The 143,862-nt window shown below is 45.8% G+C and overlaps 1 protein-coding gene across 1 annotated transcript; it reads left to right on the top strand.

Annotated features, from left to right (window-relative positions):
- The first annotated feature begins 76,413 nt into the window (after window positions 1–76,413).
- On the top strand, window positions 76,414–132,412 carry FGFR3 (fibroblast growth factor receptor 3). Its single transcript, XM_086746387.1, has 18 exons — window positions 76,414–76,492; window positions 76,677–76,902; window positions 98,270–98,533; window positions 102,962–103,015; window positions 109,084–109,253; window positions 113,864–113,987; window positions 114,404–114,594; window positions 119,515–119,659; window positions 122,330–122,517; window positions 123,402–123,547; window positions 123,639–123,760; window positions 125,026–125,136; window positions 125,305–125,495; window positions 126,796–126,918; window positions 128,500–128,570; window positions 130,013–130,150; window positions 130,579–130,684; window positions 130,771–132,412. The coding sequence occupies exons 2-18, from the start codon at window positions 76,725–76,727 to the stop codon at window positions 130,933–130,935; spliced, it is 2,487 nt and encodes an 828-aa protein (XP_086602513.1). The 5' UTR covers window positions 76,414–76,492; window positions 76,677–76,724; the 3' UTR covers window positions 130,936–132,412.
- The last annotated feature ends 11,450 nt before the right edge of the window (window positions 132,413–143,862 follow it).

Genomic DNA, 143,862 nt, shown 5'->3' with positions numbered 1-143,862 from the left:
AAAGGCATATACACGTTCCTAAGTGTGATTTCTGGGGAATAAACTCCTAAATTAACAGCTTGGTCTCCAAAGAAGAATCTGGTAAAAGAAAAAAGGTTGTTCTGAAAAACACCCCTGTTTATACTGTCCCTGGAGATCATTATCACTCCAGAATGGCTGCAGACCTCACAGCGCCTGGAGAAAATAGGAAATCTTATGTTTTATCATGAAATGTTTTTTTAATGCACTTTAGGAAAAAAAAAAAAAAAAACCACCTCTGTTGAAATTCCTGTACATTCAAAGGCAAAATGTAAACTTCCCCCTAGAGAACAGTCTACTGGATGGTTGTGGAAGAGGAGAAAATTAAATTCAGGTGAATATATAATAAAAAATACCAACTACTTGCATGTAACTACATTATTATAATTCATGTGGGCATTGTTAACCTCTTGCTAAATTCTTAGAGATGACAAAACTGATTTGTGGCTGTGGAATTAATGTTGAAACATCACACTTGAGTACAGTGTTTTTTCATTCTCTGAACTTTTATTCTCTTGCTCAGTTTTCTGAAAGGACTTTTCTACTTCTGCTTATCACCGGCAACATTGTGGAGTTTTCCAAGGTTTTTTCCAGCTCTTACTCGTTACTTCCTTTTTTTTTAAGGGAAAGAAACTCTGCCATTAGAGAACTGCTGTAGATTCCCTTTTGTTTCTGGGGCTGTTTCTGCACTGAAAGCTCTTGGGTCAGGACTGAGTCCACCAGTGGACACTGGCACCTTGATGCCTAAAGACCTTCATAGCTGTACAGCTTCATAGCTGTGCCTTTGGGAGCAAAGCAAGGATAGGCATCAGCAGGGATGGTGCAGCCCTATGTGAGATATCAATGCCAAACAGCATGGCCTCCTGGTGTATCGCCCGCCAAGAAGGCCCTCTCCTCAGCTATCTGTAGGGCACGTGTACACGGGTCCTAAATCAGCTGAGGCAGTCCTGTGCTGAGAGGCACCCAAGGGAAACCTGTCAGGAAAGCCTGGCTGTTTGCCTCCTCATCATTAAATAAGTAGCCCTGATAATAGGGTGCAGAAACCCCCTACATCTCATGGATTAACACTTCATCATTAAAATTCACAAAATCTAACAGCCTGTTATTATTTTCACAATTGTTTCTGACAATTGTGAAACATCTTTATGGATGGTTTTCCCCTCTTTTTCGTGCTCAGTGAGGAGATGTTTTATTTTGGAAGTTAATTCTGAGTTGCCATTAAAATATATTCTCCACGCTTCTCTTGACACATTAGGCAGGAAACAGGGACAACCTGGCAGTAGTGTGAAGGACAAGTGATATGGAATTGCTGAATTACTCAAAAACTTTTTTTTTTTTTTTTTGGTCAGAAACATGTAGGACCAGATAAAAACTTGTTAACTCTCTAACTTCAAGGAGGGAGGCTGAGATACTTTCCCATTGCATGGGAAAGAAGTCAGTGGAGATGGGAAATTTTGAGTTGAAGATCCTGCTGCAGTTCGTGCGAAACAAGAACTTGAATCTGGACCTTCATGTGCCCTGGTGGCACCTGAACCACAAGCCAGACAGGCCAGGTGGGAAATCTTTCTTGCTCATGTTTCAAGAGGTAAGACACCCGTGCTGGTGCAGGAAGAAACAACTTCATAACTAGTAAAGGTTTTGTGAAATGGGGCTGGCATCCTCTCCCAGATGACTGCCCTCCTGCTGAGCACCTTCTGCTGCCTCGCACATGTAAAGCTCTCTTCTCCCAGTAGGAATGGGCAGTGAGAATGTGGGACTACCAGCTCCACGTAAAGTAACAGTGAGATTTGAACCTGCGTTTCCCATTGTATAGACAATGATCCTAATCACTGCCATTTTGCATTGATTTTGTGAACTCATCCTCTGATTTCATTAGAAATGCCTCAAAACTTAATAAGACAATTTGCTAAATATTCTCAAAAAAGCAAGTTTGTGTTGTTCTGAAACAATTCTTTTCCCATTTGGGGGTATAAGTCTGAAAAGAACAAATTATTTATCCTCTCCCATCTAAGTACCTCAGAATTCACAGTGCAGATATCCCCTCATGCACAGAGAGCTTGTAACTGTATTTTTTATTCCACTCGTAGACGAGTGACCGTGGCACAGAGCAGAGAAGGGGTTTTCCCAGGGCCATACAGATACTTTGTGGAGGAGCAGGGACTTGAACCAGCTTTCCCACACTCCTTCTCTGGTTCAGTAAGAGTCCAAGATGCTTTCAGTCAGCAGACATTACAGGGCGCTTCCTCCAACTCTGCTCTCACATTTCACAGTGCAGAAGTCAGGTACAATATTTTCTGCAAGTTTGTTTAACTTTGCTGGTGTTCCCACTTACCTGCTTTCCTATGGGCATGCTCAGTATTTCTATCAGAAAATTTTGACTGGGCGGTAAAAAAAAAAGGGGGGTTTTGCCATTTGTCAAAGATCTCCAGATTTTGGAGTAGCATGGTCGGACTGGCACTTGCACTGGTAGTGCACACTTCATGCAAGTCATAGGCAAGTGGCCTTTCTGCAAATCTGCTGTTTCTTCTTCACCAAGCAAGTTGCTGGTACATACATACGTCCTTTTTTTTTCTTCTAGGTTTTCTTACTTAGAAATATGCAAGACCTGCTCTGTCCTGTTCTAGGCTATAGGAATGATAAGTCTCAAAAATATCTCCATCGGAAAAATCCAGAAGTTCCTTACATCTTGTAAAATATCGGTGTAAGTAATACTCTAAATTGCAGAAATTACGCTTGCTTAAAAATGCTAACAGTTTCTACAGTGAAGCCCAGTGTTTTTCAAAAATAATAGGAAGAACAGAGGAAAAAAAAATGAGATTATTCATTATTTCTGTATCGGTAAATTCTAAAACAGTGCACATGAGGGAAGAAAAAAGTTTTGAAGGATTGTAGGGACTGTTTCCCATTTCTTTACGTGCAAAATAAATCACTGTAAAACTAATTTGATTTATCTTCACCTCACTGTTTGTGGTAATTTCAGTCTGAGTTTAACACCTGTATGTCAGCAGAGATTGTGGGCATATACGTGAGGCAGAGGACAGAACAGCAGTAACACTGTCCACCTCTTTATCAATTATCTGATCAAACATTGCTGGTGAAAAAACGACGTGCTACACTGTCCTGACATTCAATGCCCTTTTGTGTATGAGCACTTTCACTAAGGCTTCTTGGTTCCAAATATTTTTAGAACTGTTTCTGGTATTTCCCTGCTTAGATCTCATATATATCATACCTCACAAGCTTCCCCCTGTGCTCAGTTCTCCTCAATGGCAGAATTTTTAAGGACACTGGTTTATGAAACACAACTGGCATCTATATTCCTTATAAGAAATAATACTCAGGAGAGATTTCTGTGGTTGTCATGAAGGAATAGCAGAATTTGGATTTATTGACTGCTGCAGAAAAACTGCAGCATTCCCTCCATGAAATATAATGACATATAGTGCTCATCATGAGAGCAAGATGCTTTATACCAACACCTAGATCTTCATGTGAAATATAAAATTAATAGTCAGTTCAACACTCATGAAAATCACCAAACGTGGCTCCAAAATGGGCACCGTGTGTCCAGTGCCAGTGTGAGGTCTGCTGCTCCTCTGCCCCACCGAGCCCAATCCAGAAGTGCGTGGATGCTGCCACCTCATCAACATGTTGGACACGCGGGGCCTTGCTTCTGCTTCTAACCACAGGCGACTTCACGTCTCTGTGCCTCCGAGAAATTGCATGCCAGAGTGCTGAGCTCCTTTGGAAGCAGCGTTGTGACTTCCCAGGGAGAAGGACCCACGGAGGGTTAAGGAAGGTCTCTGGGTAGTAGCCAAGCTAATTTCTGCTCTCATTTCCACCAGAATAAACCCAAAACTGTGTGGCAGAAGCAGAGAAGCACATCAACGCCTTAAATGCAACGTAACCGAGATCCTTCTGCGCCTGCACACAGCAGCACCTTCCCTGTGGATGCAGGCACGTACTGCCCGGGAAGGATTTGGCCCAGAGCATGTGGAGTTTGTCCTTATTCCCCCTCTAGACGAGCTCTCCTTGTAATTCCAAAAACGTAGTTCAGTAGCTCAGCACAGTTTGGCTGATGACGAGGGGATGCAGAGCAACTTTGGAAACACAAACTGGCACAGGGAGAGAGTCTTTTTGGCTTCAAAAGGACAGCGCACACGTTCGGAGCCAGAATGTGTAAAGACTTTTGTTCACAAACAGAAACCCCTTGTGCTGACAGGCTCCGAACAAGGCTGACACTCTTGTGAACGCAATATGAAAGTTGCCTTGTATAGGGATTAGCCGAGTGAACAGTTTGCAGCAAACAATTGACTTGGAAAATTTAGAGGTAGGAGGACAGTCCTCCAAATTTTTTTTTTTAAAGTGAAATAAATTGTGAATACTTTCTATTTTCACTTTGTTCTCTCTTTAAAAATCACCCAGCAAATGTTTCAGGAGAATATGCTTCAGCCCAAGGGTGGCTCATGGTCTGTTTGTTGCAAATATTCTTATTGAAGTTGTGATACTTGGTCTATAGGGTGACCCATATCCATGGCTGTTGTCTATTTGCATCTCTGGAGTAACGAATTGACCCTTGCAGCAGCTCTGTGAAGTGAGGGACTCACTTCCCCCACCTCACCCAGGGCAAACTGAGGTTAACATGGTCAGACGCTTGGTACCAGGACATACAGGGAGTCTACAGCCCGCGAGCATCGCAATGTCAGAGCCACATTGTTTTCCGGCAAAATTGTTATCTTCCTGACAGAGGGTTCTTCACTATCAGGCAAGAAAATCAAGTGCCCACATGGGCACTCTCTCCTGGAGTCATCTCTCCCACGTGGGAAGGGGTGGGCTGTCCTCTGGACAAGCTGCTGTTTCCGGGAACTGTAGATGGAGCACAAACAGGCCAAGCAATCCCTTACACGCCTTCAGGATTGCTGTGGAGGGAAGAGGCTGAAGCCAGCTTGTGCTGAAGGTTCTGTTTCTGATCAAAAGTCCTATATTTTACAAACTACGCTTTTTTTTCCCCCCAATTTCTTCTCAAATTAATTTCAGATCTTTTTCAAAAAAACAAATTACTCAAATGTCACTTTTCTCTGTGAACTTTCATATGTTCCAGCTTCTCCATAGCAAGTATTCTCCGAAAAGGTCACAAACACAGACATAAAAAAATCCTAGATTATTTCCAACTCTTTCCCCTCACTTCAGGCAGACATGGGGCTCAATGCTTTACCATTGCTGTTTATTTCACTGCAATTGTTTAGTTCCTATTCCTTGTCTTTGTTAATTATCTTGAACAGAGCTAATTATTACTGGATAAGTTCATTTATGCAATATGACTAACCCTCAGAAATGCAGTGTCAGCCAAGCCTAAAAATTAGTGCATTAAAAATTATGAGACTTTAAAAAATCGTTATTAGTCTTTGGATTTTTATTTTTCCTTTGCTAACAGCTGAGCTCCACAGTCTTCAATTTCAAGCTTTCTGTAGTGATGAGAAACTTCTTGTTTAAAAGATAAATGCCTTGTTGCCTTGCATGGCTTGTGCTGGGAAAGCATCAGCATTTGTAAGCATCCCAGTGCAATGTGGAGACCTGGGACTGCTGCTCATGCCCTGGCAAAGGAAAAAAGTAAAGCAGGACTCAGAGGAGGACCTCAATGCCAAGGAAAGCAGTCAGTTTGCACCATATGATTCCATTTGAGAGTAGGTTAAGCCTAATACCTTTGGTGGTACTTCTTGCATGGGTGGAAGCCCATCTATGCTACCACCAGCTGATTGGGACTGAGGATTTAGGGGCTTTGCTTTTGTATTTCTTGCACACCAGTCACCTCACCCCATGTCCCACCAGGCCATGACCATTGAAAAGCCCCAGGGTGAGGGAATGGAAGCAGTTCTCTGGGAACTGCAAGACCAACAGCAACCCTGTGAGACCCAAGCCTGAGCCCAGGTGGGGAAACTCCAGGCCTTCAAAAGTGCACTTATACCTGCTCTTTTCTCTGCCCCGGCACTGTGAAGCAGCATACTGTTCTCCACTTTCAGGACATGTCCCCAAACATGTCTTTTCCTCCCTTTTCCACACCTATCAAATTACTTTTTTTTCTTTTCTTTGTTTCTTTTCTCACTCACTATCTCAACTTGCATGAGGGACTCTACACAAAATCATCTGAGGGTGAACAGGAAGGACCCTTCCACTTTGTATGTGGTTAGGACTCACAAGCACAAGCATTTTCCAGCAGCGCTGAAAGGATTAATTGAAATGCTGAGCCAGAGCAGTAATTATTTTACCAAAAGTGAAATGCTATTCAGCCCTCCCTTCGTACCTGCTACTGATGCAATCAAGGCCAAACAGAGCCAGGATATAAAATTACTGCTGCAGCTCACCAGTACTCTGCATTTTAAAAGCTATTAAAAGAGAGAGGTACCCACGATTACTGCGTAAGAAAGAGGGTTTTAATTAAACAGATGGGTGTAATGCTTGCTCTAAAGCCCTACTACTGCTTCCCAGTAAAACAAAACCTACAGGACTGGACTCACTTCTGACTTTCCAGAATGAATCCGTTCACTTGAGCAGAGTTACTGCAGATCTAGTCTGAGAGCACAAAATCAGACCTGTGCAATGAAAGACATTACAGGTGCCTTTTCTTTGCTGTACTTTGCTTTGCTTTCCTGTGAGCGTATTTTTATCTCTTCCTATTTGCAGTCCAAATGCAGGGAAAACAATAAATACCCCAAAGAAGAAACTAAATGAGGGTGGAGAGCAGGAAGTGAAAATATTCCAGTCTTCATGTTTATTCTTGCCACAGGAGTAAATAGGGCCTGGTTCACTGCACAGCTCTGTCGCAGCACGTCGTGTTTGCTTCTCCTTGTGTCAGTGAAGCTCCACTGGCGGCCATGAAATCACCTCCAGAGCGAGCAAACAGAAACCAGCTGATACTCAGGTGCAGAGGGGACAGCAGCTATCTCCTTCCAGCTTTTAGGAACTGGAACTGGTGAATGATCTGCTTTTTCAGGCCTGCACAAGGTGATTGTCACCCTTACACTAACAGGGAGGGGCCTTGCACTTTTATCACTATGAACCTCATCAAATCTGGGGAGGCCATGCATGTTTGCCCCACCTGTGTTTGCATGCTCTTCTTTACCAATCTTCTCCATACATTTTTGTTCTTTAATCCACTGGGAACTTTCCAAAAAATTCTACTGCCTGTGCTGAAATTTTCCATGTTTCACTTCTGACCAAAGGTAAGTTTGGATTTTTTAAAAAGCCAGAGGAAAATTCCACTGGCGGCTTGTGAACTGAAACGAAGTGCCAAAACAGCGCAGCATTTCCCTCATTTGAGAAGGCTTCTAGCCACATCTCATTAGGGAATGCCACGCCAACCACGCCACATCAAGGAGCTGTACATAGGCCTCATGAAGGTCTCACCCCACCGTTCAATAGGCAATAAAGAGCTACGCATGGACTTGCACAAGCAATGGCAACTTAGGAACCGCAAGATGCAGCAGGTTTCTTTACGTATCCAACCCAAGCCCTGTTGAAATCTGCAGGCATCCTTCCATTGATCTAAGACCAACTCAACTGGACCTGAACATCAGCAATAACGCCATAAAATGTAGTGCTGCTGTGTGGGCACTGTCTGTTTGTGGCTAGCTGGATACCTGCTAGCCCAAAGAGGCTGCGAGCTCCCTGCATACCCCTCTGCTTATATAGACCTTCTTTCCCCAAAGTAAGCACTTTCCCTGACAGACCTCCTTATTTTAGCCTAAATTGCCAAAAATGACCCTCTATCTCTGAACAGAAGAGATGGCTGGTGATTTTCTACCTTTCCCACCCAACAGAGTATTAGTCCCTTTCCAGAAGCACCAAACCCTGGGGTAAGGTGGTCTTTATAGAGATTTTCATTGAAGGAGGAGGAGGAACTATTTTGTCACTGAAGGGAGTCTCAAAAGTTTGGTCTTTTTTGCTATGAATGAAAGAGATCGAGATATAATGACAGAAAGCTCTCCTGAATGCAGCTACCTTCATAACTTTGCTTTGGAAAGTGCAAGGCAGACCAACTCTTCCTGCTATTTAATTTTAATTTTTTTTTCTTTCATTCCCTTTTCTCTTTCTTTCTGCCCATTGTAATCTTATCCCTAAACTTTTTTTTTAACACTTCCTCTCCGTACCAGTGCCATAGTGGTATTTGACTGACTGGGTACAGAGCAATGTTGTTCAGCCCTCAGAAGGAGCTCTCTGGGGTAGGACTGGAACACGTTAGGGAAGTTTGTTACGGCCTCTGTCTTGGCTGGCACACTGGGATTGAACTAGGTGCCTCCAGAACTAAAAGCCCAGGTTGTTGCAGGCTGGGAGCGGTAAGGACTCCTGTCCTCTGTGGATTAGCACAGAGGGGGACTTGTGAGTGGTCCGTGTGATATCTGTTCTGGAGGTAAACAGAGGATTTTAGTCTCCTGGGCTGTCAAACCAGCTCCTTTGACGAGCTCTAAATTCACTTAAAGCCATGTAATTTGAACGTGCTGTGGGGTCCAAGTCTGCTTCACCCTTGATACTGCATCAATAGGCCCATTAAGATTTAGCCAAGTTTCGTGTGGTTTGTTCGTAAACAGTCACCGTGACGCCTCCTTTGCAGAGATAAGCACTCCTCTGCCAGAGCACAATAGGGGCTGCTTACATGGGGTGAATCCATCAGTTTAAAATCATTGGAGTGGAGGAGGTGAAAAACTAAATTGGGCTTAAAAGAAGCTGTTAAACTTTAGCAACTTCACCCTCTTGTGTATATTTTCACAGATAGAGACCTCGTATGCTAAAGTCAGTCCTTGAATCATAAACACAAACTTGTAGGGCTTTTATAAATCAGACATAAAATTTTATCATAGGATGGAACTTTGCACACAAGTCCTCAGCTATGACAGAGACACTTTCTTCTTTTTAAATTTAGGAAATTTAAAAATCGTGTAGATATCTCTGAGTGCCAGGATATTCCAAGACAGTTTAGATTTTCTAACTTATTGGTTAGAATATTACATGCAGAGAAACATCACACCATGCTGATGTTTGATTAGACTCTTTTTTTTTTTTCTTTTTTTTTTTCAATAAAGACACAGCAGTACAAAATCTCTAGTGGTTCAAAAATGCGATTTTGCCCCTCAGATCACTCTTGCAGTTCTTCTCTGAACCAACATCAGATATCACTTTCCAAGCACACAAACTAGAGGTGGTCTTCCACAATCACTGAGTATGAGTGTCAAAGATGATGATTTAGCAAATCTGTTCCAAACTTCAACAAGCAGCACAAGTTGGACACCCTTGCCTAATAATTTCTTCAATAAATCTATCTTTTCTGTTTCAACCATACCAACAGCTTCAGACACAATATCTGCATTTAACTTGAAGATTGCAGAATTCCAGCATGGCATGTCTAGGTAGCAACCCAAATTGTTGCCACATGTAGGAAAATTCAGGTAAGGAGAGAGAAGGAAGCTAAGTAGTCCACAGATGCTAACTGAAGCCACAAGGGAATGTATATGGTTGCAAAGGAAGAGTATTCAGGTGAATTGTTATTTTCAAACATCTTAAAAGCGAGCATGGTCAAGAAAAGACTTTGGTGAGAAATTACACAGATAAGAATTCAGTGTTGGTCTTCCTTGTTGTCCCCAATGTGATAGAACAGGACACCAAGAGAACAAGCACACAACTGGGCAGGGTGAGAGCACTCATTAGAGTATTGAAGGCAGCCAAACCACAGAGCCCCAGGCCTCCAAGGAGTGACCCAAACCTACGCTCTCATGTGCCTACAACCCCTTGGTTAAAGCAAAGATCTGGCAGTTTGGGCATGGCTGTCTTATAGCACAGGTGGCCAAAGTAAAGTCTTCTTGTGGCAAACTGTTGCTTGTCCAAAGAGGATTGTCCAGGTTGTGTTACAGCTGTCTGCTACCATTTTTGTGCCTTACATCATCCATATGGCACGTAACCACTTTGTAGTAGCGGGTTAGCCCTCTCTCTTTATGATCACACTATCCTTTGAATAGCTGTGCTTGCAGTAGGCTGAGTAGTAGTGTTTGGATATTGATACGTCCTCACCCTGAAAGACAAGGAAAGGATCCCACTTATTGCTGTGGGGTGAAATCTCCTTCTCTTTTTGCCAGAAAGCCTGTAAAACAACAGGGAGGCAGCCCTGAGCCTCTTCTGGAGCTGGCTTCAGTCCCGCTCCTTGAGATCCTCTTCCAGCTAAATCCCACTTTTCTAGTCCATCCTTAGCTCCCTGAGCCTTTGCGGCTTTCCAAGTCCCTCGCCACTCTGTTCTCCTTCAGGTTTTCTGAGTCCTCCTACAGACAAGCCTCCTCGATCGCTCTCCAATATTTTAGATCAGCAGCATCCCTTTGGACTGCAAGCCAGAGAAGATGAAAGCCATCATTAGAGCTTGAAAGGAGACAAAGTCACCCCGCAAAGGAAGCAGCCATCTCAGCACCCAAGCTGCTGGTTCCAAGTCTTAAGGAAGGGGTGTCAAGGTGTGTCCTGGCTCCACTTCAGTGCTTTTGTGGGCCTTCATTAGCCCCTCAGTGTTGCTTTAATGTTTTTTTTTTTTGTATGGCTGGTATTCTGGCCATTGCCTAAGCTTCCTCCTCTTCAGTGCAGGGCTCTCAGGTTTTCACCCTTCCATGGGGAAGGGACTATTCGTCTTACACAGAGTGAGACTTCAGGGAAAGTGAATGAACAGAAGAGAGCACTTAGAGCCCAGACGTTGAAAGGCTCCTTACACAGAACACAAAAGAGCTTTTCTTCTCATCACTGTTTTCAGGAGACAAAAGAAAACACATTTTCTGAAGTGTTCCTTGGAGATATTTTGTTTTGAAGTGGTTAAAGAATTTTGAATGTGAGATAAGGGGGAGACACTGGCATGGAGCAAGGACAACAGCTTGTTCCTCCAGAGGGCTGGGATTAAATTGCAGGGAATGCTGGCACTCAGCCCAGCGCAGCTTCCCTGGCCCCAACACTTGCTTAAAAAGGTAGAACTTGAAACGTGTGCTTTGCACTCTCTTCTTATCATTGCCCTCCTGGCTTCAACCATTGTCTGTGTGCTCTGGCATTCACAAAGCCGGCATCTAGGTTTTGCTCAGGACAGCATGATAAGGCAGATGATGCACATGGAAAACTCCTCCCTGAGAGGGTTTGATTTGGGCTGTGTTTGAAATCGCTGGCAAAAGACACCCTGGGTTTTTGTATGTTTGTGCTCAGCACAGGGGCAGGGGCAGTCCCATTTTGCAAGAGGCTGCACAATGGGAAGCAGAGATGCTCCACTTGCAGGTGACTCATTATCAGGTTGACAGTGCTTATTGCTGGATTATGTCAGCTCTTGTTTTGACATGACACAACTCAAGATCTGTTCTCACTCTCTCTCCTTACCTTTTTTCCAGCAGCAAAGACTTGCTTTAAGACATGCGCAGCTTAACGTTACTTGAGCCAGAAACTCTGCAAATCACTCACAAAGTCCTCCCCTCTCAGTCTGCAGGCGTTGCTGACAGATACGAGATGTTTCACCTGTCTAACCCTCAACACACATGTTCTTACAGCAGATTGGGTCAGTGGGGATTTTCGCATACTCAAAGTCAGTGTGGAGTTGCAGATTAACCAGCTCTGTGAATCAGAAAATACTGCGGGGCTCTTTTTGTGCGCTGACAGAGAGTGTCAAGACCTGTGTTTTCCTACATCCATTTATCATGGCTTGGTATGTTAAAAAATGTTGTTGTTCTTCAATAACTCTTTCATCTGTAAAAGGCCAGGATCTTCATGCCGTCTCTGCTGTCGCATTCCTGGGTCTCCCAGGTTAATTGATTAATGAAGTAGAGCTGCTGGTATCTGTGGAAGAAGGGGCATCTTGATTTAATGTAGATACCATAGTGATAGTCACTGAAGGCCTGAGGTAAACACAGGGGCCTAGTATAAAAAAAAAAAAAAAAAGAGACAGTACCCTGAAAACCTTATGTGCTAAACAGCAAAGCAGAGTAGCATTTTACCCATCTGAAGTACAGGAGGAAATGGGAGGCAGTGGAAATGAGGGCAAGAAGTACACAGTGAGTTGTCTAAGATCATACAAGGTGGCAGTGGGACATCTGGGAATCCAGGTCTCAGCCACATGTCTTAGCCACAAAGAAATCTGCTTGCAATTTTAGGTGGACATGACTTGTTAGATATGTGAGCTATGTGTAGACCGCCAGCTTACTTGTTCTCTTCTGGTAAGAACTGATGAACCGTCCCGTCCCTAATCAGGCAGAAGGCAGGGATGCACATCAAGGCGTAAAGCTCCCCAGCTGGCTGCTAAACCCAGCAGCTGCAAGCAGGTAAACCTTGTGCTGCTCCTTATCTCATTCTCCAAGAGCAATTTTGGCATGCCCTAGCCTGTTTGGGTTACAGGTGATTCTATGTTCATAACTCTGCTTTGTCTCATTGTAAAGACAGATCCCAAATCCAGTGTATATAAGCACAATTGGTATTACTCTGAGGGTTAGATTTCCCCTGGGGACAAAAATGAGTCATAAAGTCCAATTTCCAATTAGGGTGCCAGAATGTACTGGGAAAACTGAAACCCCGTAAAAATATAGAACGGTCAGTCTGAACCTTGATCATCCTATGGTTTGGAAGGAGACTGCTGTATGTTTTGGGTTGGGTCTGTTTCATTTGTTTTCAGATTTTTTGGAGAAAAAGATACGGATTTTAGCTTATGTGTTGTAAGTAGTGGTATCATAGAGTTTGGTCTGTGTTGTGCCTCACATATTGTATACATGCATCTTTATTTAAGTAACAGCTGGGACATGTGCACATGTGTCATCTGTCAGAGACTGGACAGGGAAACACATGAGCTGATGCATTTTTGTATACTTGCTGTCATCACCTTCATGTAAAAAGAATTAAGGCTCAAAGAAAAAAACCGTTCTTACTCCATCTGACCATGGAAATCTTCCTTTAACCTTATGCCCTGCATGGTTGAGCAACTGTATGGAAAAGTTTAAGTGGATAGTACAGAGATCAAAAGAACTCCATCCATTATAAATTATTGGAGTCTCTTGCACTTCAAAAAAAAAACAGAATCAGGTTCTGTTTGTGTTCTTGTGGGTTGTTGTTGTTTTAACCTGTTAGTATTTGTCTCTTTAACTTCTTGTTTTGATGCTGATCATGCCCCTCATCCAAAGCCTAAGGAAATCATTAAGGCAGCAACTGTAAGCTCTGTGAAGCTAGGACCCTTTGTTTGTCTCTCTTGGAGGGGTGGGTAGCTGCTCTGAGTATATAAATGAAAGTCAGGGATTTGGGGCACTTTCACGGATAGACAAACTTTAAGGGGCCGAAGTCCCTAGGGAAAATCATGTGTCTCTGTTACAGCTTTGTAGAGGTGTCAGAATCCCACTTCCCTGGGTAATATGGGTGATTCGGGTGCGGTACGGTTGACAGGAGGCAGAGAGGTCAGAGCATACCTTTGTGAGATGGATGAAATTCCACTTGAAGCAAGAGATGGAGTCTGGCCTTGAAATGCATTGTTTTGGTAAAATCGCCTCTCAACAGAAGCACAAGATTCAAATACTGGTTACAACTTTCTTTAGTCTCTCTCAGGCAGCAGAGGCAGCTGGACTTTGAAACACTGAGTTTAGGTTTGGATACACTTTGTTGTTCATGCCACATTACAGAAGTCAGTGGGGCGTACAGGAAAGACATGAAAATTGTATTTATCTTCTGTATATCTCACTTATAGATCTACAGATTATCTTTCCCCATCCTCAGAACTCAGAAGCTGACATTGTAGAAAAGACCCAAAGCTGATCTAATCCAGTATCTTGACTCTGACAGTAGCCAGTGGGAAATACTCGAGATTACTGCGTTAAGTCGTGACTGCAGGCAAATTTGAAAAAAATCTTTCTCAGAATACCCATCCTGCACTGAAATAGTTAAGGAATGACTTCATCTCTGAATTAGGAGGTTACTGTCCCTTCAAATGTACATGCTGTTATGATGTGTAACTTACACCTAAGTATCTTCATTATTCCTAGGAATATACTTTTTGGAATATGGCTAAGGAGCTCCCTGAAGCAGTGAGTGACTCATCCCTTTATGTATGATATTAGGAGATGGTGTTTCCTTTAATATATTTGCCAGTTCCTCTGAAAGCCATGGTGCCTTTGTGTGGCGAGTTTGGAGAAACACCTTAGGATGTCTCCCAGTAACTTATTTCTATCACATTTTCTGGTATTTACCTCCTTTCTCACTTGACACAACTGCTTACATGGGCACCTCCAAGTCCAGGAGCTTGACCCTTAGGAGCATTCCTCTCAGCAGCAAAGGCTCGTGTGAATCTCAGCAAACTCCAAGCATCTCAGCAAACTGACCTGAGATACCCTCAGAGGCCTATTGAGATGTCACAGGCACGACCCTGGCAGTGCCACGCTTTCTCTGTGGCTAGAGGGAAAGTTGAGGTTCCCAGGGCCAAGTGCCTTGAGTCGGGGTGGAGGGGATCAAGGCATGTCCTTTGTGACTTTGCTTACAACAGCCCCTATTTGCAGTCCAGCTGCATGTCCTCTTCTCATCCTTGTCTTGACTTAGTGGAAGCACTGTGTCTAACTACACTCTGAGAGTAGGGACCTTTCCAAAGCTGACAGGACTTACAAACATACAGGAAACCAGCCACAGATTGCATCCAGATTTGGTTTTAAAATGCTACAAAGCTCAGCAAGTAACACCAGCTGAGTTTTGCGTTCACAACCTTCTCGTGTCCTGAAAGACAGCAAGTGCCAGATCATGTCTTTCCCTTTCCGAGCTGCTGGGTGGAAGGACAGCTTGTCATGCTGTTCCCCATTAACACCACCACCAGTCTGCTCCTCACACCCAGAACTTCTCACAGAAATCCAATGCTTTGCATGAGCTGTAGGTGGATTTCTAAGACCTAAATTTCCTGGAAGCATTTTTATTACTCATAAACAACATTTTCCACAGGCCTATCTGTAATTCACTGCCTGAAAAGACTTGACATGATTGCCACGTATCTCCACAGGCGTGCTCCTGTCCCAAGCTTGTTTCCGGTAATCTGCTACAAATAATGTAATTTCATTTGCGTGCAAGACTCTTCAGCCAAAACCTTAATCTGAACTCAGTGCACTGGTTCTGAAGAGCCTCTCCCTCCCTTTTAGTATGTTGACTTTAATCTTCTGTAGGGGAAATGCTGGTAAACCTATATGGACTGATTTTGCCATCACCAGCACTGTTCCAGCCTTTATCCCACTGTGAAATGCTGCCAGATCAGGAGGAGATGGGTGTTTTACTGTCATCCTGCCTGCAGCAACTGCCAGCATTGGAGAGGCAACAGTCCCGTGGTTTGTGTTTAATTTTATCTGTGGCTGTCAGAATTACTGGATGCTGTCAAAAGACAGGAAGAAAAGAAAACCTTACTTCCACAGGGCTGTGGTCAACTGAGCGTTGAAACTGGAATAGTTGAGATGAGAAAGAGTTGAGGTGAGGCAGCATGTAAGCAGGAATTAAGAAAAGAGAGGATGAGCTGTGAGGATAACCCAGGCCTGCCATGTGTCCCACAGCCCAGGCTGCAAGGCAAAGCTCCTCACAGCATTGGGAGAGTCTCCAATGAGCACAGAGCTGGGGCTCAGGACACCAGAGCATGATGCCATGGGGAGGGATGCGATCTGCATTTCTGGCTCTGCCTCTCCTTGTAGCTAATATGGGACTTATGGTAGACAAATACATTTGAGAAAGAACCACTCTGATTCCTAACCAAGGTCACCTCTTGCATGTCTTAACTTTGCTGGAGAAAGCAAGGTCCATGGGGTGAAACACTTTGAGACAAGGGCCATATAAAGCCATGCATGTGTGGCTATACATCATCTTCCACACCACACACAGACCTCAGGTCGCTGTGAACAGTTTCATACCTGTACCCACCCTCCGAAATGTGCTTCCTCGTGGCTTTTTATGTTTTAGCAAAATGTCTGGGCAAATAGTGAGCGATGATTTCCTTCAATTGTTGCCGCCATCCTCCACCACCCTCAAAATTATTCATTCTAAAGGAAATTTTAAAAAGCCTTTGTTTGGGAATTCCCTCCCTCTAATTGAGTGCATTGTACAGAGATCAAAGCACTGTTTTTAGTGGGTCTTGGTAGGCAGGAGTTTTTCTGAACAGACTCCAAGCTTTTGGTGTAGAATGGGTCAAAATGACCTTTGCTTTCCCCCCGCCTCCTGCATTCATACATTACTGACTGCTAATTCCCATTAGCTGGCAGGGACTAGACTTAGTTTCTAGATCAATTATTCTTACAGCCTTAGAGTTTTCACACAGAATGGAAGAGTAAACAGTGCTCCTAAATTGCACACATTTGAATCTTAGAGTGTTGCTCTACAAGGGAGAATATCCCTCTCAAAGGCTTTTTGATGGATACATTTCACCTCTACCAGCTTTCCACTCATGGGACCAGAGTGGAGGGAAGTGGAGGGAAGACTGAACCCACGGCAAGCTGTCATCAAAGAGGGACAGATTTCATGTGTGGGTGAGTTTCCTGATGCAGTGTCCTCTTAGGTGGGCAAAGTAATTAGTATCTCATTTTATACCCCTGAACACAGAACTCAAATGTCAAACTTCAGCAGAAACATTCATCACAATGAGAAATGAGGTTGAAGAACTACAGAAAAAGTAAACAAGAAAATTTTATACATCACCTCTGGGGAAAACCTCCTCCCACACACAAGTGTCAGATGCTAGTCTTGGCTTGACTGTTGCCTGACATGCTAAATCACTAAAAAGGGAAAGGACATGGTCACCTTAGCATGGCTGATTTCAAAGCTTTGTGTGGCTCACAACCTTTGGAAGGAGCCATTTGTCACCTGCAGGAAGTCCTCCATTTAGAAGGGCTAAAGGGTTATCGGAGGAAAGCAGTGGTGCGATGGCTCCAGAGAGAAGTACTTAATGGAAAAGGGCAAAAAAGAAGAGCAGGGGAAGATAATGTAAGGATTTATTCAAAAACAGATGCAGTTCACTGCTGCCAAATCAGCAACCTTACTAATGAGTGTTTAGAGAGTCGCTTGCCAAATAACTAATATTACAGTGCGCAAAAAGGCTCAGGTTTTCTAAATGCATGCCTCTCAGTCTCCAGCCAAAACCAGCTGAATGCTTCCTCATTTAATGCTCAGTAAAATGTTTTATTTAAATGCGCCATAATGTGTTCAGTGTTTCTATTACACTGAAATGCAATTTGTATCATTTAAATCCTGAAAATGCCACCACTTTGCAGGTTTGTTCAAGCTACCAAACACATCATATTGCCCGCTGCTGCTGTACAGGGGAGTATTTCGAGGAGAGACAGTAGTCCAAAGCAGTATTCATGTCACAGTAACTTCCCAGTCTCAGACAATTTTTTTCCCTAATTCTCAAAGTCTGCAACAATCCATCTGGAATTTTACATCCATGATCTTCTGGAAGAACGAGCCTTTCTGGAAAGTTAGAAATAAAAATGGACAAAGCGCCTTTGAGACCTGGCGGTTCAACAAATGAGGTGTTTTCATTCTTGGAAAAGTTGCCCAGTTTATGTTTATTTTGGCTCATCTGATCATATATGGCTAGAGCTACGGACAACCAGGGAGGATCGATGCTTTTAACCAGTTCTTAGAAATGTTGTTTAGAGACATTAGGATCAGACGCCTGACCCAACAGACACAACTAAAAAAATAGGCCATGCTTCAATTTAAAGCTGAAAATCTTAACGTGGAAGATCACTGACTCCAAGAAGCAACTAAATCATGTTCACCTAAGTGGACAAGGTTCCTCATATGATACTCTGTGATGATTTGAAGAGGAGGAGGACTGTCAAACTCAAATTAAATGCAACACAGTTTTTTCATTTGTTCGCTAAGACCTTAGTACCTTGCAGAGCTGTCTCCCGAGGCTGCAGGAAATACCCTGCCGGGCTGCAGCTCTTCCCTCAGTGCCATCTCCCCTTCCCAGCAGTGCAGTTAATGTTCTGCCTCTGCTACAGATCCCCAGCTACACCCACAACCCATCTTGGTTTTCCTTGACTTTATATCTGTTTTCTTCGCCTTGTGTCTCTCCAGAGTCAAATCACGTTTGACCTTTTCAGTTATTGGGCGTCCATTTCCTCCCCCAACCATCCCTTTGTGACTATTCTATCATTACATATGTGCAAAGATGTAACCAGGCTGGAGAAGTCTCTGAACCACAGACTGTTGAATCTTCTTGAACTCTTACCCTTTCCCTATTCTCTTTCTTAGGCATCTGCTACTGGCCAAGGCTTGGAAACAGCATAGTGGGCTACCAGGGTCTTTATGCAATCATTCTTATGTTGTTGCGCTCTTAAAATGCATAATTTCTGCCATACGGTAACAGTAAATCTGTGTGAGTGATGAGGCTGTATTATTTTCAGGAAAAGGATGTTCCTTCTTTTAGGTGGAGCACTGATCCATGTGTGTTTATGAGATATTCTTTGTGTCTTATCCACAAAGGAAGTGAATTTGGGACTGTCTACAGCAGTCGTGATGGCTCAATCCAGGCAGGCTGTTTGCAACAGCACTGACAACATGGTGACGCTGGCTTTAGCAATGGCGCTGTGAGTAAATGGCGTGGTCCCAGGAGAGTTCATATGCTGTCATCAAAGCTCTGGCTGTGGAGTCTTTGCTGCTACTGCAGTTTGCTCCAAACATGTACCATCTGATTCAATTTTCTGCTGGAAAGCTAAGCCTGGCTGTAAAGACTCCTGCATCCCCAAGTGCTATAACCAATGTGGACAAAGGTCTTCCACAGTTCTACACACAACTTGGTTTCTGGAGTGTAACGTTGACTCAACCTACAGACACTGGAAAGACAAAAGCCCCTCTGAAACCACATGGCTTCACTTCCGCAGGACTGCAGTGCTCAGCACTGAATTTTGAAAAGCCCTATGCACTTTGCAACACCAGGAAGTTTTGGAGGAGTCACAGGAGGCTGAACCAGCCCCTCATCCTTCCTTGCCCTGCTCTGTCAGTAGAGGATGAGACAAAAGTTCATGGCATCATATTGCCCAATCTATTAAAGACCAGCATGAAATGACACATGGAAAATGCCCCTCCAACCAGCAGATTACAAACATGTAAACATGCAAGATTTAATGATATAGAAAAAAAGCAGATATTTTTCTTTTCTAATGAAAAATACGCATATGCAGCTACACTAATAATCTTTACCTGACCTTAGCCCCTCTGCTTCAGTAAATATCATGCAAAGTGCCTCCTAGGAAGAGTTCAGGACACTGAAGTGTTTGGAAATTGCCTAGGATAAATCATAAACAAACCAGCTTGCCCTCTAAATTAAAAGCCAAGCTGATGGAGGAGTGCCGTTCCCGAATGCAACACTCAATTATTACAGGGTTGCCTGAGTTCGGTTGTACACACGCAAGCGCAGGTGAAATAGCAAAGGAGGAAAAAAATCATTTCAGGTCCTGGACAGGAGGACAGATGGGAGAGGGGCTGCATAGTCAAGGTTTGTGTCACTTGATCTGCAGCCTTCTAGGCAATGTAACTGTTCTTTTTGATTTGCCACATAAGCTGCCTGGATGAAGAAGCTGTTTCTCTACAGCGCGAGGGTACTCTCTGTCTCTGGAAAGTCTCAGTCACTTGGAAACAGAAGTGGCAAACGCTGGCAACGTTAGCATAGTCATTTTTTCATCACCCATGCTGAAAGTCGTTTTCTGTCTCCAGTCTCTTTGACATGAATGGTCTGATTTTGAAAAAAAAAAAAAAAAAAAAAAAGATGTATATACAAAGTAAACCACTGAATGCAGCAGCAAGAAAATACGTTTAATGTGCTCATTTGGGTGCTACTGTAGCCTGGGTATTTTCAGGGTTCACAAGCTGGCCACTCCATAGTTGAAAAATTACATACAAAGTTTTTCAAAATCCTGAGATCATCTTAAAAATCATTAGATGGCTGAGAAATTAGCAACAGACTTTTACTGATTTGAATTCTAAAAATTAAAGCATCATGGGTTATAGTCTCAGTCTCTTTTTTTGCAACAGTTGCTTGTATTTTTGTTTTCATTAAAAGGTGAATTCTTGTGTAGTTGCCCATAGGAAAACAGTCATAAAAATTCATAGAGCCTAGTGATTTTGGTTTAGTCAGACGCTTACCCACGTACGTGCAGACAAAAATGTAACGGTCTTACTACATGTCTCGCAATATTCTGTGTTTTTGCTAAAGATCCACTGTCTAGAATAAAGAGATATGTATGAAAATTCAGCTTTCCATTAAAGAAATGATAAGGAACTTCTAGGTGTTAACATTACAGAGAAATATTCATATGTGTGAGGCTGAGGCTCAGATGGTGATGACTTTTCCTGTGAGATGTCAAAATTTCTGAGCGAGTCTCCTGGATTTGAAGGCTGGTCTCAGGGGTTAGACCATGGGGTTGGGATGTTAGCGGTGCTGCAAAATGCTCAGCTGATTTGGGGAAACTGGTCTGGAGTTAGGTGCACAGCCAGGTTTATACGCATGCCTCTGTCACAGGAGGGGGTGTATAAACACAAACTTGTCTGTGCATATTAAAAAAATCCCCATGTGTTAACAGCAGTAAGTTCTGGGAGAATTGAGAAGTGAGTCCATCCCAAATCACTTACATCGCTGGTGGAATGTAATGATGCTCCCGGCTTGCAACCTGGGACACGATGGGTGCAATCAAGAAATGCACAACCTGAATTCATCTCCAGCAGCGGTGAAGTCTGAATCCTAAAGTTGCCGTGTAAACAGCAGCACATGGAGCGAGTTCCCAGTAGGACTGAGGCTGCAGCAAATGCCCCTTCCTACAAAGGGAAGGGTCCCCAAGCCCCAGCAGATGGGATGCAATCCCAAATAAAGCAGTCTGGATTCAAGCTGATCCTCCCAAGTGAAATGTTTGGCTGTTCATTGTGTTGCCCTCAGAGGCATCCTGCTCTTGGAGGAGTATCAATGTTTCACACCTTTGAGCCTTACTGTTTGGAAGGTTACTGTAGGAAACCAAATCCTGGTGCTCTCAGAGCATCCAGAGGCACCGAGACAAAATCACCGCTCATGCACAGCCTGCAGCTGAGTCCAGAGCCCAACTCTTAAGGAAAGAGCTCACACTAAAGTGACAGTGATAAACCAAAGGCTAGCACAGCGTCCATGCACATGAAAGCTGAGATTTTGTGATGTATATAAAATACTCACAATGAACACCTCAAGATGACTGAAATCTGTTTCCTGTTACCACCCATATGAGTCTCTAACCAGGTTTAAACCTGCAGCCTTTCACTGCCTCCACTGTAAGTACCTGTTCCTTGAGTTATGGTGCAGGTAGCATCTGTCCCCAGCGTCCCCACCAGCTCAGGACGACATGTGTATGCTTACACAGTTACTCACAGAATGCAACATGGTACCAAGCACTGTGGTTCAGTATATGCATCCCTATGTCAGTGAGCAACCTGAGGACAGCCGGAGTGACACCTTTGCTTGGGTGCCTCTACACAGAGGAAATAGGCATCACTCCATCTACAAACACAAGCTGAAGGATTGGCTCTTCTGCAGCAACTGCAGAGAGTTTCATCAGTCTGTATGGAGCATGAATATGGGTGTGTAGCCCAACACCAAAAGGAGAGTCCAGAACCGGGCTCCCAAGGCAGCAAATTCAGCCTGTGTTTTCTGAAAGTCATGGGACAAAGTGGGTGAGTCTGACGATGCAGGGTCAGACCTTTGTTCAGCTCCTACCTCTGCCGGCAGGGATCTCATCTGTTAACTTAGGTGTCAAATGGGTGAATGATGGGCAGCTCCTCCACAGCGCAGAGACATGAGGTCAAGGCTTTTCATGCAGCTATGAGCAACACTTCGATATTCACTCCAGGCTGCAGAAGTGCTGGGACTTGTACTGTCCTCGAGCAGGTACATGAGCACATTCCTCCCAGCTGCAGCGTGGCTGCCGAGCCTCTTCAAACACAGGTTGGAGCTCCTCGCGTGGCTGCAGGGCTGCCCACACCCCCAGATCCTGCTGCTGAGGAGGAATGCAGTCAACAGCCCTGGGATGGAGCAGCCTGAATCCATTTTCCTACGTTGTAATTCGGGGGATGTTTTTGTTTATCCAGCTTGCCTATTTGCATTTGCTATTTCATCTCACAAGAGCTTGCTAAGCAATTCTTCGCAGCTGCAACCTTCCACCAGACGGTTACTGGGACTTTTCTCCAGCTCTGCTGAGTGAGTCACTCCAGCACTGCCTCCTCCCCTCTTTTCTGTCTCCCTGTGCTCAGAGACATTTGTGAGACACAAAAGGATAAAAGTCCTCTTGTGAACTGCTGGGCAGAGTGCTGACATTTCTTAGCAGGCAAATGATAGGACTGAGTTTATAAAAATAAGACTCCACAATAAGGAACTCAAGAGATTGTTAAACAAGACAAGAGCCATTTGCTCAGCTGGGGAAATCTTCTGGAAATCATCCCCCCCAGGGTTTTCACCCTGGTTTCCTTCTGTTGAGCAAAATCACTTTTATTTTGATCAAAGCATGACTTCCAGAAAGGCGTTTAGTATTGATTTGAAAATGTCTTGCTTCTCTCCATAGTTTGTGCTAAGGGTTAATCAGCCTTGCTGTTTTAATTATTTTTACATGGTTTATTTCCCCTGTGAGTTTGACTGCCCTTAACTTCCAGACTGAGCTGCTTCTTACTGATTCTTGTTGTGCCGCTATCTAGTTGAATTTGAAAAGCCCTTGTTGTGCCCAGTATCTCTGGAATGTGCTTGGACACTTCATCAAGTCAGCTTGTCCTTCAGTCTTCCTTTTATTGGCCTACTTCTCTGGCGGCCAAGAGGGACATCGGGCATATAGTGACCACCCCAGGAAAATCACAAGTGGCTGGGGCTGTGCCCAGTTCTGGAGGGATTACCCTAGCACATGACCAGCGTTTGCTTATGGTTTTCTCTTTACAAGACAGAATATCCTGGGGACCATCCTGTTGTGGGCTCCTTTCTTCAGTGACTCCTTCAGGAACCCATCCCTGCAGCGGAGAGCATGCAGGCAGTGTTATGGGGAAGTGAAGTGATGTGATGGCACAGAGGGAGGATGATGAGCTGAGTCTAGTAACCAAAGCACTCTACCAGGCATCTACTTTTTTTTTTTTCGTTACTTCATTCCCCTTCACATGGCCAATCACCTTTGCATTGGCACCTTTAGCCTCAAGGTCTATTGTCATCAGTTTCTTGTCCTTTCTTTCTCATTCACAGACTTCAAAATCTTGGGAGAAGCATCACAGTCTCACCACGTCTACACCATACCAGAGGCATCCCCTGTGAAACGTGGCAAAGTTGTGTTCCCAGCGTGAGACGTGCTACTTGTCGGTGGGCACGGCCTCGAGCTCTTTTCCAGTGCACAGTTCTTCAAAAGAGCCTTCTTCCTGGATTGTCCAGCAACTTTTGTGCAAGCTGAAGTAAGGCTCTATGCCTCAGTTTTCCCAACCAGTGAGAGCCATTTCAGTGCTGTTATTCGTGTTATTCATGGGGGCACACATTCTCCTGATGGGAGTGGATCAGAGTTCTGGTGAAGGGATGCTCTAAGTGGTGATGCTCGGATACAAAATCACTTTGGTTGCCAGCAATCTCTCTTTTTAATCTCTCGCCCATGAACTGACTGGTTCCTTAGATTTCACAGGGAAAGGAGCAGCCCTCACCAGTGGCGTAAAAGACACCTTTAGCAGCAAATGCAGAAAGCTCTCATTTTGCAGCCTATCAGCAACGGAACTTCACACCCTTTTGCTTTGAAATGGACCTAGGATTTCTTCCCTCAATTTTTCCTACCCCAAAATCCAGGTTGGTTTGTTGAAATAAGAAGTAAACATAATGACTTTAATGGGATGAGCTTGCGGGGCTGTTGGCTGACTGAGGCCACCCAGCTAGAGTTCAGTGTGAGACAGTCTGCACCTTATAAGGCCAAGAGATGAAGGCATTTAAAACAAAAAAAAAAAATAAAGGATCTGAACATGTTATTTAAATCATGGTGCAGGCAATTTTTTTTTATTTTTTTTTCCCTTCTGCTTCATGACAAAACCTGAAATATGCAAGTGAATGTAACGTCTAACATTTGTTAAACCCGGACTGAAGGCCAGCCAGATAGCACTGAAAACAAACTGTGAATATTTTAAATGGAGTGAGATATACATGTCGGAGTAAATAAAGGGCACATACCACATAAGAAAAATTGGACAAAGTTCAAATGCTATTCATCTTGGAGCAAGGCTTTTGAGCAGAGCAGCGCAGCTTGGAAATGTTAGCATGTGTGTTAGGGTCCATTATGGTCAGCCAGCTTTTGGGGACAAGGGGAGTTGAATCACTAAAAAGAAAAAGGGGAAAAAAAAAATGTCATCCCAGGTATTGCGTGCTATTAGGTAATAGTGACTCTGAAGGGCTAGGACAAGAGAATAGGGGTTGTATTAGGCAATAGATGGAAGTGATCCAACATGTCAAGAGTTCAATGCTACTTCTAGGTCTTAAGTGCTAATAAAATAAGCTCCTAAACTGCTGAAGGCACATGTCCAGCCTCGAATGCTTTCCAGCTCCTTAGCAGCTATTATTTTTTCTGTCTGATCTAGCATTTTGAACTCTACTTCCCCATGCCCAGAGATAGTCTCAAATTTTTGCTTGCTTTGTCTTTCTTTTGGTGCTTTTTTACTTGACACCACTTTGGAAATTGAAACTATCGAACTGACATTCCTGCTGCGCATAATGTCACTTTTCCAATGTTTAAAAATACCTCTCACTGTATTTGTAGATTTGATGGGAATCTCAGCTATGAAAAAGCAACATGCACAGCACATACAAGACGGAAAAACCAGGATTTAATTACTCATAAATCAGAAGAGATTGCTCTGTGCAAGCAATAGACCCTGCTCTATGACTGAAGTTGCTCACAAGAAAAAAATGTTCCTTCACACATGTGGAGAAAGGTCTGAGAAGAAAATTGGTAATTTTGGAAATGTTAGGACTGGGGTTTGGAGCTGTCAAATAGAAGTGGTAGCTCAACAGCCCGGTACCACTGATGGAAATTTTGAAGCTCTCAGTGGAGCTGAAACAAGCTGTCTTGGGAAGTTTGCGAGGAAGTTTATTCTTGTGAGAGCTGGAGACATACTTGCAGGTCAGCAGGACAGTTAACAAAACTCTACGCGTGTACTCCCACTCCTGAGCCGTCCTCACAGTCCCTTCCCCAAAACCTGGTGCACCAGCCTTCTCCCTCAGCCAAAAACTGACAGCTCTTGGCAGCCGGGCTCAGCGTGGCTGTTGGTTTTAATCACAGTGCTTAATTTCTGTTTTCACCTCATGCTTATGTATCTGCTGCCCATGAACTCCGCATTTTAATAGCAGCGTGTCAAAAGAGCTGTTTAGCTGCACTTTGGTGTACGAGCAGGGAACGCTCATTTGTCATCTTCCACAATATCGGGTGTCGCTGGCCTGTTTGGCTATCTCCACGGGACCTGTTTGCAAGGGTGGAAGGCGACAATATTTTTCCAAAGACTCTTCTCTCAATCAAATGACAGGGGTCTTTGTGCTACCTCATGGGAGTCCCTCTCACCCCAGATTGCCCTTGGAATAAAAAAGCAGAGAAGCACACTGTTTAAATATGCATATAAAGCTCCGCTGCACAATAGATTAACTGCCATCAGCTTTCTATTTACTGTGAGGAAAAAAACAGTAGAGATTTTTAATTGATAATTCAGAAAGACACCCCATTGAATGGTGTTAATAATTACATCTGCCTATTCTGAGCTCTTCATCTACGCAGGGGTAATAGAGCCTTGTCCCTCAGGGACTGGAGCCCAGCTGAGAAGGCGGGACATCAAGCAAAGGAGTTGTAATTTGTATTTTGTCAACAAAAGCTGCTTAATCCTCCAGAAAGGCATCCTTCAGAGAGGCAAGCCTTTGTCCCAGGGTTTTCAGAGTGGAGGGGGAGGATGGGGAGGGAGGGAGGGAGAGAGGGAGAAAAGGGAATTACTGGCCACATGTAATTTATGGTTGAAAAGGTTCATTTATAGCTATCCCACTGTTGTATGCTTAGCCTGAGACCCTACTAGCTTCTTATTCTCTCATCAAGTTTGCCTTTTGTGGCTATACGAATGGTAATGATTTGAGGAGAGGTTGGTCATGGTTGTTACGAGTCATCTAGCGTGATCAGAACTGAAGTCCCAAATTGATATTCATGTTTAAATACATTTCAGCAGCATGAAATTTGGGGTCCCTGCAATAATCATCTAGGAGTAGGCAGTCATGATGCAGTACTATGCATATATGTATTTATTAGCCACGTTTCAGTTTGTTTTCAGTAAGTTTCAGATGACACAAAGGGTCTTTAACATCTGGTAGAAATGATGAAGTGTATATGATGAATAAATAAATAATAAAAAGATCAAAACTGGAGTCTCAGAGCTGAAGTCCTCTGTGCTCTGGTGATCTAAACACACCGTCTGGTTTTGCTTTCAGGTCAGATCCAAACCAGAAGACACCTATTTCTCATGCTGTCGTTTCAGTACAGCAAGAACCTCCTGAGACATGAAGCAGTAAGCCCTGTAAGTGCAGCAGCTATGTGACATTCATGCTGTGTAAGGCTGGCACCTCATGGGAATGGACCTTGAAGCAGCAACACTTTGTTCTTCCATCTGACTTCCAGCCTAGACAGCCTACCCAGGTTCCCAGCCCAGAAAAAAAAAGACAGAGTAGTCATAAACTTTGACAGCAGGTATATCAACAGGCTGCCCATAGGCTAACAACAGAGCTGGCTGCAGCCGTGGTGCTCTCTGATGTCCTCACCCTGAACATTTACAAGGTGTGATTCCCCATGTGTGGAGTCAGGCTCATGTCCGGATCGGTGCATTGAGGATCCCCCAATCCAGGAGGCTTGCTCTGAAAGGTGGAAAGTAGCCCACCACTGATTATCAGAGTGATCTGCAAAAAGGCTAGGCTGGAGGCAACAAAACTTCTGCCAGCCTCACTTGAAGCCAAGCGCCCAAGTTCTTTGTTGTAGCACCACTTCAAATGAGCTGTTTAGATGCACTTTGGTGTATTTGTATCATCATTTATCTACTGACGGGTGCCTAGCCAGGCTGGTGTTAGTAACATGTCCTTTTTCACAATGGGCTCCTCCTGGCTCAATCACAAGTCAGAGAAATTGCTGTGGGACAAAGGCTGAAAGAGGAAGATCCTCCTTCTTCAGTACAGGACAAAAAAGAAGTTGGTAGAAAGGGAGGTCCAGGTAGGCATGGGGCAGTAGTGAAGGTAACATACAACACAATTTGATTGCAAAGCACTGCCTGGCCAGCAAAGTGTATGCTCTCTTCGTTCTCAGGAGGAAAGTAATTTGTTCTCCAGGACTTCAGAACAGGGTGTACAAATCTTAATGACAGTTCAGGCATCTCGGTATGGGAAATGTTGTGTCAAATTTCATATTTATATAGACCTAGATCTGAGGACTCTTGAAATCCAAACTTGCAGCTTGATCTTCATTTTGTCACTGAGCTCTGGGTCTGTCATTGACTCAAAAGCCTCATCTCAATACACTTTACACCATGAAAATCAGTTATTCCGAATGGGGCTGGCTCTTTGGTCAGCCAGGCTTCAGGACTGGATCTGAACTTCACACTTACAACCCATCCTTATGTGTCTTCCTTCCCTCCAGCTTTTTCCTTTCTTCCTTCTTCTTCTTCCCTCCCATCCTGCCTGTCTTCTCTCCATCTTTCCAAAAGAAATTGCACACCCTGTCCCATTTCTAGATAATGGCCTTTTTTTTTTTTTACTTCAGAAGCTAATTGTCATAGAAACTCTAAGTAATATGAAGTCATCAGCTGAAGTTCAAGAGTAGTTTGAGAGTTTCCATTCTCTAAAAGAATTTCATTTTAAAGAATGAACAAAAGCAGCAAGGGCATTTCTGGGACAAAAAGAAAATGCACTTCGCGAACCAAATCAATAAGTGTTCCTGCAACAACCTAATCATTAATTGATTCATGGCATTTTACCAGTGCACCCATTCAACAGAAAATTCACTAATCAGGCAGTTATTATCCTCTGTATAGTACATACCATGGATGATTTTTTAACTCCAAGGCATTGTTCAGGAGATCAATGGGACTGAGCAACTGTCATGCCACTCTTCTTGCACCACCTTCATTGAACTCCTCACCCTCTAAACCTCAATGAAGTTTTACCCAGCTTGCAGGCCTGTAACACCAGTGCTTCCTCATGTCCTGATAGCTACACAGGCTGTAAGCATGTTAGAGTGCTTCTTCACCTCATTTTTTAGCAAATTGAGAGTTTGAGGCCCTTATCACATCTCTGTGTTATGTCTAGCTTTTTCTCAAGTTTCACTGCAGATCTGAGTTTCATACATGCAAACAGGGACAAATAATAGTATGTGCATATGGACAGGGCAAAAATCATTTCTGGAGTGAATCCACTGAAGGCAAATACTAATGTAAAATCATTACCCAGGTAATGAATTTGTCCTTTCTGCATTGTCCCTGCTAATACGTGCAGTAAATGTCTCCGAGTAAATGTCTCTTAGCAAATGTCTCTTAGCAATGGGTTGTCGTGCACCAGTAATTGTGTTTTAACACTGCAGCTTCCTTATCCATGCCTTTCTAACGAGCTTTGATTTTGCCTGTGAACCATTAGGGCTAGGTTATTACCTGGTTACTGATTTTAGGTCTAAGTAATTTCTCTATGGCATTACCTGAGTTAACAACTGAATCATAGCAGGGGGAAAAGAGAGCACAATGCATCATGCAACCAGGGTGGATGCCTGGGACCCTTTTGGGCAGCTGAAGTGCGTAAGATATTAGTTTATGGCACAGTATTGACTGATATTGATGAATGCTTGTGTTGATATGCTGCAGTGGCAGTACCGGGGGTTACTTGTCTATTTAGAGGTGTCACGCTTTGTTTAGTCCCTTTGGCCATTTGGTAACTATTTGCATTACCTTTCTTTGCCTTGATTATTACTGAAGGGGGACCAGTATGTTCTAATTGTAAAAAAAGACTTGGACAGGTACCTGAGAAACCAGAAAAACAGGATAGAAACAATGTCTTGAGGGAAACATACTGCTCTTACAGAACCACCAGTGACTCCGTAGAGGAGCTGCTGAGAAGGGGAACAACACCTGCTCCCAGTAATTTCCCTTCATATCACCGTGTCTCTATGGAGTATGAGAGGTTTTCCTGGTCTGTAAATAAAACCAGAACCAGAGAACTTCTTTTTTTTCCACTCATCATTCACAAGACGATGACTGAACATCAGATCACTTAAAAACTCATTAACCGAAAGCCTTTTGCTCAGGCGGGAACAGAATCAGCTTGACAAAAACACTCTGCTCTGCGCCTGCGTTTGTGAGAGGGTGACTCCAAACAACACTTGGAGTTTACTCACAAAACAAAACCAGTGTGTATCTGTTGAGCCAAAGCCTGTTTAAGGATTTCATACGCAGCAGACCAGCTTCAGTGAGACAGACTGTGCCAGACTGCTGAATTTGCTTAAACTTTTCAGTTTGTCTAAATCAAAAGGAAAAAAAATAAAAAGCACTTTCACCAAGGGAATTAAATAGTTGTGCTAATTTATCCCATGTTCCTTAAGCAATGTGTCGAAGGGAAGTCTTTGCTCATGTTTACAGTTTTGGTCATGGGGAAGACAGGAGGAAGAGAAAGCTGAATTCACTTTATCCTTTCATAACTTACCAAATACTGTCTGCTCATTGCTAACAACTGAGGTGGTCCCTTTCAGACTTACAGGGTCTTCTAAATAGCTTTTCTGGTGTTTGCTACATTTTAGGGAAGAAAATTCATATTGTCATCAACAAAGAAGGTTTAGGGACATTCCCAGTTCTGCTATCTGATTCTTATGTTAACTAGAAAAATCATTTCACAGCTACCACACATTTCATTACCTGTTCTTATCTTGCTGGCTGAAATGTTCTCACTGGTTATTTCTGTTCCCTGAGAAATTATTTTCCTCAGAAGCATCATTTTCCCATCAAACTGCCAGCATTGTTACAGTTTTCCATTCTTTTTTTCCTTCCACCCTCACTCGTTACAAAATATTTGCATTGACAGATGCTGGCTGGACTAGGAGGGATCTCCTGGGGCTCTGAATTCAGTCCCCCACTCTCGGGACATGCCATCCCTGCCAGAAACTGCACCGTAGAAGCTAAGCCCAGCCCTTGCTCTCTCCGCCGCTGCTGGAAGCCCGTTTTAGAGCCACGCTGCTCAGGTGGCTGGAAAACATCTTCTAACTTCCTGAGTATGTTTATTAGTGACCAGTTTATATCCATTTGTTCTTGTGCCAACCCTGCCTTTTGCTTTAATAGCTCTTTTCCCTCCTTCGTATTTAGTTCCCTGATGTATTTATAGACAGCAATCATGTTTCCTTCATTTTGCTAGGCTTAACAAGCCAATCTTTTCTAGTCCCCTCTCATAAAACAGGCTTTCCAGGCCCTGATTATGCTCCATGCTCGTTGCTTTTCTCTGCACCTGTTCCTGTTTGAATTTGTCTTTTCTGATAATTTCAGACCAGTTTAAAATCACTGAAATATCCCACTGACTGAAGGACTGGGTTTGATTATTTTCCCAGCCAGAAGCATTATAAGAGACCTCGATATTATTTTATAAGGGCTATGAACAAAGGCTACGTATTTTTTTTAGAATCAGGCATAATCTAATTAGTGCTTAAGGACCACAATAGTTAATAAAGTGGTTGTTCTGACTATCCAGGAGATGTGTGGCCATGATTGGCATGAAGCAGATGCTCGCTCTGCCTGCGACATCGCTCCGTTCAGTGCTGCGGGAGAATCTATTTATTTAACTCTACCGGTTAACCTTTATTTTTTAAGGTTTGCCATATCATCCATCAAATTGGGAGGATTGCTTTTCACAGGTGCAAATGAGTCATCACATGTTTTCCAGCTTGGAAAACATTTAGAAAATTAGGGGCTAGAACTTAAAAAAAAAAAAAAAAAAAAAGAGGAGAGAGAGAAGAAATTACAGTCAGTCTCACGGTTCTTGCTGGGATGTGGCTGTCCTGCAAGAAGCAGAGATGGGTTTTCCTGCACCACAGGTTTTGTGCTGGTTTCTGAGATCCTTGTCAGCAAACGTCAGCAGCTCTAAAGCTGAGCCTGTCCCGCAATGAAACAGTTATCCCAGCCTTAAAGGCAGGATTAGCTACCCGAAGTGGAGCAGAGAGCCCCTCTGCACTTTTTAACACCTCATGAAGAGATCTGGCTGCCAACAAAAGGAAAATCCTAATGTGTAAAAAATGCATAATAATAAGGACTTTGGCTGAGTGGAATTCCATCACGGATCAGATGAAATTGCCTTGTGCAACTTGCTGAGGGCTTCATGCTATGCTAAATGACCTTTGTACCATGCAAAATGGGCACTGCTGCAGGATGCGGGGAGAACCAGGGGCTGGGCTGCTCTTTTCTTTTCCCCCCCTATGGAGTTCAAGCTTGTCAAGAACACAACAAAAACGAGAGGGAGAAAGACAGGGAAGAAACGTCCCATTGAATTTTTCATGAATGATTTTTGTCAGAGGAGAAGGAACATCTGTGTTTATGAAGGATCTGGGGAGGGGACACAGCAAAAGCAGGATGCAACCATCTGCTCCTGGGTACCCAAGGATATGTGCAATGCCCCATGCAAGAGGTAAAATCCAACCTGTGCTGCCATTTTTAAGGCTACAGCTGAACAGCCCCTTGCCTTTGCCTTCTGTGTTGCATGCTTGAGGCTACCAGCTTGGCACTTGTGAAGGCCTAGTGCTTCCTGGGGGCTTTGGGACTGAGGTTTCAGTGGGTTCTGATGCTCAACACTCTAAAAATCAAGCCCTTGCTGCCTCAAAATGATGAAAATTCCATGAGTGCCCCATTTGTCTGTTGGGTGACCAGGCAGGGCCATGTCCCTGTCCACATGGAACTGATTGTCACCCAGGGCTGTTCATGGGTGCCTTCAGAACCTAGGAGGACCTTTTCTTTCTCCTTTTTTTGCTGAAGTTTCCTCACCTTGCTCAGAGGCACGTGAGACTGACAAAAGTTGGAAAGGAGAGGCAGAGAAGGACGTAGGGGCTGGTGCTCCTGGAGGTGTTAAACACTCGTAGGACAACGATCGATCATTTTGGATCACACACTCAGGGCTACACTTGGCACCAAATTCGGGACCAGGAATCAGTCTGACCCAGCTCAGACTGGCAGAAGCCATGGGGCTCTTTCCTTTTGTTTGCAGTAAGGGCTGTGAGGCTTTTTGTAGAGTCAAGGGTGAATTTTACTTAACGATTTCTCTCCGATTTCATGACTGAAGATGCTCTTGAGCTCTCCTGCATCTTACAATGCAGTTTGAGTCTTTGGCTGTAAGTTTAAATTTGTTAGAGGAAGTAAGGCAGTGGTTTTTTGATCTCATCAAGGTAAAGATGTGTGGAGTAGTTATTCAGTGGCAGCTTTGGTACTGAATATGTGTTGCAGAGCTGCCTGTGGTGGGGGACTGAGCTCAGCATTAACGTACTTCTTGTCAGTTTTGCCTCCATCCTGTTTACTCCACTAAGGACTGAGACCGATGTGCTAGGAGCTGTACAAACACAATGCAAAAGCTTACGCCTGCATACTTAGAAATATTGCACAGAGAGTGCCGCTAACAAGTAAACAGCACAGGATGCTCCCTTAATAATAGAAAAAAAATAAATGGACACCCAAAATTTATTAGAAGAATCCAAAGATATCTCAACAGCCATGTTGTACATGGCTACAGAGGCTGGATATGGAATCTGTGGTCATACACTCACTCGCTTTGTATTTGATCTGGCTATGCATCAAGTTTCAAACTTCCCAAGAGCTCACCATTCAAATCATGGTCAGATTTCAAAATAAATTGTTTTCACCAGAGCTCACCAGGACAGCAGCCCCTGAAGTTTTCCCAGGAGGGTGATGAAGGGCTCTCAAAGACGCAAGCTGACTGCAGGTACAGAGCACCCAAAAAATCAGTCCTTGAGTTGTTGTCAAGGCTTGTATTTCTGATGTTGCCCTCTGCTTCCAAATAATCCCATACTGCCCCACACATACAAACCCACATATCCCGAAGGGTAAACAAGCCTGAACAGGCAGAGATGAGTATCTGCTCCATCGCATTAGATACTCAAATTGCTTCAGTCTCCAGACAGCTCTCCATGTTTCTTTGCAGCTCCTAAAACAAAGGTGCCCCAAGCAGAGATACAAAACTCACAGTACAGCCAATGTTCCTGAAAGTCAGACAGCACAAGGAAAACACAGCCAGAGAGCAGAGATGGAGCTGGGCTTCTAGGTTCTTTTTCTATCCAATCCAGTGCCATTTTGCATGACTTGAAGCTGTTTATTCACTCTGCCTCCAAATCTCTTTTCACCTATCTGTGGAATTCATTCCAACCTGCCAGGAATTTTTCATGAGTTAATTTGGTCTGGGAACGTTGGAAGAGCTGCTACTGAAATGCAAAGGGGATTTTTTTTAATATTATTTTAATTTTTATTAAGTCTTGTTCCTACCCCTACCTCTCCCTCCACCCACTGCCCATGGCCAGAAGGTAACTCTGCACCTTCTGAGAGCATTACAGAGTGAGTTCTTCCACAAATCTCCTTGAACTTTCCTCCTGAAGGGCTGGTATCAGATACTGCCAGAGACCTGATCCATCTGGAGATAACAAAAATAATTTATCCTTTGCAGCAGTTCATGTTCTTGCCCAGACATCCTCAGTGTTGAAGCAGGGTGGAGTCTCTCTCTTGGAGGACAAGCAGGAGAAGTTGCCCTAATGCCTCTTTTTCTGGTGGTGGCAGCAGCATTTGATGCTAGTGATGTCCAATGCTCCTCCCCTAGCTGAGGCAGCTCATGTGTTGTCCTCACAGCTCTTCCATCCCCTTGGAAGGGTTTTGCTCTTGATGCAGAGTTGGATCTCTGGGAAAAAATTAAGGGGGGTGGAGGTCCCCTATCAGTGTTTCTCATACCCCCCATTCTCAATGTGGTAGCACCAGGGCAGCTGAGCAGGGTCCCTCCAGTTCCCTGATCCTGACCAGTGGGCCTCACACCTCTTAGATAGGCCCATTCCTCAGGGTGATTACTGGACATGCAGCCCTGTTATGCATCTCTTTGCCAGCACATTTCAAGCATCTCACTGTACCCCCCAGTGCAGAGTTAATGGTGCACTTCCAGACCCCACGACTCCATGGACATGGCACATTTACCCGCATACACGGAGCAGGGCAATGCTGCACGGCGCCGTCCCCCATACCAACCAGTCCCTGCACAGCAACCCCTTTCTTCTTCAGTTCAAAGTGCTCTGGCACTTCATCTGGAAAATCCTTTAAATCTACATTACCTCTGCCTTATTTAATCTTTTCGGGAGCGCTGACATCCAGTGCATGAAAAAGAGATTTTAAGCTGAAAGGAAAGCTGCCCCTGATCACTTCTTGGGGCTAAGTTACAAACTGAATTGGAAACTGGAAGGTGAAAAGAATACGTTACCTTTTAAGTGTCACATTTTCCTCTGCAAAAATGCCTTTTAACTGAGCTGTTGCAGAAAAAGTAGAAATAGCATCAGGACGCAGCCTTAGATTTTGCGCTGTGCTTTCAATGCTCCCAAACAGGTGCTTTTGCTCTTCCAGAAATGGGAGCCACCAGGCACACACTGGGAATTTGGAAATCCCTCAGACTGGGGAAGGTTTATATCTCTGTGCTGAGGTGCTAAACTGTAAATGTCCATTGCTTACAACACTTCATAGCACAAACCAGATTCATCCTCAGCATCAGCAGCACAGGAGCAGCCCTGGGCATGCTGCAAATATCAGAAAGAAAAGCAGAGAGGCATTTATAGGCAGAACCAATGTAGCTGAACATCATAAATCTCTATTTATTATACCTGGAAAACAAACCACAATGCCACTTGGAGCTTACCTAGTTTTAACTTGAGGTGTTGCAGACCTTGTGTGTCTGAGATTAAGGATGTGCAGCAATTTGTTGTACAAACAGGCCCCTCCATGCTGCAGGACCCAGAGCAGACAAAGTGCTCGCTGGATCCTCATCAGCAGAACTATTTTAGGACACAATTGGTGAGGGCACATCCTGGAGCACATCACCTCTCCAGCAAGTACAGCTGCTTTCTGCTAATGATGGACTAGAATGTCACTATATCCCCAAAGCACCTTCCTGCATCACAACATGTATTTACCTAGGGTGGGAAAAGCATCAGCCAGCCCTCTGCAGATTCCAACAGGCCTGTCCATCCACTTGTGCTTGTGGATGTAGGGTTTGTAGCTGCCAGTGACAGAGAGAAGACGGGCAAAGGGGTTGCGACAGGATGGGGAGATGCACTGATTTGCTGCACAGGTCAAAAGCAGATGGAGGGAGAGGAAAGGTGGCTGACAACAGCTCTCCAGGTCTGTTTCTTCCCCGTGCAGCTCACAAATACGATAATCTTCAACGTCTTTGCTGCAGCCTGCGCCCACAGCTGCACCAGGGCTGCCTGACCAGGCTCACACCTCAGGGTCACCAGCCTGTGGGGAAGCTCCTACACAGTGGCCGTCTCCTGGAACCCTTACACAGGATACTATGTCCTCGTGTTTCTGAATTTAGCTTCTGATAAACTTCTGGGTCTGCTCCCTTTTCTTTTTATCCCCCAGGACACTCACCTGGGCTGGGACAGAACATAACTTAACTTTAGTAGGAATTTTGCCCAATTAAGAAAAAGAAAGCCAAAATTTCCCTGCAGAAAAGATAATCGCTGTTGTTTGTAGGCGAACAGACTGTAGGATGCTGATAAGAGCACTGTAACCGAATAAAATGCTATTTATCTATCAGACAAGCTGACAAATGCTGATTAAAATGTCTCCTTTCACAACTAAATGGCAAATATAAAGACATATTTTCTTATCTGTTAAGGAGCTTTCATAGCAGCCTAGGCCAGAAACCCTTTGATATTGTACAGAATCCAGTAATGCGAGTGCTCCTTACAGAAAAAGGCAGAAGCCTGTTGTAGGAGATCTTGGCTCCTTCCCTCTGACAGTGACTTAAGAGGTCTTCCTACGGCTCAAGTCAGTCACTTATGCATTGGTATCTAGTGCCGTTGGACATGGCCTTCAGCGTCCCTCCAGCCTCTGGAAGGACACAGATGGCCCAGACCCTTCTGTTAGGTGCATTGATTCCCTTCAAGTGTTTGAGATACTCCTAGTCATGCCTGGAGGCAGCAGATACCCATCCTAAGGTGGTCAGATTGAACTGCATCCCCCATGCATCAAGTTTCAGTCTACAAAACTTGAAATACATTTTCCTCCTTGGTTTTTTTTTGGTTTTTTATTTTTTTTTTAAATAGCCTGCAAGCTCTGGGGATGGGACCAGGGCACTCTCCTAATCAGGTACCATTATGTCCTTCTGTAATACACGTATCAAAAGCAACTTAGAATTGCTTTTAGTCTATCCCAGTGCACTGGTTAAAGGTTTATTGGTCTTCCTTGGGAGGCTGGTGAAGTCCCTGTGTGTGTACAACCTCTGCATGCTGTGAGCCCACTGAGTATCAAAAAAAAATACAAACAATCAGGAGCAAATTGCTTTTTATTTATGCAACAAAACTCTGCAGGGCAGAGGCAAAGGAAGCTCTGTCACTGAAGACCTCCCTGCAAGCATCAGGGGAGCCTGCCCTGCCCTCAGCTTGGTGAAGCTCCATCCTGGTCCAGCAGTCCCAGTTACAGCCCTGGGGTCCAGTTAGTGGGAGGAAAGAGGGAGAAGCACAGGTTGTGTTTGCATCAGAGTGCTGCGGCTTGCACCCTGCTAGCTTGCACGTTACAACAAGTGGCAGACACATGGGCAAAAACTTGGGAGCAAATACCCCTCCTGAACAGATGCAGAGAGCTGGGAGCTGCAAAGGTGCGTCTGCTACCAAACCAGTGGGGATCAGCTGGATCTGGAGGCAGAGCCGTAAGGGAGGGCTGAGTGTAAGCAGCTCCATCAGAGCAGCCCCAGGACAAGCACTGGTGCAGACAGCTCTGGCTCACCGGTCCTCCAGCTTCATCCTGGAGCAAGAGCGGAGAGCAAGCCTGCACCAGCCCCAAAAACGATGACATGTGTTCCTCCATGGTGGCTGTGCAGGAATGTGAGCAAGGGGGGCTGGAACCACCGCTCACCGTCCTTTCCATCCCACCTCTTGGCATGGAGAGAAAAAGCGCGGTAAGCCCTGCTCACCTCTGGATCTGCAGCCCAGGACACTTAATGGGGTGCTGGGCAGCAGCAGACCAAGGCCAAGAGACTGACAGCACACAAAGATGGAGGCAAAGATCCCTTGGGGCAATTCGTCACCCTGGCAGGAGACCTTCCCTCTCCTCTATCAGGGAATGCACTATAGCTATTTTTCCAGGGTTTACGCACTCCTGAGTTTGCCATTGCCTCTCATCACTGTCAGTGCCTCCCTCTCCCAGGACACCCCAAATGTGTGTCTCCAGCTTCATACCTGGAGCTGCCCGAGGGGGGACAGGCTTGGCTCCAATGCCGAGCAGACAGGTGAGCGCTGCTGGTACCACAGCTCCTCGGGGGGAATGACTACCTGATTTATCTGCAGCCAAATCCTCCCTGATGTAAATTGTAGAAGCTCTCTTGGCAGGGAGCCCCATCCCCTTACATAAGCTGAAATATTGCCCTTTGAGATTTATCCATTACTGCCAGACTGCTGGGCCGTCTGTCTTCAGCCAGGGCCCCAGAAGAGGAGAGGATGGTTGTGTTCACACAGGTTTTGTCTGTGCAAGGTGAATAGTATTGCGTAGTCTCCCCTGCAGCAAAGATCCCAGCACCACTTGGACAGAGATACCTCCACTCTGCTGTGCTGAGACACTGACTTGAATACTAGGAATTTAATTTGACCCTGTAAATATGTTTCACAGTTCAATGTTTGATCTTGGGCAGAGGGGAAGGCTTTTGGGGGACTAAAATTTATATACACACACAAAGAAAAAGATTTCTTGAGAAAAAGATTTCTTAAGAAAAATTGAAAGCAGCAAATCACAGTGCATATGGGAAACGGAGTTTCAGCAAATTGTAATCCCACACCCTTTCTATCCTTCCTCCCCTCCTTCCCACCCACAGAGATATGCACACACACACGCACAGCCCAACCGAGCCGAGCCACAACCAGCATCCCTCCAGGCCTTTCTGCCCCTGTCTGCCCGAGCGCTCTGCTCCCCATTCCCATGTTCCCACAGCGATTACATTGCGCCGTTGAACCAGTTGTGTTTAGAGAGCTACGTGTTTGAACCATCGGACAGCTGACAAGCCCGGAGGAGGAAGGCGGCTGTTCCCTCTGCAGGGCTCTGATAAGGCAGAGGGTCTGGTTAATAGCCCTGGAGGGGCTGATGGGGTCTGCTGAGTTTTGAAGTGCTCATTACATAGCTGCAGATTGCAGAAGAAAGCATAACTGGTGCCCAAGCAGTGTAAACCCAAAGATGGTGACAGGTAGCCTGGAAGTACACCGGCTGAGACATCACTTCCCTCACTCCATTTCACTTAAGCTGTCACTTAAAGCCATTTCCTTGCACTGAAGTTTACTGAGTGCCCTGTGGCTGTCATCATTCCTGAATCCACTCTCGGGCAGCGGCACGAGGGGAACTGGTGCAGAGAGGCTTTCAGGTGGGATCTTGGAGCAGAGCTGGGTCAGGCCTCCCAAACTCATTGACAATTCACAGTCCCAAGCAGCAGCATCCACCAAAAACTATTATCCTGGAGAGGACACCTCTTCCCTTTCTGTCCTTGAGCTCCCCATCTCTTTTGGAAAGATCCATTTCACCTTGTCCAATGCTTCAAGCTTGACCTCGCGCTGCTGTTCCCGCAGCGCTGAGGCAAATCGCTGCTTCTCCGCAGGGAAGCCGGCTCGGATGCGCTTTTCTCTGGCTGCAAGGGCAGCAGGGAAGAAAATCACTGGCACGAATCGATGTGTCCCTTCCCGGTGCATCCTTTCAGACCCCTTTACCACCTGGCTTGCAGAGAAGACCCTCACCTGAACCCCCCAAAAAAGCAAAACTGGGGTTTGAGGCATGAGATCCTGGACTAGGTAAACTCCAACTTACAGTAAGGCAGCGTGTCCCCTTCAGTGTGTTGTCGCCTTTCTCAAGGGCTGGGGACCATTGTTAGAGAACAATGCAGCATTTTTATAAAAGAGGAGAGCACAGTTAATAAGTTCACTAACTGAGAAAAACACGGCCTTTTAATATCTCTCTTTGTGACTCATGGTGTGAGAGCCAGCTGTTACTACTGGAGTGAAATTCCTTGCTGATTAGTCTTTTAAAGGGCTTCCCAGATAATTAAATAATGATTTCTCTCTCCATTCATTCTAAGTGACAGGAGAGCCTGGCAAACCCACTAAGCATGGAAGGGCAGCATGTTTTCCCAAGCCTTATAGGAGCTTAGCTATTCTGCGGCTAATCCGGTGCTTAAACCCAGCCACGGATCCCCGCACCACGGGACAGGCTGTCCCACTGCCGTGATGCTCCGGAGGTTACTGGGGTTTTGCTGTCTGAAACGCTGAAGCAGGGCTTTAGGCAAAGGTGGTGTTTTCAAATATGAAAATACGACAGGAAGGATGGCCTCACCTGGGCAAACAAATGACATTTTTTTTTGCCTGAGCATCCAAAGAAACCAAGTTTGTCCTGGGGTTTGCATGAGGTCAGCAATGCTGAAGATGAATTCATCCTGCTCTGTTCTTCCTGGGCTGTGTTCAGGGCCACAACCAGAAAGAACGAATGACTGATATGGGGGCCATATGGGGTTATTTCTGGGAAAATCTGGTCTTCAGCACATCTGATGTTTCCACTACATTTCCAAGTCAGCACAGTTCACAGTGATTTGCTGAGGCAAGCGTTTCAACTGCATGATTGTGTGGCCTCTCTGGGTACAGCTCTGTTGGTCTGATGGAGTTATTTTGGATTTCCACCAAAGCATAAAAGCCAAAGGGGAACCTGTGTATTCACCAGGTGTAACACCATGGTACAGTTGATAAATGCAGGATTCAGAAGTGGGCATGCCTACACTTGAATAACTGCATCCTCACTTAGTTTCACTTGTTTGGCTTTTAGAGAGGGTTCTTATTTCGTACCTTACTAGGTCAGCAAGAAATTTCAGGACTCAATAACCTCTGGAAAAATTAAGGTCTGAAATTTGTAATTTCCCCACCAACAGAAAAAAATTCCTTACCACGTATTTTACCAAAGAACAAGACTGGTTTATAGCTTCAGTTATGCTGAAACATTTATCCATTGAGCAGATGCTTTTATCTAATTGAAAACCAATCAGAAATACCAGCTGAGACAGAAAAACATTGACCAACCATGTAAATATGTGAAAATGAGTTTGCAAGGTTTGCCCATTCCTAATTGAGAATCTGTTCCCATGCTTAATTGAGAATCTGCTTAGGGGCAAGACAGGAATGGGATAGATAGAAGGGAGAAAGAAGTAAGTAAGTAAGTGCGCTATCAGCAACATACTGTAATGACAGTCTAGAAAAAAAAAAAGTATTAATTTTATTTTTTTAACTAAGAACCATCTGGCCATCTTGGCAAGAAGAAAAAATCCGCCCTTAGCAAAAGTGTCTTTCTGAAGAAGTTGTTCCAACCTAAGTGTAACCCACAAGACGTGCAGGAACTTGGAAATGTTATGGATTTGTAACGTCCCCACAACACCAGCACTGTTAAAACCCCTGAATTGACAGGTAAAGCGAGGCAGAAGGTGGTTAGGTGACACTACTGTAGGACAAAATCATCAGTGGCAGAGGCAGAAGCGCTTCTCCTATCTTTGCTCCAGTGCTAAAGGAAGCTTCACCCAGCTATAGCATAACCTGGAGATGGCCTGAGCTCTACGATGGCAGGAGATTTTAGATGAACTCTCCCCAAACCTGCAGCCGTGAAAGCAACGGGCATTGCAAACCTTTCCATGAAAGCCTGGCTGGGGGAGGATTCTGCCACAGAAAACTTGCATTTAAATAGCATTGAGCATTTAGCCTGACAAAAGGCAGGAAATTCAAAGCAAAGGGTGACACTCTGTCTTTAACTTACATTTTTATGCCTTTTATTTCTTTCTTCCCTACAGTGCAAATCAAGGACAGGGGGTCAAATTGATCCCTTCGGGAACTCCCTGTGTTCAGTGGTGTTCCACCAGAAGTGTTTGGTGGCCTAAATCATCTGACTAAACAACTTTTCCTGGGAATAGGAGGCTTAGGCAAGATTTTCTGATTCACAGTGCAGAAAATCTCCGCAGCCACCCTTGTCCCAGGGGATGCAGTGCTGCCCAGCAGCGTGGGTCCCAGTCCCTTGCCCCCGGAGAAAAGGTTGGTGAGACAGAGGTGCTGGGAGACAGGAAGAGACGAGGGATGCTTTGTAAACCGATAGTGTTCCCTTTGATCTGAAAAGAGTGAAGGAAGGCAGAACCTTTTTCAGATAACACGTGGAAAGAGAGCAGCCCAGAGCATGAAGGCTGAGCTTCAGCAGAGACTGGAAGAAAGAGGGACCTCTTGCTAAAAGATAAATGCTTCAAAACCCCCAAGCTGAGCTTCCTGGGCAGGACATAGCTTCTCCACAGTCATCTTTAACCCAACAAGATATATTTTTTATATCTGTTGAAACCATTTAAAAAAAAAAGCTTAAAAAGCCCAGCAAAACTAGCTTGCACTCAGGGAACTGTAGAGCTCTGCCTGGAGTCCCGGGCATTGGGAAGAAGTTCAAACTTAAGGTCAAAATGTTACCACCTCTAATTCTTTTTTATTAGCTGTGTCCTTAGGAAAAAAAAAAATTATTACCTCTTAAGAACCAGTACATCATTTGTCACATGAAAGTTCGCTGTTAATCTGTCAGTGTGGTTTCTAAGGGCTCTCAGAGCAGGGGCACGATGGAGGACTCTCCTGCCCATCTCACCGGAGCAGTTTAGGACGCTCTTGCCCTCAGCTCCCTGTCCCTGCAGCACAACCCTGACTCCCATGAGCTGAAGGGAAGGGACAGTGTGAGCACTCCTTAGTCTGCTCCTGTGGAGAGGCAGCCACAGACCACCTCCCTTCATGGATCAGGAGGAAACTGAACCTTGCTGGCAGGTTAGTTCGGTGGCAGAACCAGCAGTGAATGCAGTAACCAACATCTGGGAATAAAGACTGGCTTCTAAAGTCTCTGCTGTTTGCAGATGTTTCCATGCCCTTGGAGTTCCCTGTGGGCAGCCTTAAAAAACAGATTGCGATGACCCATTTCTTTACTCAGTAGGACTGAAATGAGACAACTATTTTCCCCCCATGGCCTTAAACATAAGCAACAGCCTCCTTCTTCAGGGAGGGGTGCCAGGAATCACAGGGCAGGTGTTCTGGAATGGAAGTGGGGTAAAAGCAGGAGTCATAAGGGTAAATATGTCAAGGACATTAAGGGCAAATTTAGGGACTTTGAGAGAGAGACTGGGGTTGCAATGCCTCTTCATACCCCTGGCTCGTGAGGAAAAACTGAAATAACAACAGACTGCCTCAGCCTGTGATCAGCCAGCAGCCTGCATAACACAGCAGAAAATCCCCCCTGTGCTGTGAAATCTGCCCTGTGATGAAGTCTGTCCCGTCTCAGCCACTGGACCAAATTCCTGTAGCGGGTACCTGGGACAACCTCATTGTTCTGAGCACACTCATTGCTCAGAGTGCCATCGGGTGATGCTGCAAGGTCTCCCTGTTGAGGTCATCTTCTGCACTGAAAAATGAATTTTACTGGCAGAAATCAGCTCACTGGAGAAGGATGGGTTTAGCAATAGCAGTTTTGCTGCCATAAGTGTGAAGACACTAAAAAACTGATTTTTGGTGCGTAGCATGTCCCCAGCAATCTCAGCTGGTAACATATTGATAAAGTAATGAAACCCCGGACACGAGGAATGGTGTTTTCTTCAGCCTGGGGATCTGGGGTGGATTGGGGTTTGGTTTTGTCTTTTTTTAACTACGAGGAAAAAAAAAAAGATAATAAAATCTCTCTGCCACTCTTAATTAGCAAGGTGAAGAAGCAGTGCAAGAAATAATTAGCAGAGGCAACTTTCTTTTAATATGAGACCGAAGTCAGCCACCCCAGGCGTTCCAAACACATCTGATGGTGCAGGGGCATTCAAAGTCAGCTACAAAAGCAGAGGAACTCCTCCACATCCAAATGTTACTGCCCTCCTTATATTGCACTATAAAACCGGGGTGTCGAAAAGGCTAGAGATTTTACACTTAGTGTCAGTGTTTTATAGTCATTAGACTAATTATGTTGGTGTTTTTACCACCTTTATTCTACTAATTGGCCTAAAAGCCAAACAGGGACATCGTTACTTTACACAAACAAGCAATTATTGGGCTATAAACACACCCTGGTTTGTGTTCCCCGGGTGAGGAGGGAGCTCCTAAAGCTCTCTCTGTGGTGTCTGCCACAATAACAGGCATTACAGATGCACTTGACTTCAGCTTCGCTTACAAAGAGGCCTCAAAGCTGCTGATACACAAGAGAAACTGGATATTTGTTACCTCCCTCCCAACAGATTAAGGAAAATGGCATAACTCCAGGTTCAGCCCATGCATCTCTCTCTCGGTGCCAGGGTAGCTTGGCTTCATTTTCAGTTGGGATGCATCGTGTATTTGCTTTCCTAGAAAGGGACAGCTCGGTGGATGCGGCCAGAATCATTTGTTTATGAGACACCCATGAGAAATGTTTTATTTCCAAGAAATTTGGTCTCCTTGCAGGCTACTGGGTGAAACATTAGCTACGACTTTCCAAGGCTTGTCATTGCCTAGAGCCCTGCAAAATACATCTGCTTTATCCGAAAGGGCAGCATCTTCCCAGGTTACACTCCCTGGCAGTTCCTCACTAGCTATTGCTCTCCCAGCTGGGCTGCTTCAGTAAATGCTTCCAAAAATCCAGCGACTGTGCTTCATCGCTCTTTGCATTCCTGGGAAGGCCCTGTCTGCTGGCTACAGTATTTTTTCTAAGGCTTGATGCACTTCATGCATGTAAGCACGGCCTGTGTTTGAAATTAGACTTACTGGAGAGCTGATACTTGCACAGGGTTAGAAGAGCTGGGTGCCAGGTGCGTCAGAGACCTGGACTCTTCATCACTCACAGAAAAGATTTTCGGTACTGTAACTCCTCGTAGAAACCCTATCACACCTACTTCCAGTCACCGTGTGTGCAAGGGATGCTTCGGAGAGGTATGAAAAAAATAAATGTGAAATCCACCTCAGTATCACCGCACTGGCAGTATCGATGATCTAGTATCAACATCATGGTCTCATACTTTATTTTATGTGCCACCGTGGAGATAGCTTCTCATCGGGTGAGGTTATAAACTTGAATTCATCTTCAAGTAGACCAGATGTTGGTCATTCAGCAGAGGCCACAGTGACTTTCCATAAGCACTGGGAGAGCAGGGAAAGATGAGGGCAGTTTGGAAGGGGGAGGTTTATCTCAGGCCAAGCAGGGAACAACCTTGCACCTCCCAAAATTCCATTCCTAGTTTCCCTGGGATGTGATAGTTCCCAGTTCTGATACCAAACTGAAATGCAGCATTGCTATGAAACATTAAAAAAAAAAAATTGGCTTCCTGTGAGGGAGATCTGCTTTTAAATGTCAATAGAAACAACCTGTGTGATTTATCCGAGTCCTGATGCTGAAAATGTTTGAGTTTTGCCTAAATAAAGTGCTTAGGACTGAAGGCTTTTTAGGTTGCTGAAGGGCTTTGAAATCCTCCTGTCCTTACTGTGTCACTGTTTTTTTAAGCCCTTTCCCTGAAGACTTCATCAAGGACTCTCACTTCAAATCTGATGACACGATATGGTCCATTAGAGTTAAATTACATACGAAGTAAAAGTCAAATGCTCAGTATTTCACAAATGTTTTCTGCAGCACAACTCTGGCTGCTGTGTTTAGGGAACAGATCAGATCTTTGACTCTGCAGTTTCTTAAACAAGCCAAGTTTTTGTTTTGTTTTGTTTATGTTCAATAAATCCATTTAAACTGAACTATAATGGTTATTTTTAAGCTATCTCTCAAATGTTTCTAAGGGACTGCTGTAATATCCAACAGAGCTGGCTCCTCTCCTTTGGAAATAAGAAACTGCAGCTTCAGGGAGAAACACTATCTGAACAATGTCTCCTTTAAACAGACCCAGAAGCACTGCTTTTCCAGCTCCAAAGGGAATTTGCATGTGTTTCAGCATCAAAGGTTGATACGACCCTATCACCTAGGGACTGTCATGTTATCTAAGTGTCCGCATATCAGGAGCGTGATAACATTGTGTGGTTTGCAGCTGCTGCAGAAACTACATATTTTCTGAATTAACCCAGGCTCAGATTTATATAAACTCTCCCTGATAACATCTGCCCAGGACCCTCCTTTGAAAATGTGCAGAGATCCTGCCCAAGCGGGCTCGCTTCTGCAGCTGGGAGCCCGCAGAACAAAAACCAAATCCAAACACCTCTCTCCCTGGAAAAGCCGCTCTTGATTTCGTGATGCCCACCCCAAGAAACGGTGTAAAAATTGTTGAGCGGAGAAGGTAGAACAATAAAGATGTCAAGCAGCTTTCTGGGAGCGAGCTGCTGTGTCTTGTCATGCTTGGACATGAACGGGGAAAAAATGTCTTTATTACCCAGAACGGTAACCTTGAAGTGCACTGGCTGCTTGATCCTATAACTTTCCCATTAGACGGGGGCGCACAAAATCCTAATGAGGCACAATAAGTAGATTATAAGACTCCTTTTGTTTTGCTAAACAGCAGCTTTTTCTGCTGGGAGTATCACAAAGGTGTGCGGGGCCCTGGTGCGTGGGGCCGCTGTGACCGCTACGCCGATTTGTTGGTGGGGCCGGGGAGAAGAATTGAAGAAGACAGCACTGATGTGCAGTAGAGCCATGGGGGGCGGGTGCCAGAGCTGCCTAAATTAGACTCATCAGTATAAGGCTCTGCCCATTGTATCTGGGCTATAAAGCTGTCAGAGAGGAGCCCGTTTGAATGTTCCCTCATTCCTACCCTGGCTTCCTCCGCTCTCAGCAGAGAGCTAAGCCCCGAGATCTTTTGTTTGCATGAGAAACCACTGGCATCTTACATTTATAAGGATTTTTAAGGCTCTGCTATGAAAAATAACTTTGTCTCAAAGATACAAGCGATTTTATTGTTGTTGAGCAACAGCTGGTGCTCTTCTGAGAAGTTATTTGTCCAGAGATCCGTGGTTACATTTAAGATGCAAAGGGAGAGTAGAGCTTTTTACCAGGCTGCAATCTTCCCACCTTGCATATTCATTTTGATGCCTAGAAGAGGAGACTGCTCCAGGGGAAAAAAAGCAGGGATGGATTCCTGCCTCTGTGGAGGGGCTGGATCTGGTGGAAAGATAAGAGGGAATAGCAAGTGGGCCCACTACCCCCAAAATGGGCTGCTTAGAAATGTTCCTGTAACCTTTCCTATGCTGGATGGATGCGGAGAAGGTATTAGGTCAACCTGCAGGCTGAGATGTAGCTGGCAAAATTGCATCCTTGTTTTCTGTGGGTTTTAATTAGGCTGCCCAATCTTTGAGGACTGAGGTTGTGGAGTTGCAGGTCAAGCGAGGACCCTGTAGCATGGCTGTTGATGTGAAAGGAGAAAGGCTGCACAGCCAAGCAGGAACTTTCATCACAGCTCGCTCAGATGTTGGCTTCTTGTCATCGCTCTGGTTGAACTGGAGATATACGGAGAAGAGTGTCTCCTGTTCTGCTTTGGCCTTTACGTGTGAATTTGGCAACAGACTGAGAGAAAACATAAATCTGGGAAAACAAGTAAAAGTAGCTGGGGTTTTGGATCTCTGGGAAGCTCTGCTTTCTGTTACAAAGGCACTTCTGGTGCACCTTCAAGGGGGCAAGGTTGCCCTGGTCTCTGGATCTGTCTGCCCAGAAGGACAGGCTGTGCACATCAGTGCAAATCCTCATTTCATCAGCAAAATACTTCAGTATCTGGACACAAGACATATGTAAAGATTTTCTCAAACTAGAAGGAAACTTTCATGTATTCAATTCTTTTGATGGATCTGGAATTATTTGCTAGGGAGTTTCCCTGACAATCACTGGTCTGGAATTGCATCTTAAATACTATTTTCCTGTAGATTTAGTAGGTTCTGAATTTTGTAATCCCCCAGAAGCAGTGTAATTGTTTCTACTGAACCAGGACAGCAAGAGAGAGAGCAGGCTATTCAGTTTGTCACTGTGCACTCCTTCTTGAGTATAATTACTACTTACTATTTTAATGCTGGTATTAACCCACCATGGACTGAGATCCTACTGTGTGAACTACTGTATCAGGGCAGATGGACGTTGGAAAGCTAGCTCCTTTCCCCAGAAAGACCAACCCAAGGCACCAATAGCCAAACATGAAGTCAAGTAACCAACTGTGCCACCCTCCAAGAGCAAACGTTTTCATATCTAGCCATTTCTCACAACCCAGGAAAGAAGACTGTTACGTAATCACATCAGTCAACACTTGAATCAATGGCTGGGATCATCTCAGTCAGCTGAAATACAGTACAGCATAAATGTGGAACAGATTAAAGTTATACCAAAAACGATGCACACAGAGAAGGATTTTAGATGTCAGATATTTTTAATCTTCTCTGTATTTGCAAAAAAAAAAAAAACAAACCCAAAGCAATCCTTTCATACCCCATCCAAGCAGCTAGTAATGTTTTTCATCAACACTGAGACATGAGGTGTGTCATTGGGACCTACCAGTCCTACACTCATTTGCTGCACTCTTGGTTTGGACCCAAGCTGTAACGATTGACTGGAAAAGCCCTTCTGGATGCATCTTTTCCTTAGAGGGTACGAATGAAGTTTGGAGGATTTTTCCAAATATCTTCTCTTTGATCTCCCAAATTTCTGGTTGGTTTTACTTTTTTTCCTCTCCACTGCTGCCCTCTCCTTTCTCCGTGCTGCCAAAGGGCTCCAGGACCTGCCTCCTTCCAGTACTTGGATGAGGACTCTGCTCGCAGACACAGCAAAGCCTCTGCATCTTGGCAAACACACCACAGAGCATCACAGTACCCACAGCAGTATTTTTAAAACCTCTCTTTCCATGGGACAAAAAAAAAAAATCAACCTGTTGCATCTTGATTTCTGAGAAACCAGGGAAGACCTCTGCAACAGTGTGGGTTGCTCAAAACCATCAGTATGAGCAAAACGACCTGTGTTATCCCACTCCCAGGGCTGTACATCCTTCGCAAACCACTCTGAAGAGCCCACCCTGGATCCCATGAGGACAGCAACAGTCGTTGGGAAGCAGCTGGGGATGTTGCAGAACCAGCATCTTCCAACACAAAAAAGCAGCCTCAGGCTGCCCAGTCGCACCCTGAATGTCTCCATGGAGCATCTAGGGATGTGTTTAGATAAAAGATATTGTTGAAAATAAATCTTTATAACTGTTTTTATTCTTGGCAATGGATGGCCCATTGGAAAAGGGACTGTTAGAAAAATAAATCTGAATCTGTATTGTTGGCCAAGGCATAAAACAATTGTCCAAAATAAAGCATAAAACTTGTCAACAAGCAAAGAATAATATGAGATTCAATAGCAAAAGGAGCAAGCAAAAAAAATATGAGAACCTGCTTCAGGCACTCTGAAAGCAGTCCTTATGAGCTAGACCCTTTTCAGAGATGTCTTTTTATTTCTTTCCCTCCCTTTTTTTTCTTTAAAACCTTTGTTTTTTTAGCAGCAATCCTGTTTTTCCCTTTTTCTGATATTTTTCTGTAAATAATAATTAGTTCCTTTGTGGCAGTGTTTCCACATTGGCAGCGGCGTGCAGTTCTTTCTTGGAGGTAGCAAGAAAAAAGGGAGCGATTCGTTTCAATGGGTTATTGTTGAGTGAATGCAAATATCTGCAGCCACCGGAGCAAATAGGAGCGGGGGATTAGGCGCAGGAAGCTGGCTGAGTGGCATAGGCCATCTGTCCCGGGCCTGAGAAAAGAGGAATCTCGTTTGCAGTGTATGTTAATTAGTTAGCTGATTGGCTCAGCTGTCACCTTTGCAGGGTGAAAGCGCATGGGCACAATTAAATGTACGTCCATATACGTTTACCAAAGCGCATGTTTTTAGTCTGCATTGGTTTTTAGGTGTAATTTTGTCTTCTCAGGGACTGAGAGGATTCTTTACTATTGTGTCCACAAATGGAGGGGAGGAAAAAAGGAAAAAAGAAAAAAGAAGGAAGAAGAAAGGAAATACCTTAATTAAGACATGATCTGGATTGTTTGCTGAAGCGTCTCTGGCCGCATTCTTTAATGCACTTGAAATTACCCATTTGCATCAATAGGCGTTAGCTGAATTTATTTCCATTCAAATGTATTCCCTTGATGTTTCTACAGAAGGTGGTAGGTTTGGAAATACATGTATGGCAAGTTTGGGCTCCTACGGTGCCCCCATTCAAGCACAATGTCAATATCCCACACTTAAAAGGGACCCGTTAGTTAAAGTAAAACACTCCCTGGTTTGGGGTGGGTTTTGTTTTTGTTTTCATTACATTGACATCTCCAAGGCAGCGTCCCCAGTAACTTTCCTTGGAAAGAAGTTGTCTGCTTGCAGGCCCCAGGGAGTTATTTCCCATGGTGTCATTTCAATTATTTTTGATTTATTTGTTTACTGTCTTCCAGTCCTCGTCAATGCACAATGGGCCACGTCTCCCTCTCCATGGGCACACAGGGCCCTGCCTGCAGGGTTTCGGGATGCTGTGGAGGGGTGTAGGAGCCAGGAGCATCTGCCCAGCCAGTCACACATTTTAGGGGCTGACGCAAAGAGGGCAGGAGAGGGGAGAGGGCAGGTCAGGGGTGAGGGATCCTCCCCGGCTGAAGACACCGGTGTTGACCTTCACACAGAGGCATGAAAGAGCTGCAGATGCTGCCAGTCTCAGGCCGGAGGAGTAGCCGGGGAGCCGCTCTCTTGAGGCTGCTCAGCAGCAATGGCAGATTTTTTTCCTTACTGACCTCAGAGGGGAAATCTGTCACCCAGCCCACTTGGCTCAGGCAGGTCCTAGGGAGAGCAGCTGCCTCAAAAAGCTCCAGCCCCAGCCCCAGGAGAAAAACCCAGCTTGTCCTTCCCATCCTCTGGGAAGGGAAGAGTCTGGACATGGCTTCCCAGGCTACCACATCAGCCAAGGGCCAGGTCTTCATGTCCTAGGGAGATGACCCCCTGTGTCTATCTGCAGGGACTCCCCAGAAGTCAACAAGCTGATTCACAAGGCAAGGAGGGAAAATAAAATGCCAGAACAGCCTTTATTGCAAATGCATTCAACGGTCCGATGGCCAGAAGCAGAGGAGGAGATGTTTATATAAAAAAATTGCAGTTCCTAGTTGTGAGCCATGTAAAAGGAACACACGTCTCTGTGCTAAGGGCTCATGTCCTACCCCAGGATAATGCACTCTGTGTGCAGCCTGGGGTGAGAAGGAGCAGACGTATAGGGGTATCATAGAGTCACAGGATGGTTTGGGTTGGAAGGAACCTTTAAAGACCATCTAGTCCAACGCCCCTGCAAGGAGCAGGGACATCTTCGACAAGATCAGGTTGCTCAGAGCCCCATCCAACCTGTCCTTGAATGTTTCCAGGGATGGGGCATCCACTACCTCTCTGGGCAACCTGGTCCAGTGTTCCACCAACCTCATGGTAAAAAAAAAATTTCCTTGTATCTAGTCTGAATCTGCCTTCTCCTATTTTAAAACCATTACCCTTCATCCTATCACAACAGGCCCTGCTAAAATGTTTCCCCCCATCTTTCCTGTAGGCCCCCTTGAGGTACTGGAAGGCCGCTGTAAGGTCTCCCCGGAGCCTCCTCTTCTCCAGGCTGAACAGCCCCAACTCTCAGCCTGTCCTCACAGGAGAGGTGCTCCAGCCTTCTATCTGCATCTACATGGTGATGGGGCTGCTTCCAGCTGATGGGCCATTTTAAAACTCCACAAGTTGGAATGCCTGTCTCTGCACAGATGAGATTATCTCCCGCATGCACATAAATTAATAAAATATGTAGCAATCGCCAGGAAAACATACGTAGTATCTTCTTGTTCTGTTTCACAGGGCTCACACCATTTGCCTGCAGAAGGTTTCCTTCCTCCCTTCTTCCTTCCCTTCCTCCCTTCCTCCCTTCCTTCCTTCCTCCCTTCCAAGAGATGTTGAATCCCACCAGGAAAGACATCTAAGTGATGTCACCATCATGGCCTTTGATGGGTGAGATGGTCTGTCTTGGAATCATGCTCAGCCCTTGGGAGAGTAGATTAAACAGACAGGTAACATCTAGCCATACTACTCTTCTACATAATCCATGGGTCCTGGCCAACTATGCTATTCCCTAATACCTTTCATTGGCATCACACTCTTAGGGGTTGTGTGTGTAAATGTGTGTCTTCGCCGTTTTTAAGACAAAGCACTAAATCAGCTATATTTATAGAGGATCAGCAGATGGCCAGCAAGCTGTGAAAAAAAAAATATATATATTTGTCAGGCTTATAAATCTGACAGGGAAGTTTAAGCAAAACTCCACAGCACTAGATGTGATTAATTTCTGGAATGACATTTTGTCTCTGCAAAATTACCCCAGGCCTTCAGGGCACAGAGAGTGCAAGGGGTTACCTGGGTGCTGTAACGGCAGCATCTCGCAGCCCCCAAGGGAGCCACGGCCCTGCTGTCCCCACAAAACAGAGGGAGAAGGACTGGGCTGCCCACGTCTGTGCTGAGGAATCTGCAGCAAAGAGGGGAATGGAAGATGGGCCAGAATTTAGGTTCAGTGTGAGATGGGAGACGTGGGATGGGCACAGCCGTTTCCCTGCACCCTACACCAGCTGCTCATGGATAGAGCAGTGCATTCATGCTGACTCTACAGTATTTCACTCACTGGTTCTTCTGGAGATTAGTGAATGTCCCAGGCCCTTGTAGGGACTTCAGGGAAGCCTGGAAGATGCCCCAATGTAAGCATAAAGAGAAAAGCTTGTGAAAGTCAGGAGGGCAGGGACAACCTGGGACCATAGTCCCTCAGTGGGAGCCCTGGAGTGAGCAGATGTGGTCCCTGCATGTTCCCAGCAATGGCATAGCTAATGCTAGATCAGAGTTACCCCTTTTTTTCTTTAACCACTTTGCAAAATGTATCCAGAGATTCATGTCACAGTACTGCAGTGTTTTGTCTCATGTCCTAGCTAACCTTTGACTACTTTTACTCACTTCCACTACTGGAGACATAGGGTCTGACTAAACAGGGCTTAAAAATGCATATAATGTATCAGCGAAGATTGCCAAAAGTCCAAATTAAGACAGGTAAAAGCTGTGTGTGAACATCTGTCTATCAGAGTAACCCCTGGGAGTTTCCCCTCAGTAACAGCAGGTGTGAGAATATAACTTGTCCCTTCACAGGAGGCTTTAGGATGCATTGGATGAAATGTTTTTAAAATACACTTTTCCTTCTAATTTCAATAAGCTTGCTGCATCAAGTTGCTTTGCGGTCATAGTGTTTATAGGTAGAGAGTCCAAGATGCTGTTTTACAAGCAGAACATGGGATGAGAAATCTGTTCAGCCATGGGAGTTGGGAGAGCATCGCTGTGCCAGCAAGATGTGCTGTGCCAGTAAGCACTTACTGTCCTTACTGGTCCTTCCTCGCAATAACTCCCTTCCTACCAAGAGGGAAGAGTAAGTGCATATAGAAAAAAAGCCAGTCCTCTGTGGTCATTACTCTCAATTACACTATTACTCGAATCAGGACCACCACAAAATTATCCCGATTTGCCACTGCCTTACGTAGAGGTTTATACCGGCACAAATTGAGGGTTAAGTGGGTGTAAATCAATACCAACCCCTGAGCAGAGATCCCTGGTGTGGCAGCATTTTACACTCAGTTTCTGTATCAGTGAAGGATACCATACACCAGTGGAAAATCAGCTTCTCTCTCCCTAATTTTACCTGTGAAACCTCTTAAGACAGGGAGCAGCCCTCACTTGCCAGATCGTACCTAGCAGTGAAACTTATATCCCCACACAGGATTTTCCTTTCAGATGCTTCTAACTTCACTTTTTTAATCCTCAGCCCTCACATTTCCAACAGTAAGTGATAGCTCTGCATCTCCCACATCGTTTGTCTCCCTCAGGGGCTGGCAACGCGTTGTTTCATTTAAGAGCCTTCTCGCAACAGCCAGAGTTTTCCTCTGAAAAAATAAATAAAGCTACTCTCCCCACCCCTTGGAGAAAAACCTTCCCCAAAACTCAGCAAGAATCAAAGCTGAACCATCCGGGAAAGCTTATTTCTTAAACAGGATCAGTGAAATTATTTTGGAAGACAACTGCTGGAGGTACTGTGAGAACATTGATACCCAAAGCTGTCATAATATTTGACCCTCAGAAAATAGGAACGTCCCTCCCTTGGGTAAACTGGCTGCAGTAATATTTAATGGGAGAGGGAAAGAAAACACTTGTTGTCTTTCGGGAGAGGGACGCGGGGCTGCAGCAGCGCTCCTCGGCCGAGCGTGCAGGCAATGCGGAGATCAAAAGCTGAGCTTCAAGTGCTTCCAGTCAGGAGCCTTTCATCTGCAGCTCTGCAAGCATTTAGAGATGAAAGTCCTAGAGTTTCACTGGGAGTGACGAAAAACATTCCTTAGGACCTTGCTTGAAAGCGTGGCTGTCTGCAGAGCGGATTTGTATTTGGGTTTTGTGCTCTTTTTCTTTTTTTTCCCCATCCCTAGGACTTCAGTTACACACATTGGGCCAAACTCAGAGGTAGACCAGCTGCAGGCCAAGGAGGTGGTGGTGGAAGGCAGGGTTTGCTTCACCGGCTGCAGGTTGCAATCCCAGCCCCTCCAACCAGACGTGTGCAGGTAGGGTGGCCTTGTTCCCCCCATGAAGAGGGTCTTGGATTTAATCTTCTCCCGCCATTGCAGGTCTACAGAGACGCATGGCTGTCTACAGCAAAGCAGTCAGGGAAGGAGGTGATCAAACCGCAGCCGCCGCGAAAAGCATCGGGTATGCAACTATTCAGCAAATTCTCGCAAATGACGGTTCTGTTCTCAGAAACCAGGATCATTCAGCATATGCTTCACAAACAGTGGGGGGAAAAAGAAGGCAGGGGGGGATAAATTCATGGGATAATTTATTCACGATGAATAATTCAACCAGCAGAAGTGACTACTCCAAAGATCAGGTCAAAAGTTGAGTGCTTGAATAAATGAATTGCCCTTTCACAAATATAAAAAGCAGAAATCTCAATATTTATCATTTGCAGACACACAAATATTCCAGAACAACATTTTCTAATGAAGTGGGAGGGTTGTTAATAATAAATTCTATTGATAACAGGAGTTAGAAAAGCAAGTAATAACTGACTGGAACATGTTTATATATGAAAAGTGACTTTCCAAACAAACTGTCAACAGTGGGCTGCATTATAAGACTATTAGGAAATAGGAACTCTGTAAATAACTTGCCTACCCCAGCCATTACTGAACCTACTGCCAGTAAATAAGCACTATCTCAGAGCATGAACCAAGCTGTCACAAGCTTGGAGACATATGGTTGAAAGTGCAAGCAGAGAGGTTTGAGATCCACAGCTGAGACCAGATGCGCAGACGACCAGGGTGAAAAATGGGAAGCATTGGAGACCTCTCCGGGTGTTGTGCCCCCAGAGAAGTCACATCCCCTCCCTTGTTGAGTAGGAGATGGGTTTTTCCACCACTGCTGCCCCAGGACTCTAATGTGCAGCCTGGGCAGTGTCCCTGCACAGCCGTATGGGTTCCCATCACAGGTCGACCAGAGACACCTACCTCCAGCCCAACCAGCATGGCCACTGCATCCTTTTCACCTTGATCAGCCACATCTGGGTTGTTTCTGTCTGGGGCAAATGCATGTGAAACGCTCAATTGTAATATGCCTGTCCCATCTGCTGCCTCTCTGAGGAAAGCTGCCCATGGAGACTCGCCATGCTTTCTTGGAAAGATGTTTTCTGCAGTTCCTCCAGTATTTAATCCCTGGACAAATGTCCAGACTGGCATGCCTAGATGCTGTCATAACATGAGCAGATGCTGAGGTTCCCCTGCATGCTTTCAGGGACCCTGTCCTCATGGTGTTTCATTATTGGCCCACCTCCTATGCCATCATGGCAAACCTACACATTTCCAGTAATTATATGGGCAGATCAATGTAGAAGTAGGAGTCGGTCGTCTACTCATTTCACCCAAGTTACTGTTGGTCATACTTGCTCATGGCTGATCTAAGCCTTGGCAGGAATTCATCAGCCCTGGGGAGTCCTCTGCCACCATGCTGGCAGCAGTAACTGATCTTCAGCCAAATCAAGTGGAATTTCGTTCAGTGCAGTTTGGACTGATCAAAATCAGGGTGCAGGTCCTGCAGGCTGGCTTAATCTGGTCTCAAAGTCATGCCTTGAGATCACATTTGGAAAGGTGAAGGCACTGGGTGGAGAGTGGAATTGTTCCTTACACGGTGCATAGCCATAGTGAGCACAGCTCTTGCAAAGATCGGTCTCTGCCACATGGGGCACAGAAAAAAATGACTTGAGGCACCAACAGCCCCAAAAGGGGGAAGGAGGTTGGTGAGAGACAGAGGCACGGCCAGGTGGTGTTGGAGCTGAGGTGTTGCTTTCCTTTTGCAATGGAGGTGCAGGTTAAAAACCTCCCAATACTGCTTTCCTACACCATCCTTCACCTGCCCAGAGGAGGATACAACTCCTCCAACTGACCCAGAAAACCAGGTTGGTGTTACTGAGCTACAAAGAACCATGAAACACCACCCAGATGGTTTGAGAACGCAGCCAGGGTTTACAGCCTGGAGCAGGAGAGAGAAGCAGCTTTGCTGGGAAGGGGCACCTGAGAAAGCTGGTGTGCTGAGCATCACTTCGCTCTGCCACAAAGCCCTGCCTGCTGCGACCAGCCATGGGCCACGCAGCAACTTGGTGGCCAAGGCAAGACCCTCACCTTGCTGCTTTGGAGTCCCCATTCTCTTGCTACAACCACAGCACAGTCTCTTTGTCCAACTGCAGACCCAGACTGCAAGAAAGTTGGGTTGATTGGATTTTTTAAATTTTATTTTATTTCTGGAGAAAAAAAAAAAAAAAAAGAAAAGGCTGTTTTCAACTTGGCAACAGAAATAACAAACACATGAATATGAGAGCTGACAGCCTTAATTTGTGGCTACGTTTCTACAGCTTCATCTCTGGATTCTGGACAGAGGGGACGCAAATAGTGCTCCTATCCTATAAAAGAGGTACGGCGGGAAGAATGTGGTCCAGTAATTATAGAAATGGTTTGGAGTCAGAAGGACTCCACTATGAGCAATTAAAAGGAAAATTAACCATAAGAAAAGTTTTCTTTCAGTTTTATAGCTAAATCCACAAATAAAAGAAATACTGTACATTCGAACTCCAACAAACAAGCATGCCTGATTTTAATGAGCAAAATGAAGGGCTTGTTTTATGGGATTCGTAACATAATAGTCCCATGGTAAGGGAGCCTATTGCTCTGCTGCTCTGCATGGCATGCATTATTCCAAGTGGTGCAAAGTGCATGTAAAATGCTACCGAAATCGAATTTCTTCCTTCTATCCGCCTGTGGTTGTATTCTACACCCCTCACATGCCTCTGTGCACCACTATTCCGTGTGAGAATCGGCAGATTAAAGAAAAAGGACCAGTACTGGGCTTAGGAAAGAAAGGGAGGGAAGGAGAAAGGTTCTGTAACTCTGCTTTCAGGGGTGAAATACCATTCCCTGTCGTCACGTCATGTTGTGTGCCTACAGCCACCACGGCAGTCAAATACCCCTACAACGGAGGTGCACCAGAGTTTGTAGCCAAATTTTGCTGCTGTTATGGCAAAAGATACTGTTGTCTATGAATATAGAGACAAAAAGTGCAAATCTGGCAGCAACAAGGACGCAGCCTCAAAATTTCGCAGGGGGAGATGCAGATGGTTGGGGTCTCCTTGCATGCCAGCAAGGACCACTGACATCTTGGTTTTCCATGCATGTGAGGGGCACACAGCACCATCACACACGACACAACCTCATCCCTCCCCATCACATACCCCTCTGCTTTCACCGAGCCTTCTCTCACACCAGAGTAAAAAAAAACCTGACAACGCTTATACCCCCCCCCAGCACTGCCACCACCCTTTGCCCCACGGACTAATCTGTTCTTACTTGCCCAAACTTACTGAAACAAAAAAGCAACTTGGTGTTTAGAAATGCAGAAGAAAATAGATGACTTGTTTTCCAGGGAAAAGGTCTTAAGGCTATACAGCAAAAATTATTTCCAGTTGACTCCTTCCACCCCATCAGTTTCAAAGAACAAATTTGTTGGCTACTTTATTGCTTTATTCAAAGAAAAAAAAATATTATTCTTCCTCTCATATTTCTTGTCATTCTTCTTGCGGACAAGAACAGAGCAGGGGCAATACCAGCATAAAGGAGAGGAGAGAAAGGTCTGACCAGCAGCAGGGTATGAGTGAAAGCAATAATCTTCAAAGCTGGTTCTCGTCTCTCATAGCCCATATGATACAAGACAGTGATCTCACCAAGGGTCATGCTCCTTCTCCTCCTCATTCTTCTTTTCTTCTCCATTTTGGGTGTTGCCAGGAGAGGCTGCCCTATTTAGAGATATATAATCCAGGGTTGCACCCCTCAGGGCGTAACACATGGTGAAGCTTGCCGTGATGCTGATGAGCATCCTGGACTGCACTTTCCAAGGTGGTGACATCCCAGGGCAGCAAACGCATTTGGCCACACAGCGAGGCCAAATGGCCAGGATCAGCTCCAAGCAGACTGCACAGCAGGATCTGAGGGCCACAAGGCTTTTGGAAACAGGTTAAACATAACTATCACATCTGCCACCAGCAGCATGCTTCTTGCAATTTATATCAAACCACAAATACCACCCATCTCTGTCTGGGGCCATGGCTGGTGCTGACGAAGCACGTGTTGAACTGGGTTGCAAACCACGTGGCACCTTCTGCCAAGCAGCAGCTGGCTCTGCTGGAATGACCCCATCTTCTGCAAATGGCCACCAAAACTCAATGTGTAGATACATTGCACCAACAAACCTGCCAGAGCTGCTGCTCCTTAAGAACTTCTCAGTGATACGAAGCAATGATCTCACCAACTGCATCACCCTTCCTACATCCCTGAGGAGTTCCTCGCTTCGAGCTGGCGGATGAATTACCTTCCCCGAATTACCCCGAATTTGGTGAATTACCAAAGCTGGAGGCTTTGACTACTGAAGAGGAGGACAAGAAGGCAACACCAATTTGGCTCTCACCTCCCAGAGAAAGCAGGGAAAACTGTCTTGATGTATTGGTTTTAAAGGTTGGGCAATTGGTTTTAAAGGCTGGGCAATCTGCTGCCCATGTCCTGTGCCAAAAGTCTACCTCGGAGCTACCCAGCTGCTCTTCTCGCCCTCATCCGTATCACAGTGTCATCCAGAACTGGTTCTCACAGGTACCACAGGGCATTTTATATTTGTTTTTATTAGTTGTTTTGGTTTTTTTTTCAATAACAGCAAGTATGCCAGAAACCAAAGATTTTGGAAGATGAAATTCCTTGCAAATTCAGGGTGATCTGAGTTAATATAATAGTTTCAGCCAGAGGGGAGGGGAAAAAAAAGGAAAGAAAGAGAAAGAGTGGGAAGGGAAATTTGAAAAAATTTTGAAACACATTGTTTCAACATCTTCTAAACAAAGTGGGTTTTTTTTTCTGAAATACAAAAATATTTCATTTCAACATTTTCACATTCATGTCTCAAGACAGCCTTTTTTTTTGGTTTACAAACAAATATAAATTTAAAGAAAACAAAGTTAAATGCAAAGGTTAATAAATACCATAAAACATTTTGGATTTGCACTGAAGAACTATTTGGGGTTGAATATTTTCTTTTGTTTTTTTCCCAGTTTGCCAAGAAAACACAAATAATTTGTTTTGGTTTGACCTGAAGCAATTTATTTATCATTCTTGGAACACGAAATGCCATTGTTTACCTAAATCAGCTCATCAGCTCCCTGGCATCCTTTCCTTGAGGGAATTAGGAAGATCAAGGGGATGAAGAGAGACCACACTGAGTTGGCTGCAAGGAAGGTTGCTGTGGGGTCTGGGCTTTTTGATCCCAGTCAGGGTGGTTAGGTGCTGTGGTACCCACAGCACCCTCAGGACATGAACCAGATGTGAGGAGAGGTGAGATCTCTTATTAGATCAAAACAAAAGATCTAATAAAAGCTACTATCTGCGCCCACAAGACTTACCTCACCTGGAGGATGAGGCACAGTCACTGCTAAAGCATAGCTCTGTCCTGAAGGACACCATAGCATCCAGACCAATAGATTTTAGGGGTTTTGGAAAGAAAATCAGGAGGGTCAGGTTTCAGTTTACCTACTCTTTGGAAGAACAGGAAGAAAAAAATGTCCCTGTCCAGACACATGGGACATGTCCCTGTCTGACAGGCACAGGGACAATGTGGAGGCCCCAGAAATGGGACTGGCCTCAGGTTGTATTCCTCACTGTGGCATGCCAGGGGCTCCTGCATACATGCTATTCATTCTGGTTGCGTAACGCTGAGCTGTAAGACCCCATCAGCTGGTACTCATTACACAGGCACAGCCCTTCTTGAATAGAAACCATAGCAGAAAATAGATCTCGGGATGTAAAAACTGACATCTTGAATTCATAAACCAAGCGACAGCATTCTTGTTTAGAGTCTGAGGGTGGCCTGTTCTGAACTCGCCTTTTTTTATACCAGATGAGTCTAACCTCAGAGCCAGGATGACTCCAGCGAGTATCATTACCCTAAAGCAAAGAAAAGAGCATGACTCAAGTCTAGCAGTGCTAGAGTCACTACAAAGCACCCAAGCAGGGGACACCAAGTCTGATCTTGCCATCCATCCAGACCCACCGACTCTCTGATGATCTTCTCAGTCCCAACAACAGCAACAACAGAGGGTGCGATTCTGGGCAGCAGGCAGACCCCTTTGCTCATACATGATTTCCCAGCTGGGGAAGTGCCTTGGAAAACTCCAGTCACTAAAAAGAGATGGAAAAATAAGCCAAGAAACCATCCTCCTTCATATACTCCACTACTAAACCAGTTCCATTTCTGAAAGCAGGAAGGACTTCAGATCATGGCATGTTCCTCTCTCTGTTAACACCAGGCTAAAGGAAGCCATGATCTGAAGTGGTCTTCATCCAAAGAGGAGGTCTAGACACACAAGACCTTTTGAAGCTCCATCTTCTCTTGGTGAGGCTGTGATGAAACACCAGCCCCACCAGAGAAGTTGCATCTTCCTTGCCACTCTGCTTAACTCCGAGCATACTTGGCATGCAGAAAGGCTGCAGGAATCAACATCTGTTGCCTCCCTCACCCAGAGCCATGTGAAAGAGAGGGGCAAGATAGACTACTGTCATGAAGCAGTGGGGGGGCTAGGGGAAGGACTCAATGACCTCTCAAGGTTTTTTACAACTCAATTTTTTACAGTTTTACGAACCTGCTTCTTTAAGCTGTGGGCTTGGGGACATTGCAGTTTTGTGCTGGATCTCCTGTATGAGCCCAGGCTGGACATCCAACCTCTCCCCACCTTTCCAAAACCATGACAATGCATATTGACAGACACATTCATGGTAGTGAGATACTTAGATAATGGTGCTGGAGACTTTGAAATATCTGACTGGCCAGCAGGTATGGCAAATTTGCAGGAATAACCTAAGAAGGCATTACTGTGTCTCAAATACACCTCATCACTGTCCCCAACCTGCCCATACCCAATCTTCATCAGCACATCCCCTGAAAACAGCAAGGTCTTCTCCTGCAGCTCCTTTTGCAGCTCCTCATCTGCACCGTGCCACCATCACCCTCTCAGAGACTCCTTCCAAGGTGCCTGGCAGTGCAAACCCCTTTCCCACCTACTCAGTGGGAGGAAGGAAATCCAATATACAAGATAAAAACACACCCTATGCAGCAGCCTGGCTTAAGCATGCTGTCACCAGGTTCTGTCTATTTATTAGTTGTCAACTCTTTCTACTTGCTCCGTCTTTCCTCACATATTTCAAATCTGCATCTAATTCAAGTATTACATCCATTTATTTTCTTAATACTTTTATTCCCCTGAACCGTGTTTTTATGGTGGGTAGCCGTGGCTGCAAGCACAGTGCTGAAATAAGGCACTTACTGGCTGCAGCTCCAGGGACTTTAACCGGATATCTGCCTTTGTTTAAATTAAGTAAATCAGGATGTTTCCTAAACACCATCAGGACAGAAGTTTAGACTTCTACTGAATCAACTTTTTGACCTAAAGCCAGCAATGTTTCAGTCAAGCACATTCCCTGGATGTATCCAAGGAGCCTAAAATCCCCTTCATCGGATCCCAGGAGCTCTGTGACTCACCTTGTCAGGGACACCAGTCCTGCTCCCTTTGCCTGCCCCTATAAAGTGACTATTTGAAGACAAACCCGTAGTCACTCAAAATTGAGTGAGATACATCGCACCCTTCAAATGCGTTTTTGGATACAAGACTGTCGTTTATACACTTAAGAGACAAACTCACCCATAACCCCCAATGTAAATACACCTGCAGCCATGATGGGGTACAGCTTTAGGCGTTGCTATAGACAGAGCTTTGGTAAGGGGTTTGACAGAGCCATGGGCTGATGGATGTTGTGTTCATGAGTACCTTTTCCTACAGAAATGTTTTTCTCACAGTTTTGATTACGTGAGGAGTTTCTAAAATGCTCAAAGCTGGACATAATGGTGAACTCAAAGGAAAACAGAGATTTCAGCACCGTTTCTTATTCTGGTATCTTTCTGGAAGCCCAGAAGTTAAGCGTACGACGTCTATAACCAAGAACAAACAGCAGATGGACAAATCTTCCAAGCAGATCCATGGTCCCTAAAGACTAGAGAGTCTCTAAAGCCTTTAAAGTATCTGAGCATCCTGGGAGCTTGCATTTTGCTTCTGAAGAAGCAAACCACTGTGGCCCAGATGTGGTCCATGGGCACTCAAATGAGCTGGAAAGTACCACCACACCCAAAGGAAAGGGGCTGCTGCAAATATCAGTTGCTGGTGGAGGAGAGAGGGTGAGTAATTCCCATTAGAAATCAGCCAAATTATTGGAGATGTTGACAAAAGCTAAATGCATAATAAACTTCAGTGGTTCCCAGCACTGGGATGCTTTGAGCCAGCAGCAGCTTTGCTGTCCTTCAGCCACAGGCCACTGACAAAGAAAATAGAAACTGCTGATTAAGTGAATCTTAATTGTCTTAATTAAAAAACTGAGAAAAAAAAAATCAAGTATCCACCATTCTTTCGTTAAGAAAAGCTAACAGGTTTGCAACATAGGCTTTGGAGAAGAACAATCTCTCAAGGTCAGATGTAGATTGTTTGATCCAATTCATATTTGAGGCTTTGTGGTCCTTAACTTGGTTGTTTCCGTTGGAGAAAGATTCACCCTCAAACCACTACCTGAGCTTTACTTTTCCAGCCTCTTTCCCTAAAGACAGTTGTTCTATTTAAGGAAAGAGATGCTTGTCTCAAAGAACGATGCTAGTAAAATATGACCAGCCGTACCGACTGTCAGGTCACTGGCTTTGAGGGCTTTGTTAAACACACTTTGTTTGTCTCTGCTAATGTCACTGTGGTGATTCACGCTGTTTCTCTCTGCCAGCAAAATGAGTGAGCATCATTAATGTTTTATATGAAGGTGCAGAGCATGTAGTTAAATGCTTTCACACAGACACAGACGCCACACGAGGACATTTTCCTTCACCTCTCCTCCTTGGCATTGCCCAGGACTTCAGTGAGAGAAAAAGCATACGTAGATGCAACACAGGCCTTGTGTGGCCCAGCAGCAGTACCCTACACCACTTAGATTTTACTAGCAGTGCAGTTCTTCAGATGAAAGCTGTACTCACATATAAGCAGAGCTCAAAATGTTGTCCAGATCAGCAAAAAAAAAAAAAAGGAGGTGTCGTGGTTTTGTTAGTGAGGGGGGGCCTAAGGTGGTAGTCTGGTCCTGATCAGGGCTGAACTACGACAGGAGGTTAAATAATTAGCTATATAAAAAAAAGCAAACCTAACAAGAAGCCAGGTAATGCCTAACTCAATGTGATACTAGAAAGCAAAGGAATCTAAGTGAGGCAATTTACATATCTTGGCAGCAACACACAGCTCAGTAGGAATGTCTGGAAGGAAATCACATCCACAGTCAGCACAGCAGTGTTAACCAAGATTTGAGCCTCAAAAATCTACAGCTTAAAGCCCCATCACTCAGGCTCCAGTTCATATGTTATTCCTAAGCTAGCAAATGGGTAGAAAACCAGAAAAACCCTCAGAAGGTCCAGAGAGCCAGCCAAATGACTTTGGATGCAAACCATTTGGGAAGTGAGTTTGCATCCAAAGTACCTCAAAGCATGGGAGCACCTCTCCTGTGAGGACAGGCTGAGAGAGTTGGGGCTGTTCAGCCTGGAGAAGAGGAGGCTCCAGGGAGACCTTATAGTGGCCTTCCAGTACCTAAAGGAGGCCTACAGGAATGATGGGAAGAAACTCTTTAGCAGGGCCTATTGTGATAGGACAAGGGGTAATGGTTTTAAAATAGAAGGAGGTAGATTCAGACTGGATATGAGGAAAAAATTTTTTACGATGAGTGTGGTGAAGCACTGAGAGGTGGTGGATGCCCCATCCCTGGAAATATTCAAGGCCAGGTTGGACAGGTCTCTGAGCAACCTGAGCTGGTTGGAGATGTCCCTGCTCCTTCGCAGGCGGGTTGGACTAGATGGCCTTTCAAGGTCCCTTCCAACCCAAACCATTCTATGATTCTGTAAGAATGATATATCTGATTAAATGAATTTATTGCAGACAGTGTAGAACTTGATTAAAAGCTCCTCTACAGTGGAGATAACCTGTAGACACACCTTGAAGCAGCTTGCATCAACAGCAGTCTAGCCCCCCAGCACAGATGAGTAACTACCCAGTACCTACCCTGTTTTTGGGTGGGTTTTGCCAGTATTTTGAACCTGCACCTGCTGCTGAAGATACATGGTTTGGATCAATCTGCTCTGTGTTACAGCCAAAACAGTGATGGCAGAGTGGACTCTGAGAGTTCATCAGATCTGAGTCTCCAGTATCACCCAGTAAGGGAGAGGCACACAGCAGATACATGCTAAAAATGAAAGCAGAGCATCTGCAGAGGCTGCCCTGCCTCCAGACAACTGGAAGAAAACACAGATGGCTACAAGCCGCTCATCAAAGAAAGCTGGGAGGGAACATTTATGGGGTTTAAGCAACTCAGAGGACACACAAAGAGCAGCTCAAGCTAGACAGGGATGACCAAGAAATTGCCTTAAGCCCCTGATGGTGAAGGAAGCATCCAAGTTCAGATTCTTCAAAGTCTTGTAAGCGGGTAAGCAGAAGCACTGAAGACAAAAGGAAATAATTCATTTTTCAGCTTGTTTCCACTACTGTCCTTCAGTGCCTTCAGAGCTAAAACTAAGTAACTGAAACTCAGCTGAGTAAACACAAACCAAACCAAAAACCCGCTTGCTTTTGAAAATATCTCCACTAACTCCTCATTTGCAAGAAGTTTGATGCCTGAGCCTATGCTGTGAGAGTTTAAAACCTGCCAGACCCCCGAGGACATGTTTGTATGGATGCAGCCACGCTCCCAGCTGCTCGTGCAACCTGTTTGGTCCTGCCCACCATACCCCTTGAGATGGACAAGGGCAGGCGCAGAGCTGGGAGCAAAGGACTTCCCCAGCGCTGCTCTTCGTGATGACACTTGAGCAAACACGCTTTCAAGGGCAAATGTTGTTATCTTTTCTTTCACCTCTTTAATCTTATCAGTACTGCCTAAACCTGGTCTAACAGGCCATCCAAGGGACAGCGATTGCCTCAGGGGTGGACATGCAACTGGAGAAACACTGCCAAGTATGCAGATGGTTGTTATCTGCAACAGCATTGCTGTGCAACAGGCTGAGCTGGGACTCTCCAGCCATGTCCTAAGGAAGAGCAGAGCATGCCCCAAAAGCTCCTTCAGCCTTTCGAATTTGGCCTCTGCAGAGGCTGCCTTTCATCAGAGCATCACCAAAGCCTCACCAGATTAAATTCCAGCGGGCAGATTCTCAGCTGTGGTAAATCAGCGCAGCTCCCCCGGGGTCGATGGAGTTATGGCGTAACCCCTCTGCGGAAGATCCAGCCCTGTCTTTCATCCAGCTCGAGCAGTAGTGATAAATGTGCAGCTAGTTTCGAATGCCTTCGTCCGTCTTGCTGGAAGAATGTTGATTGTGAAATGGGAATTTGCAATGCTAACAAAATCCTGAGCAAGGGCTCGGGAGCAAAATATCTGCAAACAAATAAGACCAAGCTTTCTCCTCACTTAGAAAATTCGCAGCATCCCAAGGAAGTCATAGCAGGGAGGCAGAGACCAACAACATTTAAACCTGGAGCATCAAGCTTTGGTACTCCCTTGGCACATTGCACCGCCAAGGTATAGCGTTGGTGAGCAGAAATGATCCCCTGTATCCTATATGTAAGCAGAGACCCTCACTCCGTCTGCCCACGCAGCTTCTCGCTGTTTCCTTGCACCTTCTCTCATTTCTGAGAAACTCACCCTCGGCTCAGTTCCTCCACCTGCAATGTCTTTCATCTGGAATTAAAAATAGAGTTGGTGCAGGCAATTTTTAAACTCATTGTGAATATAAAGAGGTGAGAAGTGAAAGCTAACTTTTCACCAATTCTGGCCCAAATTGCCTGGAGCCCACTTCTTGTATTTTCTGCTCGAGGGAGAGGGCTGTACACACAGCTCTGGGGAAGGGAAGCATCAGCTTTCACTGCTTATTCACAGAGCTGCAGTCCTCGGGCTTTCCCTTTAATATTTTAGCATCCTCAGGAAGTAAAAATTGTAATACAGACCAAAGTGGGAAACACAGAAAACAGTGATTACCAAAGCAAGTACCTAAAAAGCAACACCAGGTGATTTCGGTAAGGCAAGACCTCCTCTTCTTGAAGGCCACCTACTCCTTCTGCAGACTGCAGCACGGATCTCCCCCACCTCCTGCCCCAAATCCCTGCTCATTACAGCCCTCAAGATGCCCCTGTGCTCCCCAGTGCTACGGGGCAGGTAATGCCCACCTGTGTTTTTTTTTTCCCAGCCAACATCGTATCTTGGAACTTGGATTTGCCTGCAGTGACCTGTGGTGGCAGAGCACAGCTAGCTCCCAAAATACAGAAGCTTTATATAAATAAAGTCTGCAGGCGTGACAATGGCACAACCTTTTTATTCCCTTTCATGTGGGTCACTGCAGACACCGGGTAAGTTGGAGGCATTTCAAATACAGGCTGGGAAAAAGAATAAAAGGAGCTGGAATAAGGACAAGTGGTTATTTCACACAATAACCAAAGGAAAACCAACCTTTTTCAGTCTTCCTCCATCAAGTACCTTTGACAGGCAAAAAAAAAAGTCCAAATCTTTCTCCTTTTTTTTACCTGATAAGTGTCACAGTCTCTCAGCAGAATTAATTTCTCCCTGGAAATTTCACTCACTCCATTCAGTTAAATTCACAGATCTTTTAAAGTTTCCCAACATCATCAAGCAAAACAATAAACACTCACAATGTGACAAGCACTGCAAGAGATTGTTTGATTTGGGGAATTTTCCTTATTCACTCTCAGGCCCAAGCATGTGGTAAGCATTTCGGAGTCTGTTGGCAGCCGGGGACCGGTTAGAGGTGGGATAGCCCTGGCTCAGCTCGACAGGCACCAGCCATCGGAGAGGCTCCCTGGGTGCAAACAACGAGGCGGTCGTTTACTCGAAGAACACAAAAAGCCTTCAACTGCCTTCAAAATACACAGAGTGACACCAACATGAGATTGCTAAATGGAACAGCCCCCTCAATCCGATGTTGGTGGGAAAGGGAAGCCAGGGAACTGGAAGAAAAGGAGGGGCAAGAGCAAGGAACCTCCCGGACACGGCACAGCAGGTACACCCAACGGCAGGGACAATCCTCCGTGGATGGAAATGATGCTCCGGAGTTTAGCCGTCCCCGGGTGAAACATCATTTCCTTTAGTATATCCTACATTTCACGTGCAGGTAGGCTTTGCTTTTGCTTTCAGCTGGGCAGTTCATTATGATAAGCCACAACACCTTATTTTAAATCATGTTTATTACCAATTTGACACATTACACTAACATTTCTTTTTCAAATCCTTCCCTGAAATGCTATACTGATACAATTGAAATGGACATTGACTTAATGTTTGGCCTTATCAGGACCAATAATCATCAGGTTTCTTAAATCTGTTCAAGCTTGCTTACAAAAGGAATATTTTTCAACGCTGCAGTGAGGCAGAAGCAAATATAATATATTTCACACATTGTAAGAGACCGCGAGAACTCGAATTTAAAATTAGCACGAGTCCATTTCCTAACACCAGACTCAGGAATGCCCTTCTCATTTCTCCGAACACAATATTCCTCCTGCAAAATGATCCATAACGAGCTGTTTGTCAGACTTCAGACCTTCTACTAACGCTTACAATTTCCTGAAAAGCCAATATTTATTTTCAGGTGGCTGAGTCAGGCCACGGGTAATTTATTGGCTGAAATCAAAATATGAAGTGAGGCATTTTAAAAGCTAATGTATAACTCTGCGTGAAATCCATAGCGCAACGACGTGTTTTAGATAGCAGTAATATTTATGACCAACGATTGTCATCATTTCTTGTGTTTATGCCTCTATTACTGTGTTATGTCATACACTCCTGTGTAGTCCAAATCAGTGTTTTAATTTTAGAAATGTCTCATGGCATACCATGAAAAAAATGTACGAAATATAAGTAGCATACCTTAGTCACCTAGCATGTCTCTCCATCAACCTTATCTTTCTTATCATTAAAGAAAACTATAATTGGATAATCTTTACTTAATGTAAACTTCTAAAAGCTGGAAGCCATTTCGAGATCACGCAGATTAACAGTGACTACCTGTAAGAACATGCTTCAACATCTCTATGAATTCAGGGTGGATAAAATCAAGTGTCTCCAGTATTTATGGAACTATTTTGGCAAAGAAGTGACTGGAAACTTGTCACACAGCCTTCAAGAAAAATTGATAACTTTTCTGTAGTGTTGTCGTCTTTCTTATTACCCTATGAGCCAGTCAGTTGGCTGGAAGCAAAGAGTGGGTTTAATTTTCTGTTAGTTTGCAGACAGAGTGCTGTCTGACTCCCAGGTTACCTTCAGCACTGTCAGCTGCAGAAATTAATATATTTTCACAGTTCAGATCGTTTGATTTTTGTACACTTTTTACATGTACAGCTACTCCTTCTTGTCTAGCTGCACAGCTGGCTGCAGAGAAATCAGCCTGACCGTGGATTATCCCCCTTCCCCTGTGTAGTAAGAGACAAACTATTGCAAATATTTTCATATTTCTATGGTTTGAGGCATCAACAGCCACAGAGAAAATATGCCCTTTTCAACCAAGTTCCTACTTGTGTTCTCAATTGAAAGAGGAGCTAATATATTCCTGGCAATACGCAACCCTTTTGTCTTACCATGCCGTATGATTAATATTACGCCTGAATTTTGGAGAAGGACACAAACTTGCTGTCACAATCAAGTGACTTGTACAAACCAGAGTGGATACTGCTGTCATCCGCCTCTTGTTGTTTTCAAAGTGCTCAGCTTTGTACACTTTTTCTCCCAGAAAATAAAGTTTGCGCTCCAGCGCTAGGCTAGAGAGATTCCTAAGATCTGCACTGTTTACACGCTGTCTCCCATGAGCCCACCATCAGCAATTAAGAAGTAATTAAGAAGCAATTTCTGGGTAAACTACACTAAGCCCTTTGGCAATTATTGCTATTTTCCCGATTCGTTTAAACTCTTTTCTCCCCTCGTTGCACCAAGTTCAGAAACTAATGATTAAGAGGAGTAACTCGATTTTGTCCATTACTGTCAGCTCCCAGTTACTGTCATAGTTACACTCCACATAGGGATATCACTAAACAGTTGAAAATACCTAAATAATATTTAGGTTCAGCCTTGGAGCAAACCTCTGTCCCCACTAACCAACAGGTCCACAGATTTCAGACACTATGGAAACTGAAGTAGACAGTCTGCATAAATATATGGCAAAAAAATTATCATATTTAGTTAGAGAAGAATGAGTATATAGTAGTTTTCAATCAGTTTCACTGTAGTCTGTGGGTCTCTGGGGTACACTGACTTCTGAATGGTCTACAAAACTTAACAAGGAAAATAAGCCTATTGTCAGTAGGCTTCAATTTAACTATACAAGGGGCTGAAGCTCTGCTGGAAAAAAATGTGGATGTCTGCAAATGAAAAAAAGATTGAAAACCACTGACTGAAAACCACTGGCTGTTCTGGCTGTGTTTTTTTTTAAGGAAGACTGGAGTTAGGCTGTAAAAAAATGCCTTCAGAAGTATCTATTTACCTTCCACCAGTACTGAAGACATATTTACGATTTGCAAAGAATTTGCGATCTTGGGAGCTGGACTCCATGATCCTTAAGGGTCCCTTCCAACTTGATATATTCTACGATTCTGTGATCTTTCAGGTGTAAAGCTGATGCACGAATGTGAAACAGTGTTGTGTGTGAAATGAATGGCACAGGCCTTAACCTGAGGCAAGGTGGTGGTTTGGAGAAACAAAGCCTTCAGGTATCACGGATCTCTCACCTTGGACCACCTCCTGCACTTCCAGCGAAGTTTCTCTTTACACCCTCACAGTGAAGCCTTGAAGCCCCCGTTCTACCCACAGAAAGCAACACTGCAGGCTGCTGAAATGGAGTGAATACCCCCCTCGTTCAGCAGCTGAGCATCCAACATCCCTCCTTTATCAACATAGAGAGGCAAGCACAGTCAGAAGCAATTTAAATTCAAAAAGTCGTATTTTGGAGGCATCTAGTTCTCTCCATTGACCATAGGGACAGACCAGGTCCATCAGGTTCCTAACCCAGGTGCTTTGCTAACTTCACTTAAAATTATGTGGGTTTTTCAACCTAAAATGGACACGGGTGACAATGTGTTGCAGAGGTGGGAGGTGCTCAAAGTGGGTGGGGAGTTTCCAGAGTCACACAGTTAATGGCAAATCTGGGGGTAAACCTTGGGTTTTCTCCATAAATAAAAACCTTTGACCGGTCAGTGAATCTTTTACAAGGTGCTCAAGATCAGCCGTACCTGGCATCCAGTGTTTCCAAATGTTTATTAATGATTCATCTGATCTATTGACCTAAAGCAAAATTAGCTGTGAAAAGCACAGCAAAGCCATGCAGGCCTTGCGGGGCTGGTCCTCAACAACACATCTGTCTCCCAGCGCTTTTCCAGTCACATTTTAAAAGAGTCAGAGTTTTCTTTCAGAACAGATAGCACTGATCTGTGTTAAAAGTATACGCAAGAAAACTGGGGCAAAATGCAATAGATGAGGGGAATTGACACCAAATTCTGGAAAAATGTATCGTGAGTGATTTCTTCATATAAAAGGACAATAAAAAGAAGATAATTTCTATCCGAGGAAGAGCTCCCAGCGCCAAGCGCACTTCTCTTCTAAGAAGCCTGCAGGATATTTGTCTGGTTGAGGAAGAAAGCGCTCTCATTTATTCAAGATATCCATTTGCCCATCTCCCCCGGTGCCACCAGGACCACCGCCCGCCCCTGCCCGCCGCAGCATCCCAGCTCGGCAGGCGCTGGTAAGGCGGTTTGCACGGTGCAAACTGCGCTATAACATGAGCAATCAATTCCCTCCCTAGGAAAGAGGCTGCTAGAGCATCGCAGTGTTCCTGGAATGTTTGGAAATACTTGTCAAAACATGACTCCGGTTTCATTGTTAGTTCTATTAACATTCAAACATTTCCCTTGTTGATTAAAGGCATTGGCTCCATGCAATGTCTTAAAGTCAATACCTACCTGCCTCCTATCCAGTTTCTTATGTAACTGCTGCTTTCCACACCACAAATATTTTTCTCTTAATGATGAATGAAATTATTTATGCCACAATTACTACGCAGAGGCCTTTCAGGGCTGACGGAGGCCAAACCTCCCTGACCACAGGTTGCATTCTTCATGATGTTTGATCTGGACATCCAGCACGCTGCGTGAGGGAAATCGCATTTCTGCAAAAGCACCAGATCCCTGAGGTAGTTATCACTTGATTATGACAGAGCAGGACGCTGTCCCACAAGCCAAGCTGCAGACCAGGAGTTGGTGTTTGGGAAGGCAGTTCACCTTCCCAGGCTTTGGAACGACCGATTGTACCGTGGGGATAACAACACTTAACTATTCCCTGAAGTAATATCTCTGTAATAAAGTGTTTCGAGACCTTGAATTGCTTTTCCACTGCAAAGCTGCTGGACGTGCACATAGGGTCTGAAATACATACACATGTTACTTCTTATTTCAAAGGGCAGTCAATAGAGCCACCCAATTCTGTAACATGTCCTGCGTATTTAACACACCGATACGTGTCTGATCCACTCACTCTGTCTCGGCGGCGGAATACACCCACAGCGGAGCTTATGCTGTGCTCTTGAGAAAAATAAAGGCACCACAGGAATTGCAAGGAGATAGCCGTACAAACCAGCCTCTGGATGTGGCTGGGCTGGAGTCAGACACAGCACTGTGTCAGCACCGGCTTGTGGGAGCACGCAAGCTGTATTAAAGAATTAAGAATGAATGGTTTGTCCCCATATTCAAGCCTTCCCCTGAAGTAAGACAATGTTTCACTGAGAAAGAGCTTGCCTGGAAGTTGTAGTAACAATACCCTAATATTGACTAAAATTCTGCCGTCCCTAATCCATGAAAGCCCTCAGCTTGTATTTATTTTAGGATGAGGCTCTTTATTCCGAAAGCTCCCGTGCCGCTCACTGTGCATCCCTTGCCCTAGCTCAGAGTCAGGCAGAGCAGGGGAAAAGCCCCTGGAGAAAGGAGGGTAGGGGACGTGGCCACCAGGCCATACATCAGGGCCAGGACTGGGGGAAGAACCTGACGAGTGACATCTCTGATGGGCTGGAGATGAGGGGTGTTTCCGTGCCCCCATGCTCCAGGTGGGCCCACCTTTGGTGGTGTCTGGTGGCATCCAGGAGAGAGGGCTTTAAGTACAGTCATTTGTGCTTCCAAAAAGGCATCTTGGCAGTGCGTGGCAGGCTGGTGGGGGATTAAACAGCCCCCCAAGTATGGTGTCCTGCTATACCCACAAGTGCAACACTCCAGCCTATGTTTGCTTGAAACATCCTACACGGGTGACGGTATAAAGAGGTCTGGCAGGCAAAAATGATTGTTGTCTTCTCCTCTCCAGGCTCTGGAGCATTGTCTGGGTTTACTCCAAGGACAGGGAACACTCAGCCTGTGCTGGAGGTCAATGGCACCTCCGAGAGCTGCTCGTGACCCCGGCACAGTCCCCCGGCTGTGCTCGCAGCGGCTTTGCTGAGTCAGCATTATTTCAAGGTCTGATTTTAAATCTTTGCTTCTCACACCCTCCACAGGCTCTCTCCAGGGTTTTGCTTTGGTTTTTTGGTGGTTTTTTTTTCTCTCTGTTTCCCCCAGTCGTCTGCTTTGCTTTCCAGGCTGACAAATTATTTTACCTCTGCCAGCACCTCCCCATAAGCAGCTCTTGCAGAAGACACTCAGTGCGTCTCTCCAGCTCACTCATTCCTTCCTATTGCACCTCAAATCAAACATCTCAGCCCTTGCAGAGCCCTCTATTCCTCATCTGTCCACGCTGAAACAAAAGGCCGTGGGATGAGGCGGCATTGCAACCAGCTCGCAGAGGGTGCCGGCACTGAGAGAGCCCTCACAGGGTGGCTTAACCTCCAGCAGTGTTTACCCTGACAATCATTTGGATCCTTAAGCTTAGCAACAATGACTTTTGGCTTGAAATTCAATAAACCTGCCTGGAATCACGGTCCTTTGGGCTGGGTAGCTAATAAAAAACGGTTTAGCCATTTCAATGCACCTTATTAATATAAATGGATCGTGACACGAGCTCTGGAAAACCTACAATGGCGGCTACATCCACGGATGTGGTTTAACCCTTGGATGCGAAGGGGTGGGCAGCTCAGGCTTCTGCGCACACAGAAGGACACTGGTCCCTGAACCAATATTTCAATTTGGTCTCATGTGAGCTCGCAAGGGTCCATGGGGGTGTGGGAACAGCTCGTCACAGCACCGCAGGGCTGCCACGCTCTGCCTGGCTCACAACTCGGCTAACCAGTCCCAGTTTTGATAAGAAATATTTGGCGGCATTCACTGCGTGTGTCGAACCCAACATATTCAGAGACTCATGTGACCGCATCTCTGATCAAACTTGCCCAGTGTATTAAAACTTGCACTGAAGTTTCTTCTACTTCAGTGCTTTGCTCCAACTCAGTACTGGTTCAGAAATCGCTTTCTGCCCGCTATGGAAGAACAAGTTCTGTGAGGACCCACTGACGGGGATGTAAGGGGGTACCAGCTCCCAGTATCGGTTTTGCACGATCATTATTGAGCCCAGCACTGCGTCAGCTCAGATTTGTGGGCAAATGACAGGGAACACCGGCAGGGAAGAGGGGAAGGGGCTCGTGCCACCGCTCCTCATCTCATCGCACGCTCTCCTCCAGTATCGTCACCAAAGGTGACTCTCGAGAAGCCTTGGCCCCCAGGGCCTTCGAACGGACATCTTGTAGCCTGTCCCAGCCCCATCTCCTGGACGGAGAGGCAGAAGGGCCTCCTCAAAGCGTTCACGCCTGGAGCTGATTTCTGCTGACAGCAGCCTGCGTTTAACTCGTTTTGAGACTATTGACAGGTTGCACTTGCAGAGAGAGATTAGCAGCCTCCCTCCCAGGCAGGGCTTTGGAGAGGCATGAAGGGAGAGAGGGGTTTTAGCCATGCCAAGGCCCCCAGGGCCTGCAAGGCCCCCCAAATCTTCTCCCAGGACAGCGGCTCTCGGTGCCGAGCCCCTGGCAGGGTCCAGGCCAACAGAAGTGCCATGGGAGTGGGACGATGACGGGCTCGGACACCCAGAGCACTGCTGCCCACCTTGTATTTCAGCCACTGGCTCGGGAAAGGGCAGCCGCTCACCAGCCCTGAGCTGCCGAAAGGGGTTTGATTTTCATCACTGACAGCTCTGGATATTGAGGGGATAAACAAATATAAAGTTCTGGGAAGGGAACGTTTATAAAGAGTGAAAGGAGAAAAAACACATTGGCAGTGAGAGTGTCCCTGCACGAAGGGGAGCACAGGCTCCCAGCATGAGGGGGAAGGAAGACTTTGGGGCTAATACGTGCCTGATGGCATAGTAGTCCGAAAATAAATGCAATTGTGTTATGCAGAGTTTACTAGTCTACAGACATGGATTTTTTTTACAGTAAGAAAGTGGCTGAGACGCAGTCCAGAGCCATAGTTTTTGCTGCACAGCACTACACGCTGGGCTCTGTTACGGTGGCCACTGCAGTGACGAAGCAGCATTAGAAAATCTGTGCTTAATTGGGTCCGTGCTCCCCAGCCCCATGTGAGTGTGCTGCACCAGAGGTTCATAACCGGGAAACCCAAAAATATCCCACTCTCGGGAAAACTGCGAACCTTGAAGTCCTTCGCACAGGACTATCTCAATACCCCTTTGATTTCCTGTTGTAAAGGGCTTCCAAATGTTATAAGCTTTTAGTTTTTCTCCAAATGAAAACCAGTTCAAAACCATTAAAGGGTTGAGCTGACTTGATCCGAGATGCAGAGCTTTATATCTCCCAGCAACCTTAAACCTCCCAGGGTTCGGAGCAGCCGTTTCGATCCCGTTATCCCACTCCAGGAGCATCACGGAAGCGCCTGCCTTCACCTGACAGGGAGGCACAGCCACTGAGGTGCTTCCGAAACGCAGTCGCAGTTTGAGAAACCACCCTGAATTCTCATTTATGTTTCTGTTTCAGCTGCGGGCTTTGGAAAGCCTAAAGATCTTCTTTTGCTGCTCTCCCTTTGGAAAATGGGGATGATAACAGTAACAATAAGGGGTGTTGCTCTTACCCTGCTGACTCTACGTGAGATCAGAATTTGGCCCTGCTGTTCCAAAAAGTCATCTTCAAAATAACAACAGCAGCAATGCCTCGTGCAGTGTTATAATTATGCTGCTGCTGTTGTTTTTATTTTTACCGATTTTCTGGCACCTCCAGCACAGCAGTTGTGAAGAGCAAGCATCGTGCAGTTTGACACCCTGCCAAGCCGTCTCAGTGTTGGTGAAATAACCACATTTTATTTATACGTCTGCTTTTCCTCCCATTGTTTTCATTTAAACCGACGGTGTCACTGGCGAGGGTCTCCGCTGACATGTAGGATTTCCTCGCCGCAGCCCCGTCTCAATGCTTCCCCCACACAATGCGCCAGTATTGAGATGTCAGAGTCGCCGTGCCTGATAAAGGTGTCAAGACAGATCTCGGTCGCAGCGACAACGGCGCCGACTCCAAGCCCTCCACGGCGGCCGCACGCGATCCTTGCCGTACGCCCTCGCTGAAAGCCAAACCGCCAGCTCTTTGCACCTTTCTCCAACCTGAATAACCGTGGCTTGGCTGTTCGGCAGGTTGGGGTTTTCTGGGACCTCTGCGCGGAGCGTTTTCAGCTCTGGTCATACTCGTGTCTGTTTTGGGTGAACGAGCTGCTGCGTCAAGGGGGATTAAAGCAGAGCTGTGACTTCTCTGTACGAAGTAGCTCGGATCGCTTGTCAGCGATAACTGGTGCGTGTCGCTTAGGCGACTCCGCTGTGGTGGGGGTCTCTGAGATGACCGCCATGTCCCAAATCATAACTATGACAGATCAGCATAAACAGAACTAGGTACAAGTGACGTTCAATCAGGATTTATTAAAGCAGCCAGCCCAGTTAGGGGCTGTAGGATCTGTGGGGGCTGGAATTACTCCCACCAGCAAATCACAGCGATTCCGGGTGTTTGGTGGATGAAGTCAGCGTGCGGGAAACGGGCGAGTGGCTTTGCTTTGGGGTGCAGCGTGGCAACCCTGGTGCGTTACCCGTTTACTGTGCGGGTCCTCAGGCGGTGCCAAAGCTTTGCAGGCACTCTCCACGCTGCCCCCCGCCCCACTTCAGCCCCTTCCCAGAGAACGCACAATTATAGGGGGAGGAAAAGGAAAACGCACGGGTGTGTTTGTCACGGGCCGCGACGGGAGCAGTGCCGCGGGGCTGGGAGCCGACTTTCACCTCGTGGGTTTGGCTAAAGTGGTCCCGCTTCGCCCCCTGCCCCCTCCCGCTGAAGCCGCCCCCCCGCCGGGGGGCCGGGCGCGGAGCGGAGCGGCCGGCGGGCGCGGCCCCCCGCGGCGGCGGGGCGGGGCGGGGCGGGGCCATCGCGGCCGCCCCGCTCCGCGCTCCGCGCCCGCGCCCGGCAGAGGCCGGGTGGCCGCGGCGGAGGCCGGGCGGGCGGACGGGCGGCGGAGGCTCCCGCGCTCCCTCCCTCCATGCGCGGTGCGCAGGCAGCCGCGGGGCTTGCGCAGGTAGGCGCCTTGCCGCTCCGCACTCGGGCTGCGCGCTCCCCTTGCGCTTTTTTTATCTCCCCCCTCTTTTTCTTTTTCTTTTCCCTTTTTACTATTATTTTTCCTTTTTCTCCTCCATCTCGGCACCGGGGGCGGGGGGAGTTCTTCCTCCTCCCCCTGACCGCCCCTCTCCCTCTCCCGGCAGCGCGGCGGCGGAGCGGAGCGGTGAGCGGCGGCAGGATGCGACCGGGGGATGTCTGAAGAGGCGGGCGGTGCGGCGGTGGCCGCGCTGTCCCGGCGCCGTGCCGGCGGCATGCGGGCGGCCTGGGGCCCCGTCTGGTGCCTGTGCCTGGCGGCAGCCGTCGGCGGGATGCCGGCGGAGCGGCGGGGCGGCGGGGCGACGGCAGAGAGGAGCGGCGGACAGCCGGCAGGTAAGGCTGCGGGGTAAAAAAAAAAAAAAAAAAAAAAAAAAGGAGAGGAGGAGAAGGGGTCGGGTTTGGCGCTGGAAGCCCCCTTCTCTCGGTTGAAGACCGCCGGAGCCGTTTTTGGAGCGGGGAGGCGGCGGCCCGGCTAAACCGCAGAAGTGCCCAGGAGGGGAAAAACAGCTTTTCAGCCGGATCCCTGTGCCCCGGGAGTCTTCTCCCGCCGGTGTTTGAACCGTCGCTGCTGGTCGGGAAGGAAAGATGCCCCTGTACGCGTGTAGCGCGCGTCTCCAGCGCGCTTCCGAAGTGCTCGGGCTGTAGGTGTTGGGGTGGGAAGAGTCGGGAGAGGCGTTTGGAACCGGGTTTTGGGAGCCAAACGGGAGCTGCGGCAGCTCCGGGCGGGCACGGGCTGGATCGCGGCTTCATCGCCGGGAGCAGCATTTCGGGGGAGCCGGTAAAGGTTCCCCCCCTCCTCGAGTGGCAGCGCTGCAGCTGCAAGTGAAAAAAAAAGTTACCCCGTCGGACCAAAGCTGTTTCTTTTTATTTTTCTTAATTTTTTTTTTAAATATACAGTGGGTTTGAAACGTCGTGTCTCTCTGACACGCTTCAGCTGCTACCTGAGTCCCTGTTTATTTTTCAAAGCTCTGTAATGGAAGGGAGCCCCCTCGCAGCCCCCCGTCTTCGGGATTGCATGTACCCAGCAGAAAGTTTCCATTGTTCGGGAAAGGGTTTGAAGCCTGTTTGCCAAAAAAGTGACAGGGGAATAAATGGGCTTCGTGGAGGCTGGGGCGGGAGTGGGGGGGCATTACTTTCATACCCCTTTTGGTTAAAGCTATAAATCACACCGGGGGTTGGTTTTGTTTTCGAGAAAGTCCTAATAAAACACCAGATTCTTAGTGTAACTCGTTTGGCTCATTTTTCACAGCCAGAAGAATTGATTTATGGGGCAGCATCTCAGGGACTCGGTCAGAGTGGAGGAGGTCGGGGCGCGGGAGGAAGCCTGTAGCTTGGGGTGGATGATGTGGTCCAGCAGTGCTAAACCCTTCCCGGGCTCTTAAGGAGCAAACTTTGGACGTTAAGACTTTAGGATGCTGTTTGCGTCGTAACAAGTGGGGACCTGGACATCACCCCTCTGGTGATGTCTGTGAGCCGAGTGATGGGTTGGGATGTCAAGGGCTCCAGTGAAAGTCGTCGGGACAGGCTCTCTTCCAGCTGTCAGCTTTCCCCACAGTAAAAGTGTCGCTGTCAAACCCCCCTGTGCTCCCTGTGAGCAGGGTTCGGCCCTGAGAGTTGGGCTCCTGTGACCCTCAACACCCAGCGATGTCACCCAGGGGTGGCCCTGTCACTCGGAGCTGCTGGAGGCTCGGGGATGGCGGGGCAGCTTCGCAATGCCGGTGGCTCTCCCACCACTGACCACGTGCGCGGGGAAGCGTGAAGCCGGCACTGCTCGCCCCAGCTCCGTGCCGAAGCCAGCAGCCCCACCAGCACGGGGGCACCCGCCACCCGTCCGACCTGGGGGGGAAAGGTTGTGCAAAAGAAACTGTAAAGAATATAAACCTTCGGAGCCAAGTAAAAACACATTTTACTTTTTTCAGTCTTTTTGACTTGAATGGTAAAAAGCAAATTCTTTCTCCTAGTCAAATGGGCCATGGGGTATTGGCTCATTACTGAGGGTTGTTGTTCGCTGGGCTTTGCATTTACAGTCTAAGGCCTTATTTTCCATAAAGGGGCTTGGAAGGATTTTTCCCCAGTGATCTAATTCTCCACACGGGGCTGTGAAGGCTGTAACAGCTACCGCTTTGTGCCTATACTCAGCTACATAAAACACACATTGAAGGGAGGCATTCGCGAGGTATGTGTATGTTTGCTAATATGAATACGCGCTATTAGCGGAGGTGGAGGGGGTGCAGGTTTTAACATCTCCGCAGGGAGGTGTTCGGCTGTTGGCAGGAAGGAGGCAGATGGCGGGGCTGTTGCTGAATAGAAGCTGAACTAAAAACACCAGGGGCCTCATCTGGGCTGAGTTTCTCTTCTCTCCCTTTCTCGGGGCTGCTGCAGGAAGAACAATGTCAAATTCCGCCCCCCCCTCTCTTTTTTCTTTTTTTTTTTTTATGAATGAAAGTAGAGAGGCAAGGCAGGATTGAATGTGTATGTCATTCAGGGGCTATGACAGAGATGATTAGGGAGGTCAGTGAACTCCTTTGCAGCCTTGAGCATGCGGTCACTCTATTCAGCAGCCACAGAATAGACATCAGTATAAAAAAGCCCGTCCAATTTGCATTAGTATTCAGATAAAGATATTACTTCCTACGATTTGTGAATGTCAAGTAACGCTGGCTTTTTTCTTAGGGAGCGGACTAAGTGAAACAGCACCGTTTCACTTTTAAAAACTTCTGATAACCGGTCTGTCTCCAGTGGCTGGTTTGTGTGTGTCTGTCTGCGCGCGGTATATGCGAAAAAGGGAATTTCTGGCCTTCTTAGGATCTGTATGGCACTAGTCAGCCGCTGAAGCTGCCCATGTGCGTTGGAAGAGGTTTCATAGAGAGTTGCTGACGTTTCAGCAGGTTTGTGCAGGAAGGGGAGAGCTCTCCCAATCTGTCAGGAGCCAAGAACCGAAGTTCCGTTGTGCGGCACTGGAGTCAAATTGTCACCCAGGGCTACTGCACAGGCTTCAAGCCAAAAGAACGGAAAAGGTGCTGTTTTGGGATTTTGGTTAAGTTGCATGGTGGGGCGCGTACCAATTCCTGGGACTTTTCTGCTTGGAAAGAACTGGCGATGCACCGGTCACGACGTTTTTCCTCATGCGGCTGATGGCAACTGGGCTCTGGTAGCCTTTCGGCGTGCGCCCAGCGGAGGGTCCAAGGGGTAGGAGTATGGCGATCACGTCGCTTCGCTTTGTGTATCTGAGCGTTTCAAAGTTCACCCTGAAATTAGAAGGGTATTGAAGTGAGTGCACTGGCCGTTCCTGCAGCCGGCCTCAGGCTTTACATGTAACAACCCTCCAAAAAGAGTCCCTTATATATTTATGTTGTTGCCTGCTTTGTGCCTGAGAACAGAAATGCTTTAGGTTCAGCGGGCAGCTATGAGCGATGCAGTTTTGAGATTAAAAGTTGATCCATTTGTTCTTGTTAACAGCAGCAGCTAAAAAGGCTAATTAAGTTTTTAGTGTTGAAACTAGCGTATTTTACTGAGCAGTAAAATAAGAGGACATGAGGAAAGTATGATGAAATACAACTTTTTTTTTAAAAAAAAAAAAAATCTGATTTTCAGCAAATGGCGAATTGGAAAGTCTGTTCCAGCACAGAGACAGACTCATTAATGTGTTTGATGCTAGCTGTGTACTATCACATCTTCTACATGTATTGACAAGGGTCACTCTAATTAAATCTGAGGGTTTTTTCTTTTAATTAAGATGTTATTAACAACCACTGAGTAGCGAAGGTGATGAAAGTAAATCTGAAAATTGTGTAGCGAAGTGTTGATCTGCTAATTAAATTGTACAATTAAAGTAAGCCACTCTCACCAGCATGTTAACTTTTACGACTCCCTCCAACAAATTTTCGGCGCTGTTCAGGAAAGTGTACCTGTCCAGAAGCCTGCCTGAGCATGGTTTTTGAAGTTAGGTGAAGCTAAAGAAGTCTTGATTGCTGCATCCCTGCTACATCGGGACCATTTCCATCCGGTGGGTCCCAGTCTGCTGCATAGATAAAGCTGAAATTTTGCATAAAGCTGTGGGAGGACTTTTTTCCCCCCTCTCTATGGCTGGGAAACAAAATTTTTCTTCTTGAAATACGGTCAATAAAAGTAAACTTTGATATCCACCTATATACTTAGAAAGCTGTCCTCCCTGAAAACTTCACTGCGTACGTCTGCTGTTTCTGTTAGAGACCCTAAAAGACAGGGAATTGTCCCAGTTTCGGAGCAGTTAATAAAGTTTCAAGATTACAGAAGCATTTTCCCAAGATGTTTCTGACAGTGATCTGTCAGCTGGCGCACAGAGCTGTGACTGAAGGCATTAGCTGAACTTTTAATTTCAGCGAAGGTGAGGGCATGGCCCGCCAGTAGGTTTTTCTGGCTGGTCACTGAAGTGTGTGGTATCCAGTGCCCGGAGCCTGGGGATGAGCCCTGAGGCTTCAGAATAGGCAGAGAAGCGGTTGTGTTGTCCTCATAGTTTAGCTTTTGGCCATTTTTAGTATATGAGGAGTAGGATGAGCAGGAATGTTACAAATTCAGATATTTCTCTGAAAAATATAGGTGACATTCCTTCCCCAGTTTGGCAACTTTTCCCCAACTGGGCTGGACCTGATACACAAACAATCAATTAAACCGACTTTATTTTTATTTTGTTTCCCTGTTTGAATAGACTTTTGTCTTTTTTTCTGTTGTGCTATGTGGTTGTAACTTTTCCTGTGTCCTGGGAGTCTGTCTCACTCTGCATACCTGTTTCTTCTGTTTTTTTCTGATCCTGGGGGAAAAAAAAGCAGCTTGAAATCACCTGCTGACTCGGCACCCTCCAAGCCATTCAATAGCGTGGTTTGATGGAGCCGTTTCAGTGTTTGCCATTTCATCTCTTTTGATACTGATTAGTTAATAAACTTTATTCTCCTCCATGTACCAAGCTGGATGCCAGAGAGGATGGTGGCTTGGTAAAAATTTGCCATACATACTTTGCTTATTTTTTTTTTTGCAGCAAATGGGACTGTGGTTCAGTATGTGAAAGCGAGCAGCCCAGGCTGTTCGGAGGAGTGAATCCGACAGCACCCCCTGTGCAAACTCCAAGCTAAAACCATGTCTGAAGACATATACAATGCTGAAAACACCTTAAAATACCTTATTACACTCTGACTTTTTTTCCTTGGCCTCCTACATAGCTTATTGGTTTACTGCTTGCCCCTCTTTTGGCTATTTATCTGGTGATCTTGTCAAAAAAAAAAGTTATTTTCCTCTGAAGTAGAGCTGACTGTCCTGGTGCCCCCTTTCTGACACGCTCCTAGCTCAGGTTGCCAAGTGCCGTCGATACGATTTAAAACCCTCTATGTGTGAAGAGAAGGGCTTTTATTTCTGTGGTGAATGTGGTATTCCTGGTGCGCTTACCCCTAAAATATCTGCTCCTTGGCTTGAATGACCAGGAAGTTTCTGTAATATCAAAAGCAAACACGAGCAGTGAGATAGGAGCTGAGTAAAACCTTCGGTAAACTTAGTTAAAATGTGAAAGGTAATCAGACGTAAACCTGCCCTGTATTTCTGATAGACTGTCTGGGGAGTTGTCGCGTTCAGGTGGATAGGAGCTAGCCAGGTAGTTAAATCAAGAATTTGAAGAGTAGCAGCACAGTCCAATAAGAAAACATTTCTCCAGTAACTGCTTCAGTTTCAGATGTATTAGTCTAAAAAAGGTGTGGAATTTAATGCGGAGGGGGAGGTAGGTCTTGTGTACTGGCCTTGCTTTCTCAAATCCAGAAAGCAGGGGAAGATACAGAGTTGGTTAAATGTATTAAAACTTGGAAACAGATTTCTTTATCGCGCAGAACCGTATGCAAAACAATTACCGTGTGCTTACACGTTTGGCATCTGTGAGATTCTGGGGCTGTGCCACTTCTGCAGGTTGCGAGGGGTTAAAAGTATTAATGACTCAGAAGTGAGGAGGGTTCCAAGTTTTTCAGCGAGGAGAGGACGCTGTCTAGGATCGCTCTGTACGAGCAAGCGGAGCTCGGCAGGCTGCGGTGTGTGCTGAAGGCACTCTTCCCTGGGAAGGCCGCAGCATGAGGGTCCCACCATGGGTGTTTGCACCTGGGGTTGTACTGAGAGCTGTGGAGCTGCCTGAAAATGTCAAGGGGACGCATGGCAGCATGTTGGTTTGGGGTTTTTTTTCCCGTCTTTTCCTTTTCACCCACGGAATCAAGGCATCGCTACATCCCTTAGTTTGAGTATAAGGTAACAGGCAATCGCAGTGTACCATGGCATGCCGGAGACCCGCAAGGGTGGCTTCCTAGCTCCTGCTGTTTTATAGCTGATAAAAGTATTTGTCGACTTATCTTCATTTAATGCTTTTGTCCCCCAAAATAGAGTCTTTTACAGTTGTGCCTTTATTCCACCGAATTACCTTGTGCCATTCACGAGGAATCTCATGAGGTTAAATCAGCAAAGCTTTGGAGAGCAGATCCTGGCTAGGTTATAAGGACCAGGCTAGTACCCAGCCGTAAGGGAGTAAAACGGAGTTGGAGCATTTTGTAGTTGACCTGGGGTGAGCTGGGTGTAGGGGAGTCAGCAAAATAGCTGGGTATTGCTCAGGGGCCAAACCTTGTGGTGGTTATGTGGTGCGTAGGTGAGTTCTCACCAATGCCAAGATTGAGGAGCAATGCAAAGTAAGGCAAGAAGTGGAGAACTTGCCTGTCCCAGCGCTCCAAGGAGGGTGCTGAGGACGAGAGCATCCCTGAGGCTGCTCTCACAAAATACAGGCGGCACCTGGCCTCTGCAGAGATGAGGTGCAGACATGGTCCCTGTACCAGGACCCACATCCCAGGAGCTATCTGGTCCCCCGTGTTGCTGGTGGTGGCTCTGCAGAGGGACTCGCTGGCGGTTTCATTGTGACATAGGGCAGGGGAGATCATGTGAAGCCCTGAAAGTGTTTTTGCTCTGGACTCAATGGGGTATGGCAGGGTACATCACCCTGGTCTGACAACTCGTCCCCTCTTACTCGCTCCCCCTGGGGAAAGGAAAATACATGTCTGTGAAGGGTTTTCTTCTGAGGAAAAAGGAGCTACGGGAGATGTTCCTGGATCCAAATGATGAGACCAGCCTTTATTGACCTTAGGCATTCCCTGTCAAAAAAACTGAAAAGCTCCCAAGAACTGGATTTTTAATTTTACTTGCTGCTTGGCAGAGCTCGTAGAGATTCATCATGGCAAGTTTGCTCCTTGTTTGGAGGGTTGTTGCTTTGTTTGGGGGTTTCACCATTCTCTGCTGCTTGCAGTCCTGTAAAAATAATAATGAGGTCCTGATCTTGCGCCTATTGAATCCTAAGCAAAAAAGCCCCCATTGATTTCCAAGGGAGCCGGCTGAAGCCCTTCACAGATCGTGGTGGGAGCAGCTATTTAGCATAAGCTGGGATTGTTTGGAAAGTTTTCTAATGACCCAAACATTTTAACAAGCAGAGGAAACACGGTGAGTAAAAGGGCTCCCCGATTTGGGGGTGGGGAGATGCCCTGTGCCGCTTCATGGGGGCGATCCCTGGAGCCGCCTCTCCGTCACCTCCCGTTCCTCTCAACCTGCCATAATACAGACCTTCACTTACCATCTTGGTTTTTGTAACTCCAGCTTTGATGCAAGCCGGCGGCAGTGTCGCAGCCGAAACGCAGGCGCCGGAGGCCGCGGCGATGGCCACGTCCCAGGCCTCCTGTAACTCTGCTGCGAGTTCCACACAGAGCCAAGCCGCGGCACCGGCCGCCGTCCCCTCGTGCCCCATCCTCGTTGCCATCGTATCAGTGTCGGCCGGCATTAGACCCCAACACTGTGATCGGCGAGCTGCACAATGCGCCGGGGAAAGTGTTAATAATCCCCCGCAGGGGTCCGCAGGCGAACTGGGGCTGAGCTGGGGCTGAGTTGGCCTTGCCTGCGGGCAGGATGGGGCCACTGGCCACCGAGCTGCTTGGACAGGGACAGGAGCTGGCTGAGGAGCTTTCCCAGCACTTCATGGGCAGGCAGAGCAGGGGAAAACTAGTTTTCTCAGAGGGTTTGGGGTTTGTTTTTTTTTTTTTTTTTAATATCCCCTTCTGTCATGTGCAAGACTCAAGCACAAGAAATTCCCTCCTAGCAAAATATTTCAGCAGCTTGCTTGGAGACTGTAGGTCTTGAGCTAACCCCTGACTTGATTTTTGTTTAAAATTTTTTTTACTTCTCTATATAGAGAAGAAAATATATATAGAGAATAAAATATTCTCTATATAGATTCCCCCAGGCCAGCGTTTTGTTTCTAGCCGGTAGCAGGATCTGTGCAGGCTGAGCGTGCCGATTCCCCGAGATGTGCTTCGGGATATGGAGGTATCGGAGCTAAAAGTGAAGAGGAAAAACCAGTTGCAAAGGGAAGATTAGGGAGCGAAGAGTGTGCCCTGATGACTAGCATGTGCAACCAAAGATAAATCCTCCATGAGCCTGTCTTTAATTAAAAGAATGACTGGAATTAGACCTACTACCATCTCTCCTGATCTGTATCATGTGTATCTGTACGAATAAAGCATATTTGGGGTGGGAGAAGAGAAAAACACCAGATTTTAATCTGCCTTTGGTAGCCGATGTGTCTGCCTTTTGAAAGGGCACATTTCTCCCTGTCTTAGAGCACCCAGGCTTGTTGACAGTAAACAACTGTCACTTGGCAGTTTATGAAAGAGGAAGAATGTTTAAGAAAACATGTCCAGTTTAAATAGTTATGTTAATAAGCTGGGGATTTGTGCAGAAGTAGGGGGGCTGGTAAATGGAGGTGCATAAATTAGGTGGTATTTACTGCGTAAGAGATGAGCCGCGAGTGAGCGCTGTTGGAAAAAAAAAAAAATTTAAAAAATACATTCATTTTTACAGCCAGTGTGTTATGCATGATTTCACAGCTTTCCGTGAAAGCGATTTTTTTTTTCCAAGGAAAACTCAGAAAGCCTCTTTTCTTGCAGTGTGTGGTGGGTTGGGCCCCGGGAGGCCCCGGGGTGGGACGAGCCGTGGAGCTGGGAGCCCAGTGCTCCCGCTGACCGGCCCTGATGCTGCTCCACGCTCCACGGGCAGCGCTGAGACCGCGCGACCGCCCTGACATGTCCTCAGCCTTGGCTTCGCAGGGGTGATCGGAAGAGGAGACCGCAGGGAAACTCAGCCTCCTAATTTGCGAACTGATTAATTACAGAAGGAAAGGGAAAAAAAAGAAGTAAGAAATGGCAGATGGTGTCCTCTCTGCATCCCTGCCTGAAGTTGCTACAAATCCATCACCCATCATCTTCTGAGTTATTTGTGAATGTAGTGAGCCATGGGCAAGTGTAAAGCGTTTATTCCAGCTCAGCCCAAAGGCATCAGTGTTAAAAGTGTAATGAGTGAGGGCCTGGTGTCAGGCACTTGAAATCTGTAATTAAGCACAAAATTAAGTTTCATGTATTCCAGGCTGCTCATTTCGCTGGACGCTTGGGAACAGGGATGTAAGCAGCTATTGGGGAATGCTGACGTTAAGATACTGGGTAAAGCCACCCTCCTGCACGTCCAGCTCCCATCCGAGCTGGGATACAGTATAAATCCACTAAATACTCCGGAGTTTGAATAAATACAGTGTAGATACTGTGTTACCGATACTCTGCCTTCCTTTCAGCCTTGGGTATCTCGGAGGGGGGCACCTGAACAGCAGCACCTTCTCTTGTCCTCATTTGGGATAGAGCAGAGCACTGCAGGAGCGAAGGGGAACCCCGAGACTATGGAGGAGAGGGTCCTACTTAATTTTCTGTTGGCCAGTGGTTCAGTTAGCATTGCCATTATTTGGACTAGGAGGCAACGGAAACCCAAACCTGAAAGCTTCTGCCACAGAAAGGCTTTGAGATCTGCCCAGACAAAAAGGAAAATAACTCCTAGAAAGTGTTTATTGAGTCATACTGGGACTCCAACCTGTGTATTATGGTGAAGAAATGAAATTTCTGCCTTGATTTTATGTGTAGGTGTGCTGGCATCTTGGGATTTGATGAAGTAGTGAGCTTCTCCATTGGGAAGGCCTTCATGGAGGGATGGGAGCCACAGAGGTGGCTGGGGAACAGCAGGGCTCCCTCGGAGCAGGGGCAAAAAGGGGCAGGTTTGTACCCGCCACTCTGGTTTCGGCAGCGGGTTGCTGCCCAAGAAACTGGGCCGCCTGCCTGATGGTGGATCTGGTGACCTCACGCAGTGCAAATCCTTCCTGCGAGGAGCCGTCTGCGCGCTCTGAACAAGGTCAGCTTGTGGGTGGAATGTGTTAGTCCTGGCAAAAAGGGCCTGAAACTTCCTTCAAACATGTAAATGTTTGAAGTGGAGGTTTTATCCCCCTCTGCCCACCTTCTCCCAGTGCATAGCAAATGAGGTGTGGACAAGTGGTGCAGTCTTTGCAGGAACAGCTTCACCCAGTGCTGGAGCCTGGCCGTTTTGGGTAGGAGAAGGAGCAGGCGGAGGAGCAACACGTGGTGTCTCAGGGCAGGGAGGAAAGGAGATGCCCCTGAATTCAGCATCCACCCTTGGAAAGGGAGTGGAGGGACCAAAACCTGGTCTCCCTGCTGTGGGCGGCTCTTGCTCCATGGAGGTGTTCACATCAAGTTGCATAAATAGGTATAAATATATGGGGAGGTTGTACATCTTCGTGTCTTCACTAGTGCTATGAGGTGGTGGTTCATCTACCCATCCCACCCAAGGGAGCGTGGCTGAAGATTAACTTTGGTGCCTGACTTTCAGAAAATCCAGCCCTTGGGTGGCTGCTGGGCTCGATTTTTATCATACGCGTTTTACATCTGCTGAAGAGAAATGGCTGTTTTCTTTCCCTCTCAGCTTGTTGCAGTGGCCATCGTCCATCTCACTCGAACACTTGGATGCTCATTCACAGAGAGAAAGAGGTTTTATAAGTGTTTCTGGTGGGGGAAGGAAGGGAAAAGCTGGGAAAATCAGTCTGTGGAGGACAGGGCAGGTGTCCAAAAGTGCCTGGGGAAGGCCTCTGGCTCGTGTAGGCAGGGCCAGCCATGTCCTGCCACAGGACACAGGAAACGACCCTCTGCAGAGGGTCTGCGTTTCCTTACGGCAGCGTTAAAATAGCTGTGTATAGAGATGTCCAACCTGCTTCTGGCGCTACTGGTGCCTAACGCAGTACAGTTCGTAGAAAATGATTGTTTGGGGGCATTAAAACTGCTTGAAGGGAGTGGGAACCAAGACACGCATGACTTCCTTGAACTCTCTCTTAATTTATTATGCGCAGTCCGAAACCCGCCGTAATAGATATGGTTGCAGGAGACCATTAAAAGGTCTGTTCTGGTGAACCTGATGCCCTGCCTGTTGCTGCTGGAAATGATAAAGCGCCGCGGTTGGGTCGGATGGTATGCGATGCCCTGTGTGTGCGCGCGTATGCATGGGAGCCGGTAAGTCCTGCTAATTTAGGGATTGTTTTCCAAGTCTGTTTTCTATAACTCTGTAGACTTAATACAAATAAAGAACGGACCAAGTTTCCTGTGAGAAGCGCAGAACAAACGCTAAGCGTGGGATTTGAATGCAGAAAGGTGAAAACACAAATGTATACAGAAACAGCAAGTCAAACAAGCTGAAAAAATATTGTAAGGTTGATTTAACAGAGCAGTGAACTCAAAGCTGTCTAATCCCTTTAGCAGCCTTCTTTAAAGAGGAGAAATAAAATAATTTTTGACATGTACTTTTCTTTTGCCATCTCTCCCAACTCTTTCTAATAAAGCTGAAGGATAAGAGGTGAGTTTAACATGACGAGAGTGTTGCAGCTTTAGTTAGATGTGCTTTCTAAATAGGAAAATCTTCGTTTGCAGTTCATGACTTTAGATTAAAGTGGATTGGAATTCCTGAAAGGAGATTACTGTTAAACTTCTCCAACTTGGGTACCTGGCACCTAAATCTCGCTTGAGGCACTGAAATAACAGGCTTGGTTTTGAAAGATGCTGAGCCAGGTCAAGCTCTGCGTTTAAATCGCTTAAGCACTCTTTCGAATCTTGACTATTCATTCTGATGGCTAGATATGGATTTCTGGGCTTAATCATTGACCTTTGCATTTCAAATGTTTGGCCTTTGTTTTCTTTACTAAATATGCAGACAGAGCGGCCCCTAAATTATTATTTTTCTTTTTACACAGCTGAAAAGAGCTAGCAGAGAAGACTTGAAGTTCTGTGTCTTATTACGGAGAAATAGGGATCTTTGAAGAATGCCATTTTATGTAACTCAAGGGAAACTTGCGAAGAAGGGAATATTGACTTATTTTCGTTCGCGTGAACATGATCCATCATATATCTAAAACCCACAATCAACTGGAAAAAAACCCACCCAAACTACCCTAAACCTTTGCCCTCTCTTAATCCGTGTACAAGGGGGTTTTTTTTTAAGATGTGCTTCCCCCCCCCCATGAAATAGAGGCAATTGATAGGCTCATAAACAAATACCAAACATTAAATCCTAATCTCCATATAGAGGAGTCTGACCCTTTTTATGGAGAGAGAGGGTAGAGGGAGGAAACGGGGCCAGGAGTTTGAGGTTTAATGCTTATTAAAGTTTTAGTGGGTGGGAAAATGCAATCAATAAATTTTGTTTAATGCCTCGACACTGGTGTTGGTTTTCACTAGCTACACTGGAGAGTAGTTTTCATTTTGAAACTAGGACACTCGTAGTTGGAATGACAATTAATGTGGAGTGAATATGGTCCCAGTTGGAAGCCGATTTTTTGAATAGCATGAAAACTCCCCCCACCTCCCCGCCTTGGCTCCGGAGTGGGGTAGCTTCCGTTTTTAATTAGCGAACCAGGCAAAATTTAGCTCATTGTGCCTTTCTGCTCCTTTGGCCCAGTGGATAGCTTGGGTTTCTCCATCTTGCTGTCATGAGGCTGTTCTTTTTTTTTTTACCTTCAGTTTTGGTGTGGGGAGAAAGGAGGGGGGGCTTCAGGATACTTAGGATTAAAGTCATTGTTTGGGGGTATTTGCAGCCAGCTGCCTGCATTAAATGAAGATTAGAGGAGCACACATTAAAAGTGCAAGGGAAATGCAGAGGAGCTGGGATTTGGGAGCTGCATAGCTGTGAACCGAAGGGGAAAGGTTGGGGCTTTATGGCAAATTTTTTTCTGATGCCATGTGATCTCAAAGCTCACTTCAGAAAAGCATCACAAGTACCAGAAAAGCATCACAAGTAGCTGCCAGGGCCAGGCCTGCCTGGGAATTGTAAAGGGAAAGGGAGGAGTCTTTGCATCCCTAAAAAGTTCCTCTGAGGTAAACCTAAACTTTTGGGCCTGGTGAACTTATGTATCGCTTAAAAATTCATCTGCAAGAGCACTTAAGGGATGGTGAACATTATTCAAAAGAATTATTCAGCAATACTTATTCTTTTAAGGATTTTATAGGAAAGTTTTAAAATATTTCAAAAGATCCAGTTTCTCTCCTTTCTTTATGCTTTGTGGAGCACTCGTTTGTGTAATCTGTCATTCTTGTTGCAAACTTTGCTGTTTCCTTGGTGCTTGTCACCTGCACCTGACCGGGCAGCCTGGTCCGGTCCAGCGAAGCAGGAGGGATGGCGTGTGGGGCACCGATGCTGAAGAGCGTATGTTTGCTCGGGGCCTCTATGCTTCAGCAAGACCCAGTCCTGCTCCGATGGAGGCTGGGGACAAGGTTTGCTCAGTCCTTTGGGAAGCTGGGAAGCCTCAGTCTGTGCCTCAGTTTCCATAGCTGCCTCTACTGGCTTTGGAAGGGGGTTGTGGCAGTTGCCTTCTTACTGCAACGGTAAGATTTGTTTGGACTTTCTCAGGCGTGAGAAGCAGAAGTGTAAAATATCAGCCATTTTGTGATGGGATCTGTCTGCTGAGATCAAGCTGGGATGCTCCTGCTGTGCTATGCAAAAGCTGTGGCCAAGTTGCCCACCGTTCTTCAGAGGCAAGAAGAGGCAGACACCAAAAGGATGACAACCCATTGGCACAGTCTCTTGTGCTCCATCTAGGATCAGCCCAAAGGATGTCCCGTCACCCTACCTTGAGTAGGGAGCAGTCTCGGTTGACCACGTTTGGCCGCCATGGTTGGGTGAGGTAGGCTGTGTGACGTGGGCAAACCAGCTGCAGGGATGCACTTGCCCATGTGCTGGGCTGGGACTGGTGTCATCCCTGCCATGAGCATGGGCTGCTGAGATCTGGTGCAGCCCACTGCTGCCCTCCTCTTGAGTAAAGCACAGAGGCTTTGGCAGCTGGGAGAGCAGGAACCATCTGCATGGGCATCCTTGAGGTCCTTCATCATGAGCTAGGAGCTCTCATAGGATAGATGGAGCAGCACAGCCCAGGGACCTCAGCATCCTCACACTGCCATGTCTCCACCATTCCCTGTCTTTAGGGACCATTGATGAAGAAGTGGAGGACATTTCATATTAGTTCTTTTATTTCTGTTAAAAAAAAAAATGAAGGAGTACAGAACTATGAGATATATGGGTGGTGCTTGCTTTGCTCTTTTGTGTTTTGAGTGGAGAACCAAGGAAAGTGTTTGGTTGCACAGTCTGGCCAGATTTTGAGGAAAACCCCTTCACTGCCTGTTCCTTTAAGCCAGAAAAGCCCTGGCTGAAGGCTGTCCTTGGGTCAGGCTCTGCACTCTCAGCAGCAACCAAAGCTTTGTGTCTCTTGGGTTTTGCATTCCCATTCTTGTTGGGTGTAGCCAGGAGACCCCTTTGATTTGTTCTCTGGGATTTTTTTTTTTTTCCTCAGGGCTTTCCAAGTGCCACAGGGAAATCCTCCTGGCCAAAGTGTTTTTGTAACTGTTTTAGCTTTGTGATGATTTATTTCTTCTTCTAACTCTCAGCATCTGAATTGGGTGATTTGAGAAAACAGTCCATTAAAAGGAGGATACTGTAGAGTCCTGATGAATCCTGTTTTCTACTTGGCCGGTGGAACAGAAAGCTAATTGCCAGTAGTAAATCCATTCAAAGGAGGGCTGGAGGGAGGGAGAAAAGCTAATATTCCTCCTTGAATGCCATTTAATCTCTGAAACCTTTCATGCAGATGTAAATTAGGATTTGCACAACAGAGTCAACAGTTACTCCGTAGATAAGGCAGATTTGCAACATCTGCTTTTCCATTCGAGAAGCTCTTCCAAAGGCGCTGTCGGGGACAGCCAAGCTAAACACTAGAGATTTTTTTTTTTCTTTCCACAATCTCTTGTTCATGAAGAAAGCTGCATATGACAGAACTGGTTATCGCTCTGCTAATTCTCTAGGAAAAAAGTTTGCTTTCCTTCTAACACAGACCTAAAAAAAACCCCACTGGGTGGTAATAGGGAGCAGCACACTTGTTAACATCTTTGGAAGAAATGATGTCTGGTAACAATTGCAGAGGCCACTGCGGTGGAAATACAGGATAAACAGTTTACCTTGCATTATTATTAGGAAAGCTATTTTAAGCTTTTCCAGGAGAACTACCCCCCCAAGCAAAGGTGTGCAATAGGTGAAAGATAAAGTGGGACCTTCAAATAGTGGAGGCAAACCCTTTTGAGACGTAATCTCCTGGAAGCACATTTCTCAAACACGGTTTAGACTTTTACAGAAACAACCAGATTTTTTTATTTCTGCTGAGGTGTGAGCCCCATTGAGCAGGGGAGATAACCCAGCTGAACACCATTTTGGGAAGTGATGTTGCTTCAGCAAAGCGTCCCATCCTACTGTGATTACCAGAGCCCCTTCTTTCCCCTGCTTCTTCCCAGGGTGGCTGCAAGCCTGACGCTGGGAAATGTGGTCCAAGAGGGGTCTTGACTTTGGAGGGGGAGAAAAGGGAGGGAAGAAAGAAGAGAGAATCTATATTTTATATAATACTTCATATTTTTTATATATAGCATTACATATACTATCATATACATAAATACTGTAGATAATACTATGTATGTATATGTGTAGGTATAGGTGTATATATAAAGATAAAATATATTTAATATTATATATATAAAAAACCATAAACCTTATCTTTTATTTATTGCCTTTTGTTGTGCCAGGCTGGTGGTGTGCCCTTTGGAACGGCATGGCCGTGGCCAGGGAGGGATGCTTTGATACTGGCACCATTGTGGCTGCTGCTGCAGAAAGGAGAGGAATATTTGTCTTGCAGAAAGCGCTGCAAGCTCCCCACGGTGCCGTGAGGGTGCGTGGTGACTTTAGGTGAGCTCAGGGGCTGCTCCCACGATCTTATCTGCCCTGGGAAGGCAGGGATCTGGGGAAACAGGCGATCTCACAATCTTATCGTGCCTGTGGGCTGGTTCTGTGGTTTTCAATATTCCCCCAGGGCCATCTGCCTCTCTGGCGAGACAGAGGGAACAGGGACATCACAGGGTGCTCACAGGGAAGTGGCACTGGGCCTGCTTGTCATCCCTTCTCACCCTTCCTGGATTCTTTTTAAATTAAGGCAAATCCCAGAAGAACAGAATTTGGCGAGGAAAGTGTTTTATCTCCCTTTTGGGCAACAGGGTTTGCCCTTCCCAGTGCAGAAGTCCTGAGGTGAGGTGGGGAAGTGGCCCCGTCCCACAGGCAGCCACACAGGTATTGGGAAAAACACATTTGTGAGGGGAGAATAATAACTATGGAACCCTATTAACACAGGTGGGACACTTAGATTAAACCAGGGCTAAGCTTGCGTAGAGAACACAGCGCTGGTCTGAGCCTGGAGACAGTCTTTGTCTTCTTTGCCATCATGGCCTTCTTCATCCCACTGATGCTGGAGGTTTCCAAATCCCTGCAGCCGCAGTTAGCCACCAGCTTGATGTCTGTGACCGCCATCCCCCTGGGAATGGGATACCAAACTCAACAGGCAAAAGCTCTGGCGCAGTTGTTGCTCCATGATCCTGTAATACATCAGGGTGGATTTGACACAATAAAATACATAGAACAAGAAACATTTTTTAATTAACCTGAAGAGAGAAATGCATGGAGTGCTGCTATTTCTCTGCTTGTTAACATGCCAAATACAGCTTGAAAGTGGGGAAAATATCATCCACTTAGAAATGAGCCTCTTAGTCCATTCCAGCCTCTCAGGGATTGCCAGGGTTCAAGGTGGGGTGAAGAATATTTTGCTGATTGTACTGAAGGTCGCATGCCTCTGTGGTGGCAATCCCAGTGGGGTTTTGGTTGAAAGGTGGATGTATCCCAGCTGCAGGATACTCGCTGGAGGAGGAGGCTGATGATGGAGGTGCGTACTCCACCTGAGAAGGCCCTCAGGAGGCTCCCAACCTCTTTGATATTTGAAAACACAAAATCATGGCAAGCTATTCCAGGAGGAAAAATATCGGTGAAGAGAAATAACTGGATGGAATGTCCTAGAGCCAGGACACGGCACCATGTGAGGTGGTGTGGGGCCCCAGGGCTCCTCCACCCCACTGAGCCTCCTGCGATCACTTTGGGCCTTCACTGCCTCAGAGCAGCCCCGTGCTTTCTGCCTCAGCACCTGGAAACAGTCCCTGACACTGGGGAGGGCACCAGCCAGGCTCTAGGTTGGCTTGAAGTTTTTGGGAGGCCATAAGCAGCCCAGGAATGCCCCACTGCCATCTACCTCCTCATTCTTTCATGTCTGAAAAATAAATCACTGCATATCCTCCTGCAGTTCTTGAGAGCTGCCTGCCTTAAAACCAAAATAAAACATTTCCAGGCTGAGCCAGGAACACGTATTGAAAGTCTAAGAGGAGCAGACATCTGATGGAAATACTGACACACTTAAGCACTTGGAGCTGCCAACCACACAGAAAGTGAGTTATCGCCGGGATGAGCCAAGCGGCTACGGAGATGAAGTATCTTGTCCTTATAAGTGAATACATACAAAAGCATTTTAGCATTGCTGGGCCAGCTGCTTCTCGTTGTGGAAGGTGCATCCTGGCTAGTTGCTGCCTTTTTGCTCCTCTGAACAGTTTAAAAATCGCCTGTTTCTCTGTTTGCTGTGAGCAGCAGTGATGATGCTGCAAGTGCTGGTCTCCATCAGAAGCGTCTCTTGGTGATTCTCGACTCATTACTGCTTTGGCTAAACTAATAAATGATTGACTTTTACTCATACCTTGGGAGCCCACAGCCTCGATTGCCTCCTCCTCTCAGAACCCAATAAAGCTGCAAACTCATTAATCCCTGCTCTGCTTGCAAGCAGTGGAATGGGCTCCTGTAACCCCTACACGAGTTAACTCCCCAGTAATTTATACCTGTGTCAGCTGTGGATTTGGAAAAGATGCTCTTAGTGTCAGTTAGATCCCAAATGGGAGTTTCCTGTGGGGGAGGCAGGAGGCACCTTCACAGGCTGACTTGCAATAGAAGTGCTTCGGGAACGTTTTAACTGGCGTGTGGGGATAGCTGTTTGCTGGGGTGGTTTTCTTCAGACCCAGGACTGAAATCCAGGAGATACGTGTTTGTAGCTCTGTAAATCCCAAACCTTCCTCCCCACAGTGCTGCTTTGCAGCAAAAAGTTTTCTGAGTGCCTCAAAAGTGCGTGTCCATATGCACGACGCAACCACGTCGGGAGAGCTCGCTCCTGCTCCCCTGTACTGGTTTCCCTAAGATTTAGCAATGAGAGATGGAGGATGAAGAAGGTGACCAAACCCTCACCCAGGTCCCCAGGAGGGCTCAGCCCGTCTGTGTTAAACCCCTCCCAAGCACAGACTGTGCACACAGCCCCTGCCGCTTTGTTCGCACTGTGCAGTTGGAGATGCAGACTTCTGCAAGTCAGTCTGATGGTTGCTGGATGCTTGGCCTGTGGAAGTGCATCTTCATGTGTCCTTTAATGTCTTGGTGTCTCTTGCTGAGAAGTTGGAAACACCAGGCACTTGTGAGTGGAAGGCAGGACGGGGGTGCTGGGCTCTGGGCAGCCAGTGGGAGACGTGAGCTTTGTTTCCCCACTTTAAACTCCAGCTGTTCTCAGCATGGAAGTGAGACTGTCTCTGCTTTTGGATTTATTATCATATTTGAAAGCTCCATGAGGAATAATAATTGTAAAATGTCATTCTCCATGGCTGCAGTTGGGCAAAGTGCTTAAGCAGTTAAGTACGTATTTAAGTACTTTGTGGGCGTGTCCAGTTTGGCTCCTGTTGATTTTTTAAACCATGAGTATATAAACTGAAATTTGAAAAACTGTTTAAAGAAATGACATTAAAACCATTCTGCTTTTAATTCACCACTCCATTTTTCCAGGTATTACTCCCAGTCAGTAGGAATAAAGTCACTAGGACTGAAATGTGCATTTGACAGGCATCCGGATACCTGCTGGAGACCGGCTAAGGAGATTGAGGGTAGAGATGCCAAAATAAAATTACGAGAAATAAGAGACGATGCTTCTTTCTATGGAAGAAGCTTCAGACCCCAATCCTTCTGCTCGGAGTCTAAAGTAAATTTACTCTTCGTTTCAGCAGTCCCTAATTATGTTTTATGAAAAAATGATTTGTCACTTTGTCATTAACTCAGGTTCATTACAACTTTCAAAAAAGACTTATTTCCTCTTAAATGGCTAAACAGTGCAGTTTGGCTTGTGCTTAGTCTGGGCTTGTTCCTGTTCGGTAGGTTTATTATATAAAAGCCAAAATATACAAGTCTTGATCATTTGGCAAACAGCTTGGGTAAAAATGTGTATTTTGTGCAGCTGCATGGGGTTTGTTTTCCAGTAGATTAAATTAGCAAGAGCTTCCATCAGAGTCAACAAACAAAGATCAGTACCCAGTCCTGCAAGTGCAAAGCTGTATACAGGGCTTTTTAATTGGAAGCCAAAGTTGGTGCCATTGAAAAAAAAAAAATCCTTACAGTCTAGAAGAAGGAAGAAAAAACCCAGAAAGGAACAGTTAAACCAGAGTATTTCTCCCATATTTTCCCCATGGATATATCCCGGTTGGGAAGAGACCATGGGCGAACACTCAGTGTTTCAACAGGTGTTGGTCTGATAGGAAAGAGATGCTGGAGCTCTCTCTTCTTTTTCTCTTTACTAAAAGTATATGCGTTCAGGGAAAATCTTTTCATTCAAAGAATAAAAAACAACACTCTAAACCTTTGACTGTATGAATACCACAAAAATCTGGCCAAAACCTAAAATATTTCAGTTGGAATTGCTGCCGGAGTATCACAGGAGAGGTTCTTTGTAACCCCAATGAGTGTGGGCTTTGCCTCCTGCGAGACGATACCTCCCGTGAAATACCACATTTTCAGGCCTCCAAGACTCTTCATTTCTACCCTGCAAGGCTATTGACTAAAACATTTTTGTATTTTTAAATTTCCACAAGAATAAAACTTGGGTGACCAGAAGAGAAAAGCAATACATTTTTCTCCTATAACCTGCTCCAGCTCTTTCAGTTAATGGCAAAAGAGCAGCTCGAAGCCAATGCCACATCCTCAGGTATTCAAAGCTGCTGTAATTCTGTTGGTTTCACAGTCAAATAGTAATCTATGAATATGCTTAAGCTGCAAAATTAGGTTCTCTATCCATATCTGATTACTATCAGAGATCAAGTCAGGCCATCTGGGTTTGGATCATGGGATTAAGTTCAGCCCAATATGTTTTGAATTACTTTTTACTTGTTAATTATATAACCATAGCACCAAAGTGTCTTCCTTGTGGAACAGGATCCCCCATTGTATGAAACCAAGATGACTCTTAGGCTTGGTGGACCATGCGATCTCAGAGCAGGTGTAAGCCAGAAGACAGCGATAGGAAGTGAAGATGTTGGTTAGCACATACAGGGTGGGGAGAAAGGCAGTCTTGCCGTTGATCTAGATGGGTTGAGGGCAGCTCTAGGGGGCTAATTCTTCTTTGTTAAACTGGTGTAAAGGAGGAATAAACTATTCAATGTCAAGAGTGAGTTTATGTCACTAAAATGTGCCCGAGGACCATCAGATGCAAGAAACACACTTTCAGTATACCCTGTGTTCTTCCATGGGGAGACTTATGAGCTTGAACCTTTCCTCGTGTCATTATCCTACAGTAAAACAAAATTCTCCAGCCCGTGGCAGGGTTCGCTGTCATCACTTGTGGAACAAGCTGCCACAGCTGATGGATAGGCTGAAGAAATAGGTATTTCAGCTTTTGTGCTCAGTCTTTGGTTGTGCACTTCTTTGTTGCACAGAGTAACTCCAGCGAGCTAGCGATGGGTTCATTTATTTTAGCTATTCCAGCCTGTGTCTTCTGTCCCTTCTCCCTTGTTTTCTTCAGTCCACAGAGGTTGCCTTTGGGCCATGCAGTCACTTGAGAAATTGAATTTATCCACCTTTCTGTTCCTTGTATCCCCTCCTTATCGGATCTCGCAGGGGTTGTGTACAGACTCATGGGAATATAGAAACAGAGATCCAGAGACTGATCTGTGAACTTCTGAGCACGCATTTGTTTCTGCCAGATGACCCACCACGCAACACTGGGTGTTGCAGTGACCCTACATAGAGCTCTGTGCTGTTTGTTGTGATGCACCTGATGGGGGTGACCATGTTTTGGTTGCTACAGGGTTGAATTCATCCTTGTAGATTAACCAGTGACCTGACTGTGGTGGCTGTCTTTCCGCATTACTGTCTGCCTGGGGTGGGCAAGGCTTACCTCTGGCAAGGAGGAGCTCTGGGCAAATGAAAGCATCAGTAGGGCAAATATAAGATACATTTCTTTTTTAAATGCTCTTTTGTTCTCCGACACCTACTCTTATTTACTCATTTCCATTTATTTCTCCCTTTGCAGAATACTTGAGGAGCGAGACCGCCTTTCTGGAAGAGTTGGTGTTTGGAAGTGGAGATACCATTGAACTTTCCTGTAACACCCAAGGCTCTTCTGTGTCTGTTTTCTGGTTTAAAGATGGTATTGGGATTGCACCTACCAACAGAACTCATATTGGACAAAAACTGTTGAAGATAATCAATGTGTCATATGATGACTCGGGGCTGTACAGTTGCAAGCCAAGGCATTCCAACGAGGTCCTGGGAAACTTTACAGTCAGAGTTACAGGTATGTGCAGATATACAGCGGTGTAGCTGGTTTTGATTTTTTTTTTTTTTTTTTAATTTTTGCCTATTCACATGTTCAGCACAGCTGGTGCTTTGCAGTGTCCATCCTTACTTGGTAGGTCTCTAGGTCCCTGGTAACTCGTGGCAGTGATTAGATTGACAACACAAACCAGTCGGAGAATGCTTGTGTGTCCGTACCAAATGTTAAACCTTGATGTTAATACTGAGAGAGACTTAGAAACGGTGCTAGTCAGATTAAACCCCAAATCCCCCTTAACACTCAAATAGATGCAATGCTACATGTGCCTTTGAAGTTTTTTGTGAGTGAGTGAACTGTGGATCAGGGAGGTTAAATGACTTTTCCCACTTCATGTGACAAATCAGTGGCAAAATTGCATGTAAAAGCTGGAGGTTCCTGAAAACTGTTTCCCTGTTGTAGCTGATAAATCTCTTCTCTCCATCCCAGTTACAACAAATTACTAGTTTGTTTCAGAAGTAGCTTATCTGTAAATTGTATCTCAAATATGTGCGTCATCAAAGGTACTTACTGGGATTCATATATGGCAAACAGGTGCTGTGTTAGCAAAGCACGTGCTGTTGTTTCCTTGGCTGTATTTTCCATGATTAGCACAGTAGGACAGAACAGCTACAAGCTGTCCAGGCCTGCAGCACTAAACAGAAGGTGCCAGAAAAATCTGTTGTTCCCAGATAGCCAACTGCTAAAGCTAAGGTCATATCATCATCTCATGATTTCAGGCTGCTCCGTTGGTAGATGGACACTGATCACTGTGAGCAGATAGAAAGCTCCTGATCATACAGATTAAAAGCCTGAATTTTCAGAATAATTAACCCTTTGTGGATCTAAGGTTTTGAAAACTTTCCTTTGCCCTTCTGCTGCTGGAGCTTTTTGAAGCATCCCCAAACAGTAGGTCCTTGCCTCCAAAAGTTGAGTTCCCTCAAAAAGTAAGGAGTTCCATCTGAAAACCAAATACAGAGATATTTGTGATTGTAAATCCACTCCATAAAGGGCTTTCTTATGCCAGAAGTAGGATTTTGTGTGAGAGAATCAAACCATCGTGAGAATAAAAGCTCGTTTTAGCAAGCCTTCACCAACATCTGCTTTTCATTGAATGTTACTGGAGATTGCTGTGAATGATTCAAGGTCATATCAATTAAATGGTTAAAGAAGTATTTGGCCCTTGAAAGGCTTTCTTTAACTAGGTACAATTATTGGAACTACCCAAGGAACTGCAGGTTGTTAGAAACGTTACTCTCTCTCTTTTTTTAAGTGACATTAAAATGCTTTTGAGTTCAAGGGGCAGCAGGGAGGCAGAAGAGGGCAGCTGGTTACACGCTCAAATGAAACAGCTGCCAGCCCCAAAAGTTCGCAAAGTGAGAAATTGTTTTTAATAGTGGAAGGGCTGATAATCCTCTGCTTTTAAAAAGTTTAAGCCCCTGTGTTTTTCCTCTTCACTAATAATAGCTAATAACAACTTAAGAAGAAGCAAGTAACCTGAACCTGCCTTCTGACAGCATTATGAGTCTTTGATTCTATTAGCCCACTGTCATTACCACCAAAGTGCTGGTAGTGTGGGAGTCTCCGTTTCAGCTGTCAGCAGCACTTGTTTTAAACTTTGAAGCCCTGCTTTGTGTGGCAATAGTGGCGCCTCTCGTACTCTCAGATATTTCTTCATAATTAGTATTGGTTGCTCAGCGTGGCACTGCGGAGATGAGATAGTTATCGGAGATTTGTGGTTTGCGTTCCCACTTCTGGAAGGTAATGCCAGCGATTAGCTCGGATATCTGGTTGGGTGTTTATGTGGATACCTAGTATTTGGGGCTGGAGATGTTCTCTGCATTACACTGGTTTAAATTTGTACTAACGAACTGAAAGTGCTCTGATCTGGACTCTTTAAGTGAGCAAAACTAGGCTAGGTATATTCAAAATAGCTGATATACATGTAAGTCCCGTTTTTGAGGGATGCTTCCAGATTCTAGGAGCACATCAGGATTTTCCTACATGGGGCCATGAGTCTTGTGTCTGCAACAAACTATCTCTTCTGCCGTGGCGCCACTGAAGGTACAGCACGGAGATGCTGGAGCTGGCATTTCAGGGTTGAAAACCGGGTTGATTAATAGCAGGGTTTGATCTCTTTAAAGTGCCTCCCTTGACAGACATGAGCTTGAGTGTTTTGCTAGTTTATGAAAAGAAACACACTGTCCTCTTAAAACCCGAGCGCTTGAAGTGGATCGCAAATAGAGGCTGCGTGCCCAAACTGGTCTTCAGCCCTGTTGGCAGAGGCTCCATTCCTGCAACCATTTCATGCACAGAGCAGCCTTTGGGTTCAGTGGCAGAGCATCACCCCTGTGACAAGCACGAGCTGATACCAGTGAAAAGAGCTTTCAACATACCCAAGACTAAGCTCTTCAAAACAGAGGACTAAAAAAATTAAGCCCTTTTCCATTCATAATTAAAGCTCTTTTGAGAACTGCATCTAGCAGTTCTTGGTGATGCCAATATTCATCAGCCTCTGAAAAGGATTACTGTTTTAGTAAATGATTAACAAATAACTTACAAATTTGAGTCACCTTTTGAAAAAGGTGATGTTTTAGTAACCTGAATAGGACAGTAGCTCTGAACATGGGATGTTTGGTCTTAAAACTTAAGCTGCATCTCTCAACTGAAACACAAGCATCGTCAAAGTCTCTTCCCTCAATCTTGTGGAAATGTTTTTGAATTGGTTTAAAAATTGATTCTGCTCCTCTGGTCACAGTTGGTTAATTGGAAACCAGAAGTAAACTGTAATCAGATGTTAATGTATGGGTAACCAAATCTGAGAGTGCAGGGCTGAGAATGTGCTGGTTTCTCTGTCGATGCTGGTAGGGTTTTGGCTCGGTTTCTGCCTTTGCCGGGACTTGAGCAAACCTGTTGGTTCAGCCGAAACACCTAAACATCCAAACATCCACTTCACTTTCCGCAAGCCCCATGGCATTTCCCTGCTTCTGCTGCCAGCAGGACCTCAGCTGTGGATTTGCAGTTAGATAAGTGCTTGAAGTCTTCCTTGAGACTTTGCCAAAGAGAAGGTGCAAAACACAGTGTGCCACTGAGGTCTGAAGCAGGGGGATGATTCCTCTGTTACTTTCTCCTGTAGATGGTCAGTATGGCTGGAAAATCCTTCCAGATTCTGCAGAGAAGTTGCATTTGTTGTTACCTTTCTCCTAGCTTTTTCTTTCTTTCTTTTTTTTATCTTTTTTTTCTTAAATCTTTTTTTTTCCTTTCCCCTTCCCCATTTTTACCTCCACTGAGCTGGTCAGAAAACTCGAGTGCATGTTGAAATGAAGGAGGTTCTGCCTGGCTTGGTCTAAATTACTGCTTTACATTTCTGACCGCATGTTGAACACTCATAAAGTTTTCTATTTTCTGGTGTTCTTTCACCAGCTTTTACTGACTTTCCTGTTCTTTTAGGCCAAGTTCATTTACCACTGTCTCACACGTAAAGGCTGCTGGCTTGTTAGCATTTTGCCTTTATTTAAAAAAGAAATCCCTGGAGATTATGTAAAGTCAGTGATGCTAAATCTTCCAGACACTGAATTGTACTTAATTGCATAAACTAAATCAAACACTAAGCTTTTATTTTATCATGGGATTTACGTTTACAGTAGTCATTTGGTGAGGGGGAGAGGGACTGAGGCTTCATTGTGGGCAGTCTGGAGAAGGTGAGATGTTAGACCACACTAAAAGAAACAGTTCAGGATGTTTTGGAGAGTTACAGATGGAAAATTCCCACCTGTTCACCTGTATTCAGTTACAGCCTCGAGGTACCTCTGTCGGTGGAATATAACCGAAGGGAACCGATTCACGGACTGGCCATCAAAATGTCGATCGAGAGAGAGATTTGATTGCAAGGGGAGGTTTTAAAAGGTTTGGTCTGAGTGGTTTAGCAAGGAGTTAATGAGGGGAGACATGGTAGGGGTGTATTGAGTTAAAAGAAAAGTGCAGGGAAAGTGAATTAGAAACGCTGACCTGTCATTTTGAGACTTGGTGAAATAAAAAGTCTTCAGAGTGAATGCTGGGCGGGGAGAGAAGCGGGGGAGAGCTTGTTCTGCAAAAAAGAAACTTCCCCTTTTGGAATTGCTTTTGTATTTATGAGAAGAGCACTTCACACGGGGAGGAGTATTTGGCATGGGACCCGGTCTCTGGTGGCAGAGCACTGGCAAACTCATGACACCTCTCTCCCGGTTCAGAAAGCTCTTGGCCAGTTGTCCCCAGCCTAGCAGTGTGGGAGGGGTGGCTGGTGGAGCTGCGGGGAAGTGATACCTGTCACTTGGATGTCCCCCCTTGCTAGAGCCCACCATGGCACTGGCAGCCTCATGGTGTCCCCACATGCCATCCTCTTTCTGCTTCACTTCTCTCTCCTTCTCCTCCTAGATTCCCCTTCATCGGGTGATGATGAAGATGACGACGATGAGTCAGAAGATACAGGTAATTTGTTTTTCTGGGATAGAGAGGCTTTTCTTTTAAAGATGTGGCTCCTAAGTGGAGCAGCACATCTGGATGTTCAGACAGCACATCTTCATCCGTGTTGGGATCGCTGGCCGTAGGATGGGGAGGGCAAACTCTCTGGACCTGGTACCGTGACAGTGTTTATCTAGAAATTTAGAAATAGCTGGCAGAGTTGTATTGCTGCTATAACATCTTACAGCAGCAGTAGCGCAATTTATTTTTTTTGAGACTTGATTCTGCAAACGTGACTTGATGAGCTAGAGTTATAAATTCTCCCTGCATGTAAAATCCAGACAAACCCACTCTGTCAGTGTGGGGTTTTTTTCGCTACACTGATGTTACATCAGTTTTACACCACTGCAAACCGTGGCCTGTTTTATTTTTAGCTGGTTAGATTCTGGTCCTTATCAACATCTTGGCTGGAGGCAGAGGATAAAATTTACACCAACCAAGGGCCAAATTCACTGATGCTGTAAGCGGGAGCAACCCCTTTGGCTTTACTGGCTTTTCTTTTCACTCGCAGGGGAAAGGGAGCCCCAGGACGGAACCTTTCGGTGCTTTTTTACACTGAATCCCTTTCAATCCCAGCGCTTGTTTCTTTAAGTGCAATAGCATTAATCAGGATCATTACATGCTTCAGAGGTGTTAGTGTTGCATTTTATTATGCTCTTTATATTTCTGTAAAGTGAGCTGCCTGTATGGATGTGTTTTTAATAAATAAACGTCTTGCATTTGAACTCCCAATCAGCTATGTGCATTGGCAGGAGCTCAACATGACTGGAAAATTTCTCCTGCCTGTAGCATTGGACATGCAGGACTCTTTAAAACAGGTCTCCCACTGTAATAAATTCGTACCACTGTGTCATGCGGTATGTGGACAGTAATGGTGAGTTATGGTGCCAGGCGACCCATCAGCAGCAGTTAGTGGTTTTGTGATAGCTTCTAATTAAGGGCCGGATCCTGCGAGGTGACCAGCACCTTTGTGAAGGTGCTCAGGGCTCCTGATGCCTGCTGAAGCCTGGTAGAGGCATAGGGAGGCTCAGGTGTGGTCAGGATTTGTTCCTGCTGCAGAGCAGCTTCTGATGAGCACAGTTAATTGTTCTGTACTTTTTTTTTAATGTGGTTTGTAATAAACTCCATCTCTTAGCAACAGGTATCACAAAACATCAGCTGGTTTATGGTACAGAAAGACACATTTTTCTCCACTGAAAAGGAAAACACACATTTCACCACATATATTTATAGCCTGTATTCTGGGTCTTCTTGACTTCAAGGCTGTCTCTTTTTTTAGACCTGAAGGTAACGACTGGCTTTGCTTAAAGGTCTCGTTGTAAAAAGCTGGATTCTCTTCTGCTTTAAAAGCGGTTTATTAGCTTAGTGTGCCAGCGCCCTGAAACATCTCAGCAAGTTGTGACACGGATGTGCTTTATGTTACTTCGCTTGATGTCAGACCCTCTGCTTAACCTTCCCTGATCTTCTCTTGAGTTTGGGGAGCCGTGTTGTTAACCCTGGCACCACTGCCGGTGGGACATCCCACTGGGGACAGGGGCTGCAGGACCATCCCGGGCAGGCAGACACATGGGTGTAGCCAGTGCCGTGTCCTATGCGCAGCCCAAAGGCCTGTATCCTCCATCTCTTGTGGCAAAAAGATACCCTACTAATGAGGTCTGGGAGCCCCTGTTTGGCCACCAAACATAGCCATGGTCGGTTGTTAGAGGAGTGAAGGCAATAAACATGCTTTCATGCAAAAGAAAAATATAACTGATAGTTATTCATATTTAGGGGAAGGTAATCCGTCCAGGACTGGCTCATTGCGTGTTGCCGTATTGCACGTCACTGAATAAAAACCTTGTCTCCTGGCCCCTTGTGATGCTAAGTTAATTTTCTGGCTTAGTTGTATTGTTCAAGAGAGTTTCTTATCCTCATATTAATAGAGGAGAGCTTGGGGAGCTGATTCCAATAGTGTTGTGAGTTTGAAGCCAGTCTTGTTCCTTTTGTTGAACGACGGGAGCTAGAAATACCAAAGCAAGAGAAGGAGAGGAAATGTGTCCTTAAAGAAATGAATACTTGGTGCAAAAACTCTTGCAGAGCACGGAGACAGGCCCTCCACGTGCAGTGCCCTGCTCTGCTCCTCCTTTAAGCATCCTCTCCAAAGAACAGCAGAGAAACGGGGCATCTCTTAGGGATGGGCAGCGGAAAAGAAGAAAGAGGAACTTCGGCAGCTTCAAATCATCGGCCCGTTGGTTGCAGCCTTGTCAGAAACTGCGATCCGCCTTTGCAAAAAGAGGCTTTCCAATACCGCTGTTCTCTACAGCTGTTTTTCCTGGCCCTGACACAAAAACAAAACTCCCTTTTCACACACTGCTCTTCTGCCCCAGTGCTCCCTACCCTTCTGTGTCTGTTTGTTTGGAGCCCCCGCTGCGTAGCCCCTGCACCTTCAAAGAGCCCCTATAATCTCCAATTAAATCTGGCTGTGTACTCGGAGGCGTCAGCTGGGGAAATTACACAATTAGGCTTGATTGTGTCTGCTGCAGAATTTTGTGGCAGCTCCTAATTGCTAAATGAGCGCTTGGCTGTATTAATTATTCCAAGTATTGCTCTCAGTTGTTTTTTAATTGGTCATTCCAGTCGGATGGGTGGCCAGTGTCTTTGACGAACAAAACGGACAGTCGGGCTTAGTGTTTGATGATGGGAAAGGGCCAGTGATAATGTTTGCGGCTTTCTTTTTTTTTTTCACACCTGTGCATGCAAAATCATTGCTTGTAATTAATTTAGAGAGAGCGGGTCTAGAAACTTTTCCTGTCTTTCATCCTTCCTCGCTCCTGAAACTCTCTGGAGTGTTGCAAGCTTTTCTTGAAAGGAAGAGTTAGCAACATTTTCACCCTTCTTAAAAAGCAGTAATGAAAGGAGTCCAGGGGCACAGCAAACTAAAAGCTGTGATGTTTTGTTTGCTGCTCCTGTAAGTGAGAAAAAAAGACACCATTTTCAATGTGTAGACAGTTTCTTCCAGTTCCAGTTCAACTTGAGAGTGATGCTCTGGTTGTTTGAACCTTGGCACATCAATCCAGGGGTGCCCAGCTGTGGCGAGCCCCGAATCGCATGGAAGAGCACCCGAATGGAGGGGAGGTGCTCTAGGAGGAAGCCGTGTCTGATTGCAGGAGGGAGGAGCGGATCCTGCCTTTGCTCCATATGGAGAATATCCCTGGCTGGAAACTTTCCTGGGCCCCATCTTGCTCCTCTCTGATGTCCAATGGCAAAATCCTCCTTGGCTTCAGTGGCAAAATTTGCAGCCAGTGTTTGATGGGTCTCCTGTGAGATTCAGACTCATCTTTTAAGTGAGAAACACGGTGAAATGTCACCCTGCAGCAGACACAGCTGGTGTGGAAGCGGGGAAAACACCCCAAAAGCACAGCACAGCACAGGGAGGAGCCTGCTCCTGGCAGGGTGGCCGTGCGGCCTGGTTACGCCCCCGTGCCCAGGTGAGTGTCACTGGTGCCATGAAATGGGATTTATTGTAGGCAGATACGTTAACCAGACAACAAACAGCAAGTTGTTCGGCTGCCCTTCTTAACTGTGGTGAACGAGGACTTTTCCGTCCGTGCCTGGCCTTTCCCTGAACTCTCCCTCGTAGCCCCGTCAACCTGCTGTAAAGTCCTCGGGAAATCAGGGTGCCTTGCCAAAAGGAAGCATTCAGCCAGGAAACAGCCCGTGCTTCGGAAACCACCACCGAGGGCCAGCTCTCTCCCAGCACGTTTTCTGCAGCTCCTTCATAGTCAGCCTTCCCAACAGCACCCCAACTGTCCTCGTCCAAATCCAGCCCCCTGCCCAGCCTTTGCTTGGTGTCTGCCCTTCCCAATGCATGCAGTAGCAGCATCTTCCTTTATAATCAAGATCTGGTCTTCCTTTAGGGGCTACACCCAGTCTTCTAACATTTTTTCGGATATTCTCCCTTTTTTTTGTACAGTTCTTTACCATTTTTCTAAGCTTAGGTATTGGAAGGTAGATGGTTATATGGTGTCCTGCTTTAGCCCACGTTGTTCTGTAACATTTGAGGCCTCTCCGGGATGTTCTGTGTTTTTACAGTGAAGTTTGCTGTAACCAGGATTTTGCAGGAGCATGGGAATTGCAGGGATTCCTCCTTTTGCTTTTGTTTGTGCCAGCTGTATTCCTGCTCCGGTGCCATCCCAACAAGAAAAGGGCCTTAAGCAGTTTCATTGTTTAAAAAATGAGGCGTACGCAGCATGGGTGAGCACCAGATCCCTCTGATACGTGGAGCTGACTCTGATAGGCATCATGGCGCGTTGTGCAAGGCAGTGTGAGGCCAGATGCAAGCCCTCAGTACTGGATTTCCCTCCCTGGGATGGCATTACTGAAGCACCTACATCCAGCTGTCCAGCTGCAGAGGTTGGAAAGCAGATGAGACATGAGAGCGATGTGCCCAGTGGGGCCGTCTCCAGCAAATGGAGGGCCTCCTGGATGCAGCATCCAGTTCCTCATGGCCAGGTGGGCTTCAGAGGAAGCCATGGGGAGAGGGGGCCATGTAGAGAGTGTTAGCAGGTGCGTGGATTGCCTTGGCTGTGCTGTATGACCTTGTCTTTAAAACCTTTAGAGCTGAAATGCAGCGGGAAGCCTGTGTGGGGGACACTGGGGACTTAGACCAAGGTGGGGTTGTCACTGACGTACCTGGACTTGCAACAGTATGAGTCTCGTGGAGCCAAACACGTCAGGGCCAAGTACATTGGGGAGTGCTGGAGAAAGGGAGCAAATTGGATGCATCTCAGAGGTATGCAACAAGGTGGAAAACTTTGTACACCCTTGTCCTTTAGGGGAATGGGGTTCCAGAGGCTTCAGAGTAGCACTGAGGTGAGGCTGTGATGCTGGGTGGTGTTTCAGAGCATCGTCACTGCTGTGGGAGAGGCCAGCTTTCCCAACGCTTTGGAGGCCATCATCATAGTCCTTGAAGGACCAGCGCCTTCAGTTTGTCTTGGCCAGAAGCACACAGGTCTCTGTGACCAGTGGATTTTGGTACCCTGTGTCAATTGGCGCTTCTTTCCTGTCTGAAGGAGATGCCAGTTACACTCCTTGGCCTCCTCTTGGCTGTTTTGCAGCCCAAGTGCTGTCTGTCCCCATCTCTCTTTAGCCTTGGTACGGAGCACGGAGCTGGGGGGCTGGACGTGGCCCCCGGTTTGGCAGGGAAAACACCCCACGTACCGCTCTGCAGTGTTTCCTTAAGCAGAAATGAAAGCTTGGGAAGTTTTTTTAAAAAAACTTTCTCTTTCTTTCTTCCCAGTATAATGAGTTTGCTGTTGCTGCTGCCTTAATTTGGAGTTAATATGTAATGTTTGTCACACAGCCAAGAAACATCGCTGTACTTGAGGCAGATTATTTTATAAGTATCTCATGCTAGCACTGGTGTTTTAAAACTTATCCCTGTTCAAAGGTAACATGAATCTTTAAAACTAAAATCACTTGTACTTAAAGAACATAAACATGATAAACCAGTTTGGCACTGGCTTTTTTTTTTTTTTTCTTTCCTTCCCTTAAGGAGGCTACACTACATTTGTGCTCACTGAGAAGCAAAATTTTCCAGTGCACTCAGCTAACGCTTTTTCTCTGCTCCCTTGCTGGCCCATCAATATTTTTTTTACAGTTCAAACATCTTTCTGCTGTTCATGCTTCTTGGCTGCTATTGTCCCTCCCGAAGGTACATCTGTATCTTTTTACACAGTGAGGCCAGATTCTCATCCTGATCTGGGATAACTCTCCCTGTTGATTTAAAAGCAGCTACTCTGGATTTATACTGGCATTACCGAGACAAGAACCTGGTCATGAACCTTTCGTCACAAACCTAAAACGCAAACACCCTGTCTACGTCTATGAGAGTCATTTAGCTGGCAAGCATTTCTGTGTCATTTATCTTAACTGCAGCAGGTAGCAATTTAGCTGTCACTCCGCACATGCCAAAGCCTCCTCAAATGCATCTGCTCACCAGCTGATAGCCTCCGTGGCAGAAATGGGCCTGTTCAACTCGATATTTCCTTTCTCAGGTGTCCCCTTCTGGACCCGGCCAGATAAGATGGAGAAGAAGCTGCTGGCAGTTCCCGCCGCCAACACCGTTCGCTTCCGATGTCCGGCGGGTGGAAACCCAACTCCTTCCATCTACTGGCTGAAAAACGGCAAGGAGTTCAAGGGAGAGCATAGGATCGGGGGCATCAAGGTAAGGCCTTGGTTTGGATCTCTTTTTTTATCAGGAGTTTTCTACTGAATGTAGAAAATGGTGTTTCACAGGGATTAACACCGGTACCTGTAGGAGCACAGCCCCGACTATGTGGGAATGGGGGTGTCTCTGGCAGACTTAGCAATTGCTCGACACCAAAATATTAAAAAGGGCTGCTGTCCCGTGGGATTGAGGGCTGATTCCCTCTCAGTTTGTCCATAGTGGTCATTCAGGGACCAGGTCAAAATGAGGCTGGGTTTATGGTTGCGTTGTGGCCAGTGATGAGAAAGCAGGAGTAGAAACTTCTGTCCTAATTCCTGGAGATCTGCCCAGTGCTTTGAGACACATCAGACCAAACCATAGCTACTCCCAGCTTTCAAGGAAAACCTTTGAAGATGTAGGAAGGACCTCACCAAAGAGCTGAACCATCGTGCTGGTGGTCATTAACATTCTTGCGGTATAAATCACTGACCCTTGGTCAAGTGTTGGATTCCCTTGTAGCCAGAGTAGCATCTGCTCCTTGGCTGCTTTCTTCTCCCTCCTTTCTTTCTGCCATGAGGTGTTCTGGAAAATGCTCTGGCTTGTGTTTATAGATGGAGCTAAGGGACACAAAAACCCCACCACACTCAATGCTTTAATTAGCCAGAAGTCTTCTGCGCTGCTGTAGGTGACAAATTCTGGCAGGATTTTAACAGGAAAATCAGCTCTTCTGTGATTTTTTTTTGTTGTTGTTATTACTTTGTCCCCTTGAGGTCACAGTCAGACTCCTTTCTGGTTTTATTTAGGGAGAATAAAACTGGCAGCAGCTCATTATAACAGAATTGGTGTATCAGGAAGGACTCCTGAGCAGTGATTTTTGCCTGCGCTGTGCCAGACCTGGGCTGCTGCTACAGCGAGAAGGTGGTTTTTAGGAAGGCACCCTCATCGGTACTCTGCATGGCTCTGTGCTGATGCCTACCACATCTGTAGGGGCCTAGGCATGCAAAGCATGTCGGGCTCCAGAAACCAGAAGAAGATTCAAAAAAGTCTTCCCTCCCCGCAGTTCTGGGCTGTTTCTTTCCTGTTAGCTCAGACCCGTTCCTGAAAGAGCCTTTTGTGATTGCTTCAGTGAAGCCTTTGAAGCTTCCTCCTCAGCCCTGTCCCTGCTCCAGCCTGGATGAGACTGAGGACATGCTCAGGTTTAGATCTTCTGAAAAGTTAGGGGAAGCAGCTCCTGTGGGTAAACAGCCTTTCTGCAGATAACATTCACCAAGCACAAGCATCTTTTACTAATTGCAGGCTGTAAGGATCATCATGAAGTGTTTTCAGGCTTGCGTGCGCCGTTCTAACGGCTTTTTACAAAACTGTACGACATCAGCTGCACTAAATTATGCTTGCAGAATAAAATGTAAAGCTGAAAGCAATTCTCCTACCCACTTCCCAGTGGTTTTAATCTATCCTTGAGTTTCGATTGACACGTTTTATCCTCTGCAACGCGGTACTGAGTCTTTGGCATCGCTGTGCTTTGTTTCTCTAGGGGCACCTTCCAGCAACAAGCTGATGCTTAAAGAGCTATTGAAGGCAATGTCAGGCCAATTACAGCAAGATTGGTTTAAGCTCTCTATCTGTCTAGGTGTAGTTCTTTGTCCCTTTCTTGATATAAAGACATCATTCTCTCTCTGTAATTTTCCTTCCCTTATTTGCTTGCTTTTGCTCTTGAGCCGCGGTTGGATGTAAGTAGTCTAATGTAAATCTCATCCAGTATAAATATACTGATAGATATCAGCTGAGATTTGAACCAGAAAAAGAGATTGAAAACCTGCTCAGTATCTCATGTATTTAAGATTTAAATTCCCTGTTACAACTTAGCTTCATAACAGGATTAGGCAGCTTGAAAAGAATGGACAAGATCCAGATCTGGCAGCGTTTGGTTGGCTTACTTCATCTCAAGATCTGGTCTTAGCCCAGAAATCCTTGAGCTGGGAATGTTCTCATTTGTTTTCAGCGTGTGGAAGAGTTTAAATGTTGACTGTGAAAGGTCTGTGGTCAGCAGATGAAAGCTGACCACACTTCCACTTCTGCCTCCTGCAAATGGCATTTAGATCCCCTGTGATTGCCCTGTGTGAAGTCTGCAAGAGAGAAGGGCGAGTGTTGAAAACATGAAGTCCAGGCTAACCTAGTTCTGTTACGGTTCATCCTTAAGTTGTAAAGAAAAGAAATTCATATGACTTATCATATGAAATTTCCCAAAGAGCATTAATGGTTAAATCCTTGTTGGAATCTCTAATATCGTAAGCCTGTGTGTGTTAAATGACCCTAGAAGGGAAGATTGAGGGGGAGGGGAGATAGAGGATTATCCCTTCCCCAGACCATTGCACTGACTTGCATACCAGTCTGGCAAACACGGACTGAGGTTCCAAGTGTGTCTGCAAATGTTTGTTTCACAAGGAGCCAAGAATGACAACACCAAATAAACCAGAGGGATTTCCAGTATCTTGCCCACTTGATTAATGCCTGCACTAAGTCACTTCATGTTTCTAGTGTTTTATCGAGTACGGCAACTATCCTGACTTGGCAGCATCTCTTTTTATTAATCCTGTAAATCTAGACACCAGTCTCAACCTTAAAAAATAAAAAAAAAAAAATCTTGCTGCTTCTAGAAGAGTTTCCAGAGAAGTTTCGCCCCATGAGTCTGTGTCCCCCAGGTCTTGCTCTTTGTTCAGAGTCCCATCACAAATCTGACAAAGAGAAGTTCTTTAAAAGTGTCATCAAAGTGTCTTTGAAAGTGCATCCTAGGTGAAACACCTAATCTGGACCTGATTTTGTAACACAGGTCAGACTAGGGAGTCATCCATGTGTCTGGAGCCCCATTTCCTTGGAGTAGCTCCTAGGAGTTCCAGAGGCAAATGCTTTGCAATGCTGAAAAGTGGATTAAAAAAAGTCTGTAGACACAAATATGAAACAAGCCAGTATGGAAATGAGCCCCTAAGCAGCCACGAATTTGCATTGAAACTTCCTTGGCAGTCTGGTATGTTCAGCTGGGAGCTCAGGGTCCAGGCTCTCTGCTCTCAGAGCTCCCCTTACCCTGTAATTGCCGCACTGTCACAGAGATGCTCCAAGTGGGATGGTGCTTCACAAAAGGTGTAATGTTGGTTCTGCGCTGGGCTGTCCTGGGTGGGCAGAGAGTGCAATTGGACCTGACCAGACATCTACAACAACCAAGATTTCTGTACAAATTGTTTAGCCTCAGCTTCCTTTCACTGATAACCTGAAAGGAAAGGCAATGCTGTATACAGCGGTCCCTGAAAAGCGGGGTGCTCAGCAGTGTTCTTCCCAGGGATTTACAAAGCGAGGGGCTTTGTTAAAGTGTTTTTTGCTTGCTTATCTTGCAACTAAGCTGTCTAGTCCTGAGACTTTCAACCTTCTCTTTACAAAATTTGGGCTTTAATTGCAACTTGGCCCCTTTAAATGAAAGCATGTGGATGCAATTTATCTGTAGCAGAAGAGGTTAAATGACTTAATATTTGAGTTCACCTGCTGCAGCAAGAAACCTCCAGGAGCAATTACACCCTTGTTTTTTCTATCAGCCCTGACATTCTGTAGTGCAGTGTTATTGTAATCTCTTGCTTCTGTGTCCTTGGAGTCACCTTCAAAATGTTTAATAAAGTTAAATGTTCTGCTCTGGGCGGCAGAAGGCATCAAATTAATATCCAGAGATTTGGAGAGCTTTCATACGCTACGCATCCTGAAGTCATCTTTGTTAGTGTTGGTTGCTTTCTGTATTAATTCAAGATTTGCTTTCCATTTCCGTTATTTCCTTAATAATCATTAGAAACAAATGCTGCAGCGGGGAGCACAGGGCCGCGGGTCAGGCTGGAGACATGGGTTGTGCTTTTCCTTCTGCTACTGAAGAACCAGCAGCTCTGGATATGAGCCACATCCAGAAGGCCAACGAGTATAAAACTTGGTGCCAAAAGAGAGGGGCCAACCAGGCATTGTAGGACCGGACTTGAGGCTAGGCATGTTTTGTTCTGGTTTTTACAGTGAATTTAGGGGACTAACTCAGTTGTAGACACCCAGTTCTGTTCACATGCCATGCCCTGTTGCTTCCATAGCACAGATCTTTTAAAATCTATTATAGATGGGGTAAGAAGTCTGGTTTTTATTGTTTCTAGTCATCTCGTGGGTTATATGTAGCAGTTGGTAAAGGTCTGCAGATAAGAGTACAGTATTGTGAGCTCACAGAGTCTCTGGACCAGAGAGTCTGGCAGGAGGGACCAGTGGATCAGGGTTGTCTTAGCTGATGCCTTCTGAAGTCGTTACTCTAATGAGAGGTGCCACATTCAGCCTTCAGCTAGTTTCATTACTGTTATTTCGTTATTGTGGAAGCATTTACAAGTCCCCGTTGCAATCTCAGCATATTACATTGTGTTGCGCTGTTCCTGCATGGGTCTTAATTCCTTTTCACATTAAGCCGTTAATAAACCTTGAAATGGGTCCTTGTGATGTTTGGGTCTACTCTGGGGTCCATTCATGCTGGCCAAGTGTGTAGAAGCTCACTGATTGTTGACTGATTTGAATAGTCTGGTGATGATGGTGCTTGACCACGATGGTTTGATTTCCTCTTCTAGTTACGACACCAGCAGTGGAGCTTGGTGATGGAGAGCGTTGTGCCATCAGATCGAGGAAATTACACCTGTGTTGTGGAGAACAAATATGGCAACATTAGGCACACGTACCAGCTTGATGTATTAGGTGAGATTTCACTGTTTTCCCCCAGCAGCTGATCTATGGTGATGTTGAACAGGCGTGTGGTGGGATATGGGAAGCAGGAGCTTGATTTCCTTCCCCAGGGGCTGGATCATGCATCTCTAAAACCAACAACAAGCTCCTTTTGGCCAACAATTCAGCCTCAGGTCTGTGATTAATAAATTACTTAGCTGCTCTACAGAGGGACCAGAAGGAATGGCAGAGCAGAGATGCCTCCTCAGTTCTCAGGTGGTTCTTCCCTGTTTGGCTTGAGAAGCACTGGGTAGAGTGGTGGCCAGGACGCTCAAGGCAGAAATCCCACCCTTTCTGCTAACAAGCCAGAAGATGATGGGTTCAGAGGAGAATCCTTGCTGGAGGAAGGACGGATAAATTAGGATTTCCCTCTCTTGTGTTTTTTTCAGAAAGGTCACCCCACCGACCAATCCTACAAGCAGGGCTCCCTGCCAACCAGACTGTGGTAGTAGGGAGCAATGTGGAGTTTCACTGCAAGGTCTACAGTGATGCCCAGCCTCACATCCAGTGGCTGAAACATGTGGAAGTCAACGGCAGCAAATATGGACCCGATGGGACGCCCTACGTCACAGTGCTGAAGGTTGGTAACGTGCTCCTTCTTCTCACCCTCAGGGAAGTCCTTCCCCTGCCTTGGTCTCGGTGCTACATTGTGGGGATGCTCCCACAGAAACTTACTGCCATTCTCATGGCAGGAGAGCTCAGCACTGAGTAAAGGTGCTTGCCATCAATGGAAGCCATAAACTTTATCTACATTTATAAATAAGCTCTAGACTAGCAGTGCAATTTGTACCAGAAACTTCCAAGAGAATATGTTCAATGCCAAGGTTCCTAGAAGCGTAATCATTATTTAAATCAGATATTTGGGAGCTCAAGGTTGCGTTTTCTGTAATTGTTTTGTGTCTATAAGAAAAAAGTCATGGGGATAAGCAAAGAGCAACTGTTGGGATTGTTCTTTCCTTTAAGCCTGCACAGTGGAATACCCTGCTTTTTGGAGGGCGTACAGCAAAAATGTCCTAAAGTGGATGTTCCAGACTCTTCTGTTTGCCAGAGATAACACAGCTACTGTAGTGACACAGATAAGCAAAGTAGTTGTAAGAGCTGAGGCAACTGTGAGAAATGCAGCATAATAAAAGAGAAGCTGTCAGATTGCATTTGACCTGAAATTATAAAAATAACCTTTTTTTACAGCTTCAATGGAGGTATTTTTGGGCTTATTAAAATAAAAGGCTCCCAACTAAAACACATTCTTTCCTTTTCCAAGTGAACACACTGCAGTGTACACGTGCTAAATAATGCTGAGCTACCAGCACCTGAGAGCCAAGATGGTCTTGTTCCAGCCACTAACATTTGTGAGCATTGCTATTATCCATGCTCAGGAAAGCCTATTTTTTATTGAGCAAAAACCACTTAGTAAAACTCTACTTTGCTAAAACGCTTTTTTGAAAGAGAACTTCCAGATTACAGCCAGAACAAAGCCAGTGGGTCTGGTTTCCCCTCAACCTATACAAATACAAAAAGTAGAGAAAAGAGAGTGAAAAGCACATTGGACTTCTAAAATCCCTAAAATATCTTTTTTTTTTCTTTTAATAATTAAAGGCATACTGTGTTGGTGTTTATTAAAATACATAGAGCCAAATGGAGTTTTTCTGGCTCCGCAGTTACACCTGAAAGCAGATTTTGTCCCTGCAGTTCCAAGCTGAGGTTGCCCATGGACATTCCGCGTGCACATCTTGCTGCACACGCCCTTCTCCTCTTTGTATGAAGTTTACAAAAAAAACCTTCACTTATCAGACAGCATCTAGAAAACTGTATCTCAGCCAGATAATAAAAGCCAGAGACCCTGGAAATAATTACACAGATTGAAATAACAGATTGGTTGGAAAAAATGGCTGCAGATAGTTCTTCAGGATTGGCAACACGGGCTCCTCGCGAGTTGATAAAAGTTTTTCTTTTCTCGCCGTCTCTCCAAATGTGTTTGAATTATGCATATTTGAATTTCCCCCTGGTTTCACAGCCCAGTACCAAGCTCTGAATAGCTGGCTGTGTCACATGCCATCTAGTATAGTCTCCGAGCTCTGTGTGTGGTCCCCGTGGGATAAAGTGCTACCTTTTGGAAGTTTACAGAGCCGCTGCGAACAGTGGCTTGTGTCACAAGCACAAGCTCCCATTTTGCTGTGGCACAGAACATATAAATAGTCCATATAAATAGTGTTTTAAAATTAAGTTGGAGCGGCACCGAGGTGGCTAGGTAATTAGAATTGCCAAATACCTTCTCTTCTGTGGACGGCAAAGGCTCTGCATTCCTCGAAGGGGAGCACAGGCAGGCGTTTGAAAGTACAAGTTTTGTTTGGTTTTATTTTTTTGCTGAATAGGACCAGCACACGTCTATTTACTACTTCTGGTTAATCAGGAATGCTTTGAATTGTGTTAACGCCGGCATCAGCGCTGGGGCACGAAGCATTTCCATTTTGGGATGCATCTTTTGTGCACCAGTACTGGGCCTCTGTGGAGCTGTATCAGGCCCAGCTTTGCAGGGATTTTTTTTTTTCCCTAATATGTGTGTGCTTGTTTTTTAAAAATAAAGATCTGATAAAATGATCTCACTGGCGTCTTGGGGCCAGTCCATTAGTTTCGTGGCCTTGTTCCCCTCATGCTGTGCAGGGCTGGTGCTTAGGCCCAGCATCCTGGCCGTGTTGCTGGAGCAGGGTGCTGTTAACAGCCCTTCCCTGCCCACAGCTGCTTTAGAAAAGGCTCTCTCCTGCCCCATCCTATGGTGCCTGCAGGGAGATAAGGCTTTTTTATCAGCCTGCCCTTCCCTCCTGCTTTCAGGAGATGTTGTGGAGTGTAGGAGCTGCTATGGGGCAGCTTACGTATGAGGAGTATCCCAGTCTCCATCAGAGCGAGGGGGACAGAGACAGCACATGAAATTCCCCCCTCAGATCTGAATGGGGGCAGGCAAAACCCACCCTGGTCCAGATGGATAAACTGAATGCCGTACTTTCAACCCATTTTTCAAACAGCCTGACAAAACCAAGCCATCACCTGCATCAGTTCCTGAAAGCCTGGGATAATTTGTGATCAAAGGAAACCCATTTTTCTTTGCAGTCGAGCACTAAATGCATTCCAGTTACAGAGGGGGGGTTGGCAACACTGTGCCCAAGCTTTGTCAAAGGCTAAATTGTATGTTCTGCAGTGAAACGTGCCTAGTTTAATTATAAACAAGGCAGCAACAGCAGGCAGGCATGTTTTCCCCACTAGTCAGGACAGACAGACTTGCCAGACATAAGCCTCAGAGATGAAATCAGGTCAAAACCAGATCAGACCTGGACATCGGGACTCCTCTCTGATGCCACCTCTGGGTTCAGTTCCTAAAAACCTATCAGGTCTGGCACCCCCTTGAATTTAGTGGGCTGCCAGTCATATTGGCAGGATCAGGCCTTGAAATCGAAGGCACCAGGGCTGGAGAGCACAAGCCCAAAAATGAGAAGACCAACTGTTGTATCTTCATTTCCAGAACTGAAGCTGATATTTTTTTCTAGACTTTCCCTAGGCTTCTTCTGAGGCCACCCAAAACAGTTGTGCATTTTCAACCAAAATAAAAACAACTGTTTAGGGGAAAAGCTGATGTGCTGTTGTGGCAGCGTGGAAGAAGAGAAATAAAACCCTCGCTTGAGAGTCTGAAGTTTGTGTGATTTATATGCACCACTTTATTTAGTAAAGAAGAGCCTCCTATAAGCAGTGGAAAAAATTACAGCTAATTTCTGAAAGGCAAAGTCAGCAGCGAGTTTCAGACCGCCACTGCTTATATTTTGTTTCCAAATTCTATTTTGGAATCTGATAATTGAAACAGTATTTGCTGAGCTGGGTTGCAAACACAGATCTCTGCTTAAGCCCTTTCTCCGGTGCTCCTGTCTGCAGAGTTACTGAGAAACCATAGGGCCTTTGCTGTCAGATGGAGAAGTGGGAAATGGGTCTGCTTTAAAAAGAAAGAAATCACACGTGTGTTGCTAGTGAAGGGAAGGGAGTTCACTTGCACGTGGTTTTGGGGGCCAAACGCAACTCCTCTGCTTCACCGAGGTCCTGGGGTAGGTCTCTCACCGCAGGGTGAGCCGGGGATGTTGCCACAGCTGAAAAGAAAATAGCCATGCGCAGTCAATCCTAGCTAATGTAGGTGCGATGGAGGTATTGTCTGGTTTACTGAAGTTCAGGTTTCTGTCTATTCCTGCAGTCTTGGATCAGTAAAAACGCTGAAGCCGATGCTAACCTAAATCTGTTCAATGTGACAGAACAAGATGAAGGAGAATATCTGTGTAGAGCCAACAATTTCGTAGGCATAGCCGAAAAACCATTTTGGCTCCACATTCGCAAACCAAAACCAGGTAAACCACAGACTCTGTCCCAAGGCCCTGGCAACTGCAAGAATGAGCTATAACATTTTTAAGAAGCTAGTGATTAAAATTACTATTCATTTTGTATTATACCCTGTCAACTGGCGCTGAATGGCTTTATCTTATTTTCTTGCTTTTTTTTTTTTTCTTACAAGAATGTAACGCCTATACAGCAATTGCCATGGAAAAATTCCCACAATAAAATGACTGACAAATTTTGCTATCAACTCTTCATGCTTTTATTCCTTTCCCTTCCTTACAATTGAGTGCTGATAGCAGAATTGCATGTTAATGACCTGTGACGTTCACAGCTCTGGAAAACCAAGCTGTTTCAAGATTTTCACCTGTAAAACTGACACAATCGGTACACAGGTTCCTGTCACTTGGAGAAGTAATGGAGAAATAAATATCAACATTGGCTCATGCAAGGGAGCATGTTTAGTGGAGAGCAGCAGCAATCTTTTGGGGTTGCTCAAAATTTTGAAATTGGGTTTGATGCCAGCCTGGAGGGCTTGGCTGCTGTGCTGCTCAGTGCCACTGCAGGAAGATTCCTTGCAGGGACCTTCTTGTAATCGACCAGAGTTGTAGTACAGCATCAAGGGCTGTGTAGTGAATATATGGCTTTGAGATGCGTACTCTGAAAAAACTCTAAAAAGTTCTAAAATTCTATATTTTTCAATGAACTAATGAATCAAAATGTTTGTATGTCCCTCTGATCAGCACTTGAGTCTTTTCCCCACTACATCTCCCCTCCTTTCTCCTTTCTTTCTTCCTTTCCTCTCCTCCTTTACAACCTTTCTGTCTCTCCCCTGTACTCACCCCACTAACCCAAAGTCAGTCATATTGTGAGGGCAATTTTTCATTTGGATGCTTTTGCTTGCATGCTTCTTTAGTGGGACAGAGTAAGAACCTGGTGAAGGGAACTTTTTTTGCTTTTGACTACAGGTTGCAGAGGGGAATGAATAAATAAATGTGGAAGATGGGCCATTGGAAAAAAAAACCCACTTTAATCTGCTTTTGAAATTTGCCTGTGGTGTCCTCACACTTGCTGGGAATGTGGCTTATTCTCTGTTATCCCTCTTTCTATATGTGTGTGTTTTTTTTCCCCGTAGACGGCAGGTGTTAACACAACGGATAAGGAGCTAGAGATTCTGTACTTGCGAAATGTTACTTTTGAGGATGCTGGGGAATATACTTGTCTCGCAGGGAATTCTATTGGGTTCTCACATCACTCTGCTTGGCTGACGGTGCTACCAGGTATTTCCTTCTGTGCTGGCCTCTCTTTCCCTCTCCAGGGTGCCTTGACGTTTTTGCTTTAGAAATGCCAAGTTCCTGTGGACTGCCCCGTGCTTGGAAGAGGGTGCGTTATCCAGGGAGGGCTCTCCTCTGGGATTTACTGTCCCGGTGGTAGATCTGCACAGCAGAAGACCTCTGTTGCATATTCACAGCTGACACTTTCTGCATTGCATCTCAAGATCTAAATTATTTTTGCAGTAATGATACAAAATGCCTAGATGACAAGGAGGTGTTCACAGCCTCTTTGTTAGAAGACTGTTAAGTGTAAAAATTAGGAGCTTTGTCTTAACACTGTCAGTGGGAGAAGGAAGCCTCCCCATCAGATGATCCAAGCAGGGCACCTAAATTGGACATGGACTGTGGATCATCTTATGAAGGAACCTTTCTGTCTAGCCTCAGATCTTAACCTAAAATCAGATGCATAAGTGGTTGATGTGAGTACAGCCTTCCCTGCCTGTAGCATTGTTTCCGCTTCACGGATGAACAGGCCAAGATAGCGATCTCAAACAGAAGGTCGAGGAGAGTCATCTGTAGAGAGAGCCCAGGAGTGCCGGTCCCGGGGGCACTGTGCGCTGCCTGCTCCAGCTGGGATCGATGAAAGCTGCAGTGGGCTTGAAACCCGAGGCCACTGTGGCCACTGTGACCTCAATTTTGTGGTCCTTTCATGTGCAAAGCTCTCATTGACAATGAAACCAGCACATAATATGCAAGAGGGGTCTGCTTAACCAAAGAGGGGGACGAGGCTGTGCTGTCCCTTCACCTGCAGAATCTGCCTCAGGCTACGGGGAAGGCACAAGCATGGTCCAGGAAAGCACCAGCAACATTCATATTGAATCCTGTAGGTACTGTGCCTTGCAGATGGTGCAAAACCAGACCTGGAGTATGTTCAGTAGACCCTTACTGAAAGGGCACCCAAAATCCTGCACGCTTCACTTTGGCTCACCCAGTCATAGACCATATTTGAATCCATCTTGCAACACATCCATCTCAGGATGTGTTTAGGAACTGGAAATTTTGGCATTTCTAATCCTGACTCTGTGGGTGATTTGGATGTAATCACTTTTACTGGGGCTCAAGAGGGTTTCCTCCATGCCCAATCCTGCTGCCAGTGGGATCTGCTGGTCTTTTCTCTGTTTATTTCCCAGCTCTAAAATAGCTGATCTGATCCTGTTTCTGCTTCTGCCATCCACTGGATGAGAAATCGTTTCCTTTGGTTAGAAGCCTAATGTCTCTGTCATTTTGAGAATCCCCTGATACTGTCTCATCCAATTGTTATGCTGTTTTTACAATGTATGAACTCACACCTTTTATTTAAGCAAAGACTAAGCAGGACAAAAACCACCAAAAAACCTGAAGTGGAACTTTATATTGAAGTCAGCCGCAGTGAAAGGCAGTGAAAGTCCGTGCGGCAGCAGGCCCCGAAGCATTGCCCACAGAGAAGGTGCGGGATACAGCCCGTCTGAGGAACCTCTCCTTGTAAACCCCTGCCCACGCTACAAGAGGAGAGACGCGGAGCACAGGGAGAGACGGTGTGAGCTGAGGCAGCAGAGCTGTGGCGCTGACGGTAGTGCCTGATCCCGGGAGATCTGATCACCCTTCCCCACAGGAGGAGATGGCTGCTTGGCAGGATCAGGCACTGCACAGCTGACACACAGGCTGGTGCAGCCCCCGATGTCACCGACAGCCATTTCTCTGCCAAAGACCTGACGCTGAGCCTGCTGCTGCCAGGGGCAAAGCTCCCACTGCTTGCCGAAGACGCTGCTTTGGGGCAGCAGTGGTGTACACGAGCCTTTAGCGAGCCAACCTCACCGGCATGACTTCATTATAAAGTTTCCTGCTGCTGCCTGTTCCTCTGATGCCAGCACACCTTTAGGGGACAAGAAAACTAGTCCCACCGTGGCTCCTTTCTCTGGACTATGTGCCTGTCCTGAGAGGAACAAGGGGAGAAACACAGCTGAGCTTTGCTGGTCCCAAAAAAGTCTTTCTAGCAGGTAGCCACTGCTGATGGGCTCGTGCCATCACTGTCCCAGCTCAGCCGCCTCTGTGGGCCAGACCTTCCAGCCTCTTGCTAGCAGAACAAAGTTTTCATGAAATAGTTACGCAGATTGCTCTCGTGAAGCTTTTTCCCTGTGTGATGCATTCCCCCTGCATGCCCTTCAAGCCCCTTGGTCCCTCAGGACGGGCACTGGTCCGGTGAAAATCTTTGCTGGAGGAGCTGAATCAGCAAAGTGCAGCAAACCCCAGTCCTGCAGCCTTTGCAGATCCAAGACATCCAGGTACGTGGTGTGGATGTATGGGGAAAGCAAGATCTGGGTCAGAGGAACAGCACAGACACATGAAGATGCCTTCAGCCTGGAGCAGTGGTTTTCAACCTGTGGGCTGGAGGCTCTGAGAAACCCCAGGGCTGCGTCAAGGGGCAGTAAAATGACCCCAAAAAGGCAAACTGAACTAATGTTTTAGCTACAGCTGCAGGTGGAAAACCACTGGCCTAGGAGAGTCCCCTCCGTGAAGTCACTCAGAAAATTGGCATAGATGAGCAAGTCCTGTCCACATTCTTTGTGCTGCATGTGCGTAGTTGTGTGCAGGCAGCTGCCCACCCTGTCCTGACTGCCGTCTCCTGTCACCCCGCAGCGGAGGAGCTCATGGAAATGGATGATTCAGGCTCAGTGTACACTGACGTTCTCAGTTACGGTGCTGGCTTTCTTCTCTTCGTCATCGTGCTGGGCATTATGTTTGTCTGCAGGATGAAAATGCCAAACAAAAAAGCCATGAACACCCCCACTGTACAGAAAGTCTCCAAATTCCCACTCAAGAGACAGGTAACAGAAAGTAGATACAAGATTCCTATTCCCCTCTATGGTCATCCCTCTTATTTTTTTCCCCCTCTTGAAATTTTCTCTCTAGGTGAGAAGCTCTACCAGAAAAACATTGCCCAAGAGGGACATAAGCTGGCTGCAGTCTAGGAGTTTAACTTCCTTTTGTTCATTTGTTTCTGTTCCAGTGGAGCAGGAGCTGGTGGCAGCTGACTCTGGTTCACGAGCAGCTCCCAAGCAGCCACCTTTCTGTCACCCTTGTCCCAGAGGGGCTGGCAGTGCAGCCGTGGATGCCACAGAAAGCACATCTTGCAGGGGAACGGTTTAGTCCAGGCTCCCTGGGGGAGTGAGGATTTGAGGAGCAAGAGGACATTTAATTGTGCTCGGTCCTCCTTTCATAGAGGTCACAGGTGACTGGAACCAGTTCTCATGGAGGTGGGAGAGGGTCCTCTTTGTCCATGCAGTTAGAGATGCTCTGCTGCGTGTAATTGCAGAGGGGCAGGAGAAAAAGGCACCCTGTAAAACCACATAATGAAGGATAATGGATTTCATGGCTTTGCAAGCTCATGGTGGGCATCTACAGTGTCAGAACAGAAGTCACTCCATGGCCTGTACATGTTGTGGAGGTGCACACAGAGTAACTGAATGGATTATAGCTCCTGCCTGCTGGAGGACACATGCAGACCTGTCCCTCCTTTCCACCAGCTAAAATCCTGACTGCAAGTGCCTAGATCAGTGCATTTCTGCAAGGCGGGGGTTTCCCGCTTAGAAATTAGCAGAAAGGTGTCAGTGGGCAAAGATAGCTCAAACCCCCTCAGTGGTCCATCCCAGGCACTGCTTTCCCTAGGAATACAGTTGGCAATAACACTTCATTTGCTCTACCCAAGCAGGTGTCGTTGGAGTCCAACTCTTCCATGAATTCCAACACGCCCCTGGTCCGGATCACACGTCTCTCCTCCAGCGACGGGCCGATGCTGGCCAACGTCTCCGAGCTGGAACTGCCTCCTGATCCCAAGTGGGAATTGGCACGCTCTCGGTCAGTCAACCCACCAGTCAGGATCCCCTTACCTCCCAGGAATGTCACCACGCCGGTACCCACTAACACACCTGCCCATTCCTTCCTCCAGCCTGACCTTGGGGAAGCCACTCGGCGAGGGGTGTTTTGGCCAAGTGGTGATGGCAGAAGCGATTGGGATTGATAAGGACAAGCCAAACAAGGCCATCACAGTTGCTGTCAAGATGTTGAAAGGTATGGGGAGTCTACGGAGGGCAGAACAGCATATTGCTCTGGGATTTCCTCTAGTTCTCTCTCTTTTAAGTATTTTATACAGATTAAATAGACTACAGCCTTTCTTCCCCTTCACCCGCATAGCCTGGAGGTGAGGCCTGTCTTCTTGGAGAGCATGTAAAAGTGCAAATCCCATCAGGAAGAGGGAATGGGAGTTGACCTAGTTCTCTGCCCAGGGGTAACAGCATCCCTGGGAAGAAGGGGAACCCCCTTCACTTGTAGTCAGCTCTGCGAATCAGCCCACTCCTTACTCCTCCCATAACCAGCACTGCCTGTTCTAGCAAAAGCTTATGCAACAAGCTCAGGTGAAGTTTGCAGGAGTTTGGTTGACAAACTCCTCCTTGAGGAGTTTCTTCATGAGGAAACTCGATCCCAAACTCCTGAGAGATTAAAGGGAGCGCAAAAATGGAGGAGTCACCTAGCATCTTCACATAAGTCTCTGTTTCCCATCCTTCCCCTGTGCACAGTAACCACAGACAAGACACAGACAAAATCACCCTGAGGAGTTCAGCTGGAGCAAGCAGGGCGGATGCTTCAGCAGTGAGCAGCCCGGGCTTGAGGTTATTTGGGGTAACACCTTTAGAAAAAAAAAAGAATTATTATGAGAAAAGGATTATTTTCATTTACATTTCCTTCAGTACCTTCTGAAGTTGTTTTCGGAAGCAGGAATGTTTCCATCTTCCTAAACTAAAGCATTAATTTGGGGCGGTTTGCCCCCATTTTTCTACTTTTGTCGAAAATGGGGAGGAGTTTTTCTACTTTTGTAGAAGAGTTACAACTTTCCATGCAAAAAATACATTCCTTCTTTTAGCCCTCTCCCAGCTCTGACTGTCCCCCATCCTTAACTCTTTGCCCCTGGAGCTGAGTGAGGGAAACAATCAGAAATGAAAAATGGTGCCAGGTACCAAAAGTTACTTTTTTTCTTTCATACTTATCAGGATGAAACAGAAGAGGAAAGATTTTATCGATTTCCTATGAACATTTTTCTCCATCTGTTTGTTTTTTTCATCCTGAGCAAATATTCCCTTTTATTTTTTTTGAGATAATTTTTTTTTGTTTTATTTCGATTCTTCTTCTCGAGGTAGAATAGAACCAAACACTGCCATATTCTGAGTACTGCATCCCTATCAAAGCCCGCATGGCTATGCAGCAGTTCTGTTAACTACTTCACAGAACACTTATTTTCTTGCTGACATTTTTTTGCTTTCCTCTCTTGCTTTTGCCAGATGATGCCACAGACAAGGACCTTTCTGACCTGGTCTCTGAGATGGAAATGATGAAAATGATTGGGAAGCACAAAAACATTATTAATCTTCTCGGTGCCTGCACGCAGGACGGTACGTGGTAAAGCAGCTCGGTGCTCGCACCGTGTGGGGGCTCACATTTGACTGTCCCCTCTGTGTAATTACTCACTGGCTGCCGAAAATGAGATTCTAGTGGTCAGCGTAGCCCCGGGCCACGGGTGCTGTTCCTCCACTGGATACTGATGGTGCTCTTGCTTGCAGGACCGCTCTATGTGTTGGTGGAATATGCGTCGAAGGGGAACTTGCGGGAATACCTCAGGGCACGTCGCCCACCTGGCATGGACTATTCCTTCGACACCTGCAAGCTGCCCGAGGAGCAGTTGACCTTTAAAGACCTGGTTTCCTGCGCCTACCAGGTGGCCCGGGGCATGGAGTACTTGGCATCTCAGAAAGTGAGTTGAGAAACCTAATTTGGTAGAAGCGTCGGTCAGTGCTCTGTGTGCGCGTGGAAGAACTCAGGCAAAGTGTTACAGGCTTCTCCCTTTAGAGACAAGATTTTTCACTGTGAAGTATCTTGAGTTTTTTGCGGAAGACTTCAGCCCTATGCATCCCTGAACCATGCAGCTGTACAGCCCTCGCTGGCACCTGCAGGCTGGTTAGTATCCCCAAAGCGCGTACAAAACCACAAGCAACCCAGACCTTGGTGCTGTTCCTCACCAATTCAACCTCTACGACTTGTAGAAGTAGTTGGCTTTCGGATGTGCAGTCCTCCAGCTTGGGCAGCAGTGGTCACGGAGAGCATCACACCAAGCCGTGAGCTTCCACCGTGGGAGACGTTACTGTAGGCAACAGGAGCTGCGTGCACTCCTGTCGTCCCACTGTCTCCCTTCTGAGATCATCAAAGATGCAGAGCACCCACGAGGAAGCTGAGATCCTGGGTGCAGCTCACGTGTTTGCGGCTGTCACCAGCACATGTAGCCGCGGTGGGAGCGGAGCTGGCAGTGGATTTGGCTCGATGCGTGGCTGTGCCCAGGATGCTCCCTGGGGAGCACTTTGCTGACACTGAACCAGCTGCTGCATTTGCTTACATCGTACCCTAGGATTAGTCCTGATTTATCCTGACATCAGCAAGTGGAGAATCAGGCTTTGGGTTGACAAAGCTGCACACCAGCCAGCGTGACCTCTTTTTGCAGGCAGGGAGCATTATGGCAAGAGCAAGTTCAGCTTCAGATGTCAGATGTGTTTGTTCTCTGACTGCAGCTCAGGGTGTATGGTTTGTGGTGGCTTTAAACTCCCTGTCTGTACAGTGCAGGCTGATTTAGCTTCTTTCTCCCCTAACAACTATGATGTATTTTGAATGTATTTGGGATGTCTTAATTTGGGGAATTTTTGCCCTCAAATATCAGCTTGTACTCTTCTTCCCTGAGGAAGCAGAGCAGAAAGACAGCCTCACGTCCCAGTAAGCACCCACAGAAGATGAGAGTTGGCTATCTCATCTGTGTGTCCCATTTGGAGAGAAAAGACACATGGCTGTGTCGGTGCTGAGGCTGCCGATTAGGTGTTGCTAAGAGGTGGCTCACACTGAGCATGCATGATGGGGCAGTGACAGAGAAAGCGAGGAGTTAAGCAGTGCCCACGGCTTTATGAGCTTGGGAGTCAATGAAACGGCAGCTCATAAACCACACGGTGCTGTTGGTTCCAGGCGCGAGCAGCTAACGAGCCTTTATTTATTGACTTGCTCACCTTTCACAGTGCATTCATCGCGACTTGGCAGCCAGGAATGTATTAGTCACTGAGGACAATGTGATGAAAATCGCTGATTTTGGCCTCGCTAGAGATGTTCACAACATTGACTATTACAAGAAAACCACCAATGTAAGTACAACACTGCCAAGCACGTGCGGTTCTCCTTCTGGCAGGGAATTAGGCCATCCCTGCAGCAAGCGGCTGTTGTCCAACATCTCCCTTTCTAGAGGGGTTTAGGAGGAAGAAATCTGCTGGTGGCCTCACCTAGTGAGAGACTGTAGATAGGCTGGCCCCAGGAGTCCACCCACCATCCATTTTCTACCTGACAGATACTGCTGGTGCTAGCAGCATGTGGAGATGTTTCAGCTCTGCCAAGGAGGCCCTAGACTAAGAGCAACCAAGGCTTTTACCAAAAAGGAATGGAGCCCTTTCTATTCTGCTCCACTATTGCTCATAAAGGTCTCAAGGAGCCAAATTCTGTCCCACCAGAGCCCTTGACAGAGGAATGTCACTTTTTGTGTACCTGGAGCTACCTGGCTTTCATGCATTTCTCTCTTTTACAACTGAGCTCCTTGACTCCACTACCAAGGGTTAGAAGATGGTCTCAGCCAAGGGCTGAGTCCTGGAGCCATTTATATTTTCTGTAAATATGAATTTAGGAATGAAGGGCTGGAGAGAAGACCTGTACCTTGGTTCAGAGCCCTGCAGCAGATGCTGAGCCTCGAGCAAATGCCGCAACTACGCCATAGTGTGGAGATGGCAGTGGAAGAAGTTGAGGGTACTTGAGACTGCAAGGGGTCTAAATGTCCAGGCAGTCCTACGAAGCCAACCAGGCCTATACTGATCCTGTCCAATATCATATCAGAAATCCCTCTCAATTGCTGGAATTTCTTAATCATAAATTAATAAAAATTATTGGGAATTTTAATTGTAAATCAGATGGATTTCTCCTGTTTGAGCTGTGTTGGACAGCTGAGAGCATAACTCATTTGTGCATCCTGTCTGTGTCCCATCTCTAGTTGTCTCCCCCAGTGAGACAGTAGGTCAGAAGAGGACAAAGCCCTCCCGTAGCCAAATTATGCCTCAAACACGAAACAGTCCTTTCTCACTCCCTCTAGGGGCCAAGCAAAGCCCCAAAGAATTACGATTAATCTAGCCTTTCTAATCTCATATTTCTCATATGTGACAGCCCATGCTAATGACCCTGATGCAGGATGCTCCCCTGGAAACCTGGGATCAGGCCTCCTCCTTTAGCCTCCAGCAGGATCAGGTTTTCATTCTGAGAGGATCTGGGCCTTGCATTCACTCTTGGGAGTTTCCCCTGAAGTTCAGCCTAGGGCAGGGTTTGAACTCTGAGTCAAACTGGAAAGTGTTGTCCCGTGTTCTGCTACAGAGCTCACTGCGTTTATGAGCGATGGATGCTGTTCCCATGCAAAGATTTAGATGCTCTGATACGTTAAACCTGCCTTGGCAGTGAAATGCAGTCCTCTACGGAGAGCATTTACTGCAGAGATTGTCAGCGAAGATCCAGGGATCAGATGCTCTAATCTGTTTATATGTGGCCACTACTGCCTTGCCCAGTGACCGGGAAGGCAGATGTGGTTGTTAATGAAAATGTTTCAAAATGGATTAGAAAAGAAGATTCAGATGGTGCCGTGGTGGCTGGGGGAATATGCTGATGGGATGTTCCCATTGTCTTCCTAATTACAGGGTCGGCTGCCTGTGAAATGGATGGCTCCAGAAGCCTTGTTTGACCGGGTCTATACGCACCAGAGCGATGTGTAAGCACACCCGCGCTTTTTTAAAAAAATAAAATGACGGAGAAATCAACACCTATAGTATCTCAAAGACAAACGTACTGCTAAGCACGAGCAGGGCTCGTTCACTGCTGGGGCGCCTGGGGATGCAAAACCAAATTAATCGATTCCAAGCTGCGGCTTTGCACACATGGTTTTATTTTACCGTTATCTAGTTGCTTTCATCTGAGGATCTCTAGTGAGCTGCTGCAAAATTATTGGAGGGCAGGCAGGTATTTCTTGTCCAGTTTGTGGATGAGGAGATTCATCCCGCAGTCAAAAAAAAATTATTTGAGGAAAAAAATCTCCATGGAAATAATTACCCTTGGCTTCCTCCACGCTTTGCCCCAGACAGTTACGCTTCAGTTGAACACGTGGGATGAGCTTGAAATATTCTGTCTGCTGTTAGTAGAGTTGATCAGAGAATATTCAACAAATATATTCTCGGATTAATTTTGCCGCTTCATTTATTTGCCTTTATTTTTCCTAATCCTGTCTTGTCCGTTTTAGTGCCTCTGCACGTTAAGCAAACAGCAGAGCCCGCCTTACACGTAAATCTGTGTCATGCCTGAACTTTGCAAGGGCTGAAGTAGCTCAGCATGCACACTGGCTCGTTTTGTTTCAATATTTGGTCGATAATGGCATTTTTACAGTAATTCAGCAGCCAGCCTGCCCGCTCCCCGAAGCTCACTGCTTGCAATTGCACTAATGAATCTTTTCTATTTCTGTAATTTTTGCATGCTTTGGCTTTTCTTGTTCTTAAATCATAGTTTCCATGCTTAGGTAACGCTGCAGCGGGCATGACAGATAAATCAAAGCTAGGGAGCAGGAGAGCGAGCGTGCGAGAAAGCAAAACAGAGACAGATAATCCCTGTTTTTAAAAAGAAAACGAAGAAGGCAAAAGATATTTTTGAGGAAGAAGACTCTTAACCGGAGCACAGCTGCGGGAGTGGAGTGTGTAACATTAGTGCGCCGTTGATTTTTGTTGGGGTATTTTTCTCCCAGCTTGGCCAGTGAAACGAGTGTTGTAACAAGCAAGTTTTGGTATCAGCTTGCACAATTAGCGGCCTGTGGTTCCAAGCCTGCAATTCAGTGAAGCTGTGCATGAATAATTTGATTTGTTCCATTCAGTGGAGCTGGTGGAAGACCTAACAAAGAGCTGGGGGTAATAGATGGGCTGTCACCTATCTGATTAAATGCTCATTTCAATTTCAGACTTGGTGCCTGGGATTTCTTTGCTATTGAGTTGGATCAGCAGAGATCTCCAAGTAACTAGTAAAAATGGCCTAGGCAATTAGTCATGCTATTGATGACTTTGTTAGCTATGCATGGCTGCACAGAAATAAAGCCAAGCAGGAGGGAGAGGGGATATGGGGGGGATGGAAAAAAGGCTCATTGAATTTTAAAGATCTTTCTTTGGTTTCCAGCTGGTCTTTTGGAGTGCTACTATGGGAGATCTTCACTTTGGGAGGGTCTCCATACCCAGGAATTCCCGTTGAGGAACTCTTCAAACTCTTGAAGGAAGGCCATCGGATGGACAAACCCGCAAACTGCACCCATGATTTGTGAGTGTGTGGTGGGGGGTGACCTCCTTGCCCGCTCCCCCTTCCCTCTGTCGCCGAATGCCACACTAGGCCATGGTTCAGGCAAGTGGGACATCCCCACTGTGAGATTGCACAGCTAGCAGCGGCTAGGTTTACCCACCCCAGCACACTTCGGCTCAGTTCATGCCTTGTTTGGTGGGTGGCAATTGGGGGTGCATCTCTGGTGTGTCATCTTTAGGACAATTCCTCCTGCTTCAAGAGTGTGGACACACACGAGGAGATCAATAGTGAGGAGCATGGCCCCACAAAATCCTCCTCCTCCTCCATGGCCACCATGGCTGAAGTTGCGTTGGCCATAGCTGACCAAACGATTTGGGGGTGGGTGGGCAGGTGCGTAGGCGCAGCTGAGCCTCACCATGGGTGACGATTTCCTCTTCACTCTCATGCAGGTACATGATTATGCGGGAGTGCTGGCACGCCGTCCCCTCACAGCGGCCCACTTTCAAGCAGCTAGTGGAAGACCTGGACAGGGTCCTCACCGTGACGTCCACCGATGTGAGTGGGGGGGGGCGGGCACGGGGAGGGGTCGCTCGGTCCCCAGCAGGGGACATCCAACACTGATGGCACTGTCGCCCTGGCAGGAGTACCTAGACCTCTCGGTGCCCTTCGAGCAGTACTCACCGGCAGGCCAGGACACCCACAGCACCTGCTCCTCGGGGGACGACTCGGTCTTTGCACATGACCTGCTGCCCGAAGAGCCCTGCCTGCCCAAGCACCCCTCCTGCAATGGCGTCATCCGGACGTGAGGACACCCCAGGCGGATGGACAGATGGACAGGCGGGCAGCGTGCCCATGAAGGTGTGAGGGTGGGACGCCAAGGATGAAACCGTAGTGAAGGATCTTCCAGTGGAACTGCGTGGTGGTGCCCAAGATTTGTGGTGTTGAGCTGTTCAGGGTAAAGAGAAAAACTTTTTTTTTTGTTTTTTTTTTTCCCATTTGCTGTATAAAAAGTCAAGAAGCACTGTTTGGCCTGAAGGAACTAATCTCTTGCCAAGATGATCTATCATCTATGATGTTTTTTTGTTTATTTTTAATTTTGGGGTTTTTCTTTTACTAAGCAGAATGTTGAACCTGGGAGGCGCTGACCTTCCAGCCTCCATGCTTGCATTTTGAGTGCCAGAGTAGCCGTTCTGTGCCTGCAATACGAAGAAGAGGAAAAAAAATCTTCCTTTTTTTAAAGAAAAACAGGAAAAAAAAGTGTAAAGAATGTAGAAATTCTTTGCTTATGCAATCTGTACATGAACCTTTTTGGTGGAGCTGAAAAGCCACGTTGCCTGCAGGGATTCATATATTTATAAAAATATCTATATTTTTGTTGTCGTCGTTTTTATAGCTTCATGATCATGTTGCCCAGCTACACAGAAGGAATCCTTTTGGAAGAAGAAAAAAAATAAATAAGTAAATTGCAAATCATCATGGAGAAAGGAAAAAAAGAAATTTAAAAGAGACAGTCAAGTCATCTGAAATGGTGGTGCTTTGGCCAGGCTCAGCGGCTGCCGGCCCTTGCCCTGGGCTGGGAGCGATGGGGCCGTGCCGAGGCAGGAGCAGACCCCAGGGACAAGGCAGAGACGTGGTGGTCCCCAAGGAGGAGAGCATCACCCATCTGAGAGCGGCGGGGGACCTGGCTGGATGGCATCCCAAGCCACATCCCAGCCTTTGGGAACAGCCGTTTTGGGGAAGAAAAATCTTGTTTTGGGGGGTTTGCATAGTTTTGCTTGCCAAGGGTGAGTGGGAGGGGAGCAGCTCCTCCGTCTGCCCCTCGACGCCAGCAGTTTGGCTCCATCTACGTGCAGTGACTCGAGAAAGAAGTTACGGGTACCTGTAGGCAAGAGCCTTTAACTTATATCAAAAAGGTTTATTCCAGAGAATCTGTGTATATATCTATAAATATATCCTGTATATATATAAATAAATATATTAAAAAAAAAGGAATGTATAATACTAATGCAACATAAAGCAGTACTGAGAGAGAGTCTGAAAGTTACGAGCATTGCAATCTAGGATATACTGATCTGGGCGAAAGAAAAGATTTGTGTGTGTTTTGTATCTTCACAGTTTTGTTTTAAAAATTGTACCTTAACATGTATATTTGTAAAGTTATTTATAGACATTAACATATCTGTTCATTGGTTTCAATAGCATAGCATTACTGTAAACTTTAAATTTCACCGAGCTTAAGGGTGGGTTTTTTAACTTATTAAAAATGGAGAAAAAATATATTAATCAAGTTTTTCTTTTGTGTTTATGGGAAATATTGAAAGAATGTATAGGTGTACAGTCCTTTAACAAATTACATTTAATGTTATAAATATATATATATATATGTATTCCTTAAAAAAATATTAGTTTATCCTGGATTGCAGTGAGCAAAGGTAAGTTTATTTTTCAATACATCACCAGTGGTTAAAACCAAACAAATAGCAGCAGAGAGATGATTTTTACATATTCCAGAAAAACAGGGCCAAGAATTCTTCCATCAGTTTAACCACTGTGCATTAAGGGGGCGTGGGTGTTTATTTTTCTATTTTCAAATGAAGGTATTCTTTGTGGTCGAGTTAATAACTAGTATGCAGCAAAGCGAAATGTTGACTTTGGATGATGCGGGGTAAGTTGGGTTTTTTTTTCCCCTTTGCCAGTACCGTTGTATTTTGGGCTTCAGAAATGCCATGTGAGCAAAACAGCAAGAAGAGTTACACTGTTTGCAGGAGAGGCGCAGCGAGTGTGCATTTCTTCTGCATCTAACTCACTGGAAGATGCCAGTGATGCCCGATTCTCTGCGTTTAGGATACTGTGCTGTTCCGCCCCTCGGTGTCAGATAGCCGTTGTGAAGCACAGGGGTAAAGTAAGGAATTTTAGCATGGATCAAGCTGACAAGGAGGGAAAAATTTGGGCTGGGGGATTTTTGTGAGTGATTTTTTTTTTTTTTTTTGTCCAGAAAACTTGTATCTACTACCCACGAAGAGGCAAGGCGAATTGCATCCTGAATTCTTTCTTTCCATTTTTCTCTGGTGCATATTACATATCAGTGTTTCAGAATAACAGGATGACAGCATCTCATGTTAAGATTTTTTTTTTTCTTCTTAGAGCCACAAAATCCTTATCCTAAAATAAATAATTTATAGTTTGAGGTTACTTCAGTGGAAGTTTGAGAAGGTAGATTTCTATAGATTTTTGTTTTGTTGGAATAAAAAAAGAATTTTTTGGTATTTTCTTACAAATGTCTGCTAATTGTGTACATTCCAAGTACTGGAAGCATTGAGTTTTCCTGTACTGAAAAAAGAAAATGTACAAAACTGTGCATGATTTTAAATGTTACTAGATATTATAAATATATATATAATTTATTGAGTTTTTACAAGATGTATCTGTTGTAGACTTGTTGACTTTAACATTTCTTATTCAATGCTTATATAGTTTTATAGCCTGGACTATTATCTTAAAAAGCTTAAAAAAATTAAAAATTCCGATTTTGTTACATTTTATACTGTTGATGTTACAATCCACAGGTTTGCATAGCGTGATTTTTTCAAAGAGCAACTCTGTTCAGTTTATTTTAATACTGTATTTCTGTGCCTGACAGCTGCAGCTGTCAAAGGTGTGAGAAGAACACTAAATAAAACTATTCTGCTTTTGTTAACATGGCAAACTTACTTTTACAAAAAGAAAAAAAAAAAGAAAATAAACAAGTTGTTAAATTTTGGGGTTTGTTCCCAGTTGTGAGGGTCCTTTGCAAAAGCAGGTCGTCGAGGCTCTGGGATGTGTAGTGCCAGGAGGGTTTATTTTTTACAGTGCTGCTTTGTGAGTCCTGGCCAGCACGGGTTTTATATTCATAATAAATTTATAACGATTTTGGTTTAAGAGCAGTATTATTTGTTGGTGGGTATATTTGAAGCCACGCGAGCCATTGTACGCATCCAGGTACAGAAGTCTTAATCCCGTACCCCCGCTCTGGTATGGGATTAAGCATCCAGCAGTAGCCCAAGGGCAGGAATTGCTCGTTAAACCTCTCTTGGGGATTTCTCCCAGCGTGAGCGCGGTGGTGCGCACAGTGACGCCTTCCGCCCTACAAATGCTGACGGAGGCACAAGGTCCCCGAGAGGAGCCCACCGCTAGGAAAGGGGGATGGTTGGGTGCATCAGAGTGGGCAGCCAGTGCCTGATGGGATGGGAACCTTGTCCTGCCTGGCTCCCGGGGAGCGAGGGCAGCCCAAGTTTGGCTTTGTCAGCATTGAGCAAGCGAGCTCAGTAAATCCTTGCTTTGCTGGCAGCAAATAATCATAGAATCATAGAATGGTTTGGGTTGGAAGGGACCTTTAAAGGCCATCTAGTCCAACCACCCTGCCAGGAGCAGGGACATCTCCAACCAGATCAGGTTGCTCAGAGCCCCGTCCAACCTGGCCTTGAATGTTTCCAGGGATGGGGCATCCACCACCTCTCTGGGCAACCTGTGCCAGTGTTACACCACCCTCAGTGTAAAAAAATTTTTCCTAATATCTAATCTGAATCTACCTTCCTCTATTTTGAAACCATTGCCCCTTTTCTGCCACAACAGGCCCTACTTAACGGTCTCTCCCCATCTTTCCTGTAGGCCCCCTTGAGGTACTGCAGGGGGATGTTGCAGCTTGGGAAATGGGACACTCCTACCAGCACTTCCATATAATATTAATGGATTCCTACAAGTGATCTTGTTGAACTGCATCCTGGACATCTCAATTTTTGCCTGCAAGTTTATCTACCTACGTATGGCCTGCCTACAGTAGCAGGCATTTGTAGTTTTAAGTACCTGGGCATAGGAATGCACACACCTGAGCAGGTTACAACCGCATCACTGGGACTGGCACCACCACTGTTCCATACCAGTAGAATTTTTAAAAATAAATACATGGGGTTTAGGTCATTTCCTTGTCATTGTAAGAAAATAAACCAACATTCTTTTAGCACTACTAAGACGCACTGCATTGCAGGAGGAGAAGTCTTGCTACCTGGAATGAGCTGTTTCCATGCTTTAAGGACACGCTTTGATGGCCACCAGCCAAGCTCTGCCCCAGAAAGATCAACGTGGGCCAGGGAATAATCCCTGGCTGTCCAGGGCTGCAGTCCGAGCGCAGCTAAACAGCTTTTTGCTGGCTCACGTGGAAATGGCTTCATCATGGCAGAGTGGCAAGGATGCTATACACCATTTGCCGCCAGGACTTGAAAAGCAGGAGAGGGACAGATTGTTTTGAAATTAGCTGCGTTGTGTAGTATACCCGTGCTTTACAGCTGGCCAAAAAAAAAAAAGTCCTCCAAGCACGCAGGGATCACAGAAGTCAAAGTCACAAAGAAGCAAGTCTGTCCCAGCGCAGTGGTTGACCAGCACATGGAGCCGGCGTGATGTTTGCTTTCCCTCTTGGGTTTCATGATGTCATTCTTCCTCTGCTGGCCTTCACCCGCAGTAGTGTTTGCTTGTGGGTTAGGGAGGAGGGGGTAATGTTTTACTTTAATTGCCCTACAATGCAGCCAGTTCTCAGCTGAGGATGAATATTTGGCTGCAGCGTGTGATGTGCATAGAGCAAACAGGCTAGACAATCTCAAGGAACATTTGTGAAGCTGCGCAGTTGAGCTGTGTCACCAAGTGAACATCCCACCACAGCTCATCCTCCCCTTCAGTGGCCACAGCCTTCCATCTAAACCATATGCCCTTTCCACATGAAAGAGGTGTTTTTTCAAGGCAGAACAAATGTCCTTTTTTTTTCCTCTGTGAATGACTACACAAATAGGTCCTCACACTGGCCACCGTGACCTGTTTCATAGCAACATTCAAACAAATTACTAAAATCGTTATTTATTCCCATTGGTCATGGCTCCGTGGTGAGAGAGGGAGGGTTTGGCAAAAGGAAAAGTCTGAAGTCCTGCAGGTATCAGTAAGAGAAGGCAACTAGAACTAAAATAGCAAAGTTTCCTGGTGGCCAGTGCCATTTAAAACCCTTGCAGGAGGTATCTCCTGTTGGTGGACTCCTCTGAGCAAGTTCATCCCTCACAGAGGCTACGTAACCTACAGAAAGGCAATATGGAGACATGGGTTGTGTTGTGTTGACACGAAAAAGCAGTATAAAAGGTGAATGATGGATCTGCTCAACACCACAGAGCTGCTAACAATGGGAGGACACGAGGGAATGGCCAGAGGAGATGTCAGGAGCTGAAGTGCTTTCTAGGCCTTCATGGTCCATGACCATGGGCTCACCAAGAGACAGGGAAAGGATTTGTCACTCTTGCTAGTACTCTTCTTCCTCCACTTTCTCAGCCACATTAGCTCTGATTCAGTTTCTCTCTTTCGTCATCATCATGTTGTTTTTCACAAGCAGCATCTCAAGTGTAGGCAACATGTCAAGCAGAAGAAGCACTGTGCCCTGCCCTAACGAGATTATTATCTAAACCCAGGAAATAAATCAACGTCCTAGTGCACGGTGATAACAATCGGCTCTGAGCCCTGCAGGGACATGTGTGCCCACACACACCACTGTGATCAGCTCTCCTGGCTGATGCCCACAAAAGACCAACCATTGCACCTACCCCAGGCCCTTTGGGGGGGTCTGGCAGCACGCAGGAGCAGAGGATGGGAAAGGAAAGTATGCAAGACGAGGAAAGATATCTTGACAAATGTGCAAGTGGGATTGGCCCAGGGATGAATTTGCTGAAAGCCAAATACTGCATGCATCATGCGCCAGGTTCCTCACCAGTGCAGACAAGAGTGGCTTTGCCATCGAGAAGGAAGGACCCCAGCTGGGACGGGAGAGCAAGGAGAAGGGACAGAGTCAGGCACATCTTCCAACCAAACTCTACATTCAAATAGGCATTGGGCACCAAACTCAAGCGGTGAAAGCAAGGGGAAGTTTGGCACCAGTAGAGCATTAGGTACCTCCACAACTCCATGGCACTGGGGTGCACTCCCTACGCATTCAGCCACAAAATCAGGCAGCACAAACTAAAACTAATGCTGAGCAGAACAAAATAACACTGTGGATAATCAATACAAGGCCTCTCCAGTGATAACACACCCTGTCTAGCCAGTGTTACTGGCATTTAGCTAAATGCCACGCAAGCACACTTCTGGGGCTGCCTCGCCATCCTCTGCATGCTCTCGAGGCACGCTAGACTGAGACAGGGATAGAAGGTGGTACCACTGCCTTATATCAAAGGTAGGTACCTTAAGTCTGAGGCAGGCACTGCGTTTGGGTTCAGTGCACCCTAAGCCAGAGTCAGCATGGAAGCTAGCATAATCAGAGACTTTCAGATGGTAGAGGCTGTATTACAGAGCAGGTTGCAAGCAGGGCTGGTGAAACCTGCTGCCTTTTGACTCATACTGACAAGACCTCTTACCAGGAGAGGAGCAGAATCTGAAGTACTGATGGCAGAAAATCAAGGCTGAGAAGGGCAATATAAAACAGAGCACATCCCTTGAAGACTCTGCCAGACTGGTAGAACTGGGCAAAAAATCCTACAAGCCCTCACTGAAGCTGTCTCAAGGAGCCATCTGCTTCGGAGAGTAACTTTGCAAATGCAAAGCAAACACAGTCCGCACAGACATAGCATGAAACTCTGTGGAGAAGCACTGCCATGCACTCCTGATATGCACACACACCCCCAAAATGGCTGCCTGGACAACCAGGATCCAGCCAGCAGCTTGCCACTTTCCCAGGAGCCAGCATGCTGGCTCTATGAGATAGCTCCAGTCCTACCAAAAAAGCCTGAACCCAGTCCAAGAGAGATCGTTCCCTGCCTTTCCTGGGTAGCGCCACAGGTATCTTTTTTCCCAATATAGTCAATAACTTTGTCAGGAAATGACTCTTTGTGCTGACCTTCCATCAGGCACTTACTGAGTGTGCTCAGCAACCCAGAAAATCCATTTATTGGTTCCAGCCAGTCCATATTGATTTTTCCATTTCCACACCAGTAATATGGAGCAGGCAGAAAAATACAGTTTTCTCCCAAAGCAAAAATGAGCTAGTCTTTGCAGAAGTTGTTTTCAAGCAGACCCTGGAATTAAGCCTGCTTGAGTAGTACTGACAGGTGATCTCTCGTCATTGCAGGAGAGAGAGGTCTGATTTCATCCTCTTGTGCCTCCCTGCAGCGTTTAGCTCCCTCAGCCATTTCTGTCCTGAAGAAGATGTCAGATGTACAGATAATGGTGCTTGAGGAGGAGGAACAAACTCAATGAGCACTGATAGGGCCTCATTGCACATCTCCATTGCAGGGTCCCAAAACGTTTGTCCTCCTGTCCTGGAGTGACACATACACATCTTCCACATGGGAGAACGTACACTCAAGTGCTGACCTTACATGGATGATGCCCACCACACCTTCACTGTGCATCACCACAAGGGCTGCGCAGCTGGACAGGATCAGCTCTTGAATGTGTCTAACTGATTCAGTTTGGCCAGTGGCTTCAGAGGACTCCTAGCTCTCTGCCAGTTTTTGGCTAATACAGTCTCCTAGAGATGTCTTCTCTCATTTGAGGTCAGTGAGGAGTTTGTCTTGTATTTGCAGACAGCAATGTGACCTCCACTGCACACCGCCAAGGGAATAACAGCAGAACATTGATTACATGACCATGGATCTTGAGTCCTTAGGAAACTGCTGAACAGGCACTGCTGGACACGTCAGCAGAAAGGCACTGAGATGTTTGGCTGGTGAGAGCAGTACGGAAACCAAAGGAGAGGAGCAGAGATGGGCACGTGGATGGCAAAAGCTGAGTCATCTTCATAAGAGGAGGGAAAGGACCAAGCTGCCAGATGGTTTCCTAAGAAAGATGCAATAACTTTCCAGGTACTTATGACTTCACATGCTGGGAATGTGCTGCTGTCAGAAAGGGGGACTCATTTACAGCCTGCACATGAGAATTTCAAAGTCGTGGCAATCTGAATGTCACTCAGAACTCTTGATATACAAGTCACTGAGATTTCTGGTGGTTATTCTTCCTTGGACAGAAACCATGCAGCCAACTCCAACCTACAGAAGAGATGAAGGAGGTAAATTTTAGGGCTGAGTGTTCTGTGCATTGTAAAATGCATTTGTGGAAACGCTCCCATCAGTTCCTGCCTAACGCTTCTCTGGGATGTTTGTGGCTTGCACATGAAAAACTTCTGCATATACCTCTCAAAGGCATTTATAGTCAAACTCTTGGAGAACATCAGGGAAATCCAGAACTGGACTATCTTTATGAGACCCTGTAGAGTCTCCCCTTCAAAAAAAAACCCCACCCATTCCACTCAGAACAACCCAAGGAAACAAACTACCCAAGGAAATACTCATACTCCAACAGGAGAAATGACAGAAACACCTGAAAATTGGGTAATGCCTTTGCAAGTATTGTCAATTTCCAAAAAGCCCAGGAGAGAGGAGAGGCTGTGCAATGTACTCCTGATGATTAGGGGCTTTCATCAGGCAAGGCCACCACCGAGGTCTGGAACCATCATACCTGGCTCCTGAGCAGCACAGTGACTACGAGATAAAAAATACAGATAAATGCAACTCATGTCGTGAGGCTGATGCTAAACAAACACCAAGATCCAGACAGAGGTGTGGGTCCCAGGCTGGGCATCACTCCCCTTCTCTCTGCAACAGTGTTTTTTTAATACTAGTTAATAAATACCTAATTATTAATATATAATTATAGCTATATGCATTCTAGCTACAATTTCAGCACATGAAGAGTTCTGCTGTTAGGTAAATATGCTGGAAAATGGATGCTTTTAATATTGCGTACCAGTTTTACTGACATTTACTACTAAATGTCACTACTACTGGCCTGCATTAGAAATAGTGTGGCCAGCAGGAGCAGGGAGGTAATCATCCCCCTGTATTCGGCACTGGTGAGGCCGCACCTTGAGTATTGTGTTCAGTTTTGGGCCCCTCACTACAAGAAAGACCTTGAAGCCCTGGAACGTGTCCAGAGAAGGGCAACAAAGCTGGTGAGGGGTCTGGAGCACAAGTCTTATGAGGAGCGGCTGAGAGAGTTGGGATTGTTTAGTCTGAAGAAGAGGAGGCTCAGGGGAGACCTCATTGCACTCTATAGCTTCCTGAAGGCAGGTTGTGATGAACAGGGGTTTGGCCTCTTCTTCCAGGCAACAAGCAGGACCCAAGGAAATGGCCACAAGTTGTACCAGAGGAGGTTTAGATTGGACTTGAGGAAAAACTTTTTCTCTCAAAGAGTGGTAAGGCACTGGAACGGCCTGCCCAGGGAGGTGGTGGAGTCTCCATCCCTGGCAGTGTTCAAGAGGCGGCTTGATGAGAAGATACAGGATATGGTTTAGTAGCTGTGGCAGCAATGGTAGTGGGAAGACGGTTGGACTAGATGATCTTATAGGTCCCATCCAACCATGTGATTCTATGATTCTATGATTCTAAGATCACAATTCTGCCTTAAACTGGAGGAAGTCTCAAATGGGCTGAAATATTTTAGATACACCTCTTCCACCTCCATCTATGCCCCCTCCAATTAGCTAGTGATGAGATCTTTCATCAAAAAGGTCTCAGAGCATACGAGATACCTGCACATTCACATCACATTCCGTTTTTATTCTGTATTATTATTTATTCCTGAGGATCACATTTTTTTCTCTTTTAAAAAAATAAACAGGAGTTAAGAAACCTGAGACAGTGGGAGCCTTTGGATAATGAGTCCATTTCATGAAAAACCCCACTATCAGCTTTCATTCTTTGATTTTAATGACATTTTCAGGAATTATGTTTGGGAAAGCAAGGCCGTTATTGGATATTCAGAGAACAGAAAGGTAAGTGCTGTATTCATTACAACATTACAGTGCTATGTTGGCACAGAAATACTCATGACTTTTCCATCAGCCTTCTACTTAAACACAGAATTTAAGAAATTTTTACAAGGTAGAGAAAGGGCAAGAAATTATTGGCAAAAGGGGTGGTTCTGAGGCTACAGAATCCAAAATAATTTTGGTTGGCTGACCAAAAACTAGTTAATTTTTCTGACTGCGTCACAATGCTGGTGTACGTGGTGCTAACTCACATTTGCCTTGCCCAGATCAGCGTACCGCATAGATTTTATGAACAGGGAAGAACGTAACAGTATGCGCCCAAGGAAAGCGGGCAGCTCTCCAAAAGGCAGACGCTCATGCTCATCACTAAAGTCAATCTGAAGAAACCCTGTAGAAAGCCACGATTTTAGTTGTTAGGCAAAATCTCCAGCAAAGCCAAGGGAGGTTTGCTTGTGTGGGAGGGACTGGAGAAATAAGGCCTCTGTGCATGTGTGAGCGTGTCGACCAGGGCAGAAAAACAGTTGTTTATGCAACATTAACATTGAGAAATTAAGCAGTCAAGCAATGCAGCGTTAGGGTTGAATGCTCAGCTGTAATGCTACCTCCCAGTATTTAAGTGTCGGCCACGGTGTTTTGCACATCGCTGTGACGCCATGCAACAGGCAAGATCTGCAAAATATGCCGTAGCTGGGGTTGTTCAGTGACAAGTAACCTGTGATTAACCTGCAAGGGGAAAAAAAAAAGCAACACTTTAATTTGAGACCTCACCATCCTCGTGGTCCCACACTTTGTCCTTGGCCTGTGTGAGCTGTGCAGATACTGCCTGACAACGTCCACATCATCTCTCAGGATACAGCAGTACAAGACAGTCAGGGCAAGCACAGTCCCAGGGCTTATGATGAGATGATGAGAGCTTTTTTCTCCCTTTTTGAAATGAGAATCTGTGGCTACAAAGGGACAGACTTTTCACATCCCTCTGCCTTTCAAACTTCCCATCTTATTTTGCGTATAATTCCAAATGTTCCAATCTAATGCTGATCTGACCTTTGTTTATTTTTCTTTCCTCAATATCTGAGTGATTCATTTGGCTCAGAAAAATGGATTTAACTATCACTTCAAACAATTGCTAATTACAGTGATTGAAACATAATACTTAATTCCAGCCTCAAAGGAGCCAATGGTTCACATTAAATACCAGATGAGGCAAAACATCTCAGTTTAGTTTGGCTATACGTTTGTCAAATTTCTGTGCAAAATGCACGCATGAGGAAGATACAACCAAGACAGAGGAAACCAGATCTCACCAAGCTCTCAGTAACACTCAAGGAGCATAACCCATGCCATTCATCTTGGGTACCTTGAAATTCAGGCACCTATGAAGCAGATTTCGGATGAGACATCTAATGTGAAGAGAGCAGAAATTTCAGCAGTGAAATAAATTTTTAACTATCAATCTCTATTTTCACATCTTAAAGGTGCTGAAGTGAGAAAGACTTATACAAATTTAGTAGAGCAAGAGCAATGCCAGCTCAAGGAGCAATGTGAGTTTGCAGTATGTCTCTCTAGTACACAGAGGTAGGCAGAGTCCAGTGACAAGTGGGGGCACAAGAGGGGCTTTTCAGATCTCTGTGTAATCATAGAAGCATGGAATTGTAGAATGGTTTGGGTTGGAAGGGAACTTAGAGATCACCTAGTTCCAACACCCTGTCCTGGGCAGGGACACCTTCCACTAGACCAGGTCACTCAAAGCCCCATCCAACCTGACCTTGAACATCTCCAGGGATGGGGCATCCACAGCTTCTCTGCGCAACCTGTGCCAGTGCCTCACCACTCTCACAGTGAAGAATTTCTTCCTTATGTCTGATCTAAAGCTACCCTCTTCCAGTTTAAAACCATTAAGTAATTTTTCAGGATGCTGCCAAAGCTGCCAAAGCTGCCAAACCTGAGAGCTGAGTTTCTACAGCTAATTACTGCAGTTTACAGACACTGAAGCTAAGATGCATGTTTTCAGAAGGGCTGAGAGCTCAGGCTCCCTATATGGGGCAAATTACAGCAATCACCTCTTTAACTGGTCATACATTGCAGCAGCAGCCCTGGGAGCCGGGGGAACGGGGACCACACTGGCATTCTGGGCTCATCCACCTTGCCTGGGTGAGGTAGCAGAGATATTTCATTTTTTTTTATCCCTTAAAAAATATAAAACTTACAAGCAAAAAAAAAAAAAAGGCATTTTACTATTGCGAACTAACATGTGGGTTTAGCTGGCTCATCTTCAAATGCTCAAGTTTGAAAATTCTCACCTTTTCTTTTTGGAGGCATTTTTCTGCCTGATATTAAACCTCACATTATTCAGCATTTGCTTCAAAAAGCCAAACACTGACATTTGAGGGAGGCTGCAAACTGGACACAGATTATTCCAGTAATCCCATGTCCAACCATCCCAATCAGTTCCCTCAGCAGGAAATCCCCATACGCAGCATTTCAAGGGTTCGGGCACATCCCAGCAGTTATTTTTCCTGCAGCCCTGCTGCATCGGTGACTCTTACGCTGGAGTACGCCTAACGCATCCAGCTGCCCTGGAGCCAGGGCTTTACCTGTGCTCATTCACCGTCTTGTTCTGTGGGAACATCTGCTCATTTGCACTCCACCCAAACACCCCCTACATTCTTCAGAAATTTCTCTTTCTACAGATCTGGTTGCTTTTTGCCAGCAGCAATGTACGCACTTGACATGCTAAGAAAAAGTATTTAACAGAAAGGAAAGTGCATTCCTCGTAAATTATTTTCACTGCAGGATGAAGATGAGCAAACTAACACTCCTGCACTTTAAGAAAGCTGTTTGCAAAAAGAAAGGAGCTTAACTGAGTCAGTTAAGGTGCAATACCTGCCATTCCCTCTTCATAATA

Source organism: Chlamydotis macqueenii, chromosome 4 (assembly GCF_036417535.1).
Source record: "Chlamydotis macqueenii isolate bChlMac1 chromosome 4, bChlMac1.mat, whole genome shotgun sequence".
NCBI lineage: Eukaryota > Metazoa > Chordata > Aves > Otidiformes > Otididae > Chlamydotis > Chlamydotis macqueenii.
Note: the sequence above shows the minus strand (reverse complement) of the source record. Positions and strands in the feature narration are given on the sequence as shown.

Bases quoted from the DNA above. Each gene is read 5' to 3' on its own strand.
- FGFR3 (XM_086746387.1), top strand. From the start codon at position 76,725: ATGTCTGAAGAGGCGGGCGGTGCGGCGGTGGCCGCGCTGTCCCGGCGC. The intron at 123,761-125,025 runs GTATGGGGAGTC...TGCTTTTGCCAG, and splicing joins TGCTGTCAAGATGTTGAAAG to ATGATGCCACAGACAAGGAC. The intron at 125,496-126,795 runs GTGAGTTGAGAA...CACCTTTCACAG, and splicing joins AGTACTTGGCATCTCAGAAA to TGCATTCATCGCGACTTGGC.